This window comes from Lissotriton vulgaris, chromosome 2_1 (assembly GCF_964263255.1).
Source record: "Lissotriton vulgaris chromosome 2_1, aLisVul1.2, whole genome shotgun sequence".
In the NCBI taxonomy this organism is placed as follows: domain Eukaryota; kingdom Metazoa; phylum Chordata; class Amphibia; order Caudata; family Salamandridae; genus Lissotriton; species Lissotriton vulgaris.
In genome coordinates, this window is record NC_141687.1 from 955,207,593 (window position 1) to 955,351,771 (window position 144,179).

The 144,179-nt window shown below is 45.3% G+C and overlaps 1 protein-coding gene across 4 annotated transcripts; it reads right to left on the bottom strand.

Moving 5' to 3' along the window:
- Positions 1-22,183: 22,183 nt before the first annotated feature.
- Positions 22,184-81,470, bottom strand: LOC147731470 (transcriptional regulator ZNF706-like). 4 transcript variants are annotated; one of them, XM_086956515.1, is made up of 5 exons: positions 81,344-81,446; positions 80,169-80,200; positions 78,842-78,982; positions 24,879-24,980; positions 22,184-24,260 (listed from the first exon to the last, which is right to left on the bottom strand). In XM_086956515.1, exons 3-4 carry the CDS (start codon positions 78,971-78,973, stop codon positions 24,885-24,887), a joined length of 228 nt encoding a protein of 75 aa, XP_086812641.1. In that variant the 5' UTR covers positions 78,974-78,982; positions 80,169-80,200; positions 81,344-81,446; the 3' UTR covers positions 22,184-24,260; positions 24,879-24,884. The 4 variants fall into 4 exon arrangements, with proteins under 4 accessions (XP_086812641.1, XP_086812639.1, XP_086812640.1 ...); XM_086956513.1 differs by having other exon boundaries at positions 24,871-24,980; positions 81,344-81,442; XM_086956514.1 differs by lacking the exon at positions 80,169-80,200 and having other exon boundaries at positions 81,344-81,470.
- Positions 81,471-144,179: the final 62,709 nt, after the last annotated feature.

Genomic DNA, 144,179 nt, shown 5'->3' on the forward strand with positions numbered 1-144,179 from the left:
GCCCATCTTTCTAGTTCAGTTTCCCAAACCTCAAATAGAGGACCTCTCGGTGTCTTCCAGTTGCGTGTAACCTCTCTTTTTGCTCAAATAAAGACTTTAAGTCCTGCAGCCCACTCTAATCCTTATTCTTAGATGCATTTGCCCCAAGCCCTTTTGCTTTTTACCCTCCTCTGGAGTGCTGCCTGTGAAAAACAGACACAGGACTGAGAGACTGGGGGGCATTCATAGACTTTTCTATGTCTATATCCTTTATGATCTCTCAAGCATCAGTTAACGCCTGTGCAGAAGCCCGCTTACAGTCCATGTGCATCACCAGGGAATTCAAGAATTCTGGCCAGTGTGCCCACAAATATAAGCTAGATCTTCACAGCAGGTTTATATTTGTTTTCGATCCAGAGGCTCACAACCATGGCCTTCAATCATTTAAGTTGTCAGTGCCTGGGAAGATAGCTAATGGACCGCTCAGTCTTGGACAACACTCCCACAAGGACATCATCCTCACCCTCCACAGTATGAAGCTTCATATGATGGATGGTGTTGGACAGCCAACCGTATTACTGCTTGATACTCGGGTATATCTTCTAGTGTGGATGCCTTAGCAGGATGTGGCTCAAGTCAGGGTCAACCTGTGGGTCCGCTACATAGTCCTTCCTGCTATCATCTTCCTCATGAGGCATAGGGCTCCTCACAGGGATCCTGTGAGTAGTAAGGACTAACTGAGTTAAAGTCCTGTGTGTGAGGTGAAGAGGATCTCGGTTCAAAGACGGCATTGGTAGAGGAGGTGTGAAGGGTAGGGGTGAAAAGGGGGTAGGGCAGTAGCTCCATATTTGACCCTTTCGGAGCGTTATGGTGTTGAGAGGAGGGGACCGAGCTTCTTCCTCAAATGCCAGGCATCTATTTTGGGCATGGGGATGAGCCCTGGAGCCGGAGGTATTGCCAGTATTTTCCTGGTGTCGGAGTGAAGACTTTCTTCGATTTTTGTTTAGTTCATTTGCTAGCTTTTCAAAGACCGACCCCACGGAGGTGTCCAAACTCAGCATCAGAGGGGCCTTTGGCACGGACTTCAGTGCCTGATGATGGTGAATCTTTTGCATTAACTTCAGATCCGACTGGGATTTGTTGACAGCTTAGGGCTGAGCTGGTGGTCGTGTTAGTGCCAAGTGAGGTTTTCTGGTGCCTAGAGGCCAAATGGGTGATTGAGTGGATTGAGTTTAGTGCCCTTCGGTAGGGCTTTTACGTAACCTTTGGAGTCAGGGCATACTGACTGGACGTGCGTGACCCAAAGGTTTAGACTACTTTCTACTCTACTCAAGGTTTGATGCCCGACTTCTGTGATGGGGGGGCTCTGCTTCGCTGCTGACTGTTTAGGGACTCGAGGCTGAAAAGAAAAGTAAGTTACAAACAACTGGGCCCAACACTAGATAGCAGTAGTATGCAAAGCATGTGAAGATACAGCACTACCCACCACGAACAGATGGTTACAGGATAAATAACATTTTTCATAAAGATCTATATGTGTGTGTGTGTGTATGTATATATATATATATATACCCAAACATACATATATACATGAAACCGTATGCTGTACTTACTTTTGCATTACACATTGTTTTTGATATCTTATATTGGACTCTCAAGAGATCTACATGGATCTGTTTTTAAAAGTTGGATGGAAATCAACTTAGTCAGGGGAAATATTATTGAGAAGGATTCCAGAAAGCCACTTCAGAGTGTTCTCAATTAGATTTCACATATGTGACACAAAACAGTTTAATAGAATGTTGCCAAATTTGGCATAGAGTCAAACTTTACTCTGATGTAGGTCTTTCTGGTGTAAAGGAGAAATGTATTAGTTTGAGGTATTTGCAATGCATCGCACTTCTATTAGAAAGTATATGTGTGCCAACTGCACAACTCTCTGCGAGGGGAAGGGGAGGGCAGGTTGGCGTATAAGTCATTTCTTATAAGAATGTGATGTGCCGCAAATATCTCAAACTAATTAATTGTGAAAGACAAGTTTGTCATAATCTGTAATGTAAAAGTTAAGGACAGAACACGGTTGCATTTTACATCTCTCTCTCTCTCACACAAAACTGTCCTCCAAAAGAATTCTCATCCATATCAACTTCTTCCTGGGAAGTCTTGGGATGAGGCTTCAAGCAGGGGCGAGAAAAAGGGGGATCCAAAGCATGTTTTCCCCATGCAAGTTTCCATGGGAAATAGGGTGTAAGTTATGGTAGCTTTCGGGCACGAGTTATACTTGAGCACTCCCTATTTACATCTCGCCCAAACTTTCTCTAAGAGAATAAAAGCAGCGCTGATGCAAATTAACCTATTAAACATTTTCATTGATTTGGTGTAGATTCATTCTCCGAGGCCTAAAATATAGGCCTTAAAAAGGTTCCATAGATAGGTTCTCGGTTTTAAGCTTAACTAAAAGATACTGCTGCATTCTTGTGGGTTAAATTCAAGTACTACTTGGATAGATATATCAGAAGCAAGTGAAATAGTTGTCATAATTGCTTTAACTGTTAAGTGCACTAGAGTGAACTTCACAGCATACCGAAATTGGTTAAGTTAGTTTAAGGAAAATAATCAAGTTCAGTAGAAATTTCAAATAGAAACATTTTTTGCAAGACCACCCCTCTTAGAACGGCTTCACTGATCATCAATTTTGGCCATGAAATCAATAGGCAAAGTCAAAGGACCTTTAATTCAACTCAAGCACACTCTGTGCTAAATTATACACATATATATATATATACATATACACATACATACTCTCTCTCTCATTCTGATTGCATTTTTAAGTTGTCAGAACTGAAAATGTAATATGTCACATTGTGAGCTCGGCTGTCAGTAGTCAACCAACGATGAAATGCAGATGTCATATGCTGGTGTGATAATATGGTGAAATATTGCAGTAACAGTGCCATGTGGTGTACTTTGGAGCACTGAACAGAAAAAGAAGGACCTATGTATTTGGCACAGCTTAACATTTCAACGAAAGTGTACAAAGGTCATAGTAGTTTATATACTTAAGACTTCCTTTTCTCAACTTCTGCAAGAGCTGTGTATTTCGAGCTGGGAAAATGGTCAATGTCGGAAACACACAGAGGCCCTAGAGCACTGCCCTCACCCATGAGAATCAGAGGAATATTACACGGACAAGAACACTGCATGAATCTTTTTAAAATATATTGCCCATGATACACAACAAGCACTGCCCAGAAGAAGCAGAATATCCTATCAGGTTAAGCATGGTATAAATAAAAAAAAAGACCGAATGTGAAAAAAAACGAAAGACTGATCTATACTAATAGACAGACCGTGAGAATGTGAAGTGAAAAGAAATAGCAAACATCTTGTACAACCTAGCAAATAGTACAAATAGTATTAGTTGCAACATCTCAAATTTACACTTTGGATAAAACAATCAATGAAAGGACATAAAATCTGCAATACAGATGCCACTAGAGCCTACTGCTTTCTCCTTACACAGTATCAGGCATCTTACTAATATATGACAATATTTTCCAGTAAGGCTTTTTATGTTTTATCACAAACCTTACGTATGACAGCCTTCTTGATATTTGGTGCAGAATATACTGAACCAAATATTTCTAGAGTCACATTCATGAAGATAAATGAGCCTTGAGAAAGTGGGTTGACCCCGCAGGACATGCGCCAGCTGTGCTCCTGTCAAGTTATACGACTGGACACCATACCACAAATCTAACTGAGGATATCCTGGGCAATTTTCAAAGGAGAGGAATCCGAAACGATTCGACTTTTGATCGTCTTAAGGATTTCTGAATTTGGAATAAAGACAATGCATATATGCAAACCTTTTCCCCCTCTTCTATCCCTCCGCTACCCTGCTCAATCAAAATAACTGCCTAACACATCCACCACTTAAATTACTTTTATATTTCAGTATACTAATCCAGTATGGGTTCCAAAGTAGTGTGCTACTCGCCCAAAAAGCTCTTCAACACCCCATCAGGGGCAACAAGCGCTATATAAATGCAAACCTTTTTCCTTCTTTTATCCATCCGCGATCCTTCTCAATTCAAATAACTGACTAATATCCACCACTCAAATTACTTTCACATTTCACTATACTGATCCTTTATGGGCTCCGGAGTAGCGTGCTACTCACCAAAAAAGTGTCAACACCCCATCAGGGGTAAAACGCGCTATACAAATGCAAACCATTTCCCCTTTTCTATCTCTCCGCTACCCTTCTGAATCAAAATAACTGACTAACATATCCACCACTCAAATTACTTTCATTTTCACTATACTAATCCTTTATGGGTTCCAAAGTTGCGTGCTACTTGCCGAAAAATTGCTTAGACGCCTCGTCAGGGGTAGTAAGCGCTATACAAATGCAATTATAATATATGTGGATGTGATATTTTATCTTTGTATTTACAATAGTAAGAGAGAGAGAGAGTGTGAGTGAGTGAGTGAGTGAGTGTGTGAATATATATATATACACACACACGTACGTGTATATATATATATATATATATATATATATATATATAAATAAATAATGGTGCACCGTATACTGCATCATTAATCACACCAGTGGGTATCTGGGATTTTCAATGTAGCACCATACACCGGGCCAAATGCTTGCCTTATTGTGCTTTCTTTAAACAAACATTTGTGTCGCTGCCCATTTGTGTCATCTATGAATGACTTCAGAACCAAAGTAGAGAGGGTCCTCAACACGCCACTTTCTTTGACAACTAATTACAAGGTAAGAAGAATAAGGAGATTCCGTATTGAGGTTGTATTTTTCATTAATATAACAAAGCCAGGTTAAAGTTAAACACCTTCTACAAAGACTTGTCAAAAGCGATTCTCCAAAAATATGAGAAACGTATAGTAAATGTACATCTGTATAATGCCTTGATAAGAAAATCTCTCTGCTTGGAGTGGTTTGTGTAAATGCACAGTGAGATGCAGTTGAATTGGAATTCAAGATCACTAATACATCAAACTGTCTACACCAGGCTTACAATCCATGTCTTCTAGTTTGAAAAGCGGTTTCATAACCAAGAAAACATTTCCACAAGTGCATTTCGTTTTCTGCTGACTTTACAAAATCCATGAATGTTTAGAAAATGATGGCTAGTTGTGCACCCTACGCTCTAAAAGGCTGCCAACCTTCTCCCGCTTTTGAAGACGAAGGACGTTTAAGACTGAAGTGGCATTCTGCTGGGGCTGGTAAAAAGGAACCAAATCGTGACTGCGCTGGATTTGGTCCCCTTCAACCAGCTGCAGCGGTCTGTTTTATACTCTCTTGCTTGGCTGCCAAGCAGGTCAAGCCCTGGACATGACACAAAACTACAAGTAGGGAAAGACACTGTTCTGTTTCCCCATGGAGATGCAGCAATCTGAATACCCTGAACAGTGTTCCAAAGAAAGGCTTCCAGTCCATTACCGTGTCCTTGTCTCTCCAGGGCAGGAACTCCACCAACGCCAACTCCTATGTGTTGTTTATCTTGCAAATCTAATAAAGTTTTTAAGACCTCTGTTTTTTACATATGTTGTGGAATATGTGACGTTTTCCCGCGAACAATTACCCCGCATACCATCACTCCGCAATTGTTATACCGCAATTACAATCACCCCACAAATTATCACAACGCAAACTTTTACAACTATGCCTGTACCACACATGCCATTACAACGCAAAGGCATGCATGTTAAAGGTATACTCAGTGTAATAGTTTTAAATGTAAGTGAGAGTACCCTACCCTACCCTACCCCCTAATGTAGTACCCCTGCACAACCCACCCTCAACACCCAGTACTTTACCTACATTTACACTACCCAGCACGACCCCCCAACACTACTATAAACCACTTTTCTTCCCTACACAAACACTACCTTAATACACTACCCCTGCACGACCCTACACTACACAAACACCACATCACTACCCTACACTATACAAACACTACTCTAAACCCTACCCCCAGCATGACCCTACACTACACAAACACCACCCTAAACCACTACCCCAGCATGACCCTACACTACACAAACACCACAACTACCCTAAAACACTACCCTACAAACACAACAGTAGCCTAAACCCTAAACCACTACCCCCATTATGACCCTACACTACAAACACCACAACACTACCCTAAACCCTAAAACACTACCCTAGCATGACCCTATACTACACAAAGACCACAACACTACCCCAGCACGACCCTACACTACACAACCACCACAACACTACCCTAAACCCTAAAACACAACCCAAGCACGACCCTACACCACACAAACACCACAACACTACCCTAAAACCCAACCCTACACAAACACCACAACACTACCCTAAACCACTACCCCCTGCACGACCCTACACAAACACAACACTACCCTAAACCCTAAAACACTACCCTACACAAACAATACGCTACCCAAAACCCTAACACACTACCCCCAACACAACCCTACACTACACAATAACTACATCAATTCCCTTAACCCTAAAACACTACCCCGACACTACCTTAAACCCTAAAACTCTACCCTCTACACTACACAATCACCACAACACTACCCTAAATCCTATAACACTACCCCCAGCACGACCCTACACAACCACCACAAAACAACACTACCCCAGCACGACCCCCCTCCCCCACCCCTAAACAATTAACCAAAATCCCCCTTACCTCTCTCGTCGTGGTTCCTCTCTCCTTCTGGTTCCTTCTTCATGAAGTCTGTTTTTTTGCACAACGTGTGTGCATTTACCATACATGTCTTTACAACGTAATTCGTTGTAAAGGCATGCGTGGTAAATGCACACACGTTGTGCAAAAAATGCGGAGTGATGGTATGCGGGGTCAAAGACCTCGTGGAGTAATGGTATGCGGAGTCAAAGTCCGCAGAAAAAAAGATTTGTTGTAAACGTGGATTACCGTTCTTCATAGGAAGAAAGCTGTGGACAGCAATGTGTTATTTGGATGTGGCTTTTGGAATTGCTTGATTTGTACGGCCTGTTAAACAGAGTTTTAATGAAGAACTGTAGGGGTGTTGGGTAGTTAAGATGGTGTGTTTTTTTAATTGTCAATTGTGTTTTAGGATGTTTTATTGACAATTGTCTAAATAAACTTGCTTTCTTACCTTCCTAACTCATATTGATATTCCAAGATTACTTCTCTGGTTGCATCTGAAAAGCTAGTCCCGCTGGACAAGTGTTTCCAAGTATTTCTTTATGGCCACAATGTGCATTTTCCATAGGGAAGCAGATACTCATGCCAAATTGTGTAAACTACATTTGAATCATACATGACTTCCAATACTGGGAACAATGAAAGCTATGGATTTCAAAGAAGTCTGTTTATGTATTTCTGTCACCAGTTCTCAGTAAAGATAAAGCTGGTTCTACGCAACTCATTTTATTGTGGTTTATTAAAAAAGCTTTATATGTAATATGAACGGATTCCATCTATCAAATAAACCAAATGGTGTGCATACCGAGTACAAACTGAATGGTCTACTGCACCGGCTGGGACCTGCAGTCCTGTAACCAGAGAAGAGAGGGCAGACACACTGTCTTGGGAGCCCGGCGAGAAATACACACTGGTGCCATTTCACAAAGGCGTGTAGGGGTAAGGTAAGCCGTGCCTCTAAGGTTCGAGAGTCTCAAGGGTAGAAGCCCTCTCTCTCTATTTAGTGGCTGTAGTGGGAGGCGATGGACCGTACAGATCCTTAGCTCTCACGCGGCCGCTGTAGGAAGGGTGGTCAATAAAGCCCATGGCTTAAGCGTTTGACATCTTATTAATGGCCTGATGTGAGCTTTGTCGTCTGCATTGGGAAACGGGACGCACTGCTCTAAGCATATGGATTTTGTTCTGCTCCCGAGTGGCATTCCTTTTGGAAACCTCAGCAATAAACGACGGACAAGGAAGAACGTCTGCATTTCATGGTAAAATGTAATTTGAAGAATGCACTTAACGTGCAATTTAAACGTTATTCCGAGCTCGAAGCGTTTCCTTAGCTGATGGCCGCAGGCGAGCAGGAAATCTGTACAGGTAAGATTAATCACCAGCTCTGTATTTTATTTACATTTTACACAAATACTGTTCAAATAATGTACGCCGATATTCATTGATCCCCCCCCCCCCCCCCTTACTTTATCTGCGTATGCCATGGCAAAGCCCTGAGCGGAAGTCGAAGGCTAGGTGATTTAAATTAGGGTGTTCATTTTGACTTCTATTCCAGGGGCAAGGTAACTCACAAAGAAACTGGCTGCCAGCTGCTGTAGATTTAGGGGCAACTTTACAAGAAAGTAATGCATCTATTTCCTTGCGGCACCCTAAAAAATGCTTGTGCCACCATGGATGCGCCATATTTACAATACGGCGCACCATTGCAGAAGGATTGACAGGATGTGTCAGAAATTATGTTGGGGTAAAAGGCACACATTACTGGAGTCGCGTCTCAAGCACGACCCAACTCCAGCAATGCATTTTGTGGCCTATGCCCACTACACTGCGTCACTCCTTCCTCCTGCTTCAAGCAGGCATAAGGTTTGGCGCAGTGGCTTCCTAAAAGTGACGCAGTGAAATCTTATAGATTTCACTGTGTCGCTTTTACGAGGCTTTCCTGCATAGGTACGTCCCCCTGCATACATTATACCTGGCGCAGGTATAATGTGACGCTAGGCTTTACAACGTGACACATCTCCCTGGATGTATGACGTTGTAAATAGGGCGCATTGTTGAGCCGCTGTTGCGTCACAAAAAGTGACAACGGCGAACAAGTGACGCAAGGGGCTTGTAAATCTGCCCATTAGTTCTGAAGGGTGGCACAGGCAACAGAAGGTAGGACAGTTAAACCAGTATACCATTGATGTCAGTTAGGGGTGGCAGCATAAACCTCTGCTCTGACACCCAGGGCTGGCCCGGTGGGAACCCTGGAACTTGCCTTTGCTTTCTATATCAGGGGTCAAGAAGGCAGTGGCGGATAATAAAGTAAACAAAACAAACACAAGAACCATGTTTACATTGTGTAGTTCTCCAGTCTCACGCCTTTTCTTACTCCTAACTATTAAGGAGCAACTAGAAGATGCTGATGTGTTTAGGGTGTGACGAGGGGGTCCACCTTGAATTGTCATCGGAGGTGAATGATTACTGCTGATCCTGGATTTTTTCTCAATTGATCTCCACGAAATATACATGGGGCAGTTCATAGATTATTGGAATAAATTGATAGGGGTTTCTTTGGTGTAAATTGTTATACAGGATTGATGCCTTTTAAAACCCGATCATAGGTTTTCTTGTAAAACATGGAGTATGCTTGAGGATTGGTGTGACGTGTCAGTAGTTGATTTCCTTCCACTACTCTGGCATCATGACTCTGACTTCTAATCAGAAACTTGGGCACTTCCATTAACCAGGAAGCAAAAGGATAATAATTAGGTTTACTATAAATAAAAACACACCCAAAACCCACCCTCTTTCTCAGCAATCCCTAAGCCCAAGTAGAAGCCCAAGAAATTATGGGGCATATTTACAAGCTTCTACCGCCTCAGGAGCATAACTTTTTGGACACCCTGGTGGCGTTGCACCATTCCTCATATTTATCAGATTTACAGGGTGGCACTAGTCCACTAAACGTGGCTAAACACCACTTGTAAATATGGCCCTTACCACCGCAGTTTGCTGCGGAAACAGGCGGGCAATGGGTGTTGCTGTGAGGCTTCCACCGCAACATGCATTGCTTTTTTATGCTGCCCCAGATTTACAAGAATGGGGCAATGCCAAAAACTAAGGCCAGCCAGGTAATACCTGGTCTTAGAATGGCAATACAAGGAAAAATTATTAATTTCTCCTCGGTCTTGCCATGTGTGCTGCATCCTTGCAGTAGATTGTTTTTGTCAGTGGGCTTTGTGTATACTTCTGTTGTTAAAGCTCTCTCCTCTGCCCTTATCATCAGGTCAACAAATGGTAATTTGTGGTTGCTCATTGTCAAGGTGAATTTCAAATTGACATTCTGTACATTGAGCGACTTAAAAAAAAAAAGTGCCTGCCTCTTCTTTTGAGTCCTATATCGATATAGCTGAGCCGTAGTTATTTGGTTGCGGTAGGGCTTTTTAGACCAATTGTACTTGTGAACATACAAATATGCCAGGCTCGGGGCAAACATACTGCCCATTAAGGTCCTTTGCTGCTCTTCATAGATTATGTCCTTAAACTCATAATAGTTTTGGGTGCTAGTGATGCAAGTGTCATGATAAACTTTATAGGAGTCTTCCAGTGGCATGGTCTTTCCTGCATTCATTTCTATATTGTATCAAAGTTTTCATCTTGTGGAATGCTGGTGTAAATGGTTTCCACATCAAGCCCACACATAGTCTGTTTAACCACATGGCTGCTGGGCGTTTTCCCCCCCAGTGCTGGAAAATGCCATTTTAGTGGCACTATGACGAGCTCAGCTCGTCATCAGCACACGACACCCGTGGGTGATGACGAGCTGAGCTCGTCATCAGCATCGAAAGGGTTAAGGATTAAATTGAACCCCTTGTCTGGTGTTAAGATGTTTATTTTATTTATATGCTTATAGCGCGCCTGAATCAGCCCCGAAGGGGTATCTCCGCGCGTAGCTTCTGCGTGAGTCGAATTACTTATTGAGGGGAATGGCAGTGTAGGAGCAAGGTGAATTAGTCTTGGGTGAATAGGTATGTTTTTAATTTTTTCCTAAAAGAAAATAAATTAGAGATGTGTCTCAGTTGTGGTGGGAGGGAGTTCCATAGCAGGGGGCCTTTGAGAGAGGGTCCAGGAGAGTAGGGGACAAAAATGTCTTTTAGGTATTTGGGACCGGACCCATAAATGCATTTATGCATTATGCAGCAAAGTTTTAAATTGACCCGTTGTTGCACTGGAAGCCAGTGAAGGTGGGAAAGGAGAGGACGTGACGGGGTACGGGGGGGGGGGGGCATTCAAGATGAGTCTAGCAGCGGTGTTCTGCACCACCTGCAGTCTGCATAGTTGTTCTTGATTGGCAGAAATGAGTAGACCATTGCAATAGTCTACCCGCCTGAGTACTAGTGCCTGTACCAGCGTTTTCCTGTGGATGTTTGGCAGGAAGGGGAAAATGCGCCGTAGGAGACCAATTATTCGGAAACATGTTCCCGTGACTTGACTGACATGATCTTTTAAGATCAGTGTTTGGTCCAGGCGTACTCCCAGATTTTTGATGGTCTGTTTGGGCGCAGGAACAGGTCCTAGCTCAAGTGGCCACCAATCCGGAGACCAGAGCAGGGTGGCCCCTCCAAACAACATGACTTCGGTTTTAGTCACGTTGCATTGGAGGAAGTTCTGGGCCATCCAACCTGCCACAGCTCTCATGCCATTTTGAAAGGATTGCATGACTGCAGGTGTGATAGTTTGGAAGGGAAATAACAGCTGAGTGTCGTCAGCGTAGGAGATTGGGGAGAACCCGTAAGATCTTATAATCTCTGCTAAGGGGGCCACATATACGTTGAATAACGTGGGGCTCAGGCATGAGCCTTGTGGCACACCCTTAGTGAGCTGCCTACAGATAGATTTGTGGGAGCCTAATTTGACACCCTGTTGTCTATCTGCAAGAAAGCTTTCAAGCCACGCAAGGGCGGTCCCTTTTACTCCCACTCCTTCCAAGCGGTCGAGAAGAATTTTGTGCGACACCGTGTCGAAGGCAGCGGACAAATCCAATAGCACCAGAACCACTGAGCTCCCCCTGTCAAGTGACATTCTGATGTTATCTGTCACTGACAAGAGGGCTGATTCGGTGCTATGGTTGGGCCTAAAACCAGATTGTGAGTGGTCTAGGCCGCCCGCTGCCTCGATGTAGCTGGACAGGTGTGAGTTGACATGTTTCTCGGCCAGCTTGCTGAAGTACGGTAGGCGGGAGATGGGCCGGAGGTTGGAAAGCTCTTCCGTGGGGTTCACCACCGCTCTTTTCCATTCGGTTGGAACATGTCCCTTCTTCAGAGACTGATTAATTACATCTTGGATGTGTGGACCTAGCAAGGTACTGAGGGAGGTTAAGGTTTTAACAGGGATGAGGTCATCCGGAGACCCGGATTTTACATGGGTCATTAGTGCGAATAGCTCTTCATTATTGATAGGAGGGAATGTGATCAGCGTGAGGTTAGTGTTGTTGGTGGAGGGGAGAACAGTCAGAGTATCATTGTATGTTTTGTATCTTTCCCATATGAGGGCATCTCTGTTACCAGGGGCACAAGAACCAATCCACAAAATTAGATAAAGGTTCAACCTAAACCAGAAAAAATGGGACCACCTGGACTAGGCTGCTGTTAGTGGATCTTGGACAGTGTATAAAAGTACAGAACACATGAATTTTTCGTATTTAGGAACTCTGCTTCTGTTTTAGTGATCTGCTCTGGTGATAATTCTTTGGATTTCTCTTTATAAATTCAAGTAGTGTTCGACGTGAAAATGTAATAATTTCTTTATCATTAAAGAAGCTCGTACAGGCCACCTGGTAGTCCTCTTTAGACTGTTTCACTAGTGCCCCTTCCTTATCATCTGGTTTTATAACGAAGTCCTCACTTAGCTCTAGATTTTTAAGTGATGTTTGTTCCCATGCAGTGAGGTTGTGGTAACGTTTATTACCGGTGACCAGAGCCTCAGTATCTTGTGTCACTGAGTGTTTGAATGTTTTAACCTCAGGAGGTATAGTAGCTGTGGGAGACACACCTGGAGCGGAGTCTCTGGAGAATGTTTTAATAGGGACCCTATGCAAGAATTCTGCACTCTCACAACAAAACTTGAATTTATCGGTCTGTTTTGTGGGGCTAAGCTTAAGCCTTAGTTTAGGATAGCCATCTCTTTCTTTGAAAAATTAAAAAGGGTACGGTTAACAACATGTTCTAGACTCCCCTTGTCCCTGGTTGGGGATATCAACCTGCTGCAAGTTGATACTCCCTCTGGTACTTCCCATCAAACTCTTCTGTCTGGTTTTCGCAACCTCCCTTCCCCGAAAAAAATCTCGGTCCTAAAAAAAAAAAAAAAAAAGGGCGGATCTTTAAATTGTGCGCAAATAAAATGGATAATCTATAAAGACTAAATATTATTTACAATGAAATAAGTTAGTATGAGGCGATGACAGGTCAGTTAAAACTCTCAGCATTTGACTTTTCTCCAGTTTATTGCCTTATACACCTTCTCTTAAATTAACTTTCCTGTGGCCACCATCATTCGCAATAGATGGAGGCCCCAAATATCATAGAACTTCTTCATTAGTAACAGAGAAGTGTCCTAAATATTACAGAACCTCTAGATAAGGTTCAATAGTTAGGACAAATGTACCGATTAGGGAAAGAAAATGTGATATCTGGGTGGTACTATCACCTGATCCAATAAAATAATGAGCAAGCATAATATTCCAAACCTAGTAGAAATACTACAACAATAACTGTTGAAAAAAAAAGGGTGCTGGGAGTTTACCAGTGAGGAAATATTTAATTGTTAAAACAAAGCAGCTCCCAGGACTTCTATATGTAGCACAATAACTGCATATTGAAATCCCAATGCACATTACCAAAAAACTACAGGCAAGATTGACATTGGTAATGCAGGTTGTAAAAAAGCTTAGGGCCGGATTACAAGTTTGACCAACAGGGTCACTCCATCACAAATGTGATGAATATCCAGTCCAACAAATTGCAATTCAAATATATCCTATGGAACTTGTAATATGGCGGACAGGATATCTGTCACGTTGTGGCAGAGTATCTTATCTGCCAAACTCTTAATCAGGCCCTGAGTGTCAAAAATATGTCATACGCCATGCTACTCAAAACAGATGTTTGGTGCATCTGAATTTTTCTTTGAGTGGGTACAGCCAGCAGGGGAATGGAGTAGATGTGCTCCGAGTCTGCTCCAATCGATCCCCAGTCTGTCAGCCTTCATGGCGGACCACCACCTGCGGGGAAACAGACCAGACTCTAAAAACTCCCTAGATCATTTGGGGGGGGAGGGGGGGGGGGGACACTAGGTCTGGGCAGCAACCCTTGGTTTACAGTCCGATAGGCGGAGCCTAAGAGTAGATGTGGTGTCATCTAAATAAGAGCCAGTGTGTTGGTGGAGGGAGTTCCAGGCTGAGAGAGCCCACACCACCACATGCCATGACGCTGCCTGATGCTGCTGCAAGAAAATAATTTAAGAAGGGCTGGGAGAGGCCTGTGCGGCTGTGGAGCAGAAGCATACAATGAGGACCCCAAACTAGATCCCACTGGGTGGAGAGGAGTAGTAGTGAAGCCTGCTTTCACAGATCGGCATTCCTTGGAGTGGCCCAGACATGAGAATAGTATTGGAAAATTCCCAGTGGTACATTGAAGTAGCAGAAGAACAAGTAACCTGCACCTGGTGGAGGTGCTGCTGGACAGCACTACTGCCCTCTTGTCTGTGGGAGAAAATCTGACTTAGTGATAGACCCAGCGAAATACTGCTAAGAGAGAAACCTCAGGGGGGAGCCTGGGACTTTCAACCAGCACAGGTCACTACATATTGGATTTGGTGGAGGCAAAGCTACAGGGCCGAGCTGGCCTAGCATTTGGCCCTATAGTGAACTCAAGACAGGGGCCCACATGTGTAACAAGATAGCCTGAAATCAGTCTAAAGAGGACTGAGATGCCCACTCAAGGCCCACAGGAAGTGAAAGCCAACTCGAAGGGGGAGATTTACAAAACTTTGTGCAATGCAGTGCAGCCCTCCTGCGAGGCTGCGCTGCGGTGCGTTGCGCAACAGGGAGGGAAGCAGGAGAGCACCATATCTTATTTAATTTATTTATAAAGTTTTATATAGCGCGGACATGACTCACGGAGGTATCAGAGCGCTTTACAGTACATAATTATCACATACTATCGGCACCAGCGCTAATTACAGTTGCTGTGCGCCATGCACACACCTTAGCTCCGCAGCGCTAGGGTGTGTGCATGAGTGTAGCATAGGTTTTGTACAGGAAGGGTACCCTTCCTCTACAAAATACTATGCTCGACACAGGAGAAAGCTTTTTCCACTATGTATGCGTGCTGCACACTGCAGCATGCATGCAACGTTGGAAAAGGAAGGAGAAATGAAAGCATTTCTCCTTTCTTGCACCTGGTTTACCTTATTTCCAGCGCTAAACAAGTTTAGCGCTGGAAAGTTAATTGGGAAAAAAAGATTTTGCGTGGTTTGGCATCACTTTTGTGACGCAAACGGCGCAAAATCTTAGTAAATCTCCCCCTAAATAAGTGACCTAAAGGAAGATTACAGAGGCATTGCCAACATAGTCTGGGAATGACATTTGGCTGGTTAGAAGTCCCACCATACAGGGAGCCTTGATAGCACAAGTTAAGAGTACAGTTGAATCCTCCCGGGAGACGAAACTAGCTGTCAGACATTGCCCACCAAGAGAGAAGTGGCTTTGCAAGAAAGGAATTGGTGAAACTGGTAAAAGAGAATGCAGGCCCATACCCTGTTGGTCAGTGCTGCGTTTTGGGACCACTTTTTTTCCCTCTCGGGTTCAGCTTGACATATCACCCCAAAACTTTCCAGGAAGGAGCTGAGGTGAATTACCTTTAATTTTTGGGAACTTTTCATGAAGATTCGCCAAATGGTGCCAAAGTTATTACCAAACCAATAAAGCTCTGCCTATGGAAAAGCAGAGCTAACTAGAACTACCAAGTGGTGACAGCCACAGTGAGATATAAATATATACATACATACATACATATACACACATCACATGCCATGTCAAAGATATCACCTTCTATGATGATGATGATGTATGCCAGGGGTCTCCAAACCGGTCCTGGAGGGCCGGATCCATGCCAGATTTTTTAAATTACTACATGTATCTCAATGGGGATATCCAAAAAATCTGGCATGGATCCAGCCCTCCAGGACCGGTTTGGAGACCCCTGATGTATGCAACGGGTTCTTTCTGTAAACAAAAATGTGTAGAAGGTATTCATGGGTTGTAGCCCATTTGTAATGATGGCAGTACACTCCTGGGATTGTTACAGGTTGTTTATTCCAGCTTTTACACTCAAGGTTACTAAATCGTGAGCTATGCAAAAGGCAATGAGTAGAGGATTAGGAATAAGACTTTTGTTTAGGTTTTATGAATTGGCCAATGATGTTTTAGTGAGTTTTGCAAGTTAGATGCTAATCTTTTGCAAATGGCATTAAGCCACGTTTGTTTCAGCTGCTGGTGATCCAAATAGGTGTTTCCCTGAGATACTGTCAATATATGTCACACTGTTGCTATGCAACATTAAGAGGGCAGGCTCGCATATGGAATGTTAAAACAAAAAACTCATGCAGTAGTTGTTTTTTTACAAACATCTCCATTGCTGCAGGTATGTAGGCATATGCAGCACAAGGGCAATCCGGCTTATCAGTCCGATGTGTTCCACGAGTATGGAAGACCTGCAGTCAAATTGTAAAGGGAAAAATACCATACAGTGAAGGTATTAAGAGGTGATGAGAGCATTCAGAAATAAGAATTTACCATTTGGAATGTAACTTATTTCAGAATATTAGAGTGGATAATGGGATAGTCCACATCCGACAAGATAGTTTTCTACAACAGCTTCAATCCTGATGTTAAATTAAAGAGCCCAGCCAAAGTCACTTTGTGACTAGACCACATGTCATACTAGATGAAGCAGAGAGGACTGTGCAAGAATAACACCATCATCCTAGTAACTGGAGTCACAGTCAAATTCATGGTTATTCAACTGGCTTCAAAGTGTAGAAACATGCCCTCACACCATATCAAAAGAAACAAATATTGGAATTCCTTTTTCACTTTCACTCCTTAGGTCAACAATTTTGTAAAAGGTGCAAACATGCACATCAATCCCTTTTGTTAAATCCTCCGATAATCCACGCCAACCACTGAATTGAGCTGGTCCTTGCACATTTCAACTACTGCTAACATCTGCTTCGTAAGTAGTTCCTAATCAAACCAGTCCTCCAGGCGCTCCGATGGCTTCCTTTTGATGCTAAAATCAAAGTTAAGTCCCCATGTACTGTCCAGAAGACAAACCGAGACAAAGGCCAGGTATGCCTACAGGAAGTGGCACCTCACAATACTACAACCAGAGCGATTTACTGAAGGTCAGCCCACTGGATTAACCACAAATCACTCAAAAGGCAGAAACATTGAGGAAGATCACTGGGCATAGACAAATGTAGACTCTGGAATGCTTTCTGCCCAAGTCGAAGATCTAAAACCATCTTGCATGATGTACAAGACCCTTTTGAAATTAGCAATCATCCATCTGTCTGGACTCAAACTTCCTTCCAAACTTTACATCTTTCACAGCACTGCCAAGCATTCTGAAATATTCAGGAGAAAGGTGGTCCTGTATAAAGCTATAAGAGCTAGAAATAATCTTATCAGTGTCATATCAAGAAGACATCTTTTTCAGTCAAGCATACATTTTAATTGAGGGGTAGCTTTAAACAAATGCCAACCAATCAATGGATGGGACATGCTCACGAAAAGCCCCACCATTTATATATTACCTACCGTCCTTCCTTCCCCTTATTTTCACATCTTCCGTTCTCACAAACTCTTGATTTCCTGCAGTAGTTAACCTTGAAACAAGGAACTTAAGTCCTCAATCTGTTGTTGTTAGTAAAACGGTCACATTTATACAGCACTGCCTCTCAGAGGACTGGACCCCCCACCTCCCCGGACCCCCACCAAATACAAACAAGGACAGGATATGCCAAGTCAGGCAACAAGAAGACAAGTGATCAAACGATTCCCAATTTCAAATCTCTCATTGTAGGATTTTGAGACCCCGGAAGAAACTAGTGCTCTCCTTTCCTATCAAAGGACAGAGGACAGACAACTCTTGAAAAGTCTTTCAAAACTGGTTCCCAAAAGTGATATTTTATGGAAGGCCGCAACATAAAAAGGAAAGACATTAAACATACCCACAATTCTTTGAACTCCCTACCTATGCCCTGTGTAATACTTTCAAGTACCAATACATACGGTGTTACTACACCATATAAAAATATTGGAGCGTGCATCTGTCACGAGCCACAGCACTATAATAGTCCAAACGGCTAATTTTTGGTTAATTCATTTTCAGAGTCACATGGAGACTTTTGTCAGTTTGTCACAATAAATCACGAGGTAAAGAAATTCCATTCTCTAACAGGATATAGATTTGCAAGATTCATTCAATAATTCTCTCTGCTTCGCTGAAGGCTAGTATACTTCTCTTCATGCCGAAGTATTTAAAGAATGTCTTCCTGTTCAAGTAATATGATTACTGTTCCTGAAAAGACAGGACCTCCGAGTATGAGAAAAGCTGACCTAAAGTCAAAATGCTAACCTAGAGCCACAATGTCGAATACATCACCCATTTCCTTCTCGAAGTGTTTATTGTACCACAAAAGTGCTGCGTGATACATACCTAGGTCTAGGCGTAGTGTTTTGTGAAAGAGCATCTATATTTTTTCTAATGTGGTAAGAAAAGGTCAAACATCACGTTTTCAATCTAGCGTGTTAGTGTTAAGGGCCGTAACATGATACTCATTACTTCTTGATGAGGATTATTCTCTTCCACTTATCTGTATGCCTCAGTGCCACTTATCTGTATGCCTCAGATGCATACTATGCTTTTGTATAATGCAAGTAAACAAACGTCAGGCTTCCACTGTACCTCTCCTTCTGCTGCACCTGAAGATTTACCTTTGGCTTCCATGCAAGACAAAGGAAGTCCACAACCTTGTCAGAACAACATACACCGTGTCATGTTGGCTACAGCAGGATACATCAGTTCAGGGGCCATCAACAACTTAAAAAGCAGAACTGATAATGTGGGCATTTAGCCACTTAACTATGCAGGTCATTCTTAATCTGCCAAGTAAGGTGTCAATGCCTAGGGTAGATGACAAAGGATGCAATGCTGCAGTGTATGGCACCTGCAACACTGCGGGAGAAGGACGGAAGGGAAAAAAAAAACCGAATGTGTCTCTGCATACCTCCCCTTGGAATTGAAGTTGTTAATACGCAAAAGGCTTACTGCCCTGATTTTCCAGTTGTGTGAAGCAATGGTTATAGTTGGTGGCGAGTTGATCATGAAAAAAGGTTGGAACAGATCATTTGAGGTCAGTACACTCTGGCACTCATTCATAGCTTTAAATGTTTACTGCTGCTCCGGGTGCGGTGGATATAGGTTGACCTACTCTCACAAAGGGGGTCGGAGAGTTCTCATTCTGTTGAGGTGCATATGACTTGTATTCCGGACACACACGGACTTCTTTGTAACTCAGGCAGCTCTTCACAGGTTTGGAGCTGTAACTGTTTGGGCAAGAGGTATTTCTGAGCATTCCCTGTTGATGGTTGTAGGAATACATGCATATAAAAGTGTTGAGGTCTAGAGGATAGACACAAGGTAGGCTCTCTCATTAAGACTAATTGTTTATATTTAAAACAAATCAGTAGAGTTTAATGCGAGTCTCTGGGAAACTTATAAAGGTCTACGGCATCAGGTCACATCCAAGATAGCGTGGAAAAAGAAAGAAGCTTCCCCTGGAGCCAGGGAGTTGAAAATCAACTTGTTAGCTCGAACAGAAGCACAAGCGTCATGCCACGCTGCAGAAGGTTGCAAAGGCGGCGACTAAAAGTCCTTTATTAGAGTTCCTGAGAATATTTGATACTGGTAATAAAGAAAACAGGTGGCGTGTTTGAGTAGCAGCAACAAAGGCAACACATGAGTAATGGCAATTGTGATTAATTAGATAGAAGCATTCCAAGTGACACAGACAGTTCAAGTTTCTGCAAACTATTATGAGTCTATATGACTCCTAATTATGCTGTGGGGAATAGGACTTGAGGACTTGTGTCGGGAATATACGCCTTCCAACCCTGAGTGGAGAAGGGCGAAAAAGTCTAGAACATTTTACACGAGAGGGTGAAATATCTATTGCAATATCCCCATTGCCGGAAGGCATGGTGACAACTTTTTAAAAGATTGACTAGCAGTTCATCCCAAACAGTTTCGATATGGAAGTGTCGAAAAAGAAGGGTTGTGTACTCCAGGACATGAACCTTTCCACTATGCTGGTTATTTAGAAGCCATGCGAACCCAGAGAGGAATAGCAATCCTACTGTCCCATCTCAATACTTAATAGAGGTGAAGGTTCTTGTTAAGGTCTTGGCCATTCGATTGCATGAAAAGCTTTGTCGCTTATCTGACTTTTTCCTGAATAAATTTAAGACAAAAGTAAAAACTTTGTTTACATCTAGGAGTCTCCTCATTCTGCTTAACAATGATGCCTTAGCCAATAAACAAAAATATCAATGTGTAGAGTTAATCTCTTTTGTATACTCAACAATGAGCGAGGTCAGTAAAAGTGGTGATCTTATCTGTGGTTTCCAGAAGTCTCTGAGAATAGAATATCATATTGTCTCTCAGAGTCAGAATCGCTAGCAGACAAATGACAAGCTTCATAAATAAGTGTTTTTTTTCCTTTCTTGATTTCTAGCCTACATGAACATCCTCCGCTGTTCAAGGATGCTAGAAACAGGGCTTGGGAAAGAAATGTTTTGGTCCATTTCCATTCCAATGCCCCAAACAACCTTGATTCTCTCTCACCAGATGAAGCACCTTCCTGTCTAAACTATTAGCTTAAAACTCTCCACTAGTACTGGGATCAGTCCCTTCCCCATCCCAGCACAAGAAACAATGCAATTATCTGCGTTGTGTGATATACCAGGGTTGACATTTTTAGCCATCTTCTTTCTGGCAAAATAAGAATGCAGCCTATTTATACAATGTTTCTGGAACTGATAACTTCCTTTGCCCCACCAACAGAAACCAAGGGCAATCAAGTACCACACTGACTAATGCCACACAAACACTACAGTTAAAACATCTACCAAAACCATAAGCCAAGACAGTCTCATTATGACAATGCAAGAAAATGGCTGCAAATATCAGTTATCAACCACAAGGTGGAATAAATCAATACTCTGTACGTTGGTCCATTCACTATATATAGCTATGATAGTTATGAAAGACCCAAAATCAAGGATTCCTGTTAATCCTTAGCCTAATACAAGACCATAGTTCTTAATATCCATAAAGCCTCTACTAACTAATGAGGCCACTACTGGAGCCAATGACCAAATTTCCCCAGTGCACAAAGTATTATATGACCAAACAATAAGAACTGAAAGAACAATGAATTATTACACTGGTTACAATTTACAACTAGCAATTTTGATACCAGTGTGAAATTTGGCAAAATCAGCCTAAGTACTAATAGGTCAGCTCCTAAAAATTACAAATCAGAGTTTGCCACAAAGCAAATCAAGGCATTAACATTGACGAGGTAGACTGCAAATTGCGAATCACTGGGTTTGGACACAATTACAGGGATGGTGGCTTGCAAGGCAACCTTGCTTGTCACGGTGTAAAAATTAAATTCTTATTTTCTTTTTTTTAAATGCAGACAATTTTTTGTAACAGAAACCGGATTGCGCTGAAACGGAAGGTTTAAAATATATATATATATATTTGACTGACATGGAGCCACTGCCTAACCTTATTGAAACTTTTTTCAATATTCACAATTCGGAAGCAGCTCATAGGGGACTCTTTCCCATTTGCAAATGTGTTACCAACCCATTTTGGGGTACAGTAAATGTTCCATGGTTTATGACTGGCATTACAGTCACAAACCAAGGATACCAACAAGTATGTCCAAGGGACTAAAACAACACTTGCCTTCCAGATACTGAATGGGTTTCCAGTCACTATCCCATTTTAGTATTCAAGAAAACGTGGACTCTTAAAATGGGATTTGTACATTGGAATATCCATTTTTGCAATTGTGACCTCAGATTGGGATTGCTTGTAATTGGGATACAAATTGATAGTACCTCTAACCCTAACTATATATGCTTTTGAAAACCTTGAAGCTGAAGCAATCAAATTAACAATAAGATGTTGTTCAAATTATCTCCAGATCTCGCCTAGAAGGTAACCAAGATTATCACAGTGAGCAAGGTAGACAACATAAGATGTGCAACAAGCTCATTACCCCAAAACAGAACGCTACAGTCATGTCCTAGGAAACTGCCCAGCACCTCACCAATCAGAAACGGACGGCGTACATTTAAATGTTTAATCTTTATTAAAAACAAAGGCAAGACGTTTGTCTTACATGAAATGTGATCTACATGATCAATTTGAATAGCGGTTCACATAACATAATACAAACAGAACGTATCACTGCTTTGTGCAAAATGCACTCGACTTGTACAGTCCAAAGCAGACACAAGGGCAGAAGTGCAAGAGACACTTGTGTCAGCTTTAAAAACGCTGAAAGACAATATTTCAATATTCATTATGAACAAGTTAATAAAAATGCAGTATCTGAGGTACCAGACATTGGAGGCATCCTGGGGTCCCCATCCTTGGCACAAGGAACAGCAGCCCAAGAGTGGCAAATAAGTCATGTTTCCATATATCCTAAATGCATCACATTCTTACTGCAGTAATATCTGGACATTAAGGGGAGAATGGACTGTCTCAAATATACATATTGGAGAGGAGAGAAATACTGTATCCACTAAAGGTGAGTAATCATAGCCCACTCCTCCAGGTCTTCAATGAGGCAATGTAAAGACCAATAAGTATAAATGCAGCCGATTCCCAAGGTTAGCCTGCCACACTAGAGCTTTTCCTTAGTGGGTGTTTTACTTTAATAATCCAATTGCCACAGCCGTTTTAACTAAATGGGATGTAATATGGCTATCTAATTAATCTAGACTGAACCACATCTTTATGTCAATCAGTAAAACAGACTCCAAGTATCATTAAATTCAATACATCAAGTCTGGATTCATTGATAAAGCATTTTTGGTTTAGTACGCCAAGCACCAGTAAATACGGGCACTCTTACTTCGAAAGCAAATGTAAAGTATGCAAAGCAAGAGTTTAGGAGGACCAAAAAGAGAAGCAATTTTACTTTTAACCACATGGTGCTTTCAGAAGTAGGTCCATGTTAAGAGCGCCCACAAAAAAAAGTGACTATTGCAAGAAAAATTAGAACTTTAAGATCACCAAAAGTTAATCCATGCCAGATTTCCGAGCGAAGGTAGCTCTACAGTGGTTCAAAATGAGCATTTCATGGAGCCGATTGGATCATAGCAAAATCAAGCCCTTGGTTCTTGAATATTTTGCACTGTATTTATGGGCTCCGTGCAATAGACAAGGAATGAACAAATTGGGGTGTTAAGCATTAGTGTGGTGGAGGGATGGCTGATCTCAGGCTTTGCAATTCTACATGCTCAAAAATTAATTGGTTGCAGTATCATAACAACTGAAGACATAAAATTTGATTCATAGAGACAACAGAAGAGTACATAATTCATCATCAATCCCGGAAGGAAAAAAATCACATCCTAGAAAATGGCTTAAAAATTGAAGCATTTACAAAAAGGTGCACTGGTAAAAAAAATCTATATATTAAAAAAAATTAAGAGAAGTGGAATCGCCTTCCCAGAATTATTGCCACAAGTCAGAATTGCAAACGGTTCCTTTAGGACAAATAGAATTAGCTCAGAGGTAAACCCTGAAGTAAAGCCAAGGAGCAGAGTTCAAATATAGAGGTAAACTGTGGATACTTGTCTGAGAGAGAAATATTCACAAAAAAGCATTAAGGTGTATTGGAAACACAGTCACATGGTTTTAGCATGGAGGGTCCCTTTTCAGCCAGAGTACAGAGAGTCTTCAAAAGTCGACAAGGAAGTCCAAACAAGAATAAGCCCTTTTTAGAAAACAAAAATGGCATTTAATTCAATTACTCCTGCATGTTGGATGTCCGAAGCCTCTAGATACTAAACTAAATATTGAACTGAGTTAATGTCACCCACTTTAAATCAAAGGAGGGAGGTTAAAAAAGTTAAAATGTCACAGATCGATTCAGGAAACAGGTTCCATACAACAACAAAAAAATAGTCTGAAAAGAATGTATGTTACAAAGTTCTTGAAGCTGTGATCGATTTCAAACTTGAGCCTTAACATTAGGCAGCGAATTAGCCACCGCCTACTCCTTAACATCTGAACAACAAAGCAACATATCTTTGCAATTTGTTAAAGTAATTAAAGTATACGGTCAGGCTGTTCACTCCCCGGATCGTCCTCGTTTTTCTTTCGAACTCCATTTTCGTCTGAAAATTATCCAAATCTGCAAGAGAAGAATGTAGAGTAACAAAACACAAATAGCAATAACTGCAGCAGTTGCCACTGAATCTGTAATGCTTCACCCCTCTAGCCTGCCGTTATGTAAGGTGCCTAGGGAGCATTAAGACTTAACACACCGCTGATAAATGGAGCTGGCTTGATTACCATTCTAACCTATTAGCTTTTAAAGGAAAAAAAAGCAACACTTAATGGGCCTGCTACCGAACTACGATATCTATAGATGAAGAGTGACTATTCAGCCTGGCAGAGGGGTGAACCTTTAGCATAGAACTAAAGACTATTGAAAATAAGGCTTAATGAGACTTTCAAAGCACAGGCCATCCACGTGCTGAGTAACAGGACCACACGCAACCCTTCTAAAAAATAAAAAGATTGGCGAACCATTACTTAAATTGTTTCCAATGCGGAAACTGTTGCTAGCTATAAACAAAAGAAAGAGGAGCAATTTCATGAAACAAATATTTTTAACGCAACAATGAAACGGAGCTGGTACATTGCTGAAAATGGTGCCAAACCCACAACCCCTTTTGCCACCACTCAGAAGTCAAAACGAGAGAAGAGCGATCCACACTACACAACGCTGCTTTACTTGCCATCCAACCTCGCTTCACGCCTGCACATCAACCAACTCGGCCGGCATCGGCGACTTGGGATGTTTGCTCTCAAAGTGCTGTTTGAACGTCTTCGGGTCGGGCATCTGTGTCTGAAAAGGAAAACGACCACGCCACTTAACACAGGACAATAACTGAAAAGAAGGTTATGTGAACAGCTCTGTACTACTTAGTGCATATAGAAAGGATGGGTCAAGCTGACGGACCACATTAACTGAAAAGTTAAACGCCGTCATGACATCTTTATTTGCTTTTTAACGTTTTTATTGATCCAAACACAGTAAAGCGTTTAAACAAGTGCATATAAAGAATAAAAACAGAACGGAACACACCACGTATGGACTTCGGTTCATAAGTTTTTGAAAACTCGGCAAGGAGAAGCCAGCAATAAAGCATCACTTACTTTGCTAACAAGTTAAAAAAAAATCATATTTAACCTAAAGTCCAAGAAAAGCTAATTGGGCACAGCTATGTTTGTGACCTAGTAATTGGGGGGGAAAGTGTGGAGGGGTGGTTGGGGGGGAGGGGGGTGGGGGGGACGGATTAGAAAAACAAATTGGCAGGAAAAAGATTCGATTGCAGATATTTGCAAAAAACCTCTTTACCAGGGTTTGCTTCTGTCAATAAAAGTCAATAGGCTTCACCTATGAGAGAGCGATTGGCTTTGCCAATGTCTTTTAGCCACGTTGTACAATAGCGTGGCTGCTATTCAGCACGGCTAAAAGTTAGAGATGGCGTAGAGGAGAGTGGCACAGAGTAGAGTGTCACACAACGGAGTAGTACAGAGTGAGCACAGAGTAGTACAGTGGGGGGGGGTAGGTAGGAGAGTGGGGCAAGTTACTAAAGTGCAGATAGAGACTGCAGATAGCGTGATTACAACATAAATAAGAAGCTGTATGCCTGAAGCACATTGCACGTTCTGGAATAAAAATAAAATGCTGTAAAAGTAAACAAAATATATATGTTGCAAAAAGACGCGGAAGAACAAAGAGGAAAAACACATGCACTTGGTTCTAGCTCCAGAGAGGAGCTATCAAGAAGAAGGAATACTTATGGGAGAAAAGTAATAAAAAAATAAGAAAACAAAGGAGGGTGACAATGAAAAAAGTTACTAGAATGCTATGGACGGGTTTCAAGCCCACTGACTTACAAACAATACATCTCGCAGCAAGAAATAAAGATGCAAAATGACGCAATGCTATAAAAACAAGAATGAACTAATCCACGTGCACAAGTGTCCCATCAAAACTGCCCACAGCCCTTTCCCCTCCTAGATGTTCATTTAGAGAGTGAACGAAGAAGGTTATCAAAACCCATGGCTACACATTTTAGTATTAAATCTTTTTTATTGACAGATTTAGAGAATACAGTTGAGGTGCCTACAACCCAGGGGGCCGGCTAAGTATAGTCAGGCTATGCAGGTCAAATAACAATATGAATATGGGTTCCATGTATTAAACACAGCAAGCCGCCTACAACCCAACAAGGCTGACCTCGTCTTAAGAAATGTAGCAAGCAATGAACAGTGTTGTAGGCTGGCGATAAAGCAATTGAGGAGCAAGGAGTCTCAGGAGCTGCTTGGTGGCCCTTAAGGCAAGTAGGCACACTGTAATAGTCCGCGTGTGAACATTGAACAAAACAGGAACAAAGGGAAACAATAAAGAATCCCACCAAAACCCTCCCCCCACCCTATCTCCTCAGTGAGCCAAAGAGAAGGGGAAAAGGAAAATGTCAGCGAGTGTTCCCTGTATGTTGCTCCGGGTCTATCACGTCAGTAAGTGGAAGAAGGGTCGTATCACGCCTTCTTGTGGGAGGATGGTGATGTCGTCAGGGACCAGCTTGAGGATAGAGAGGTATTGTGGGCAGGACAGTTCGACATTCTGTGGTGAGAATAGTTAAGAAGGGGGCCCAGGTTTTGGCATAAGCTTCACTCTTCCCTGCTGCTGCCATAGAAAGCTTCTCCATTGCAAGATTCCAGGGCTACACATTTAAAAAAATACTACTCTTCGATACATTTGTCGCAAGACCCTAACTAGAGTATAGACTTGGACAAAATAGGACCATAACACTGCCCATGGTCACAAAGTGCTTGTGACGGCATCAGTCCTTGAAAAACCCAATTTGTGTGGGATTTTAGGATAGCATAGTTACATATAGGGTGTTGGTTATGGAGTGCGTGCAAGGATTGAGGGTGCAGACCATTATGGATTTGGCACGACGCAACCCAAATTGGCTGAGGGCTGTGTGTGAGGTTGCCCAGACAACCTCTTACCTCAGAGTCATCCCTTTCTGCATGACTCTCCTGAATTAGGTTGCAGGGGGTTACAGGGGACCTGGGGGTGAATATGCCAAGTCTTTTAGCCCTCGAAGCTTGCTAGGAGGCCATTAACAGAGCACTCCGATCCGCCCTCTTTCTTCAGATCTGCATCAGCAAAAGAGGTCGGCCAAGCTGTGGCATGGAGACAAGATTGAAAAAGTTGAGTGCGCTACTGGGGTGTAGGCGCATCCCTGTGGTGGGCACACTTATGCGGGTTCTATGTGTGGGAAACACAATAGATTCCAAGAAAGTTCAATGAAAAGTTCCAATTGTGAAGTTGTAGAATTTATTTAAAGATTTTCATTTCATAGTTTTCTTTTATGTTTCAACATGGTCATCAAATGATCGATTCAATCAACATTAGGATGGCTCCAATGCATTTCGGACTAGCCAAGTCCTTTCTCAAGGAGCACTACAACAGAAAATACAAAGAATGACCCAAATCAATGATGTAGCTTAACTAGCATAACAAATATACATAGGTGAATGGGTGGTTCAAACCACATGCTGCCCTCGGTGATTTAAAAAAAACATCAGAACTCCAGGGTGTGCTGAGGGTGATGAGATAGAAGGTGTGGAAAATGACAGAAAAAGTGGAGGAGAACGGGAAAAGGAGAGCTGGCTGAGGTGGATAAAAAGCAAAGGGTCGTGCTGAAGAAGATAAACGCTGTTTGAAAGGTGCGCACGGAGACAAGCCGTGAGGGTCAGAAAAGGCTGGGGGGGGGGGGGGGGGGGGGGGTGGGAAGGTGTGTGGAGGTAACAAAAAATCCTCAGAGCGCGAGGCTTACATGGTTATCTTCGCATGGGTTGCGATAGCTAAAAGGAGAAAATGACGAAAAGAGCGTTAACCCGGGGCGGGTTGAAGGAAACAGAAGTGAAGTGCCGGTTGAATCGGGAAGTGACTTACTATAGCCGGTGTCAGCGCTTGCGTGTAGATGGCAAGTTCAGAAAGCTGGAACTACGCTAAGCAAACGCGGAGTTCGGAAGTTCAAGGAAAGGGTGAGCGAAATAGAGGAAGGACTGTAAGAGAAGCGGTAGAATGGCGCGGCCATCTTAAAGGGGGGGAAGAAAGAGTGATGAAACCTAAGGGGGTGTGAAGAAGGCAACTGTCAGCATACTGTAAATACAATCAGCAAAGCAAAAGTACATTGCATCAATGCAGTGCCGCATGGGCATCATAAGTAGCAACTTAATTCAGTCCGGTCATTAAGACCCCACGGTTTCTGTGCTTGAAGTCTGTATATCCAGGCAGTTTCTCTTTGTAAGAGAACCTTATTGTTGTCCCTTCCTTCAGTTATGGGGACAATTTCTAGAACCATGTACTTTAATTGAGCCACATTATGGTTCGCTTCGTTGAAGTGGGTGGCTACGTTGGACTTGGTGTTCTTAGTGCGGATATTTGACTTATGTTCGTTCAAACGGGTCTTTATTTTCCTACTGGTCTTACCCACATAAATTTTGCCACAGGGGCACTTGAGTAGGTAGATGAGGTTGGAAGAGTCGCAAGTAGCGTCCACATTTAACCTGATGTTGTAACCTCTCATGGGATGATTGATATTATTACCTTTAATGATGTTATTGCAGTTGTTGCAATGATGACAAGGACGTGTACCAGTGTGTTGAACGGAAATGGTGCTGGGGGTGGTTTTAGATAAGATTTCTTTGATGTTCATGGGTCGAGTATATGCGAAAATTGGAGGTTCCTTAAAAAGATTCCCAAAGTCTGGTTCAGATGCCAGGATGCGCCAGTGTTTCAATATAATGCTCTTGTAACTAATACTCGCGGTGGAGTATCTAGATACGAGGACCATCCTCTGTTGATCGGTTTTGCGGGTGCTCCGAAGAGCTTCAATCCGGGGAGTAGCAGTAGTCCTCTCAATGGCTTCCTTCAACATTTCATCAGGGTAATCTCTGTTCAGAAATCCACCTTCCTTGAAATTGACAGTTTACAATTCAAGTAGTGCGCCGTGCCTATCTCTTTTTTACTTTATGGAGACAAGATTGTCATTGGACTGTGCCAACTCTATGTAGTAGCCTTCCAGCCCCTGCTTTCAGCAGTTTAAGGTCATATCCTAATTTCCATCTTACTACATACCTAAGGGCAAGAATAGTGTCCTTTCAGCTTTGTACCAACCTTACTAATGCTGCTGGATAATTTTCGAATGCATCTCAGTTGACTCCACTAAGCATTGAAGATCACCTTGGCCTTCCTCTCCACCCTCGTTGCTTGAGGTTATCAGAAACGTAGATGTAGGAGATGGCACCAATTTAGGGACAGATGACTGATTACAAATCTATTGCTCGGTTGCTGAAGGACAATCCCACTACTGACTGTCTTATAAGTCACATTACTGGCCGTCTGTACAAATTGTCTTACAGTCTACACTGTACTGAGAATTGCAACATCTGTCGGGTGATGTAATAAAATAAGTTTATAGAGAGAGTAAGGGATAGTGCCAGAGAGCTAAATGCTGCCTTGTAGAAAGGGGGAACAAGCATTTGCAATGTAATGGGTATCGCATTTGCAAGAGTTTGAGCTATTCGCATTGTAAATGGCAATTCCTTTTATTTTTGTGTTGGTTTTTAAAACAGAAGCAAAAGTCATGGTCATTTACAATGCCAATAGCTTAAACTCTCGCAAATGTGAGACCATTTGCATTGCAAGTGCTTGTTTCTCTTTATCTACATCTGCCGGTTCTCTTCCTCCTGACCAGGCACCCTAGGGATCTGCTGCCTGCTTGAGCTGACCTGTGCTTCATGGGTGAGGCACAACGGAAGTCACATTGTTTCTGAAGTTGTTCAGGCTCAACCATGAACTCTGCTTGTTAATGAACCAGCTCATTACTGGGGATCTTAAGGCAAAGAGCAACATTCTATGTACCGAACAAGGAAATCATTTTCCGAAACACACAACCTAGAGCTTCTGAACCGGGGCACCACTTCTAGAAAACCGGTGTGAAGAGAAAAATGAAGTGAAAACATGCTGGGTGCAGTGGCTCCGATATATGCCTTTTCAGCCGATCACAGAATACTATGATACCGCCCTCCACAACACATCCCTTCTTGAATGTTTTCATTTGCCTAGTTGCCTCCTGGTTCCATGCAACGTCTTAGACGCCGCTGGGGGGTTCTGCTGTCTGTTCCTTGTGACATCTTTTACATCTTTTTTGTCTTATTACTCGCCTGTGTTGCGTCATGAATACATGTAGCATTTATGGCGCAGGCTCTGCCTTTGTGGAGATTTGAATTCTCTTTTGGGTGACGCTTGTTATAAAGTCTTCGCAGTCATACCCCCATTCCAAGGGGCTACTCACTTACACCGTCCAGATTCCTGCCTTGAATTCTGGGATCCGTAGTAATGATTTAATTAAAACACCACAAAGGCCCAGAGAGCAGGTTATCCACACGATGTAAATGTTTGTTGAAGAGAGGCTGATGAGAATCACTTTTATGACGCAGTTATGAAGTGTGCAGAAGTAGGTTCATTTTAGCCTAGAGATGTGTATTGGGTCCACACAGAGAAAGATCAGGTCAGTTGAGCTCTATAAATGAGTCTTGGTTAGGAGGATTAATGACCTTTTTGTTGACACCCAAATTCTGGTAGTCAGGTTACATAAATCATGGTTTATAGTTAGTGCTGTTCTGGTTTTTGATATGGTGCATCCCCCCCGGAATTACAAATGAGCAAGGCTACCCCTTGTTCATGGCACAGAATTAACATGCAGAGTGCATCCACAAACACTGTGCCTTCGAATGTGTGGCAGCAGCCTGATGTAATATGAACCCCAAACAGCTTTCTAGTCACCATAATGACGATATACCAAACCTAGGGATACGCCACAAGCAGCTCACAGCCCCGTCTCAGGCTCGGGAGGCAGGAAACGGCAAAACAGACAGCATGCGCAGCTCCACATCCGGGCGGGGAGGAGACCTGGGAGGGCGAGGGCTGCCCGCGCGGTACACGGTACTTTTGCGTGCCCTGCGGCTGGGACGTGCAGCCGATGTAGGCAGCGCCGGTCTCCTTCCAGTGCTCCCGTGATGAAGAGGGAGCCCAGGCGCCAAAGAGGAAGGGAAGTGCGGTACTGAAGTCCTGCGAGAGTGGCAGATAGCAGTGCACGGCTCCCATGCCTAAGGAGGAAGCCCCGCATTGTGCTGCCAGAAATTTGGAGGAGCCGGAGTGCTCCAGTATCACGCCGGAGCCAGCCGCCACACCGGGTGAGTTTGGCGGAATCTTCATTTGTTCCGATGAAGCCACAGTGGCAATGTTTATTTGCGGGCCGCTCCAACAATGGTGCGAGTTTTCGCAAAAGTGAAAGTAAAACTGCATGCTGACTTGCCTCCCAAGGGGCACAGGAGATGTGCGCGACCAGGTGCGAGACCAAAAAAAAAATAAAAATAAAAAATAAAAATCTGTGGCTGGGGCCAATACATCAATAGGCCCAAAGGGAGGAGAATCTTCTGCCATGGGACCTTATGTGAACCTCCTGTGCCCCCCCCCCCCTTTGAGAGAAGCAACATCACACAAAGTCACCTTCCAGATCTGTTCGAGACAGAGGCATTTTTGTCGTGCAGGTCTCCATGGAGGGCTTACACCTTACAAGGAGAGCTTCAAAAAGAAAATGTTCCATGAAAAATACAATCAGAAGGAAATAGGAAGCAACCAGAACAAGCATTTGCAATGCAATAGGTCTCGCATTTGCAATAGTTTGAGCTATCGCCATTGTAATGACAATGCTTTTTATTAGTGTTTTGAAAACCTGAAAGTAGTGCGTAAACACCCACTTTGTACTTATGGTCCTTGCTTACAAGAAGCAAGGCTGCCATTAAAAAAGGCGCTGTAATCTCCGGCCTTGCTTTTCGTAAACAAGAACTATAAGTACAAAGTGCGTGTTTACGCACCACTTGCAGTTTTTCAAAACACATAATTAAAGGTCATCGTCATTTACAATGCCAATAGGTCAAACTCTTGCAAATGCGAGGCCTATTGCATTGCAAATGCTTGTTAATATAAAGTAGCACCTATGTTCTCTGGTACCTTAAAGCAGGAGGCACTATTTTGTGTTATGCCTTTTATGCCTCATAGGAGCCCCTGTTTAGTCAACGTGCTTAGTTGCTCATTGAGGCCTCAGGCCATATAAGCGGTTACTCATTTGCAATAGCTCATTCAACTATATTCATCAAGTAACACAGTGTATTACATTTAATTTACCTTCTGATAGTGTGCCTTTTTGTGTGTGTGTATTATATATATATATATATATATATATATATATATATATATATAGTTTGAATAGTTAGTGCTTAGGAGCAGGCATAACAGCGTTAGGCATTAACATGAACATGCAAATTAATTCTCATTTTATTTCTGTTCCCTGATCTGGTCATAGAGTTTATGTATTCATTTAGCTTCATGCAGAGCATTTAGAGTCAAAGGGGCTTATTTGCAAGCCTTTTTATTTGGGAAGAGTTGACGCACACGCAGTGCTAGGGGCTTGTAAGTAAGCCCCATTGCCTCACAGCACATGCGCTGCAACGCTAGCGAGACCTAAAAACAGCAGAGGGAGGCACTGCACACAAGTCCGAAACCGTGCACTCTGGCACAGTGCGCACGCGGTGCCGGGGGCACTGAGAATAATTACAGTACATATGCCTACGTATATGCCCACTGGCACTTTGCGAAGCGCCGCACGCCTTGCATGGTTAAAGGGGCAATGCGCATAATCATGTGCTGGTGCACCCTTGGGTGGAAGGGGCACGTGGCCCATGCCGGCACACCATACCCAGCAGGACGCAGGGGCAAAGTGCACGACCATCATTGGAGTGTCAAGTAGAAGTGTACCTTTTGCAAGGACAGGCCCCTGCAAGGGGCATTGTACAGAGGACAGGGGTGCGGGGCACTACTCACAATTAAGGTTCTGGTGCCATGACACTGTACACAATGCCGACACCCGGGGTAAGGTATGTCTAACTAAGGCACTATATGAGGTAATGTGAACATAGTACGAGGCCGGGGACTTCAAACAAGGGGCAGTACCAGAGCACAGTACCCAAGACATGCCGCTAGGGCATTGTGCCCGGTGATGGTACTGAGGCCGGGCCGTGGCATGTAAACAATCATTGGAGTGGTACTGGGTAATGTACGCATACCAGGGGCCCTGTACATGGGAGCTAGGGCACTGTGCCCGGTCTTGGCACTGGGTCCAGTTATGTGCACAATTATGGGGCACGGTACAGATGCCAAGGTGCGGGCACCAAGCACATGGTACAGGCTGCACACACAGTCATGGCTGCGACGTCAGGACAGTGGCATTTAATCGAAATAAATAAACGTAAACAAATTGTAAATGATAACAATATGAAGACGAATGGCATTAAAAACAATTATAGTTATATTTGCATGCAAACTCTTCTGTTTAGTGACACGCACAAAGGAGGATTTGGTATTTTTCTTTTCATCACAATTATTTTGGTACTAGGATATGTGAGGGTTTTTAAATCGAATTGCCGAATTGGTTTCATTTAAGTTAAGAGTTAAATCTCAGGAGGTGGCCCCAGCGCCCACATGTGTTTGGTGTCCTCGGTCCCGGGCGCTGCTTTGCGCTTCAATCAATGCTTCAGGACCTCCGTTTCTGGCGGGTTTGGAAGTTTGAAGTTGCGTTTTCTGCCCGTGGCAGTGGCGGAAAGTGAAAGTTCGTAGCTTCCCAGAAAGTTAAACCGACTGATGCTGGAAACCACAAAAATTAAACAAATAAAAGCTCATTAGACAAGCCCGGGAGTGCGCGCTGTAAGGAATGCAGCTGCCAGAACAGATGGCACCCTGTGCGCTCCCAAGACCCCTAGGCCATGGGAGGTGACATTTAAAGATAAGGCGGGACATACAGGAGCCTTTGGCCACTTGGGTGCTTTCTTTTGTGGAAGCCTTACGCAAATGGCCAATCAAATGCGTGGAACTAAAAAAAAAAAAAAAAAAAAAAAAAACACGAGCAAAGGCTGTGGGATTTGGAAGTCCTTTTGGAAGACCTTCTAAAAGCCTCGCAGAGCAGCGCATGTGTGCTGGCTCAGGCGAGACCTAAAAAATGTCCCAGAGGTCCTATTTTTGTCTAAAGAGCACTTATTGACTTCTTACACTACAGCCGTCAACACATCAGCTGTATTACCACAGAGAAGTCCTTGCATGGAGACTCCACAACCTCAAAAAGGATGACCGTTCGGAGCAAGGCAAAATCCAGATAAACAAATCTCATAGTTGTCTACAATGTAACAGTGTAAGAAGATGCAACATTCCAATCAGAACGGAGGATGGAACAGACTGAACTGTTGCTATGTTAGCAGCATACATTATTCAGTCGCCAGTCTCATGGACAATATAGCTAAGTAGCCTGTCAAACAGGAGGCCAAGGAAACTAAGACAGCTCTGCTGCACAGATCAGTCACTTGAGAAAAAGCAGCAAAAGCCTCCAATAAGATTGCCAATACCTCTGATCATTTATAGTTACAGCCAACTATTGAAACACTAGCCATGCTAGCATCTTTCAAGTAGCCAAAGTTCATCAGCCAAAAAATAAATACAAATAACCCTGCAAACATTAAATTTTAGGAGATAATCCACCCGCAGTAAAGCGGATTAAATCAGCAGTGACAACTCTATTACAATACTTTGCTCCAATATCCTAGACCATTATCAGGCTGGTTGTAGATCAGGCAAGAGTATCAAACTGGTTATTTATTTTCACTGATTATAGGCAATCTGAGGATGGAAGTTGACAGAGGTTTCAGACACTAATCTTTTGTCCCTTTAAGCTGCCGTCAACACTTAATTATGCCCTCCCTACTCTGATGCTTTTCAAATGGGAGATAAATATTACGTTTTTGAAGTGAACTCTTTTTTAAGTTTGGCTGAAGCAAATGCAAGTCCTAGATCCACGGGATGCAGAGTTTCTAAGAAAATTCCCATTGCTCTGGTGTTTTTTTTTTTTTTTAAATCTCTACCTGTTCACTTAAGTCCCACATGCATATCAGGCATGTTTTTTATGCATGCTGAGACACTCAGTTGATGATGAATCTAAATTATTCTACTTAAGATTAAGAGATGTAATTTCAAACATATATGTTTGGCAGAAAGAACACACCCATGCAGGAATAGTTCCTCGTCACTTACATTTTATGCATATCAAGAGGAACAAAATATGCATCAGAAAGGTTTGCCATAGGGGGGAGGAGCCAAGATGGCGACCTGAACGGACGCGCAGCCCTCGGCTCCGCCGGCCCCGGATTCCCGCACCACGATCCTGTTTGTCCGGCTACCCTATTTTGGTTCCAGAAGGTGCGGGAGACGGAGCTGCTGCTGCTGGTGCTCCGCCGACCTCTCCACCCGCCCGGAGTCCGACGCTGTAGACGGACGCGCCCCGGCCCGGGATCCAGCTTCTTCTGCAGCGCCCTGCTGCCCTCGCGCCCCCTCCCGCAGCTGCTCCGTGACTGGGATGATACGGCTGGACGGCGCTCCCCTTTGCACTCGCGACCGGCGCGCTGCCGGCCAGCGGGAACCGCTGCACACCTCCTGGGCTGCGGGGTGCCGGACGGCTTGGGCGACTCGCTAGCGGGACCTTTGTCTTTGGACGCCATGTTTCTGCTTTGTGCTCCGAGTCCCTCCGGCTAGTGACGGCTGACCTGACCCGAATCCGCGAGCCTCCCCACGCACTTGCTGACCCCCGGATGGTCCACCGAGACGGGCGGATCCTTGCTGGCCGGTGGGTGTCCGGTACCCGCCTGACCGCGTCCCGCTGATTCCCCCTGCCTCTCCCCGCACTGTGTCGGACAGGGAACAAGATGGCGCAGCAGACGGCTCGCCGCTGAATCACAGTCTACGCGGCCCCCTTTTCACAGTAGCGAGCTCCCCAGCGTTGAAGGGATTGGAACAACTCCTCCCCACGGGACCGCGACCATGGGGTCTTTCCAGCCTACACTCACCCTTGCTGACGTTGTTACAGCCCTGGGCGAGTTGCAATTGGAGTTAAGGGGCAGCTGCAATGCACTGGGGGCACAACTTTACGCCTGTACCCGGGATCCCAGCCTGAAACAGGGGCATTATCTTCAACGAGACTCAGGACGGGAGTTGCTACAGTCTGACGCCGCAACACTGTCTCGGGAGATCGCAGTGGAGGATACTGTAGCCATCGCAGGAGCCGGTGAGGGTCTGTTGCCTCTTACTATTATCATCGAAGAAACAGTGTATCCCCCTTGCTCCATGCTGGACTGTGTGCTGATGTGCGAGGGATCATGGCCCAGGATACCAGTGTGTTGCCCTCCTGCCTCACCGCCGGCATGCTTGCCTTGGATTTGGATTGCTTTGCTTTGTGATCTGCACGGCTGGACCATGCCAGAGCGGACAATGACCGAGGTGGATTCTTCTCCCGGGACCGGACACCATTCTTCCCTCGATTGTGCACCTCCCCCCTCGCTTGAGCGGCCATCTTCCTTTGTTCTCCTGCACTACACTGGACTAGTGAGCAGTAGGGGTGAGAGACTGAGCCCCAGGACTGGCCAGGGATAGGGGACCCTTTTCTTTGCTTAGTAACCGGGCGGGTGTGCGGAGGGAGGGTGGACTCTGAACTTGGATGGTCTTATAGTTGTTTGCGCATTGACTCATTCCCCACTGTATTGCTTGCTGCAGTTCCATTGATGTTATTATTGGGGTGGGGATTGCTTTTTGGACCGGCGGAGCTTTCGCGCATGTTTCATTGCTCCTCCTCCCAGATCTTTTCTTAGGGGCGTTTCGGGACGGGGGTCCTGTTTCCACTCCCTATGTCCTTGGAATTTGTTCTTTATTTTTATTTTCACTTTCGCTTTCTCTTCTACCTCTCTTCTCTTATCTTCCTATATTTCGGGTTTACGGGGCGACAGACACTCTGCTAGGGGGGGATAGGCCATAGCCTCTGCATGTGTGTAGGGTGGGGGGTTAACTGTTAGTTGAGTTTTTATTTCTATGGTTCTTTTTTTTTTTGCTCTTTATGATTTTCCCTTCTTTCTTAGGCCCGTGTTAGGTATGCTGGGGGATGGGTGGTGGTGTCATTGAAGGTGGGTTGTTGAGGCAGCTTCCTGTGATCTAACTATTCTGTGGCCATCCTCTGGTTGGGACTTGCATGTTGCGAATTGCTTTGCCGGAACTTGATGTTCTTTTTTGTCGAGTCCCGCCTACATGGTCCTTGTTTTTCTTTTTCGTTGTATTAAGTGCGGAGTAGTATGACCTGATCTTAATATTTGCACAGAAAAAAGACTTTGAAAATAACCTGCATTGCTCCTTTGCCTAGGTATGACGGCGCTTTTCAGTCTGTTCCTGTATTGTAATTATTGTCGTACCGCATTACCCTGGCACCGTATTGCATGCACCAGTGCTAAATGTGTGACCGTGGCCGGCCGGATGGTTGTGGCCCGTATTTGTACTGTCTTTGAGCACAATAAAGGTTTTCAAAAAAAAAAAAAAAAAAAAAAAAAAAAAAAAGAAAGGTTTGCCATAAGCAACGGTATGCGCCAGTGCTCAGTGGTTTTACATTTTGTTTGGGAGTCTGTCCAGTCCTTTAATACCCGTTAAGGATGTGCCCTCAAAATGCTATAACTGTGCACTCAGATATGCTTCATGGGAGATCCTGTGGAGTCGCCAGTTCCTCCTAGGCCTGTGAGAAGACCTTGCCAGCTCAGGGACGGGGAAATCTGGGGGCAGTGGAGAGGGAGAGGGAGAGGGAGAGGGGGGAGGGAATGCTCAAAGAGAGCAGGGGCTCCCAACCCTCAATAGACAAACTGTTCCCCGGTGCAAGGTCCATGGCCTCCAAGGAAACAAGCATTGAAAATGCAATAGGTCTCGCCTTTAAGTTAAAGCCATTTGCTTTGCTAATGGTATTGTATAGCAAAGGAAATACCTTTAACTTAATCAAAGGCGAGACCTATTGCATTTTTAGTGCTGGTTTTATTATGTAGCAACCTATATGACCCATGAACCAGGGTAGCAAGGGCAGTGTCAGGGTAACAAAGAGCAAGACCAGGGTAGCAACTATCTCCCCTGGGTACCACTAAGTGATGTGCATAGCTGGAGGAGGAAGATGGTGATGGTGCATGTAAAGTGAGATTACTTATCAGTACATTGTGAGAAATTACGGAGTTGTTTCAGGAAGCTTTCAGGAGGGTTTTAGGAGTGAAGACGGAAGGCAGCTACATGGCACAGCTTAAGAGGAGGTGCAGAGAAGTTCGGGTTTGGTGTTCGCTTGTGTGCCTGGTGCTGACTTCATACACAAACATGCTTGCTGCGACACGGTCACATCAGACTCTACTATACACAGGGCCACTAGAATTATGCGACAGACAAGGACCAAATTATGCTGCAGAGTTGACCAAATTATGAAGCAAGAAATGGGATTTTTTTATTTTTTTTATTAATATTTTTATTGGGTTTGCAATATGTAAAGCATTCTAGTTCAACAACCCCCCTTCCTCCGATCCGACTTGGATCACAAATACTGTATGTGCAACAATGCGACAATCCCCTCGGGTGATTACACAGCCATTTAACCAACAACCCATAGCTGGGCAGGCGGCGATTGTAATGTGTCCACTAACATGACCGCCGATGAGTTACACCACCCCCTGCCCCAGAAAGTACACCCACTCCCCCTACATAGTGCTGAAGTAGTCTCTGCCTTGCACTCCAATGCATCAATCTCCTCTACTTGGTCGTAATCTAGAGTCCCCGGTTGTCCTCTATGGTGGGAGTGTCGCTTTTACTATTAAGGTATGTCTGGTACAGGGTCTCCAACCTTTTCTGTAGGGAGAGCTACTTCTGATCAGTGAAAATCATTGTGAGCTACTAAATGTCAAGCAACTTGCGCATTTTTACGAGAGACACTCCCATACGCAGCTTCATTGACATTAAGCCTATTTTCTTCAGAGACCATACTGTGATTTGCACATGCACTGTAGTGAACTGATTCCCCGTGTAGAGAAAATGAAAAAAAAAAACAGTTCAGTAATTACTGATCATCGCTTGAAAAGTGAAAATAATATATATTTTTTTTAAGTGGCTGTTTTCTTTCCATTACATCTGAAAAATTCTGTGTTGGTACACAAAAAATGTGGATCTTTTAAAAAACATAAAGGGTGGCAGAATCTGGAGCTAACCTATGATGGCTGCATGAAAGCAGTGCTCAACTAAACAGTTTGTACACACTGAGGTGCACAGCAGATTCCTTGTGATCGAAAATTGCTGCTAGTTTTGCCTGGGGATGGTGATCTGGTGATTCTGCATTAGATGAGAGGGCTGCTTGGTGACTTGGTGGTGCATGGGCTCAGAGGCCTGACAGCAAGGTGTGGCTGTTGGTGAGGCTGGGGCAGTACATGTCTCTGTGTTGCCCAAACCTACTGCTGGTGCCCCAACAGCCCCTTCGCTCCACAGATGAAAGTGCCTACCTGACACAGCATATGGCTGTGCGTGTGAGATTCAAGTGAGCTCAGGGAGAAGAGCTGCTCCACTGCTAGTCACATGCTGGACCTTGATGCCACAGCCGACAAATAATTCAAGGGCCTCATATTTGCATGCCAGATGAAGCCTCGAAGACAATTAAAGGAGCATGCTAGCTGATATTTTTTTTCATCACATATCACTGGGGTGACATTGGATCATAAGCCTCCCACCATTCTTCCCTACCTCGATCCTCCTCAACAACTTTAGCCCACCAGTGACTAATCCGGAGCGTGCACGAGCCCACTGCTGTTGAAATGCCCAGCTGAAATTTAGTTTTGAGAGCAAATTATTGCATGGGCGACTAATGGTGGACTCAGTCTGATTAGGTATCATGACCCTATTCTGTGCAATATATTAATTAATTCCCCTTTCAATAACAAACCCCTTTATACCCTCGCCATGCAACCAAGCACTGAAGCCATACTCCTCACAGTAATGACAGCTGACCTGCTGAAAAGCACTTTTCTCTCTTAACACCGACATACATCTGAGAACCATTCAAATAAAGTTACCTAAATATATGACACCGGTAGGCAAATCATATTACATAAGTGCTAACTGCCTGACTTGCAATGTGGTATTGAAAACAACCAGTACAGGAAGCACCATGGACAACAGACTACCCCTTGAACTAAAAAAAGGGCACACCCATCCATGCACACGATGCTCTACACATGTTTAAAATGATCGAACTCAGTTCACTTTCACATTGACCAGCAGAAACTGATCCTAGATCAGACGCTTAATAAGCCTCTATCCAAGAATAAACAACCAAAGGAGATCTGGTCGAGGGAAGCGCCAAATGCCATAAAAAGGGCCCCTAGAATGTAAAAGTGCTTATTTGCAAAACTATTTGTGGAAGGCGCTAATTACACAGTTCTGTCCCCTGCTGCCGGGAATACACGAATAAAGGTCTTCTCTAAAATGTAAATACATATTTATGTTGTTCTATTGCTGTCAATACCTGGTGCAAATTAATTTTAAGAATCACGGGGCAAGGGGACACCAAGCAGGAGAAAATACCTTTTGAGGCGAGACAGACTGCTTTTGTTAATTTCCCCCGCACTGCCCCGCCAGCCGTCATTGCTCACAACTAATAAAGCAACCACGAATATTTCAGCACATGGCTTACCGATTGCTCTGCTGCTGCTTCCCACGCAGGTCAGAGATTCAGTGGCAGGCTAGAAAAGGCAGGTGGTGCAAGTACTGGTAGGTTAGCAGTTCAGTACTGCCTGCGCCACCCTACTGCCATGCTGTCATGATTTCTGGCCTCTTTCTGCACTGGCACATGTCATGCAGATTGAAAGCACGGTGCCTCGGTGCGAAAGGCAGGTGGCATAGGGATGACTCAGATGACGAACAACGTCGTCCTCTTCAGCCCGCCCTTACCCCCGAGTTAAGCTCAGTTAAGCCTATCGGAGCAGCTGGTTTGGGTGAGAGCACAACAACTATTAAAAAAAGGACGAAAAACGTTAAAAGAAAGGGTTACAAAAATCAAAATGCTGTGGCGAGCTACTCACAGGACCTCGGCGAGCTACCGGTAGCTCGCGATCGACCGGTTGGAGACCGCTGTACAACCGCCAAAAGTTTTTCGGACGACTAGGAGGAAGCAACAGCTCGCTGTAATTCTCAGACTGTGTACAGCAATATAACATCATGTGCCCAGCGTTTAGGTGTAGGCGCGGGGCCTCTCATCTAACAGCAGGCCACCACCCTCAGAGCTATGAGCAGTCCCATGTCCACCAATCGCCGTGCGGCCTGGGTAGCTTCTTAGTGAATCCCAGGAGCGCTAGCGCGGGATCAGGCGCGAGTTCTATTTCTACTATGTTGCTTATCTCAGTAAAGATCTTGTCCCAGAAATCCCATATACCTGGCCATGCCATGCCAGGTGCAGGAAGCCTGCGTCCGGGGCGTGGCATCTTACAGTCCGCAGTGTCGCGGAGGCCGTACCTGCGCAGCCGCGCCGGTGTGTAATGCACCCTGTTGAGGAACTTGAAGTGAACTAGCTGGTGTCTGCCATTAAGTGATAACTTCCTAGTGTTAGTACAGCAGTATCGCCACATGTCATCGTCAATAACTATCTGTAGATCAGTTTGCCATGCCAGGCGTGCCTTTGTGTATGTGTGCTCCCTGTGTGCCTGTGATCTTATATAGGTTGGACAGTAGTTTTTGAGGAGTCTCGGCCTTAATAACATACGTGAGTTCCGGAACCTCAGGTGGTTCGGCCATGTCCTCGCTCAACAGGTCTGAAAGAGCGCATCGCACCCTGTGGAACTGGAAGCGGGTCAATAGAGGTGCATCTGCGCTATTAGTTGTTGCTTGCTCCCAAGTTTTGGCTACCCAGTACTGGAACAGATCCCCTGCCACTTTAACGTCAATGTTGTGTAATGAAAGGACCCCCTTTCTCCTTGATGGGAGACAGCCATCGAGCCCAGTCTATCGGCATTATCAGGGTGTATAGCAGGGCCCCCCCACCCCCCCTGCAGCTGTAAAAGACTATGCCATGCAGGATTGGTTGCAGCTATTGAGTCCAATATGCCGGTTCTTTGATCCACCGGGTGGAAGATCGTAGACGGGAGCGAGAGAGGGTTGGCAAAGTGTTTCCATGCGGACATGTGGGATACCACCATCGCCGTGGAGCCAGGTATGCAGGTGCGCAGCCTGTGCCACTCTATAATAAAGCTCTAAGTCGGGGGCACCGAGCCCTCCCATACTGTAAGGTAATGTGAGTAGTGTCCACTTGGCCCGGGGCCGTTTCCCTGCCCAAGCCAGTTTGACCATTAGTTGTTTGAAAAAGGATTTGGTAAGTACTATCGGAAGTGTCATAAACAGGAACAGGAATCTGGGCAGCACTACCATTTTCATTATGGATATTCGTCCCAGTAGGGAGAGTGGGAGCCTACACTAAGCTTCAACGTCATCCTCCAGCCTGCTGAAGGCAGTGCCATAGTTTGCTCTAAATAATATCTCAGCATCGGTGTGGAGTTGTATACCTAAATACTTGACTGTTTCTGTAGTCCACTGCAGCGGATATTCCATTTCAATGTTCTGCGTGATAGGGGTTAAGGGGAAAGCCAGTGACTTCGACCAGTTGACCTTCAGGCCCGATGAAGCGGACCACTTCTCTCAGTACAGAGGTTAAATTGCTGTCTGGGTCACAAACATACAGCAAAGTGTCGTCGGCGTGCATGGACACCACTATCTTGTATGTGGGAAGGCCTATGCCTTCATTGCCATGATACTCTCAGAGTGCACAGGCTAACGGTTCGGCAACAAGGGCGTATAGAAGGGGCGAAAGCGGGCACCCCGGTCTGGTGCCTCTACTGATGGGGAAGGCGTCGGTTACCAAGTTGTAGCCTGGCCCACAGGCAATTGTATACAGCCCCCATCATCTGGAGGAACGGCAGCCCTAGGCCAATCTGCTGCAGTATTAAGCGCATAAATGGCCATTCCACTGAGTTGAAAGCCTTTTCCATATCTAGGAACACAGCAAGTACTTTCCTATCCTGCCGGACATGTTGTATCGTGCCCAGAACCGTACGGATGTTATACATCAGGTTCCTGCTGGGGATGAAACCAGTCTGTTCAGGGGCCACCAGTCAAGGCGCCAAAAGCGCCAGTCGGTTGGCCAGTACTTTAGCAAACAGTTTAGTGTCTTCGTTCAGTAGGGAAAGAGGTCTATACGAGCTGCCTTCGTCTAGTGGCTTGCCTGGCTTTGGTATCGCAACCAGCAGCGCCTCCCTCATGGATTGCGGCATACTGCCCTCTAAGCAGATGTCATCAAAGAGTGTAGATAGGTGTGGGAGTAGTTTGTCTTGAAAGGCCTTGTAAAACCCCACAGTCAGGCCATCTGCACCAGGTGCACTGCCAGCTCGCATACTCGCCAGCGCTTCCGTGATTTCATCCTTCTCTATCGGGAGCATCAAGAATTCCCTGTGCGTATTAGTCAACGTAGGTATATTGATGTGGTCAAGATAGTCAGTGATGTCTTCCTCAAGGTCTCCACTTTTGGACCTTGATAGCTCAGCATAGAAGGCTCGTGCTATGTCTGCTTCTTCTGTCAGCACCTCCCAGTCTTCTGATTTTATTTCAGAAATTTGTCGCCCCCTTTTCCCGCTTACGACTCGGACCAGGACTGAGCTGGGTCTCTCACCCTCCCCATACGTTCTTGCCGCTGCGTACTTTCCCATGTGCTTCACCTCTGTCTGTTTCCTCATGATACTCAGCGAGAAGAGTCTTGATCTCTTCCCCTATCGTACTGTCCGTTTGTCTGCTCTGTCTATCCTCTAGGGCAGCCAGGCGTCGCTCAAGGTCAGTCAGTCTCTGCCTGATGGACTTGAGCACTCCTGAGTGTTTGGACATTGCTATACCCCTGATCTATACTTTGAATGCTTCCCAGACTACCTGGAAGCTGTCTACGGAACCCGCGTTGGTCTCAAAGAACACGTCAATAGCTTCCGCGAGTTCTCCTCTAAATGCCGGGTCCAGAAGGGAATAGGGAGGGGAGGGAATCTCCATGTGAAGGGCAGGATGGTTTTTCCTGGAATGTCCAGCACCAAAAGCACGGGTGAGTGATCAGACAGGGACCTGGGAAGCACCTTACAGTCCCCAATCTGCCCCAGCCTGGAGCCAGTAATCTATTCTGGTATGGATATCATGGTATGCGGAGTAGTGATTATACCCCCCTCGCCCTGGGTGTCTGAACCGCCACACATCTTCTAGACTCCTACTCGTTATGACGCTCCTCATTGCCAGAGCCGCCATCGAGGGTCGGCGGGGAGGGCCAGCTGATCTGTCCAGAGTGGGGTCTAGAACCAGGTTGAAGTCCCCACCCCATACAATACGGTCATTGTCATATTGTCTGGCCATGGCAGCTAGAGTTTGAAAAAAGTCAGGAGAGTCATAGTTTGGGCCATAGGAATTAATTACCACCAAGTCTATACTAGGCCCTGTGCATCTGGAGATAACAAATCTGCCCTCCGTGTCCACCCGTAAAGAGTGTAAGGAAAGATTAGACTTCGGGTTTACCCAGGTGAGCACTCCCCTGGCATGCGATGTGAAGCCTGCTGCTACTATATTACCCTCTAGCCCTCTGCAGTGCAACATTTTGCTGGTCATGGGGAGATGGGTTTCCTGTAGCAAAGCTGTGTGTTGGCGCTGTAAGTAGCTAATGACCTTCCTAACTTTACAGTGGTCATTCAGACCTCGCACGTTCCATGTGAGGGCCATGAGTTTGGGTGTGTTGCTTGCATTGGCGTGTCAGCCATAAAGGTAAACTAAGTGCGTGAGTGATTGCCTTTCTTGCGCCCAAAATCTGTAGCAGGTCTAGAGTCAGATACCATACCCCCCCCCCCCCCCTTCATCCCATAAACAGTCCCAACCCAAAAACCCTGCATCCCCCCCCCTCCCACAGCAGACCAACCCGAACAAGGCCTCATATGAATGACCCCCTCCCCCCCCACCCCCCAACCACCCACCTGGATCCTCAACTGTCGAACCCCCTTTCGGGCATTCAAGGTGCATTCCGCGCTGGGGCAGAGGTTGCCGGGCAGCAATCAAGTGTGTTGGTTACAATGCTTGCCGATAACCCCACTCCAAGTCCTCGCTGCACCATGCTATTACATCAGCTTACACGCTGGTACTAACATTAATGGTCAATTATATTACACTGGCCCGAGGGATACATCCTAGACATTGTCTCTCGCCCACTACGTGCCCCCAGCATCTGCCTGGGCAAGCTAGCAAGTAACAGCCCCACTTGGCAATCTAGTACAAAACGCATGCATCAGTTGGATCTCACCCATACATAGGTCCATCAGGGTATCAGGGCTCTGTCGGGAGGACCTTGCCAACCCTTAGCTTCAGGGGCGTAGTGGCAGTTAGCTTCAATGTCTCCTTCGAAATTGGCCCAGTCCATACCGTCATTGTGGACCTGTAGAGTCTTGTGTCTCCACATGCCGGCTATAGGGCAGCGTTATTCTTGCTCATCCAGCTGACTATCGGTCCTCGCCATCCACCTGACTGTTGGTGTCCACGCGTTGTGCCCTGGACCATCCCTTTAACGCCTGCTGGAGTGCTTTAGGGTCCGTAAAGAAATGGGAATGCCCCTGCAGGTTAACTCGCAGTTTTGCAGGATACAGCATGGCATAATCCAGTCCAAGTTCCCAAAGTTGTCTCTTAAATGGGGCAAAGTGTCTGTGCGCCTCCTGCACCCTCGCAGTGAAGTCAGGGTATAGGGAGATTTCAGAGCCATCAAACTGTAATGTCTTAGCTCTGGCTATCCGGAGGGCTACGTCTCGGTCCCTATAATTGAGGAGCTTGGCGATGATAGGACGCGGCGGGGCCCCCGGGCGAGGACCGAGCAAACAGTGCGCGCGCTCCACTATGAACATTGGCGAAAAAACATTCTCACCCAGCAATGTGACTAGGAGCTTCTCGACGAACTTTTCCATGGTGCCAGTCTGTGTCGTCTCTGGAACACCCGTGATGCGTATGTTAGAGCGTCGCGAACATGCCTCCAAATCTTCAGTCTTCTCCTGGAGCGATTGCATAAGTTTTTCTATTTTCTTGTGGTCGGAGTCCAATTCAGTTTGCGCCTCCTCGACCCCCGTGAGGCATCGTTTGGACATGTCCAGGCGCTCCGCATGTTTGTCTACGCGCTCCGCCATGCGGTCCATTCGGTAGGTGAGGGCGTCCATTTTGGAGCCGATCAATGAAATGCTGTTTTGTAGGCCTTTTTCCATGGCTAGTAGCTTGGTTTTGATGTCAGAGTGGTCAATATTCCCTGCTCAATTCGTCGTGTTGGTTTTATCCGCCTCCTGGAAGTCCGGGGTCTTGGTACGACGCTGCTCCAATGGCAGTTTGCTTTGGGTCTTATCGCCCTTCCCCATGTCGACGTCTTGTTGTGCAGTCTACGCGTGGCGACCAGTCTGCGAAATGGCGCAAGCGGACCAGCTTTAGAAGGGTGACGCCGTGGCCGTGCCCTCCAAGACGCTGGGTGCAAAGCCGTCGCAAGAACACTCCTAGGCACCCCAGGCGTTCAATGCTCCTCAGCGCGATTGTTTCTCCGCGAGGCTCTCCCAAAGTGATCAGGCTGCAATGGCGTGGTCGTGGTCTCTATTACTTTGGGCGCGCTATTTCGCCAGGCATGCCAGGGGGACCGTCGTGCTTCCACTGCTTCAGCACGGCGCAGTCTGACTGTAGGTTGGTGACCCTCAAGATGCAGCGCTGTGGTCGTCTCTGACCTGTAGGCTGTGTTCTGGCCAGCTCGGTCGATCTTTGGGCCACAAGATTACCCCCTCTCAGTCTGTGGCCCTGTATCCACAATGGGGGAGGATGCCCTGGGGGGGGAGCGCCGTAGGCATCCTATCGCTGTGCTGGCAGTAATATATGTGCCCTCATGCCTCGGGCTTCCCTCCTCAGGCTCCCCCTGGCCAGGTCTAGCTGCCGAGGCCAGAGTGTCAGGGGCCGGTGTTTTCCCCTTACCGGCGCTGCAGCGGTGCCCACAGAGATCTACAGCTCTCAAGGTGCAGCAGCGTATGGGGAGGGGGGTCCGGTGGGGGGGGTGCATTCCCCTCCCGAGGTCCGGGACTTACTGCTCCTCGCTCCGGGATCACAGCGCTCACCGGCCTCAGGCGCCTCTCAGAGCCGCACGCCATACTCGTCACAGGATCACGCAAGGCCGTGGCTTCGCGCCTCCCTCGCCGCAGGATTCCCCTCCGCCGCTGGTCCTCACAGCAACGCCTCCGAGCACAGATCAGGCCACCGCAGACTGCCGGAACATAGAGGGCATTAGAATCCGCACTTTGTGGTGTTCTAGTCCAAGGTGATGTAGGATTTTGTCGGACAGCGACGCGGAGCTAGGGGATTACGCGTCCACCATTGTCGCCAGCAAGCTCCTCCCCCCCAAGAAAAGGGAATTTATGCTGCGTAATGCGGCACATTTAGCATTGCCATTACTTTATTATTTTGCCATTTTTACACCTGGAAACCCCGTCTAGGAAAAGATTGCACCTTATTGTTACCAATTTAGTACCCACATACAGCAACAACCAATTGAAAGTTGACCTGTCAACCTTCACGAAGTGCCTTCTGATGCGCATGAACACATTGAACCGTGTGCCCCTGGGCAGGCCGTTCTTTTTTCCATGCCTCTGATGCTTCAGTTTGAGACTGAGATACTACCTCCAGACAGGTTGGTCATGAAGTGCAGGGGGCGGGCAGGGAGAGGACCTTCACAACAGCACCTGCGGGCCGGGCCAGCCCCCCTCCGCATCCTCCCAGGCCCAGGGTCACAGCGCTGGTCTTTGGAGGAAACTTAACTCTTAAGTGTCCAGATGCGCGCATGGGAAGTGGCGAGGTTCTTCACTCATTTCATCCATGAAATTTACCTTAACGGTCATGCCTTGTGTGACCCATGTGTGGACATGGTGTTCTGCCCCCCTACCCTCCTAACCACATCGCAGATTGAGAGCTTTGAGTCAGTACAGACAGGGGGGGGCCCCCACAAGGGATTTCAATTGAGAACATTAATAATTCCCAGGAACATCTTAAACCCGCAGGTCCTACTTTGGCCGTTATAGCCTACGATAATGACCTCAAGGCGAAAGATTCCAACGCCCTGGATGAGTCTACCCCCCCCTTTGGGCTGTAGCAAAAATTGGGTGGATATACAATTACTCAGCAAGGCAATACCAGAGCTCTGAGGCCTCAGGCACTCTGTCCCTGGACCCAGCTGGCGAACACTTCTTTTCAGTGTTAGATGGCACAGACGCGGCTGAAGAGAGTTCACGCGATGGAGATCACTCTGATAACAATCATAGTAATTCTTGTAAGGAAATGGGTACGGTGCAACTTAGGAAGACCCAGTTTAGTAAGCATGAAGGAAGCGCCTAGAGAAGCACAGTCAGCTTAATGGGACTAGTCTGACTCAACTTACCTTCCCTTACGGCGAAGATTCTGGCAAGCCCTTAGGCCCAGATAATCAGTGAGTCATATGGATCCTTCGGAAGAACCCTCTATGACTTCTAACTTACTATCAATTAAGCAGTTCCAGGAGGAAGTATACTCAGACAGCCAACTAGCCAAGGGGACTGCTAAAAAGTTGCTAGGGGGTTTGAGAAAACTGAATAAAACCTGTTCAGATATCAGGAAAAGGGTCACCATGATCGAAGGCTGCACCGAAACCGAAGTCACCACTCTGAGCAACTTATGCTCTTCTTAAAAGCACATGTATGACAGACGCTATATGGAAAATGGAAGACCAGAGAACAGACCGCGCCATAACAACCTCCGCTTTTTAGGGATAGCGGAGGGGGAAAATCCCCGGCGCTACATAGTGAAACTCCTTAAGGGGGCTATTCCAGAACATACAGATTGGAACTGGGAGCATGAGATCCAGCTGGCTCACTGTTTTCATTTAACTTTGAAGAAACAACATGCCAGTGGGGAAGAGTAGCCCAGAGCCTTCCTGGTGCTTAGGCAAATGGTCTATGAAGAAGGTTGATCAAATTTCAGGAAGAGCTTTGAGAGGGTGTCATTTTTGAAAAGCCAGATTTTTGCCACAATACGGTGGAACAGAGGTGGCGTCTTCGTCAACTATTCTCAACCTTTCAGCAACTGGGCGCATAAGTATTCTTAATAAACCCTGCTAAACCAAAAGTTATTCTAAACGGGTCCTCACGCACATTTATGTTTGAAGTTAAAGCCCAAGAATACGTAAGTGAAATTAAGGCCAGGAAGGGACCAAGTTAGCTACCACCATGTACAACAAGTCCTAAACCTAGATATTAAAACAACCCTTTTTTTCTGCATGGGCAGAGTGTATGTGAAAGGCCCCTGGCAGGCCCGCTAGATTCTTGTTTGGGCTTAGGAGGGAGGGGGAAGAAGCCAGGGATTCAAGGGCGATATAGCGCTGGACCGGGTTTAAAGCCTACGGTCCTGAAAGCGGAGGCAAAAGTAATGGTTTCGTATTCCCTCGTCTTATTGGCCTAAGTATGTTTAAATCTTGGTCAGAAATGTTGGCGGGCTGGGTGGCGGAGTTTTACTACAGATGATCAGCATTCAGGTTTTAACTGATTGCTCTATTTTTGGGGGAGGGGTGGCTGAAGGAAGGGCAGTGAGGGTTAGGTCGGGAAGGGTTCCTCTTGGGTTTGGTTCTCAGTCACCATAAGTTTAAAATCACTTAAGGAAGAAACAGAAAGTGCAAAAGCTTGGAGTCTTATCTCCAGCAAGATAATCTATTCCCTAGAGTCAGACAGGGCCACTTTTGGGAGTTTGGCTATGTATTGCTTATATTTTGATGTACTTTTTATGCTATTCTCAAACATAGTGTTGTATTAATATGACCATCGCAACATACTTTAGAATGGTTTCATTAAATATTTGTGGCTTAAATTTGTGGCTTTCCTTAAAGGGGGGAAGTAAGATCGGCACTTACCTGTGAGGGGGGGGGGGGGGGGGGGAGGGGGGGGAGGGGGGAACGGTGGCGAGGCGATCCGCAGGACCCGTATTGGGGTCGCCGCCTCCAGAAAGTCACAAGCTGTGGAGGAAGCGGAACCTTTCACCCAACAGCCATCGAAGGTGCAGAGGTGGTCGCAGGCAAAGCGCCGACCACAATGAACATCAGAGCCCGAAGCGGAGACCCCTTTGCAGGTGGGGGCCGGACTCATCATGGGACCCGCGTTGCGCTTCTCGCCTCCGGGGTTGCATGCCCCCAAAATGGCCGCCCGCTAGCCTCATCCCGACCTAAAGGAGCACCATAGCATTGCTAATACTGAAGAATTAGAGCCCCAGCTCGCTTCGACAAGTGGGCCGCCTGACCCTAAAATGGCTGCCCTGCCCAGGCTAACTATTCAATTCCAAGGAGTACGACTCCCCAATGCCCCCCCCGTGACCGGAGAGTCTTCCCGCGCGTGATCTAAAGGAGCACCAAAAATCATTGATTCTACTGAAGAATCTCAAGCACCAGCTCGCTTCTAGGCAAGTGGGCCGCCTGACCCAAAAATGGCCGCCACGCCCAGACATTAACTGCTCAATCAAGGAGCACGAAACCGACCGAAAAGCCCTGCTAAGGACTGAGATAACATATGCAGAACAGACCCCGACGACCAGCATTCTCAGGTAAGTGAGGCCCCGCTACGCACCCACAACTGAAAGAGCGGAGGGCTTCTGCACCCCTGGTTCACCTTCGTCCCACCCCCCAGAGAGGCCTCCTGACAGCACCTCTAACGCCCCCATCCTCCACCCGCAAGCAGCTCTCCGACACAACACTCTCCTTCCCTCACACAATTGGGTCCCACAGGACGACGACCCCATATCACCTAGCCAATAGACCACGCCACAAGAGAGACCTCATCGCGCTCTACCCCACTACACACCTCATCGAACAACCCAGCCTCCACCCGACACAACACTCTTTCCCCCCCTCAGACCAGAGGACCACCTCCTCCCCCTGATCAGCTAAAATGCCCCCGGCTGTGCAATTGGACACTTATCCATGCCCAACACCTAACTACCCGACAGCCCACGGACAGAACACCTTCGCTATAACTTTCCCCCACAAACTCTCCTGCAAAGCGAAAAAACACTTCAAACACAAATTAATCAGGCAACATCCCGAAACACTAGTTGCTGACACATACCACTGCACATCTAGAGGGCAGCGGAAAATGGACTTCATCTTCCATACCGACAGGCTCGACCTCTGGGTCACTTATCTTCAACTCTCACCTCCCCATTTCCAAAACCACCATCACTGCCCACAGCCGCAAACAATTCTCCCTCCTGAAACACCAGTCCCAGACCGGAGATATTTCCATTACCATTTTTGTGAACGGTACCATCCTAATTCAGGCTAAGGACGAGAACCTTGAGTTCTTAAGACTCCCTCTTCCCTGCTCTAAAAAAAGGCAACATCACACAAATCACACCAGTCACAGATCACCCCCCCAAATAGCCCTATACAAGCATCAAGCCATCTGATCCAGCAAGCGCCTGTTCCCAGAGCCCATCCCGCAATGGTTCGTGAATTCGCTAGCCCCGCCTCCCCCTCAACCATAGCTCCTCCTATCACCCACCCCGCCCCCCCCCTATCCATCTCACCCAGCCTCCCAGAACTGAGCACACCTCCGAACCACAACTGTTCCACAGCCCCCCCTCCCCCACCATGGACGGGTGTCCTAGATCACAGACACCCGCCCAAAGAGAAGCCCGACTTCCAAGCAAAATAGATCCTCAGCCCCACCCCCGCCAACCCCTACTCAACCAGAGCAGAGCCTCCGCACCAGAGAGGATCACTACTCCCATCCTCAACTGGGCCACAACCCCCCCCCCCTCCAGCCCTACCACAGATGAACGCTAAGCCAGAGTCAACACCTCCTCCACCCCTGAACCACTCTAGAAATGACATGGCCTGCAGCCCCTCAGCCATAGGGCTCAACTCCTCCCTCCCCCCCCCCCCCTCCCCCTCCTCCTCACCCCCTCACACAAGCGGACGCAACGCCTTGGAACTTCTGGAAGCTCAGCTCTGAACCCTGATTTATGGCCTGAAGGAAACCCTATCCACCCTAGGGAAAATCCATCTGCCCAACCCATACTCCGCATCCCCCCCCCCATCCCACCGCAAACTAGAAGGAATGACTCACCACCCCACACCGAACCCCGGCACCCCCTGGATCTCTGCCCTCACTCACCAAACCCTGGACTGAGTCACGTGCAGACAGACCCAGAAGAACAAATCCTAACCTCTCCCCCCAGGAAGCGACCACACTCACCTCATCATATGATCATCCCACTATCCCTTACCCTAACCTCACCTCACTCCCCCCCTCAGATAACGATTCCACCTACCCTAGCTCAAGCTCCGCCGTTCATCTCTACACACAAATCCTTGATCCAAGTTATTACTGGAATTGGTAGGGACCCTCCCCCCCCGAAGAGCCACCAGACCGCCAGCGTACCTATCCTCCTTACCCAGAGCCCATCCTGGCAATCAGAAACCAAAAAAAAAAAAAAAAGAACCTCCCATTAATTTCATGCTCATCAACAGCAGATCTGCTTCCAAACACGCCACTGAAATAGCAGAAGCCATCCTCTCCCATGACCTAGCTGTAGCTATCATCACAGAAACCAGGCTGAACACCCTGTCTTACCCAAACATGGACATGCTGGTGCAGCCAGGTTTCTCAATTATCCACAAAGACAGACTCGAGCACAGAGGTGGTGGTATAGCAATCATTCACTAAAACTACCTCTCCATCTCAGAAAGTCCCTTGTGCCTTTATAACTCCTTCGAATGCCTATCGGTCAACATCAAATCGCGCACAAAGCACAAGTTACTACTTGTGTAACGATATATCTGTAAGAGACATTAGTTGGTGATAGATTCCTTACCTTAGAATATCCCCAGGCGTCCGACTGGATCCGGAAACGTTTGCGTAGCAATGCCCCTGCGCGTCGGTAGGCGTCGTCCGTGGCTCCACGTCAGTCGTCGGCGTCGTTAGCGCCGGAGTACTTAGACGCCGCCCTCGCGCGCTGACGTCAGTTCTTATACACAGCTCTTCCGCGCCAGATACGCAGAGCCATGATAGAACCAACACTGGTGCCATGAAACTAGGGCCCTGAAAGGGGATGACCTTAACCCTAGATATCGGTTCGCAGAACGGGGAGGATGGGTGGGTCGGTAAGGAATCTATCACTAACTAATGTCTCTTACAGATATATCGTTACACAAGTAGTAACTTGTGCATCTGAGAGAGACACGTTAGTGATAGATTCCTTACCTTAGAATAGATACTCCAGCAATACCAACCCCGGTGGTGGGTTTGCGAACCAATAATCACACCAGAAAGTCCTGGAGGACGGAACGGCCAAAGAAGCCATCCCTCCGGACTTGGCTGTCCAGACAGTAGTGTCTTGCGAACGTGTGCTTCGAGGCCCACGTAGCTCCTGACAAATGTCCTGCAAGGGGACTCCCCGGTCCAGGGCAATAGTAGTCGCCGTGGCCCGAGTGGAGCGGGCCCCTTGCCCAACAGGAGGTTCCTTCTTAGCCAAGGAGTAACACGCTTGGATGCACAACACGATCCACCGAGAGATGGTCCACTTGTGCACCGCCAGTCCTTTCTTAGCGCCCACGTAACCAACAAAGAGTTGGTCATCCACCCGGAACTGGCGTGTGCAATCCAGATAGTAAGAGAGCGCACGTTTTGGGTCCAGACAGTGGAGCCTCTCTTCCTTTTTCGAGGGATGCGGAGGCAGAAAGAAGGTGGGCAAGGTGATGGACTGCCCGATGTGGAAGGCTGTGACTACCTTGGGCAGGAAAGAGGGTTTTGTACGCAACATAACCTTGTCCGGATGGACAGAAAGGAAAGGAGGTTTAGAGGAAAGAGCCTGGAGCTCACTCACTCTCCTGGCAGAGGTGATGGCAACCAGGAAAGCAGTCGTAAGTGCAAGAAGACAGAAGACAGTTATGAAGTGGCTCAAAGGGAGCGCACATCAAATAAGTTAGAACCACGTTCAAGTCCCACTGGGGCATCACGAAAGGAGCAGGAGGGAACATATGAGTGATGCCCTTTAAGAATCGGTTTACAATGGGAGACTTGAACAAAGAAGGCTGATCAGGAAGCCTTAAGAAGGCTGAAAGGGCAGAAAGGAAGCCCTTGATAGTGCCAAGAGCAGAGCCCTGCTGGGCAAGAGAAAGAAGGACGAGGAGAAACTCAGAAAGAGGGGCATTGAGAGGATCCACAGCCTTTGCTGTGCACCATGCCACAAATCTGTTCCACCTGCAGGCGTATACCGACTTTGTGGAGGGACGCCTGGCTGCCAGAAGGACATTACAGACTTCAGGAGGCAAGTCAAATGGCCTCAACTGTCGCCGCTCAATCTCCAAGCATGGAGGTGGAGACTGGAAAGGTTCGGGTGGAGGACCGTCCCCTGCTGCTGCGACATAAGGTCCTCCTGAAGAGGCAGACTAACCGGGGGAATCGACTGACATACTGAGTAGCTCAGGATACCAGTACCTTCGCGCCCAGTCCGGAGCCACAAGGATGACTTGGGCACAGTCGCGCTTGATTTTCTTCAGCACTCTGGGCAGAAGTGGTATAGGCGGAAAGGCGTACAACAGACCGCAACTCCACTCGCGACGAAAAGCGTCCCCAAGCGAGTGCCGCCTTGGAAATTCCAACGCGCAGAACTGATGACATTGCGCGTTCTCTTCAGTGGCAAATAGATCTAACCAAGGTTCTCCCCACTGCAGAAAGAGGCCTTGAGCCACTTCAGAGTTCAGACGCCATTCGAGATCCATCATGCACCTTCGGCTGAGCTCGTCCGCCCTGGCGTTCAGAGTACCTGCCAGGGGTTGAACCACAATGGTCACGCCCTGACGTTCCAGCCACTGCCAGAGGCGCAGAGCCTCCTGGCACAGGGTCCACGACCCCACACTGCCATGTTTGTTGCAGTACCACATGGCGGTGGTGTTGTCCCTGAACACCTGCACTACACTCCCCCGGACAGAGGGGAGGAATGCCTTCAGTGCTAGACGAATCGCCCGCAGCTCCAGAAGGTTGATTTGGAGCTGGGACTCCGCCGGAGACCAGAGGCCTCTGATCTCCGCCTCTCCCATATGGCCTCCCCAGCCCTGGAGGGATGCGTCCGTCACAACCATGTGCTCCGGTTGGGGAAGAGAGAGGGATCTGCCGCTGACCCAATCGCGGTCCGTGAGACACCACTGCAGCGGTCTCGCAGTGCCCTGACATGGTCCCACAGGTTGCCCTGATGCTGGGTCCACTGAAACTTCAGGTCCCACTGCAGAGCCCGCATCCGCCACCTGGCGTGATGCACCAGAAGGATGCAGGAGGCCATCAGCCCCAGAAGCCGCAGCGTCAACCTGACCGAGACTCGGGATAAAGGCTGAAAGATTGGAATCAGAGCCTGAATATCCTGGACCCGCTGTTCGGGAGGATAAACCCAAAACTCCGAGTCGAGGACCGCTCCGATCAAGAGGTGCTTCTGAGAGGGGCACAGGTGTGACTTCGGCACATTGATGAAAACCCCCAGCTGGTGCAGGTGGTCTGCTGTTGTCTGGAGGTGGCGGACTACTGTCTGGGGCGAGCCCGCCTTCAACAACCAGTCGTCAAGGTAGGGGAAGACTGAAACCCCTAACCTGGGCAGATGAGCTGCGACCACCGCAATCACCTTCGTGAACACCCGCGGGGCGCTGGTAATGCCGAAGGGGAGCACGGTAAACTGAAAGTGCTTGTGGCCTACAGTGAACTGCAGGTAGAGCCGGTGGGCCTGCCGGACGGGGATGTGGAAATAAGCATCCTGCAAGTCCAACGCTACCATCCAGTCTCCTGGGTCCAGGGCAGCTAAGACCTGAGCCAATGTCAGCATTTCAAATTTCTCCTTCCGGAGGAAGCCGTCGACGTTTCGTAGGTCCAAGATAGGGCGCAGGCCCCCTTTGCCCTTCTTGGGCACCAGAAAGTAGTGAGTGTAACAACCACACCCTACTTCTGGCCCAGGAACGTGCTCGATGGCCCCCTTGGCCAAGAGAGCCGTAACTTTCTCTTGCAGAAGTTGCAAATGATCCCCCGACACGCGGTGGCATTGTGGTGGCATGGCTGGAGGGGTCGTCTGAAAGGGGAGGGAGAAGCCCCTCCGGACGATTTGCAGCACCCACACGTCCGACGTGACAGTGCGCCAGTGGAAGCGGTGATGGCGAACCCTGCCCCCCACTGGCGTCACATGGGCCTGAAAGCACGGACTAGGGGGGTTTTGAGGCAGATGCTGCAGGGGAAGGTGTGGACTGGCCGCGCTGTTGTGGCGGCGGCGGTCTCCACGGCCGCCGCCGCGCTGTGTATTAGTGTGCCGTACAAAAGGGGGTGGTGATGGACGGAGCATCTGAATCAAACACTCACACCCAGTCAAAAGATCTGGGTTTAATCCATCACGGTTCTTTAGCCCACTCTGCCACCCCAGTTCAGACATGGCTATATGCAAATCAGTCTGACCCTGTGCCTCATGGGAACAGTCCAGCCCGAACTGCTAAGCCATGTCTTCCCTGGACCGGAAACAAGCTTCCGAGGACCGGTTTCTGGCATTCCAGCCGTCTTCAGCCCGGCTTGCTTGAATCCAGTGGCAAAGTGAGCAAGGGACTCACGTCTGAGCATACCCTGCCACACTTATGGCGGCCAAAAGCGGTACAAAAGGGGGTGGTGATGGACGGAGCATCTGAATCAAACACTCACACCCAGTCAAAAGATCTGGGTTTAATCCATCACCGTTCTTTAGCCCACCCTGCCACCCCAGTTCAGACATGGCTATTTGCAAATCAGTCTGACCCTGTGCCTCATGGGAACAGTCGAGCTCGAACTTCCAAGCCATGTCTTCCCTGAACCGGAAACAAGCTTCCGATGACCGGTTTCTGGCATTCCAGCCGTCTTCAGCCCGGCTTGCTTGAATCCTGTGGCAAAGTGAGCAAGGAACTCATGTCTGAGCATACCCTGCCACACTTGAGGCGGCCAAAAGCGGTACAAAAGGGGGTGGTGATGGACGTGCATTAGTCTGCGGCACGTGGCTGGCAGCACGTATGGGAGCGCCCCTTCATTGGCCACGGAAGGAGCAAAAGGCACCCGTATTCTGGCGTGGGACCGAGAGGCCCAAGGACTTGGCCATAGCCCTTGAGTCCTTAAAAAGCTCAAACGCATGGCCTGCCTTGTCGCCAAAGAGGCGACGGCCATCAAACGGCATGTTCAGAAGTGTGGCCTGGAAATCAGCCGAAATGTTGGTGGTCCTCAACCAGGCGTGGTGTCGAACATCCACCGTCGTTGCCATCGCTCTGCCCAGTGAGTCTGTGGTATCCAGCCCACACCGGATGGAGTAGCGGGCCTCATCTCGACCCTCCGCAAGGGCTTGGGCGAGTTCTCGGACCTCCTCCGGACATTGTGGGACACAGTCGTTGACGTGCTGTCACAGAGTGTGGGTGTAGCGGCCCAAGAGGCATGCGGTATTGACTGACCGCAGTCCCAAACTCAGGGACGAGAACACCTTCTTTCCGAACTGTTCATACCTCTTGGATTTCCGATCGGGCGGATCCGTCTGGGAATTAGAGGCCTGGATAACCAGGCTCTCTGGCATGGGGTGGGTGGACAAGGGGCAAGGGTCGCCCGGAGCCAGGCGGTAGCATCTGGCCACGTTCCTATCCGCAGGCGGACCTGTAGCGGGCCTGGACCAGGTGCCCAAAAGAACGTCACACAAGGCCTCATTAAACTGCAGCAGAGGCTCAGCCTAGCTTGACTGCGGTATAAGGACCTCAGTGAGGTGGTTAGTCCTCGCGGCCGCGACGGGGAGCTCCAGGCTCAAGGCCTGGGCCTCCCGCGTCAACACTACACTGTAGGCACCCCCCCCCCCCTACTCCGTAGCCACGGTTGGAGGGGAGACAAAACCAGTGTCTGGTGAAGTGTCCAGTCCACTGGCATCCCCAAGCTCACATGTCCAGTCCTGCTGAGACTGGCACTCCTGTGCCAGAGGGTCCACAGACCCCTCCCAATCCCCCTCGTCACCCATCACCTGAAATTCAGGTTCAAAGGATGGGCCGGATCATGGAAATAAAAATCTCCAAACGACGTCGAGAGTGGCGCCGGAACTAAAATCGAGGGCAGGATTGGGGACGGCGACGCCCGTAGGCGGTGCCGGGGGTGACATTCTAGGGGCTGGCATCGGTAAGGTCGACCGGCGACGACCCGGATCCAAAAGCGGAACCAGTAGGGGCCTGCGGCGCCGGGACCAAAGTCGCTGCCAGCGACAAAGCACCCGACCCGCTAGGCCCACCAGCCGGGACCGCTGGGCCCGAAGGCGCCACGGAACCCGGCAGAAGAGGGAAGGACCTTATGGCCATGAGGTATCGCTCGACATCAGGCGTTGCATCGTGCCCAGGGACCTGAAGATGTGGGGCAGGATGTGGCGCCCACGACTCAGTCAGAGCCGCGTGGGTGGTGTCACCCGAACCCCTGGCCGCATAGCGCGAGCGTCGAGGTGGGTCGGAAGAGCGATGACGCCTTTCCGACCTCTCATGCCTCTTACCAGAGGATCTTGATCCCGAAGACCGATGCAGACTCTCGGAGCTCCGAGGGCTCAGACCCCGCGACCGGTCCCTCGACCTCCTGTGGGACCGGGACCTCGAACGGCACGGGCCGACTGCCGGAGCTCAAGCCGCTTGCTGGACCGCTCCCACCTAGCCTTGGACGTCACGGCCCGGCAGTCGCAGCAGGCTCAGTCGCCGTGGTCAAGGCCTAGACACTGAAGACACCGGCGATGGGGTCGGTAACCGACATCAATCGGTTGCACTTGGAGCAGGGTTTGAACCCGGGCATCCCTACCGGCACCGTAGGAGTCGAACGACTCGAGAAAAAACAGATCAAAAAGGTTTAGTCAAAAAGTGACTAAGGGGTAGAGCTTCTCCGGATCTGCGCTAGCTGAGGGAAAGACCCAGATCATAGTGAACAAGGAAATGAATTGGTCAGATGGTAGAGTTGTTGCTAAGGCAGAGTATTTAGGGGTTAATATCTTGGCAGAAACAGATTTAATAGTCAGTGAAAATTTGGACCCCCTCGCTGTGGAGACCAAAAAGGCATTGAATCGGCTCAATAATTTACATCTGACTAGGCTGTTGCAATATTCTTAAAAAAAAAAATTTTCGCCCCAAAAAGTTATTTTTTTTTTTATAGCCATCCCCCTAGAGTTTACAAACCTAATATTGCAGAAATTTGATAGTCTCTTTTCCCAATTTATACGGGTGTACTCTGAACCAGGAGATCACTTAAATACCCATCACTTCCTCTGGAAAGAGGGGGCTGTGCTCTCCCAAATTTAAGAGTAAATTATTGGGCCTCGGTCCTGCAGGCATGCTCCACATAGATTCAAGAACAACCTTCATTTTCAACAATGGGACTCCCGTCGCCCTTTGACCAATTATTGGGTCCCGAAGCCAGAGTGCGCTTGAGGCGCAAACTTGAAATTGGGGGTTCTATAAAAAGGTTAGATTCAAGACCCTCATGGGAGCCTAAAAGTTATTTAAGGCTGTACGCAAACTTCTATGATTGGGTAGACTGAACCATTATACCCCTACAAATAATAATACCACCATCTTGCCTGAGATATTTGGAGGGACGTAGTTTTTAAATTGGTTAAATTCTGGCATAAAACAAAAAAAAAACAAAAAAAATCAAAAAAAAAAAAAATCAGGGGCATTGTTCTCTTCTAATAAGGTACAGGCATTCGAGGATCACAAAACGCAAATTTGATCCGAGTCATGGGGAGGCCTTTAAATATCTTGCAATCAGGGCTTTTTTAAAACGTAAGGTTGGGGGGCCCTTCGAGTTTACTAAATGCGAACTTATAGAGAGACTATGCGAGCCCACCATCCCTCGTATTGGGTTCATCTATGCTTTACCGAACAGCCTTATGACCGATGACATGGCCAAAATTTCTAATAAATGGAAACAAAGTTAGAAATATTAAACAGCACCTTTCACTTAGATTTTCAATATGCTCAAAGCGACCTACTATCAGTCGATCTAAAAGCACAATTTTATAAAATTAAAAAAATATATATATTTTACACCCAGCAGAATTGCAAAGTGGGGCACAGGTAAAGGCAAGCATTGTCCTCTCTGCTCGGAATGTAGGGCAGATTCTGTCCACGTGTTTGCACAGTGTGCTGATCTTGGGACACTGCTAACCAAAGTACAAGACTTTCTCAGGTTAGTATTGGTCGCAGGATTCTGCTAACCCCCACGACCATCCTGCTGGGGATACAGGATACTGGTGATAGAAAGAGCAGAGGGGCCTTAATTTTGTTGCTGTGGCTATTTACAGGTTATGCATAACATCTGCTTGGATGGACCCAAATCCCCAACTATTCTCGCAGTGGCTGGCCCGGCTATTATCAGTAGGAAATCTTGAGAAGGCTATTTATGCGAAGAAGGGTTTTGGGCCAAAAAGAAAGGGCTTGTTATCTGGGATTCCCGATCTAGCTGGCTTCACCAGGCTAACCCCTAATGAATTAAAGGAAGGAAATGAATCTTTTTAGAGAGTTATGTTGGGCCGTGAAAGTACTAGAATACTAGTCTGCTCATTAACTGGTTGTTAGATCTATGGTCCGATGTTATTGGTATGGTTGTAATATGCCTCTTCAGCGCGGTTTTTGATTTATTTTGTCTTTTACAATCTTTCCCGCATTCATTATATTATTCCTACTGAATGTAGATTAGGAAATAAATTGTGCCGTATTGATGCATTTTTTTGTAGATATCAATACGCTCATAGGCCTTCATGATCTTTCTGCTATCTTCAGGGATTAATCTTTAAGATTGATTTTATTTTGTACACTTTCTTGTGGCTTCATTTGAACTGTTCTGTCTGGATGCGTATTTTGAACTGGTCACTTTACATTAAGTTATATCTTCGTTAAATTATGTAAAAGAACGAACTACAATTTGCACTTTATATAATTAATTTTATTTATATCAGAAGTTTTTAGCAAAACTACCTCTAATGGTAATGTGGGCCTGAATTGTTGAAGGTTAAAATTCAATTGGACTTTGCCTATGGCTTATAGATATGTTGGACTGAAACGAGTGGGAAGGGGAGGGAGGCTCGGCGTGGTCTCAAATGTCAATTTTTTTTGTAAATGGCATATTTGAAAACAATAAAAAACAATTGTAATTTAAAAAAAAAATATATATATATATATATATATATATCTCATTATATTTGCTACACAAAGGAGGTCAACCACCTAAGCCCAGACCGGGTCTCAACACTTAAGATAATAGGAATCTCCTCTACAGAGGTCTTGAAGGAAGACTAGAGACAGGGTCTTAGCTAAGGTGGCAGAAACACATTGACAGTCCTAGTTTGAGATGCAGGGGACAATTAATCTATCAATAAAAATAATTTTGAGGGGGGTCAAGGGAATATATTTAACGACCTGTCATTTCATTTCCCTACATCATAGACATTTTACAAAAATATGTAGAAATGACCGGTCCTTTATGTGTTGCTGTACTAGTAACTAAGAAAACAGGACTCATGCAAACAGTGAATGAATTACAACTGGCTGAGATATTCCCATCAGCCCACCCTTCTGGCAGAGTCTCATCATATGGGATATTTGTTAATCCATCCAACCAGCCGCCCAAGCCATCAAATGATGGTGCAGATATTTATGTGGAGTAGAAACTCTAGCCAGAATGTTACTCAGAGGGTAGTGCTAAGGGTGTGTAGTGCAGTGCTGTGGTGAAGGAAAAATTTAAATTAACGACTCAGACAATTTTCATTAAACATAGTTTTTGTTTAAGTGTCAAGGTTAAAACCACGCCGGGTAGCCTAAATATATAACTACACTATGGCGCTGTGCAGGACGGTCAACATGTTTCAGCCAAATTGGAAGTCTATCCGGCTTTCGTCAGGACCTGGATAATAAGCTACTGCAACATGGAAAACGTGAATGTGAAAAATAGTAACAAAAAGAATAACAGAAATACTATTGGTGTTATATTATATAGAAATACTTCTATCTACCAGAAACTTGGAGCCCCAAAGTTCACAAGGAAGATGTAAATTGTGTCTTAATCCGCGCTTTGCGTGGGAGATGACCTCACCTCACCCGGCAACCGCTCGGGAATATGAGGCCCCGCTCTGTCAGTCAGTACCTCTCTCTGTCATCCGAGAGTTAGTTTGGATCTAAAAACCAAAGAAGCGTATCTATGTACACCAACAGACTACACGGTTTCTTTTGTCTCGCTGAAAACCAGCTTTGGACTGGTGAGCACACTTAATTCCCCAAGATAAGTTTATATAAGTGGGTCACATCTTTTCCCAGTACAATTCCAAGATAGGTAATAGGAGGGAATTTGCTTGGCTCTTCTGGGTCATGAGCTTGATGCTCAAGAGACTAGCCAAGGCCAGGCTTGAGTTGCATGAATAGCTGGTGACTGTTCCAATATGTTTGGTTCAAACTGTGGCCATCAAACCTGGAGTAGCCAGAAACCCACTGGTCTGATCAGGGTGACTAATATGGCAAGTTAGCAGTAAGAAGACTTAAAAAGAGCAAGGGATAATCAGATGACAATGTAATTAGAGGCTTTACTAGAGGATTGTATGTCGTTACAACGAGTTCCTCATCCACGACTTCCCTAACAACGAGGTTGCAACCACAACCTAGTCTAAACCACGATTTTTTTTTACCACGCATTCCTTTACCACGATTTTTCGTTGTAAAGGAATGCGTGTAAAGAAAATGCTTTCCAACTAGTACCTAGATACCCCACCCCTTTAAAACAAATTTGCCACACCCTAAAAGCAAACACAATCACCCACACACCCTATAAACTAAACCCAACACCTACAAACGAATCCCGAAGTCTCCCATCCCCCGTATATTAACTACAAACACCTTGCCCTCTAAAAACAAATTCCGCCATTCTAAAGGTAAATAGGATTACCCTCAAACCCTATTAACTAAACCCCAACCCCTAAAGTCTAACCCAAAACCCCCCCACCAACTGAAAATGAACCTCTCTTGCCTGTTCCTCTGCGACGCTACTCTAAACTCGCGATGTGAGGAAAGATAAGTATACAAAATTGCGCAGCGGCTGTCTGTCTTCTTTGTACCGCATTTTGACCAGCCATTGAGGTCGGATGTAGCAGGCTGATCTGTTTGGCACAGTGTTGTTCATATGCTTGCAAAGCAGGACGCTTCACATCAGGCAGTGTAGAGGGGGCAGTGCAGTTCGATGTATAACTGACGTGCATGCAGGCATGTTCATATGAGACGGTGCAGTGCGGCCTATAGGGCAACAGTGTATTGGGATTCAAATGGAGTCAGTTCAGGAGGTTTACACAAAACGTGGAAGTTCACCAGAGACTGCTGAAACGAGATCAGTGCTGAGAGGTACACAAGAAAATGGAGCAGGCAGGTTTATCCTGAACGACGGAAGCGGAACTCAGTCTCGCCTGAACACTAGCCCGAACCAGCCTTAACCACGCACATGCGTGGTTAAGGCGGAGTCGTTGTTCGGGCAAGTCGTTCTTCTGCTTTCGTGAATCCGGAACTCGTTGTTCCGGAGTCGCTGTTCAGGATGTTTCCCTTACTAGAGGGAGCACATTGATCACAGCCCGGGATTACATGAAGAGTGGCTATGATCTCTTATAGATCTTAAGAATTATGTAAGGAAATTAGTGAGAGTGTTGGAAAGCAGTTGAGGGGGGTGGCGGGGAGGGAATAAAATAAGTCTGGAGAGAGTTAGATATTTTATGACAGAGTTTGAAAAGGTCTATTCATAGGTGAAGAATTTATTATGGAGTCAAAGTAAATATTCTCCATATCCATAACTGACATATTACATTTCTTACACTATACTGGTCCCCTGTTTGTTTTTCCTTCCAAGATCTGGTCAGCATACTTCAAAGAAGGGGTGTGCAGACCAGGTCTTGGAAGAAAACCATTAGGGGGATCATATAACAAGTGGTGGTCGGGATGTGAATGTGATTCATTTGTCGGATTTTATCTTGCCACCAAAAATGCTGTCAGTACTTAAGAAAGGTATGGCTGTTTTAAATGTATTTGCCTTCTGTGGGGACTAAGAATCTTTACCTCTGTGTATGAACTGATGTTAAGGAACATGGACTAAAAGTAAAGGAAGCTTCATAAAAGACTATGGAAAAGATACAACTCTAATTTGGAAATGTATATTTTATTCTACTTTGAGTGCTCAGGAAACAAAATGTCACGTTATATTTATTGTTAGAAAAATATAACGTGACATTTTTGTGTTTTATCTTCTATTATACGTTTATGGGATAATCGAGTCTTAGAATTGCACCTTAAGTCCACTCACCCCATGCGAGATTGCTAGTCCCGAAAAGAACAGATAAAGTTCAAAGCTGATGTAGATGAAGAGTTGGCATAAGGCAGAATATTTCAAAGATATTATGGTACAGCATGATGCCTTCAGCTAGGCTGAGAGCTTTGCAAAGATCAACAGAACCCAAGGTGAGTAAGTTAGGGCAACGCAATTAGTCTTGGATTGTTTTTCATTGAAAGTATTAAACAGTAGTTTAGAAACTGATATTTTGAATGGATATAAAAACAAGTCATAAAATATGTCCATGCTTATGTACAGGATCTCAGAGCAGCTGGATATTGCCTGAAGCAGGTAACGAGCAAAACAGGGCTTTGGTCGCAAGTTTAGAAACGAGTTCCGTCCATGTGTTAAACTCCTTAGACCTAATCAAACGAAGAGTGGGTGCAGGGAGAGAAAGGTGGCGAGGGTGGCCACACAGGTTTTCAGCATGTATTGATCCAGAATAATGTATCTAGATTTAGTCAGTTCTAATCAGTGCTTGAAATGGAAATACAAAAGTGTGGGAACTCAATATCCCAGAATACTTGTATGTTCTTGAGAAGTACATAAACACCAAGAGTGCAGAGAGGAATTATTCAAGGACATCCTCAATCTCCCTACCTAACACTTATAAACCCAAGTGGCCAATCAATAAAAATATACTGGATGAGGTTGTCTCACCCACGTAATCTGGCACGCTTCACCAGAGACCACCTCATCGCACCCTGGTAAGTTGGTACTATCAGAGCGGACTCAACCTCAAATATGTAAAGGGTGTTCTTAAGATATATTGATCTTCTAAATAAAATAAGGATCCAGTTATTCTAAAAAATACTGTAAGGTATACCATAAAGATTTCCTTTATTAGGTAGCTCCTTAGGTATGATAAAAAAAAGTAAGTATAGTTACTGGATGCTTTCCAGATACTATGTCCTCAGAAACCCAATATTCCGTCATCATGTTACTTCCCTTTTCAATTAGCATTTGTAGGTCTGTTGCATTCTTCAGTGCTCTGAGGGATCCCTATTACTAGTTGTGCATGAATAAACACCCAGCACTGAGGGAATGAAATTCCTACCTTCTCTGTAAGCTAGTTTCACATGGGGTATAGACACAAAACTCATTAGGACTCTTGACATTAAAATTCTCCATTAGAAGACACCAATATAAAACAAGCATTTACAATGCAATGGTCTCGGCATTGTTAAAGTTAGAGCTATTGGCATTGCTCATGACATTTTTTTATTTATGTTTTTGTTTTTAAAATATATTATTAAATGGCAGTCATTTACAATGTCAATATCTTAATCGCTCGCAAATGCGAGACTTATTGCATTTGCACCCACACACAGAGCCACACACCCTAAATGACAAAATGGAGTGGGGGCCACAAATCACTAAAACAAACCTAAAATTAATTCAGGCTTCTGGGGGGGATTTTAAAAGTACATAGGAGTTGTGCTGTAAAGGTTATAGGTCCCCCTGCAGAAATGTATAAGATCCAAGCGAGGGGGGCTTTGATGTATGGCACTGAACTCTGGGGCCACTGTCCATCTAATATTCTAACAGTGACAGAGAACAACTTTATAAGACAACTTTTGGGCCTTCCAAAAAGCTGTTATGTCTATTTTGGGGGCAGGGAATAGACCGTGGTTGTCTTATATTAGGAACTCATTTCGGGCTATAGGGAGGGATGACCTATGGTCTGCTCCGGAGGAGACATGCTCAGCCATTTCTAAAAAATCACTAACAATTGCTCTGAGAGAACACAAATTGGCACGTATTCTACAGACAGTAGACTCATCCAGCCTGACTTCTAGGTTTTTGGATATAAAACAGCACTATATTTTGGAGCTGGTGTTGGACTGTATTCAACCCCTTGCAGCAAAGAAACTGTTTCTACAATTTAGGCACGGGACGCTCCCGCTGTATGCTTTCACTAATAATTGGGAGGGTGCTACTAAACAACTTTGTCCCGGGTGCATAGCAATGGAAGAAACAGAAATTCATGTGATACTTTTTGCCCGGCCTATAGAAGGGCAAGATCTAAATGGGTGCTGTAACTCTGTAGAAATATGGGTATAAGACATTATAGAGAAGTCTTTAGGATACTAAAATATGACACTCACCCAGTTTTTGCCGTTGCAATTTCTAAATTTGTATTTGCAATGTGGTGCAAAGGTAAACAACTATTGAATGATTGAGTCGCGAATCTGGGTCATATTGCCTTCTTATGACTAATTTTGTGACTCAAACTCGTACAAAGTTATGGTATGAACTTTCTTTTAATATCTTTTGTTTAATTTATATTTTTAAAGAGTCTTTTTAATTGTGTATATTAGCTCAAATTTGACTATGACGCCCTGGTTTTAGCAATTTGTTAATGTTTGCTGCCCCTTTTGTGATAATTGACTCTAGGGGCGGGACCCTCTACATATTGATATTTTCCAACTGTCAAGGAGTGCTAATTACAATTTGTATTTCTTAGTTTTTAAATTATTCTGTAATTTTTTGATGTTCATCTGAAATGTTATATAATATGTGCTTTTATGGCTGTAATAGCCAAAATAAAGCTTTTTGACTGACTAAAGCCCTGACTTGAACAAAGTCCTCATTGCTCCTGCAGGATAAATGGGTGGATGCGGACCCTTGACCAAAGCCCCTGTTGATCCTGCAGGATGAATGGGTGGATGCTAACCCTTGAACAACACCCTGAGTGCTCCTGCAGAATGATTGAATAGATGCTGACCTTGAAGCTAAGGCCCCATTGCTCCTAGTGGATGGATCATCTCATGGTGGCCCTCGTGCCTCACCCTCGCTATTTCTGTAAAATGCTGGCCAGTGAGTGGGGTTGTCGGCTGACACTGCTGTTTGTCTGCGTTGATGCGGACCCTTGACCTTTGCTGTTCTTTTACTTGTTAGATGCATGTCTCCTGAGCTGGGTTCTTGTCTAACACAGCTGTTCCCAGCGTTCCTCGTGGTACTGCAGCTGTTTCTGGCAGGGTGCACTACAGTGGTGTTGCATGGGCTCCACCCAAATCACACCAGACAGGTGAGCTGCAGTTTTCCCCCAAGGAGGGTTAATATAAGCAGTGAGGTGCCTGCATCAGCACTTGAAAGGGCACTCCGCCCTCTCACCTGCTGGGCTGTTTAGCCCTTGATCACCCACAGGCAGACAACCAGGAACTGCATTGTATTTTGCATTCTGCTGCATTTTCAGCATAATTATAGATTTGCAGCATTTCTCAAATAATATATTATTTCATGCAGAATTTGCAGACTTTACCAAAAAGATCAATTGTTCCAAAACAGTGCAGCAACGCGTGTTGCGCACAGTGAAAAACCCCTCACAAAAGTCGACTGGTCAAGTTATAGTTGCCTATTGAGGTATTTGAATGCTACATTTTTCTAATGATGTGGAACTTTTACCCAGATATGGTTAACTTGTGTAATGTAGACAAAATAATGCACTAATACCGTCGCAAAATGTGCCACATTACGCTGCATAATTTGCCTTTTTTGCTTCATATTTTAGTCAACCTTGCCGCATAATTTGATTGTCGCATAATTCTAGTGACCCCAGACTATGGCATATGATACTATCAGCCTTCCCTGGGTTTTCAGTAAACAGCTTGTTCAGTGTGCGCCTTGTAGTTTTGCTTGTATCTCTGTCATGGACTCAAAACCCCAGCATGCAATGTACTGTTGACCAAAATGCCAGAACTGGCAGCAGGCTTTATACATGAGATGGTGCATCTTGTAAGTAAACATGCTGCACTATGAACACTCACCTTGCCCTGATGGTCGAAGTGATTGATGCTGTGCCCCTCCGGTTGGAGGGGCTGTACAATCCCCCCAAGGTGGAGTCCGGCTCTCTTGCACTCTGCATTAATAGGTATACTATAGAGGGGAGGGAGGAGCCAGCCTCCGCCAATCCGCTGCAGCATCTATGAATGTGTAAATATACGAAGCAAAGCAGAGATAGAAAGACGGTATGATAGTACAGGAGAGGCTAGCAGACTTCGCCCTGCCCTTACACGCCTCTTGGCATTCAGTGTAGGACAAACTCAACGGTACTCGCAGAGCCGAATCCACAAATATAACTAGTAAACAAATATATATATAAATAGTAAAAAAAAAAATATATAAATAGTAAAAAAGGAGCACACCACGAGCAGGAGTGATGTGTGCACCCTAAAGGTTTAACAAAGGTTCCTATAGTGGGAGCATTAACCCGCGGCGCCCAGGCTGTTTTATGGCACTAATGCTGCTTTATTTCGCTGCCTGAGACGGAAGCTCGTAGCACACAAACTGCTCGGGTTCAGTAGGTAAACTCGCCCGTATTTTGAAAACAGCCTCGCGCTGCAGAAGCCTTTTCCTAATTTGTGCACGAGACATATGGCGCGTTAAAAGTGTCCTAGGGCGGCGGAAAGGCCACTTGTAGAAGTCAAGTGAGCCTCGCACGAGAGAAAAGCCCCATGAATTAAAATACCACAATCTCAGGTCTGACGCTAAACCAGCGCAGCCCCATGCAAGGGGACCTCCGGGACAGACGGTAACAGGGCGCAAGGAAACCTGGAGGCTCGAGCAAAGCGTGGGCAACAGACGAACACGGCTACCGACAAGGCGCAAAGGCGAACCATAGGACTAGCGCAACCGGGGGCAGGAGCTGAACGAAGGAATACAGGCTGCAACTAAGGAAGGTGCGAGCCCCGCACAGCCAAGGTGTGTGACAGAGGAAATTACAGGAGGCATTACAGCAAATAGACATCTGAGGCAGCAGAGCTTGCCACACAAGGAACCCGGGGAAACACACAAAAGAAAACAAGCTTTTTGCAAAAAAAGAGTGAAGCATAAAAAAAAATGTGAGAGCGTGACGGAGGAGGGATGCGAGCAGAGGGAAGGGGGGGGGGGGGCGAGAGCAGGACGGAGGAGGGCTGCGGGCAGAGGGAAGGGGGGGTGGGCGGAGCCGAGCAGCTCCAGAAAGAGCTGAAGGCGAGAGACAGACGCAACGCCCACGGATCACATTAAGCCGGGAAAAGAGTATGGGACCTCGGCGAGAGGGAGGGTGTGGGGGGCGGGACTTAAAAAAAGAGACAGAAACGCCCACGGATCGCATTTAGGCGGGGAAAATAGTAATTGACACACCTCTCTTCCAATGGCTAGCCTCCATTTACGAAGCTAGCCAATGGAAGAGAGAGGCGGAATAAAGCACACTATTGAAGTCAATAAATCTCGGGCACCGCCCACACTGCTTACGCAGTGTGACGCTAGGCCCGAGACCTAAAAACAGCCATTCATAACCCGGCACCTATGTGAATGAGGTGACCCTGCAAACACAATTACACACCATGCAAATGTTGAACTCTTGGCGATATTCCTTGGCAATACTTAGGAGTGCTCCGTTGGCTTTCTCTATTTGGGATATTTCTATGATTCATAGTATGCAGCAGGGAGGAGACTCCTGTAGTCACACACTTTACACTCAAACACATATGTAATGCACCATGAAAAATCGGTAATAACTAATATCCTCTATCATCTCATTTATGATTGTAAAGTAAGTTTTGGCATCCCGCTTGACTGCTAAATTTTATGCTTTTCAGTCAGTGTCCTTTCTCTGTATTGTGCTTAAAGTGATACTCTTAAAATTAATGTTTGATTCCCACAAGACAGGACACCGAAGAAATATCTCCTTATCTAGGTCCCGTGAATGCTGCTAATTAGTACACGGAAACCATCTTTTCGTTATGCTCCTGTTACAGATAAGCCCCAATGACTCACATTGTCCGGGAGATGCACCTGCAATGCTCATACTTCACCCCTGCTCACTCGGAAAAGCGTTTTCTGGGGTTCGTCCTGCATTTCAGCTAGCCAGCTGCCATTGTAGGGCTTGGGTAGAGCGTTACGTCACATGTGATGTAGGATAACTGACACGTGGCCAACTCCTCCAAAAGTTGGACAGGCCATAGTACAGAGGAAGTGACACTCAGTGGGAATTGTAGTTCCTGTAAATCCTGAATGGGAAGTTCAAGTTGTGTGATTAATTATCATGGGGCAGCCCTCCCTGAATGTAATGACTAATGTAAAGGATGACTGCTTTAAATTAAGAGTTAAGATTGCAGAGTTTTTGAGAAGGATAATACTCCAGATTTTCTTCTCCATCAAAAATGAATTTGGAGAGAAGATAGACAGAATGCAGGTCTCCATAAACACTCAACCTTTACTCCAGCATTACATCAACTACCTCCAGAGGTGGCAGCATTTGAACAAGCTGCCAATCTAGAGCTACACAGGTTAAAAGATGGTAAAACACACACATTTTAAAATCTTACGAGGTACAAAAAGGGAAGCATGGGAAGATACGAGCAGGATAGGTCTATAGTAATGAAGCCAGCTGATAAGGTAGGTAGGGAGGGCAGTCATAAAAGGAGTGTCTCTGCTTTCTCAAGGACGAGAGAAATGACAAAGATTAAGCAGAGATCTCACTATAGAGGTTATGGTGGAGATTTCATTCTGGGTAAGAAAAGGCTTGGAAAGTGAGTGGATCAAGAAGAAGGAAGAGGATAAAGAAAGAGCACCGGACCACATACTTCTATATACTTCTGAAAGTGAACAAGCTTAATCATCCCCCACTGGGTCGCCTGATAGTATCAGGGATAAGCTCGGGACTAGAACCACTGTCATAGTTTTGTGATTTCTTCTTGAAACCGTTGGTATACACCATGCCCTCATACCTTAAATACACTATGCGTGCATTAAAAGACACTGAATGTGAACCAGAAAATGAACTGGATTACTCTAGATGTAGTCCATTTGCATAAACATTCCCCAAGAATCAACTCTAGAAGGGACATGCCACGAAAAATCCTAAAAATGTTAATAGGCCTGCAGGTCTAGTAACTTGAATAATCTACTGGACCCAACTAATTTCCGGCTGTACAAAAACACTGATTTGGTTTGATTTAATAGACTAAACGTTTGCTCCAAGCATAAAAAAGGAACTAGCCTACATATAGGCTACAGATGACCGCTGACTTGTCTTAGTTAAAAAAAAAAAAAACACTTTTAATAAATATATTACTAAATCAGGAGGTGGTAGTGGACTGTCAGTTACAGATCGCACATTTTCTATTTTAAATGGCCGAAAACCTTCCCACTAACATGAAGTTTTTCTTATAAAACTTTATAATGTATAAACAAATCAGTGGAAGTTGGGTTTCATCAAGCATTTATCATTTGCACATCACCAAGTAAAGTGTTCTGATTTGTCATCCTATTAACATAGGTTTTCATCACACAGAAACACAAAACAAGGGCTTTCACAACTACTCACATTTATTTTGAAATGTTTGTACAGTTCATTTTCTAGGTATTTAACCCCTTGCATGCTGATTGACGGCCCCCATCCGTCATGCACTACGGCGCTCGTGTGCTGATGACGGCTGGGGCAGTCAGAAACCCGCCCACTCGCGATTTTGCCGCACAGGCGCAGAATCGCGGCAGCATGCAAGGGGTTAAACGTATTAGAATGAAACAGGACATTCTACAGTCTTTCATTTCACACTTTCTACAGCACATTTGTTACAGTTCACTTTACAAAATGTTTGAATTTTGCATTTGTAGAAATTAAAGTATTTGTAGATGTAAACTGACTTTTGACCTCGCTCTCTGAACACAATACATGTGACAAGATAAAAACAAGATTTAAAGGCATCTTTAATGCTTGTTCGCTTTGTGAGTGAACAGAACACCTGCGTCAGCTCACGAGAAGGGGCGAACAGGCCCTAAATATAGCTCGCCATGATAACATCTTACTCGCCATAGCAAGTGGGTGAGTAGATTTGTCGAGGCCTGGCTGATTGAGAAATTGCTTATATCTAGAGTTTGGAATAGGATGATACCTTCAGTCATTTTGCAAACATGTGGGACTTCCATGGATAGCGAGTGCACTCAAGCCTAGCAGGACTATGTAAGCACAATTTTGAAACAGAGCTCATCTACAAGGAGTCAAATCCATTTACCAGACCCCCCAGGATATAGCGGCATGGATTAGCAAATTTTGCGGCACAAAAATGGAAATTTAGCGGCACAAATATGGAAATTAAGCGGCAATTTTGCGGCATTTTATTTGGCCACTTTTCCTACAACAAACACAGATATCTTAGTTTTTTGAGTTATTTAACAACATGAATCTATGTATATTAGGTTTATTTACAATGTAGACACTTTATATTGGCATAGACACAGCTGTAGCTAATAAGACTCATGTTTAATAATGTTAACATGTTCAATAAGTCCGATGGCCAACTAGACAAGTTACATAAACAGGAACAAGGCTGTGGCAGCGTTAAGCATCCACTGCAGAAGGCTGCAGCACGCCAGAAATAAAATAATGGAAAGAAGGGGACTTACTCAAAAACAACTCATTCACGGTCATGCAAAATCATAAATTGCGAGTTTCATTGAGTTACATCTAAGTTAGATGTAACTCTTTAGTTCCCTTTCCCAGCCTGTCCTTGGACATGCCTCCAGAGCCAGGCTCTCTTTGGAGTGACTTTAGTTCCCTTTCCCAGCCTGTCCTTGGACATGCCTCCAGAGCCAGGCTCTCTTTGGAGTGACTTTAGTTCCCTTTCTCAGCTTGTCCATGGGCATGCCTCTCTTTGGAGTGACTTTAGTTCCCTTTCTCAGCTTGTCCATGGGCATGCCTCCAGAGCCAGGCTCTCTTTGGAGTGACTTTAGTTCCCTTTCCCAGCCTGTCCTTGGACATGCCTCCAGAGCCAGGCTCTCTTTGGAGTGACTTTAGTTCCCTTTCCCAGCCTGTCCTTGGACATGCCTCCAGAGCCAGGCTCTCTTTGGAGTGACTTTAGTTCCCTTTCCCAGCCTGTCCTTGGACATGCCTCCAGAGCCAGGCTCTCTTTGGAGTGACTTTAGTTCCCTTTCCCAGCCTGTCCTTGGACATGCCTCCGGAGCCAGGCCAGCAGTCTTGGTTTCTTTTCTTCTGCCTGTCCCCGGGCTTGGACCCTGGACAGCTGTGCAGAGGCTCAGATTCCCTTGTCCAGACCTGCTGCGCGGTGTCTATTTCCCGTGCACTGTGTGCCTGGACATGCCTCCGGGGCCAGGCCGGCCATGCAGTTTCTTTCACTGGCTGATCTTGGACACATTCAGCTCCTGCAGAGATAACAAGGCCCCCTGTCAGATAATCCTGACTCTCCTTTTGTGTAATGGCTTCGGGATCAGGGGGGAGGAGAGAGTTAACTCGCTGCGTGTTGTGTTGTGTGTTAAATAATGAACTTTCCGAGTGGAGAGGAGGCGGGGCAGCGTTTATAAAAGAGGCTGGCAGAGGGTGGTGTAAATGCACAGATATCCTAACTGGGCGCTGCATTTTGTTTTCTGCAACAGGTCTGAATCCGGAGTTAACGACTGCCGACCATCACATCACACATTCCGCTGCTTAGGCGATGCTGGACTGTTTACAGACCCCCCAGGATATAGCAGCTTTTGTAAAAATGCCGCGATTTCTACGAAAGTGCCGATTTCGCGGGCCCTTTAGTAAAAATCGCGGCAATTTTACTAAAGTGCCGATTTCGCAGCAAATCGCGAAATCGGCTCCTCCTGGAGGGTCTGATTTACTCAATAACGTTATGGGAAAGAAATAGATGTCATCCTGGAAACCTAGAAAGGTACATCGGACCAAGCAGAAATATTTTCTATGTGGCTTAACAGTTCCAACCCCTTCCTTTAGTTAACAATAACTAGGAGTAGGCATGAAATGTTCTTTCTGGACCTTAGGACCTTACTGGAGGATGGAACATTGGAAACTGAGGTATACTAAAAATCAACGGACAGGAACAGCCTGCTCCGCTAGGAGCGTTTCCACCCATGCTCTCTCAAGGAAGGTCCTTCAGTAGGAGCCCAAGATGAAACTATATAGACGGGTGTACATACAACATTCATGCTTAACTGAGTAACAAGTTACGAGAGCAGGATTATCGAGAAAATATCACCTAGAGAGCAAGAAAGAGGGCCAGCAATAACAATATGGAGGCACTTATGTCACATGAGTATTTTCAATTCAAAGAATCTTTATTCGGTGATTTAAAAACACCATAAAAGCACACATATATATATATATATATATATATATATACATAGATAAAAAGTCATTAAACATTATTCAAGATCCTTGTGCAAAGTATTAAAAAAAATAGAAATACCGGCAGAAAAGTCCAACAATTTTAAAATGTGAAATCCAAGACATTTCATTCATCTCCCCTGGTTAGTCTTAAACGGACCGCTACCTTAATAAAATTCATTATACAACACAAAGTTAGGGGGTCCGAAGCTTTTTGTAAAAAGACTAATGCCTCCCTGGCATGTTCCTGTTTGGCTTTTTTTAAAACATTTACAAGAAATCTGCGCCTGGGCATAGTAAAAAAGGGACAGAGCAAAACAAAGTGAAGGGAATCCTGCGGAGACCTGTTGTCGCAGCCGCAGGGTCCCTTCTGCTCGATTGATGTAGTGAAACCTGCTGGTGAAGCCAACATAAAAGGGAGTAAATTCAATCTGAAACGGCACATCAGGAATCTATCCTGTGCGTTGTGCATAAGGGACAGATAAGGCTCCATACCCTCCACGCTCTTCACCAGGTTATGGGCCCTCACTGTCTTTTTAACCCCTTCAGCCTCAGCTCTGCATTGGCTTTTCCGCTCTAGGAAAATTTCCCCTACATGTTTCTTATGCTGGGCTAAAATTGTTGCAGGGTTAGTGAAGAGGTTCCCAAAGCCTAGTTCCTCTAGGGTATTCTTTACGTATTTGAGCCAGGGAATGCGCATACATTTGGCCCTCTCTAAACAGTCCAATAAAATTTCTCTGCTGAGAGACGCATCAGGATTAACCCAGATTTTTAGCCAGGCCACAATTGGCCTAAGTTTTACCAGGTCATCCAAGTATGGCCTCCCCAATTCCCTGTGTGCTACAAATCCAGCAGTACTAGGTGGTGCCCTCAGGATGGATTTCAAATATTTATTTTCTTCCTGTTGGATTCTTGTTGTTTCACAAAGCCCCATACTTCTGCCCCATAGATTACTTTGGAGCATGATACGGAGCTGTACAAGTTCATCACCTGTTCCGGGCTCCATCTGCCTAGCCTCCTGCCGTAGCTAGCTATTGCCCCGTTGGAGGCAATCATTTTACTACAGCGCTCCTCCACCAGGGAATTAAACTGTAAGGCACCATCAAAAGTTACTCCAAGATAAGAAAACGTTTTGACCTCTTCTAAAATGTGGTTGCCTATTGTATAAGTAAATTTAGAAGTTCTTTTACCAGCCAGGAGCACATACGATTTACCCAGGTTAACAGAGAGATCTAAAGCACCCATGAACTTAACAAAACCATCAATCAGGATTTGTAAGCTCCGGGGTGTACGTGCGTTCAGGACCGCGTCATCTGCGTAAAGCAGAACAGGAATATGTCACATGAGTAACAACCGGTCAATAGACCCATTTGTGAGGCAATACTGTCCCAGCTCAAAAAGTTCAGAAAATTGATCAACAAACACTGGAATATCCTAGTATCAGGCAAACTAAAAATGGAAAGACTTAAGTTATCGTTTAGGAGCGGACAGAACTTGGGGGGAGAGAACAGCACACACATGCTCTAAAAAACAGACTTCAGGCGAGAGCATAACAGCCCCTACAGGACACCATCTATGTGGGGGATGCGAGGTATGAAGGTTTACAGGGAGATATACAGAGGTCAATTTGGGATTGCAGACCCAATGGTGTTTAAATAGCCTTAAGAACTGTAACTCCAATTGTATGATTTGCAAGTTCAGATGCCCATGTTCATTAATGTATATAGGAATGACAACTTAAAAGATACAAGTGAGAATAAATGAACAGAGGAGCACTGTGAGATGCAGGAAGGATAATACAAAACTAACAGCACTTGAATTGAGAAAAAACAAAGAATAGGTATCGAATGGTATGTCATTGAGAAATTAAAATCTGTTCAAGCTAATGTTGCATCAGCCCTCTTGAAATATAAAGACAGATAGATGTATAGGCTTACAAGTAACATACCTAGACTGAATGGTGAGATTCCATTTGGACAACTGAACTCCTAGATGTATATTCTAGTCCTTTAATCACATTTACCCCACTTGTATCATTCTGCCTTGCTCTTAGTATACAAGTGCCTATCCCAGTTATATTGGATTGCAAGTACAACATCAGTGGATTTTCACCTGGAAGGAGCATCCAGTGATAAGTCTTTTTATAGATTTTTTATTTCTTGAAAAGGGGACTGCCTGCCTGTTGGACCCTTCGAATACTGCTGAAACTTAAATACATTTGGGGAGGGTCCTCCCAGGATAATTAATCACACAACTTGAACTTACCATGCTTAATTTACAGGAACTACTATTCCCACTGGGTTTCACTTCCTCTGTATGAGGGCCTTGTCCTACGATTGGAGGAACTGCCCACATGACAGAGTAATTCCGGGTCAACTGGTCAGACAATACCTCCTAGCCAAGCCCTACAATGGCAGCGGGCCACCTGAAATGCAGGACAAACACCGGAACAATGCTACTCCAAGTTCAGCAGTGAGCAGCGGTGAAGTAGGCACATTGCGGGCACATCTCCTTAACAACGTAAGTCACTGGGGCTCATCTGTAATAGGAGCATAATAGAAAGATCGTTCCTGGGTACGGGTTAGTGGAATTCCCGGGACCTAGACAAGGAGACATTTTTGCGGCGTCTTAACTCTTGGGATAAAACATTACTTTTAGCAGCATCACTTTGAACAATACAGAGAAAAGACAATGAAAACCATAAAATTTAGCAGTCAGGCGTGGATGCCAAAACTTACTTTACAACCCTAAATGAAAAAGGATATTAGCTATACCCTATGATGTTCATGGTGAATTACATATATCTTTGTGTGATTACATGACTCACCTCCCTGCTACAGACCATGGAACATGGCAATATTCCCAACAGGATAAGACAGGTGATCAATCTGAAGTATTGACATAGAATATTCACGAGTTATTTGGCACAACTTTTGCACGATGGGTAATAGGGTTGGCAGCGTCACCTCATACACATAGGTGCCGGTTTGCAAATGGTTGTCTTGTATATGGATTTCTTCTAATGCAGCATGTTAATATTTGGAGTCCTAATGAAGTTTGTCTATATACCCTCGGTGAAACTGTAGCTTAGGGAGAAAGTAGGAATTTCCTTCTCACATCCGTGCACAATAATGGGGATCCCTTTGATCCCCGAAGAATGCCTGAGACCTACAGAGGATAATTAAAAAGGGCAGGAACATGCTGGCAGAATATTAGGATGCAGAGGACAAAGTACCAGGAAAGCATCCAATAACTACACATTACAGTGGTTATCATGCATAAGGTATTACTTAATAAAGGAAATCTTTGCAGTATACCTCAAGGTATTTTTAGAATACCTGGATCCCTGTTTTATCGAGCTCAACATATCTTAATAACTCCCTTAACGCCTTCCGTGCGTGCGAAATATTAGAGCTGTGCAGGAGTTATTAGTGGGCGGGATTCAGACGGCCAGGGGCCGTCATCCGCACACACCCACCGTGACGCGTGACGGTTCCTGGCCACCACGAACATGCAAGGAGTTAACATAGCGGAAGTTGAGTCTGCCCTGGTAGTACAAACTTCTCAGAATGGGATGAGGTGGAATAGGATTAAGCATGCCACATTATGTGGGCGAGACAACATCATCTCAAATATACACTTTAAACCTGCGTTTAGATGTTAGGTAGGGATATCGAAGCACGTTCCTTGAAGAATTCCTCACCACACTTGTGTTTATGTTTGATTGGAGGATGTACGGGGAGTGATCCTCTTGCTTTCCCTATGTGTTAAAAGTACTCCTGAGAAGTGCCAGCAGTCTCTCAATAAAAGTACTGCACCCTTGCAGGTAATCTCCCGTTTGAATAAAAGAAGCACAGGTACTCAGTATCTGCCCATTTAAAACACTGGTTATGTTTATTATTATGTCTTTAATGCAGCTTTTGTCAACTAAGAGGTTAGTATATCAAACTTCTGTAACAAAAACTATTTATCTGTTAAACTTTTCAAATATCTACCCATTCACAGAGCAGTCAGTCTAATGAGTTCCACAAATGCAATAATGAGAGAACAAAATTAAGACTGGCCATATTAGAGAACAGACCGAACCATACCCTGCACACGGGACAGGTGAACACGAGGGCTGCCTTGGCTGCTGCTTTCTGGTCCGCGCCATGTTTCTTTTTATCTGCCTGCTTCTTGGCATTCTTTTGCTGGGACTGAATTTTCTGTTGCCCGCGGGCCATTGCAAATTCCTGGAAAGAACACATATGGGTGGCTTAAGAATGAGATTTATTAACCCATATTTAGGTGCGGAGGTAGTAAACTATACAAGTAAAAAAAATAAAAAAATAAAAAAAAAGGCAGTGGAAAGGAAATCAGTGACTATAGTTTGATGCAGTGTATTTACAGTCTAGCGCGCCCAGGCAAAGTCAGCACTGCTAAGTACCACATATCAGGGGTTAGACCAACGCATTTTAGTGTAGTGTCCGCATCACCGCACTAAAATGCATCAGTCACGCTTTCATAACACACTGACCACCCATGCGAGGCACGCTCTACAAAGAGATAAATTAAAGCAATGAGCACCGCGCTTCCAGCAGGTGCACTCTGTGCTGCCTGCCTGCACTACACGGTGGAAACCCCCTTAAATTAAATAATCATTCACAAGATATATGCTGAAAGAACAGAATTAATTATTTCATTTTTAGCGGTGCAGGCCCAATACCATGTGGTTTCACTCAAAGCGTAGTGTAAACACCTGGAAGTGACTGCCTTTATGTGACTCTCTAGACTGCGCCTTGCCTGTTGTCCCCCCCCCCCTCCAGACTCAAAAAGGCACAGTTCCGCTGACCAGCCAGTGACTCTTGACTTGAGGACTGTAGTGGGGTCAGAGAGACAACTGCAGCAGCATTAAAACCCCCGAGAGGCTCACACCTTCCAGTGTGATGTACACCTTGTCCTCCAGCCAGCCAGACTTCAAGTAATTTTTATTACATTTTTTTAAGTGTGAGCCTGGGCCTCAGTTCACTTGTGTGTGTGCACAGTCAGTAGGTATATCAATACATTCGACATCAGCACTGCTTTTGTTTGAGTGGCATCCTGCCTGGGGGCTAGCTGCAGTTTAAAACCCTAATGCCGATGATGTCAAATAAATTCAACTGGTCACTTCACAAGTTCTTAAACAATGATTAGGAGGCAGGTTTACGAGTGTCCATAATTTGTTCATCATAAGAGATGCATGCATTGTAAAAAGGTCACGTTTAATCTGCCTTAATAAATAATTTGCAAATAAGTGTTTCTAAAGTACTAACAAGTCTTACTACCCAAAAAAAACCTTTATAGCAACCTTAGAATAAGTAAACCCTGGAAAGAAAATAATGTTCCAAACTGATGCACAGCAGTCTACATCCAGCTGGTTGGTGCCAGTTCGTAACTCACCGAGTTATAATTCAAGAAGTGTAACTTGTGACCTGTGGGTAACAAAAGGATCTGTCAAGCATAAGCAGTAACTAGCTGAGCTGTATACACAAAATATTAAACCTGTGAACTGCGTGTTACACGTTGAGCTTATCAGCCGGCATATTAACCCTCCTTGCTACGTGATGAGCCAGCCAGACTTGTGGCTATACTGCAAAGAGATTACTCCAGAAAGTACACGGAAAATCAAATAGTTTAGTGTAAATTTGCACCAGTTTCAATGCGTTCATTTCCGATATGCATCTCTTTACATGGACGTTCCTACTTTCTTTTACTTGAAGTGTCACATATTTGGCAGTAGAATGCCACTCATACTACACTGGAACCCTGACAATGTCACGCATTACCAGTCTAAAAACGTAGCAGCTATACCGAGAACTGTAGTCACGCAGTCTGTCTCCGGTTAGTGCCTTTCCATTTCTGGTGCCTTGCAGCAATTTTAAGATCTTCTTAGATTTACTCGATGCTCAAATGGGTGTAATTTCTGATATTTATAGGTTTCCCTCTTCTTCACTGCTGGACTTTGCTTGCGAGAGCATCGCTCATAGTCGTAGAAATGTCACTCATAATTACACTGAAGTTACGAAAATGTCACACATAAGCAATCTGAAACCTTGGCAGCTATGCAAAGTATGCCTGTCAGAGTGGGGTCCAATCACTTGGTGTACCGGGATATCCCAGAGTAACAGGGTCCGCTCACCCTACCAATAGAAACTGACACCTTGCTCCGTGTTGACAATGCACAGGCTTCAATTCCTAAGCGTTCCTTTTACAAATAAATCACTGTTGTCAGGAGGGAGTCCAAATAGAATCAATCTACGACTCCAACGTCAGAATGCAACAACAAAGCACATTTCTGGAAACGTAGATTATGATGGAAAAGCCCTTTAGATTGTCGCCAGTGCAACCTACGATGAGGTGCTACGCAGCCCTTTCGCGACATAAGCTCTCTTTGCATCATACACACTACTACACCAATAACACGGTCTACAACGCAGCAGTGTTCGCTCGGTACTTATCCAACAAAAACACGGTCTGCGTGTTTACCACTCCCCAAGAACTGCTTTCAACACATACACCAACTCCTCTCCCGCGCCACCGCCCTCAGGTTTTAAACTGCTTCCCTTCCGACCCACCGGTGCGTGCTCCCTGAGCCCCGAGCCTCCAACCGCTCTCTCTCGCTGGTTCCTTCGGTATTCCGGCGGCTCTTATCACAGATGTTCCAATCACTACCGGATCTGAGTTGGCGTCACGTCCTCTTTCAGCCGGCAGAGGATGAACAAAAGGACCTCCTTAGCAACCGTCTGCCCCTGGCGACAGCAGGCTCAGCCGCACGACCATAGAGCCAGCCTCAGGGGTAGAGAGTACCAACGCGAAGCAAAGCTGCTCTTTCAAATAGTACTCCCAAAACTTGGTTCTTTTAAATACTATTTAATAAATAGTTTGTTCTGGCGGTCTGAAAGAAATCCAACGCATTGCTTCCCTGCTGTTGTAGTTTCTATATTCTAACTGAGCATATAAAACCAAGCAGCAATCGCGAGGTGTCCTGCTTTTAGTGCATAGCTGTCAAGAGTCTCAAGTCCATGGGTGACTACTTGGAACAGTACCGTTGTTTTTCTTAGATTTCTGGTACTTGTAGTATTATTATACGAGTTCTAGTACAGGCGGGGCCAACTAATCCTTTTATTATTCGGAGTTTGATAGAAAGATTGCCATTCAAATATATAATACTCCCACCTGTTAGTTACAGCAGCTAGAAAAGGCAAACACATCATATAAAAGTCACTAGTTTTTTACAGTTACCACAAATTTGATACATTTACTTTTTGCATAACTAGGATCACTGAAATATTGTGGCAATGGAGAACCATATTTTCCAGTAGGGTTGAGTAAAATATGCAGTGTAATACAGCTCATTCTGTGATACTACTTTGCCATTTTCTCATTTTACCATACATTAATGCAGTGTGGGCAAAAGAGTTCAACTTGTTAAAACCACTTTTACACCTGAATACAGAAATCAGAACATGGAAGATAACAAAGTAAACAGTTAACCTCTAAAAAGGAATTTATCAATTTGTCCACTAAACCACTAGCTCTGTGTGTGAGGTTACTAAGTGTAGTGTTGTGAGACTATGTGCGCTAGGACTCTTGTGGTTCTGGGCAGACTCAATGGAGGAAATACATAACTTTCTGGGAGGTGTTATGTGTGATTAATAACAGTTATGACGTAATGAGAGTTGCAGTGTGTGATTGTATGCCGAGCAATAAAGACGTCAGTTACAGAGTTCCATCTGTGGTGTATTTACTTACATGCTCCTGGCTGGGTAGGATGCTACAATTGGCGACAAGCCTGGGATTCGTGCCCCGAATAAATGAGACTGCTCTCCATGAGTTTTGCAACGGTACAGCAAATTGCTTGTGCTTGGCACATGCGCCCAAATCGATGAGAAGCAGTTCGAAGGTGGCGTAAGTGGTGTTAAAGCCTCACTCCAGCCCTGACAAGACCCTCAAAGAAGGTGAAGAACTTGCAGAGGAGCACTGTCTGTAAGCCCGCCAGAACTTGATGGTAAGGTTGAAAGGAGAGAAATTGAGCTGTGCCATAATAATGGAGAAATTGCTTGAATGAAACAAAAAGGTGACAGCAAAGACAACCAGGTGCGAGAAACAGAAAACTCACTCACGGTCAAGCATGAGAGAAGTGCTATACAATCTCCAAGCGGGCATGATGAACCAAAACTCAAGCACAAGGCTGGTGCTTACAGAAGGTATAGATTCAGGTGCACAGCAAAAGCAGTCGGAACAGCACAAGCTCTCAAAGGCAGCAGAAGGGGGCCCGAAATACACAGTAGCCACGTTCCTGAAACCACCATCGCCATTCAACACCACCAAGAAGCAGAATATTGGAACCAGGCGGATGGCATGGATCAGGACGTTTGATGACTTCATAGATGCCTTGGAAGAAGATGATGAGAAAATCATTAAATACTTAAAGAACCTCGCCGGTGACAGAGTAAAAGAAGTGCTGAAGAAAATCTTGCATTATCTCACATGGGGTAACCCTATATAGTCAAACGGACCTGGGTATCATGTAGTACAGGAAACAGTGGTCCTAGACTAACATAACTAAAAAATTCAGACAATTTTTGTCTTTGGCACATGGAATCAAAGGCACATAGAGAATAATTACTTCAAAAAAGAGAGAGGTTGATAAACCAAATTTAATTATTCAACCATTGGGTATTATTGTAGATATACATTATGGTCATTGCTGATATACAATCATATGGCCACACGGTTATTACCAGAGAGAGAAAGAGCGTGAAAAAGGTATTGCTCAGGTGAAAGGATGAACCAGAAAGAGAAACAGTAGTAGTAGAGTAGAGAGGCCTTTTTTTTGTTTAACACAAACGGGAGCCAACATGAAATCTATGATGGTCTCCCTGGAAACACAGGCCTAACCACATATACACAATTGCATATAAAATGTTATTTCAACTGTTGTCAGTCACAGTGTATACATCATCTGTGCATCTTTTGAGGGGGGCAGATGTAAGGTGTAGGCCTATTTGGGGGCGTCAACGTTTCAACCCTGGTGCTTAAGGGTAATTGGGGTCCTCAGCGGCGGGTCTTCCTCAGGACGGGGGTGGGGGGTATCAAGGACTAAGTCAAACCAACACTGCAAAACACGACATCCAATGTGATTCGGGGTCGTTTTAAAGTCAAATAACGAACAATAAGAACAAAGAAAAATAATAATTAACAATATTCATCCATGTCGCAAACCCGTATTCCGCTTGCGACAGGTGCAGACAGCACTCATCTTCTTCGTGCAGTTTTCACACTTCATTTGTTCATTCCGTATTTCTGGTGAGTTCTGTTTTCCAGGTTCAGCTGCGAAACACAGATTCCAAAGGCTTACCTGGGGCTCTTACAATCTTGTGTAAGTGAGAGGAGAAGACAGCGGGTTAGTGGGGTCCAGGGCCTTTTTTACGGGTCTCACGGCTCCGTCTCCAAGATCCTGTGCCACTACCAGGAGACTGGCTCCATCCGGCCTGGGACACCTCTGCTCCGGGATGGGTGCATTGAGGCGTGTGTGGAGCAGAATGAGCACCTCCTACTCGAGGCACAGAGCTGGCACACTTAGGGGCCAGGTGTAGAGGGGGATGGTGACCCTGAAGGATGAACTTTCCCTCTGAGGCACAATGCTGGCACACTGAGGGGGCTATTGGAAAGGGACAGCGGGCACAAGTTGTGCACTTCCATCCTGTCCACAACGTTGGCACTGAGAGGACTGGTGGAACGAGGGGCAGGAGTCCAAAGGTGCACACCTTCACCTCCAGCACAGAGCTGGCACACCGAGGCAGCAATTCCAAGGTAATCACCTCCTTCCCTGGACAAACTGATGGGGCTTGAGGTGAGATTGGGCAGCAGGCACAAGGTGAATCCCTCCACACCAGGATGCAGAATGAGGGTTGCTGGCATACTGAGTGAGCTTTAGTGGAGAAGCGAGCATGCCCAGGATGACCACTGTTCCACGTGCGCATGATGTGAGCCCTGTAGACATAGCTAGAGGAGGCCAAACATAAATACCTTTTCTCAGACACTGTAGGAGCACCAGTTGCACACAGTGTCCAGTAAAGGCTGGAGGGAAGGGCCTGCATTGTGAATGGGCACACTGCTGGCACTGTGGTGGCTGCAGGCAAGAGGGAGGCCATTTGATTGTAATACCTTCATCGGCTTCATCCCAATTATTTTCATGAAGAAAAATAGAACTCAATAGGCCAGGCTTACATCCCTACCATGCCAAAAAAAGTAACATAATGGGGAGCCGCAGCCTATAGTCAATAGGTCAAGGGAGCTGCGGGTCGAAAAAGTTTGGGAACCACTATGTTAGGCAAATACTTTATTTAATTGAGCCTCCTTCTTGTTCATTATTATATATGAGAGCACTTTTAAATACGTGAGTCCTGGCAAAATTTCCTTCCTCTTACTGAACAGGAAGTCCTCAGCATCATCTCCAAACTTAAGCCTTCTTCGCACTCCAAAGATCCTTTTCCCTCCAGCCTCGTCCATGACCTCAAACACATCATCGCCCCTTACTGGACTTCAATCATTAACTCCTCCTTTGCCACGGGGCATGTCCCTGACTCTCTTTAGCTCGGTCAAATCACTCCCATCCTCAAAAACCCATCTGCCAACCCAAATGACCCTAACAACTTTTGCCCCATTTCGAACCTCCCACTGCTATCTAAAGTACTGGGAAAATGCGCTCTCCAACAACTTGACATTCACATCTACAATTTCCACCTCCTTGACCCGTTACAATCCGGTTTCAGAAAAGGATGCAGCATGGAAACAGCCATGCTCAAGATTGTCGATGACCTCCACCAGTTCCTTGACAATGGGGAGTCCTGCCTTCTCATTCTCCTTGACCTCTCTACTGCCTTCGATACAGTTAACCACGCCTCTCTACTTAACTCACTCGAAACTCATTTCGGCATCAACTGTCTTGCCCTCAAATAGTTCTTCTCCTTTCTCCAACACAGAACGCAACAAATCAAAATCAAGGACTGCATTTCCAACCCCACGCCGGTCTCCCTATGTGTACCCCAGGGCTCTATTCTCTCTCCCTCCTTCTTCAACCTCTTTATGGAACCCCTTACCCTCATTCTGAAACAAGCAGGAATTAACTACCATCTCGCTCGGACGATACCCAACTGTACTACACGATCAAATCCCACTCCAATATTATTCACCTTAACAATGCCCTGAGTATCATCCAATCCTGGTTCTTCTCCAATCACCTCAAACTTAACCCTAATAAAACCAAAATCATTCTCTTCTCACCCAAAAACAACAAGCTCCCCATACAAGGCTAGTTTTGACCTCAATGCCCTGAACTTCTCGCTCTCCTTATCTAACTCAGCAAAATCACTTGGCTTCAATATCGACAACAAACTCACTCTTAATTATCACATTAAGAATGCGGCAAAAGGAGCTCTCTGCACTCTTCGGCATCTTAAAAAACTCAAACCCTTCATTCCTTCTGACGACTTTAAATGGGTTGTCCAATCCCTAGTCCTCTCCAAAGTAGAGTATGGGAATGCTATCCTCACTGGAATCCCCAAAACACACCTTGCCCCCTCAGATCTGTGCTCAACTCTGCCGCCAGGCTAATCACTGACTGCAAACGCATCCCTCCAGCCCTCAAGACCCTAAACTGGCTACCCGTTGAGGGGAGATCTGGATACAAGACTGCCTGCATTACACGCAAAGCCCTCCACCAACAATCCCCGCTATATCTCCCCTACAAACTTGAAAAAGCGGGCTGCTCCTGGCAGACGAGCAGTTCAAATGCTCTACTTCCCCCCAACGCCCCCTATCAAATAGGAGCTGCACACAATCCCAGTCTTTCTCCGGAAACGCCCTGATCATCTGGAATGCCCTCCCCAGATACCTGCCCTGCAACCCCTCGTACCACAGCTTTAAAAAAGACCTCAAATCCCACCTTCTCTCCAAATACTGGGGTCCGTAAACGCTGCATTCAACCCTTTATTCATCCCTGTCATTTATTCCCCTGACAGTCTGTTTCTGTCTGACTTCTCCCCTCTCTCTCTCTGCTAGACTTTCTCTCCACTCAAATGCTAACTTCCCTCTTTTTAACCCTTACCTCTAGCTCCTCCTCAATCTCCCGAAACTCGTCGCTCCCTCCCACCCTATTTTACTTGATTTTTTTTCTCCGCTTCCTCACCTAACAGCCCCGATTTCTCCCTTTCCCCCTTTCCTAATGTGAGCCGTGCTGGATGTTTCGGAAAATGGATATATGATCAGCCCTATCCCATTTAACTGCATAAACAAAAGCCTTGTCCCGGGTAAAGGACCCTTCTTTAGTTCCTTTGCCTTTTTCATTGTTTCTATGCTAACCGTCTGCCGTGTCATTCTCGTTCTACTCAGGGCCATAACTGTTAGCCTATTTGCTTATTTAAGAAGTGTTTTTAATGTGTAAGCTCTGTATATTTTTTGATCACTCCGAATCTACTGTACCGACTGGAATCTTAATGCTCATGTAAAGCGCTCTGCTACCCCGGGTCTTGCAGCGCTATATAAAACTTTTCAAATAAATAAAATAATATGTGCTGTACAACAACCTTTCTTGGGTTTGAGATAATAGAATATAAAGTTGCTCTATGTATAATGAGAAGTTAGGCCACATACAGAGTACACGTGACTCCTGATGTGCCTCTTAGTTTACTAAAAGAATTATCATTAGGGCAGGGTGCAAGAATGTTTCTCAATTCATATTTAAAAACTCTCACTTAATAAATACTTCTCAAATCATCTGATGTACTAGGGTGAAATACTTTTGCTTGTTAAAGAGATACATTTTGTTAATTTGCAAGACATCTCATCATGTTATGCAATGATCTTTGTTGCATAATTTGCAAGCCAAGTTATCGCAATTATCAGCTCATGCAGAGGCTCTTACAGTTAGGGACAACCCTTGACTCGGCTCTCCCTATTCCATTTTTTGGCTCACCCACCTCTAATAAGTAATACAGAGGAGTATTCTAGAAACCAACTTGTCTGCGAACAACCATTTTTCTTGAAACATACTTTTGTATCTAAAGGCTTTAGGAACCATTTAGAATCTTTTTGAATTTAAATTATTTTGTGAAGGAAAAGAAAGGCTTCTTTCGTCAAAGCATCATTGATTATGATATGGGCATATAATGTGTACAGAAGGGAAACAATATGTTTTAGCAATTGTTACATGTGTAAGATTTGGAGTCTCAGAAGACTAACAAGTGTAGATTACTTTTCAGTTAAGCTAAAGCAAGAATGAGCACCTAAACCTATCAGTAGTACCAGTGCTTAATTTGTAAAATATGAAGTGCAGGTGCGCAAATGTTTGTCGGAGGCCACACCTACTTTTCTCTGGCTCCACCCACTTCCTCCACTGGCTCCACCCACTTACTATATTAGCTCCACCCACATCTTCAACGGGTCAGTGCCAGGGCAGTAATAATAATACCATTTTTCATAACCCGGCTTCACCCTTCCATGTGAACATACTGTGAACTGTGGTGCACAGCCCCTCATAGTAGGCTTCCAGGCCTCCCACATCATACCAGGCAAGGCAACAGAGTGTTTGTTGAGGGTAAAATAATCCTTGAGTCCCTGAGCCAGTACCTGTGTGAAACACTGGTCTGAGAGGTGCCACGCGTTGAGCCTCCGCACTGGGCTAGGTCCCATACTCTGAGAGCCAAAGTGCAGCATAACTGGGGTGTGGTCAGATATACACCTGGGCACAATGAGGGAACCAGACAATTGAGTCAGGGAGTAACAGTAGGCCAATTTGGGATCGTATCTTGTGTGTTGCCAACAGGTGAGTGTAAAACCGGTCATGGGGGTTCCATGTCCTCCACGCGTCACAAAGCACCAGGCCTACGACCCATTCTACCAGACCTGTCAATGTCTCCCTCCTGACCCACTGGGCCCGTAGAGCCCACCGCTGGATTCAGCGCATCATTAAAGTCACACCTTTTGATGGTGATTCCCTAGGGTAATATTAGTATCACATCTCACACTTGGTTCTGGCTGGAGGGGAGCAAATATACACTCTAAGGGGATTGATTGGGCAACCTTCAAAAGGGTACCCTCTACCACCACATATCTACCCAGAGAATCTTTCGTCACTTGGGATACCACCTGGGGGTAGGTTATGTATGCATCCTGTGGAGGTGCAATACAGTGGGCTGAAACATGTCCATCTGACCAAAGGGTTGAATCATTCCTCTGCTCTTTTAATTAAGCCCATCAGGGGACAGGTGTAGAGTTTATTAGGGCACCAGAGAGGTCTTTGTAGTCGTTCTTTGTCTCTCTACATGGCACTGCAAGGTTATTTTATCCACTTTTTAAAAAGATTTCCCCCACGCCACAAGCCCTTGTTTGATATAGGACTCCACCACACCGCACATGGACACTTCTGGAGCCCCCATGCCTAGCAGGGCTGTAGCCCACCCCCAAGAGGCGGGAGGAGGATCCTACGATGAAGCCTTCCACCAGGCTGGTGGGGGGGTTACCATCTTTAAATGAAGCCCGTTTTAGCTCACGAAGCCCGCTTATCCATGCAGTAATTTACAACCCACCCTGTGCAGAGGGTAAACGCTGTCCCCTCGGCCCTGGGAGAGGAACCCTGAGTGTACCTCAATAAACCCCTTGCAGTAGTTTAGTAATGTGAGACCACAACTGATGGACACTTCCTTTCAGTAGATAAAAGGTCTCACTCACTTCTTTCGGTAACATACCATCACTTAGACATGACGTCATTGACATACAATGTCACACCTGTCATCAGTTAACATACTTCAAGGTGTCATGCTTTGAAAACTTGCACATAGACAGAGGCTTGCAAAGCTCCCTAAAACATTCTAGAAGCTTTCTTCTTTAGCATCAATAAATGGACATTTTACAATTTGCTGATGATGCCAGCTGCACGAAAGACTGCACGAAAGGGTGTTCATGAGCAAAGGGCTATGGTGGTGTGAGGGCTTAGGGTGCATGAGGGTCGGGGAAAGAAGGGGGCTTGTGAGAGAAGCGTGTTTGTTTCCAGCTGGGAGATGTTTGCCTCGCAATAGAAATGTTATGAGTTTTATGCACAAGAGTGTCACTCCCATCCCTTGGAGGTTGAATTCCCGTTAGAGAGGCCAGTAGTGGAATGGGCAGTAGGTCTTAAGTGCCCAGTTCCTCAACAGAGCAGTGGCTCCCTGGTTGCGTATACGTGTAGTGTCAGGCCCCAGGTTGATACGCAATAGTCCAGACCAATCAACATAATGATAAAAAACAGTAATCACCGTCATGGCGCCTGCGGACTGCCAGGCCCTGCCTCACCTGCGCAGCTTTATTTATAGGCCGCCGGCCAGGTGGCCTACACCAGGCCATGCCTCGCTCGCCCTCACCTGGTGAGTAGAACTATGCAGCAGTCTGTTTAGCCAACCTCAATGTCGTCCAACCAGGTCCCGACTCCCGATACTGTGAATGGCAGCGTTGAAGTAGTTCATCAACCATCAGTGGATACTCGGTGGTCGGTGAGGTGCGGCTGTGCAGGTATGCTGGGGCGGCCGTGCCATGGCAAAAGTAAAGCAGCGAATGCGCGTGCATTCAAATCTGCGCACGCATCGCTGCCTCTGCCGCGCACAGCCCCAACACCCGCAGAAGAAGACCAGCCAAGGCAAAGGCGCCCTGCCCAACTCAGTGTCCCGCCCACTGGGCCAGCAACACTGATCCGCGGCCGGAAGTCTCAAAGTGAAAGAGTGAGGAGAAAATGAGAATCTGAGTCAGTCACGTCACTTCACGTCATCACCATTTAAGACACACAGTAAGGGGCTGATTATGATGGAGGAGTTTCCGCATCCTCCGGGCCGCCGGAAGCCACCGCCGGCCCGGAGGATGGGGAAAATCCTCTGCAGACCCACCAAAGACCCACCGCCACATTAGGTTTGCTGGTGGGTCCTGGTTTCAGTCCGCCGCGGTTGACTTACAACCGCGGCGGAAAAGCTGCAACATGGCTGGCGGTGTCTATCAGACACCACCAGCCATATTAGGATGGTGCAAAAGAGATGCTTTTCCACGGAGGCTTTTCCGCCGTGGAAAAGCATGTGTAACTTCACTGCGGGGGCCCGTTGCGGGCCCCCTGGGTGAAGGGGGGTGGGGGGTGCACATGGGGGTACCTATGGTACCCCTCTGCATTTGTATGCAGAAATCGGCAGGCACCGCATGGTGCCTGCCGCTTTCTGCATACAAATGCAATGTATGCATTTTTACCATTGCGGCGGTGCAGCTTGAAGCCGCACCCGCAGCAATGGTAAAAATAGAGGATGCGACCGCCGGGGTGGCGGTCACATCCTAATTGGACAGGAGGAAACTCCGCAGGCCATGCGGAGGTTCCCTCCTCCTCTATGGTTGCGGACGGACTCAAGTCCGTCCGCGATCATAATGAGCCCCTAAGTGTTTTACGTCAACAACCAGTACGACGGTAACTTAAACTAAGCAAGTGACAGCAGCAGCACTTACAGTACTACAACAGCAGCAGGTGCAGCACAGCACACACTCTCTGTGCCAGTGCCACGACTCATTATCAATTACTAACGGTGCACTTAATGAGCATGACTGTGGACCTGGCCCTGATAATTAGGTGCCGGTGCTAAGCTCCGGCTTAGATTAAGCCCTGACTGTAGTACATACCTATGGATTTATAAGTAGTTATATTGCCAACTATGATAAAATGTAATCAGCGTTTCATTGGTCATTTAAATCTTGCTGTATTTCAGTTTCCAAGAAGGCAGCTTCATATTACAGGAATCACCAAGAATTCCATACTTTTATTGCATCCCTAAAATACATAAAAACCTTGAAAAACCACCGGGGAGACCAATAGTCTTGGGTATTGGCTCCATTTTGGAACCATTATCCAGGTTTGCGGATGCATTCCTTCGCCCTCTCGTACAAGCCACGGACACGTACCTAAAAGACTCAAAAGCAGTACTCCAACTTTTGAAGGATCAGCCCTTTGACCCTGAATCACAACTAGTGCTCAGCCTAGATGTGGAGAGTTTCTACACGAGCTTGCCTCATGACGAGACACTCTGCATAATTGAGGAGGTACTATTTATTACCCCGTGGAAATACCAGACACCCAGAGGTTTAGTATTAGAATGTATCTCGCTAGCACTGACGAAAAACTTTTTCCAGCACAAGACCACGATCTATCTACAGAGTCATGGGACCAGCATGGGCAGCACATTTGCTCCAAGTCTAGCTGGTCTCTATGTCCGCCATTTGGAGACCAACAAAATCCTGAATACAAACAACCCCTTCAGACAGAATATCTGTATCTGGAAGAGATACATAGACAACATTTTTGTCATCTGGCAAGGGGACCCACAATCTGTGAACAATTTTTTGATGTGGCTCAACACCCAAAACACCTTTTTGAAATTCACTAGCTCAGTGTCAAATGAATCACTTGTGTTTTTGGACCTGAACATTTACCCAGAAGGTGGGACACTATAGACAACCACACACTTCAAACCGAGTGCCAGAAACTGTCTACTGAGGTTTGACAGTTTTCATCCCAGACACCTACGGGAGAATCTGCCGTACGGCAATTGCACAGATGTACGGCAAACCCTTCATTCCTTCTGACAACTTTAAATGGGTTGTCCAATCCCTAGTCCTCTCCAAAATAGACTATGGGAATGCTATCCTCACTGGAATCCCCAAAACACACCTTGCCCCCCTCAGATCTGTGCTCAACTCTGCCGCCAGGCTAATCACCGACTGCAAACGCATCCCTCCAGCCCTCAAGGCCCTAAACTGGCTACCCGTTGAGGGGAGATCTGGATACAAGACTGCCTGCATTACACACAAAGCCCTCCACCAACAAACCCCGCTATATCTCTCCAACAAACTTGAAATAGCGGGCTGCTCCCGGCAGACGAGCAGCTCAAATGCTCTACTTCCCACCCCTATCAAATAGGAGCTGCACACAATCCCGCTCCTTCTCCGGAAACGCCCCGATCATCTGGAATGCCCTCCCTAGAGACCTGCGCTGCAACCCCTCATACCACAGACCTCAAATCCCACCTTCTGGGGTCTGTAATCGCTGCATTCAACCCTCTATTCATTCCTGTCATTTATTCCCCCTGACAGTCTGTTTCTGTCCGACTCCTCCCCTCTCTCTCTCTCCTAGACTTTCTCTCCACTCAAATGCTAACCTCACTATTTTTAACCCTTACCTCTAGCTCCTCCTCAATCTCCCCCAAACTCGTCGCTCCTTTCTCCTCTCTTTTACTCCCTCCCACCCTATTTTACTTGATTTTTTTTCTCCGCTTCCTCACCTAACAGCCCTGATTTCTCCCTTTCCTAATGTGAGCCGTGCTGCATGTTTCGGAAAATGGATATATGATCAGCCCTATCCCATTTAACTGCATAAACAAAAGCCCTGTCCCGGGTAAAGGACCCTTCTTTAGTTCCTTTGCCTTTTTTTATTGTTTCTATGCTAACCGTCTGCCGTGTCATTCTCGTTCTACTCAGGGCCCTAACTGTTAGCCTATTTGCTTATTTAAGAAGTGTTTTTAATGTGTAAGCTATGTATATTTTTTGATCCCTCCGAATCTACTGTAGCGACTGGTAACTTAAAGCTCATGTAAAGCGCTCTGCTACCCCGGGTCTTGCAGCGCTATATAAAACTTTTCAAATAAATAAAATATGATGTGCTGTACAACAACCTTTCTTGGGTTTGAGTTAATAGATTATAAAGTTGCTCTATGTATAATGAGAAGATAGGCCACATACAGAGTACACGTGACTCCTGATGTGCCTCTTAGTTTACTAAAATAATTATCATCAGGGCAGGGTGCAAGAATGTTTCTCAATTCATATTTAAAAACTCTCACTTAATAAATACTTCTCAAATCATCTGATGTACTAAGGGGAAATGCTTTTGCTTGTTAAAGAGATACATTTTTTTAATTTGCAAGACATCTCATCATGTCATGCAATGATCTTTGTTGCATAATTTGCAAGCCAAGTTAACGAGAACGAGACAAGGCGTCCGTCTTGAAACAACACGGTGAGATGTAGAATATCCGGGCATTGGCGTCCACCTGCCCGATTTGTGAGCTATTTGAAGTTTGTCTTTTGTATGTGGTGGTTTGGCAAAGAAGGAAGCAGGATTTTATCACGCTTCGCGTTCATGTGCCCTGCCATGATGTTTAAAGAATGTACAGGCATTGTGACAGCATTTAGCAAGGAATTTACACGCAAAGTATTGATTTAAAGTTGAATATTGCTCTAAAGTTTTTTGAGAGCTGGTTTTCAGAAAGTTGCCCTGAATTCTGTACATTATGAATAAGCGAGAGTATTGCAAGTTAGAGCAAAAAGCTAAGTTGCTACACATGAGTGGGACTTAGATAGGCAGACCTTGTTCTTTTAATGTAGAGAGTAGATAGTGGTTTTCCAATTGATTTACAACTTATCATAAATACTTGAATAATGCTGAGATTATTGTGTGTTTGTCCCTGGGCTCCTAGATTGATGTTCACTGCCGTGGTGATTACAGAAACTCACCTTTGGAGTACCAATTTTAATATCTGGAACCCCCGGCAGGTGGTATGAGCAAAGCGGGCTGCGTGAGGGTAAATACTGTTGATACAACACCAGACATGCAGTTTCTAAGGGTGGCTTACGTGTTTTTTAATTCCTCTAATGTGCCTCTTTTTTTGACAGTTGACATAGAACAAGTGTCCAATAGTGGTGTGGCAGCAAAGTGTGCGGCCCTGAAGAATCTGCCAAAAACACTACGGCAGAGAAACATGTCGGCGTTAGGTAATGGTTTGCGAGAATAGCTACCAGCCTTTTTAATTCAACAGTGCACACCCAGTTTTCAATAAATTTGCGGAGCCGTGTACCTGCTGATTTTAAGCACTTTTGTTTGTCACAAGCAGATTTATTCTGCTACCACGTTTTCTTGCACTTCTTGGTTTGTTGTTTTGGACACATTTTCTTTTCAACCGAATGACGACCAATGATGAGATAGGGGCCCAGTCTGGAGATTACATACCAGTTGCCCCGTTGGTGGTGTTCCCGTGAGGTGTCATTCATCACATATTTTTCCAATCCTATGTGGTGTACACTTGGCATTGATTTAGGTTCCAGAGAGTTGTCTGGCTTTGTTCTATGTGACTGTCAAAGAAGTGTTGGCCATTGGGTTTTCCCTTTTACTCTTTAAAACCTTGGACGCAGTGCAGTAAAATATCCTCAAACGGAACAAAATTTATAGGGGAGTATAACAGTGATCAGGACTGTTTGACTGATCCGTTATTAAATCTACTGACATAACTCACGTCCGCAAGACAGGGTTTTTTGTTGTTGACACCCATACTCTGAGAGCCAAAGTGTAGCATAACTATGGTGTGGTCAGAGATACACCTTGGCACAATGAGAGAACCAAACAATTGAGACAGGGAGTAACAGTAGGCCAATTTGGGATCGTATCTTGTGTGTTGCCAACAGGTGAGTGTAAAACCGGTCGTGGGGGTTCCATGTCCTCCACGTGTCACAAAGCACCAGACCTACGACCCATTCTAGCAGACCTGTCAATGTCTCCCTCCTGACCCACTGGGCCCGTAGAGCTCACCGCTGGAATCAGGGCATCATTAAAGTCACACCTTTTGATGGTGATTCCCTAGGGTAATATTAGTATCACATCTGAAACTTGGTTCTGGCTGGAGGGGAGCAAATATACGCACTAAGGGGATGGATTGGGCAACCTTCAAAAGGGTACCCCCTACCACCACATATCTACCCAGAGAATATTTCGTCACTTGGGATACCACCTGGGGGTAGGTTATGTACGCATCCTGTGGAGGTGCAATACAGTGGCCTGAAACATGTCCATCTGACCAAAGGGTTGAATCATTCCTCTGCACTTTCAATTAAGCCCATCAGGGGACAAGAGTAGAGTTTATTAGGGCACCAGAGAGGTCTTTTTAGTCGTTCTTCGTCTCTCTACATAGCACTGCAAGGTTATTTTATCCACTTTTAAAAAATATTTCCCCCATGCCACAAGGCCTTGTTTGATATAGGACTTCAACAAATGGGTAAGACACGCGCCGCGTGGTAATCTAAAATTGTTGCTTTGTCGCGTTCAGCGGGGCTTCGCTTTCTGTTCAATCAAGCGTTTCCAAATTATCTGTAGAGCAAATCCTATTACGGTTTGTCCCCCATTGCACAGCATAAATGGACCCTTGGTAGGGTATATATAGAAAGCACACCAATGCGATTATCAATTCAATTAGGGCCCGATGTAGGTAAATCCCATTTACCGATTTTGAAATACCGAATTTTACCGATTCGGTATTTCAAAATCGGTAAATGGGATGTAGGTCCCAACATCTGGATTCGTTACCGAATCCTTAACAATTCTTTAATTACCGATTCGGTAAATACCGAATCGGTAATGCCCATTCATTCCTATGGGCTTTGAAGCACATAGGAATGATTAGGCATTACTGATTCGGTATTTACCGAATCGGTAATTAAAGAATTCACAAGGGTGCAGGGGGTGTCACTTTGACACCCTCTAGCACCCCCAAAACGGGCATGTGTGCAATGTGGCACACAGACATGCCCTAAGGGCACGTCTGTCTGTCACATGGCACATGTGTACATGCACAGATGTGCATGTACACAGGAATCGGTATTTTACCATGGATTTGTATTCCATGGTAAAATACCGATTCTGTAAGCCATGTGCTGATGGAACATTGGCTACCTACATTGCATTTTCGCTAATTTTACCGAATCGGTATCATTACCGAATCGGTAAATATTACCGATTCAGTAAATTTACCGATTCGGAAATGATAACGATTCGGTAAAATTACCGAAAATGTGCCCCTACATCTCGATATCCCTTTACCGATTGGAAACGGCCGAAAATCGGTATTTTCGGCCGATTCCGATCGGTAAAGGGCTACCTACATCGGGCCCTAAGTTCTTTACTTCATTGAGTTTTTGATGTCCAAATTATCAATCGTTTGTACAATCCGATTCAGTTCTTCATTTTATCAATCTGAGTTTCCCAAAACATTTCAACATAGATCCCTATGCATTTCGAGCCTATCAAAGCACTACATCAGGGGAAATCTCTGTAACAGAAATTAATTGGTCTGATTATAGTGGTCAGTCCTCTGTAGTCTATTTCAATCAACATGTATCTACGTTACACCATATTAACAAATCATTAACAATAATGATGAATAAGAATAAAAATAATGAGTAATAAGTGATACTGCATATTATGGCAAAATTGACATTGTTGAGGCAGCAATTCTTTCAAAACATACTCTATCAAACGATGTCCTTGTGTATAAAAACAGTTGATTACACATGTTTACTGGTATATCGACATCCTCCCTACCATTGAAATGTGAAAGTAATGTTATTGTATGATAACGCGTTTGAGTCATCTTAATGTGTGTTGTACTTTCCGTTAACAGTTTACGCTCAAAAACAAATGTAATTCAATTACAGTTGCACAATGTTTCAAGCTGCTAAACATTGCTGTGCGGTCTGAATGTCATTTGGAAATGCGTAAAAAACAATCTCAAGTTTCATGATATAGAGTCCCGTTTCGGCTAACAATAGAATATCTCGTAAACGCCCCAAGGGTCAACATTGGGAAAATATACTTACTCAGAGTAGTATCAGTCAACCTGCATCATCACTCGATGTGGTTACCGCGAGGTTGTGTGTAGCTTTGTTAAACAAAGTTGAAAATCCGCGTTCAACAGCGGAATATTAAACATAAAAAAGAGACTCGCTACGAGTCAAACTGGAGGCCATCTTGTAGTGGGTTGATATATGAATTCCATATAACGCTGATAGTGAACTATATACAAACTAATAGTGATTATGTGTGTTGCATACTAAAAAAACTATCTAAGGACTAGAAAACTATTGATGTGTTGACTGCTGTATACTACTAAACATTTAACATGAGGACATTGATAAACATGTGTACGATATGCCATCATGGTTGATAATCATAAAACAAAATAATATGTTCTACAGTGTTCACAGGTAACATAGAAATTCCATACTGTCGTTCAAACCAGTCGGCTGCATCGTGCATAAATAATAAATCCAGAAATTCTCCCTTTGTAACAATTTGTTCTTCATGCTTACTCCATCAGTATTTACCACATTTTCCAACACCATGAATTGCAACTGGGCTACATTGTGTCTCTTTTCAACAAAGTGCGCTGCTACTGTAGATTTCATATTCGATGTCCTGATGTTACTCTTGTGTTCCAGAACTCTTGTTTTTATTTTCCGTTCTGTATGGCCCACATAGCATGAGCCACATGGGCACTTGAGTAAATAGATAACATTTGAAGTGTTGCATGTGGCATTCACTTTTAGTTTGATGGTAGTTCTGTCATATAGCTACTTCCTAGCTATATACTCTGTTAAGTTAGCATGAGCTTATTAAATGTTTAAACGCCATTTTTCCTTTTGCTTCATTTTGCACACGACACATAATTGTTATTTTAGCTTTCAACCTAGAAGAGCGTTGTGATTTACTTGAGAATAATATGTTATTACTCTGCTATCAGTTTTGCTTGGTACACTGTCTGCACAGTGAGTGCTGAAGCCTCCAAGGATAACTCGACACAGTGTTGTTGTTAGGTCTGATTTTCACACCTTTCTAGACATAACACAAATGCAGCTGCTGCCAGAATCTGGCTGTAAGCGGCTTTTATATTGCTTTGCTGGAAACACACGTAACACACTTGATGGTGCTTCGCATGCAGAGAGCTGGTGGAAGATGATGTGATCCTCTGCCACTGAGATTTTGAGGTATGGGCCCGCCCTGCTAAAACCCAAAAGAGACCTTCATAGATATAATATACTATGCTAATTAGGGAGGGTGAAAAATATGTGTTGTTAATTCCTATTCATTTCAGCATCTTAGTATGCTGTCACCGTTCGCTTTTTATGGACTAGTAACTATGCTGATAACTTTGTTTCTTATAATATGTTTGCTTGTATTATATAAGATACTGCGTTTGAGAACCCTGCATTAGTAAATAAATAAATATTTAAAATATGCACATGTCCTCATTTACTCCACGTTCTGGTTTGAAATGATTATATAGCGAAAGAGTGTTCATGTGTTCCACGATACCTGAGGTATTCTAAGTTCATGTTCTGGTTTGTCTAAACATTGGGTGTTTGTTATAACCAATGAGACACTGTAGCTAGCTCGGTAAGGGGATTTTGGGTACTGAGGTGAGTTTTGGGCCATCCTAATTCACTGAGGTTCCAAATCTCTATGCACAGTTCTGTAGGAGAACGGAATTACCGCTACATGGCGCCCATACGTTGTTTGTCTTATATCATGACACTCGAGTAGTATATCATTCAATCCTTAACCCCTTCACTGTCGTTTCCGGAAAACGGTGGTGTCGGAACAAACCTACCTATTTGTGAAATAGGTCTTTTCAAGCTTGAATCTTACTAAAACGGTTTCCTTGAATTACTACCCAGTTGTGCTACAGAGTTTCCTTTGTTTTTCTGCGTTCCTGTGCTGTCATGGCCAATCCCGTGGACATTCCGCAGCATAGTCGCATTGCGGTGCGCAATCATTTGCTGACTTACAATGTACCCGTGGAAGGTTTGGCTGTGATAATGGTGGTGAGTGCGGATGCTGCTTACCCATACAAACTGTTTTATTCGTGGGTGACATTTCCGGCGGTGGACGCTAATTCTGGTGTGTTCCACACATACACTCCCTCTGCTGTACCGAATGAATATATTCCGTACAGGGCCCAGGAAGTTCCTATTGATGTTTGGCAGCATCGAGTTTGGGTTGGTGGCACCCTACCCCATTCTTTGACCGCTCCGAGGTTAGGTCCTTTGTCCATTCCAGGCACGAGTTGGCCTGTTTTGGCTGGATTTACTCCTCATCCTCTACACGGCAATTGTAACCTAGCTGAACTTCGTAGACTACATGTGGTCTCTATTGCCGTGATTAGAGCCTTAGTGCACTACATTGGCCGTAATCTTCCGGGTGGGCCCACGGGGGGTGCGGCGCTTCCGGTCGGACAGGGTAGTTTGAAACTCAGTCCTGTGATGGTCAATGCTGTAATGGGCAAGAAACCCCAGGATAAGGATGATTTTCCTTTCTGGCTTGCCGAGAAATTTGACCAGCTGGAAGCTGTATTTCCTAATACGACTCCTGGTGAAAAACACAGGATTCTGACGTTTAGTTTGCCGAAAGATTTGGCCCCTGAACTCGTTGACTGTGAGACCTGGGGTAAGATTTTTGCAGCGGTCTATGCGAGGTGCTATGGCTGTCCTGCCTACGGTCCTTAAACGTGTTCAAGATGATCACGGACCGGAGTCTGCGGTTGAGTTGGGTATGCGACTGTGTGGCACCTTTGATGTGGTTTGCAATGTGATCCTTGCTAATGTCAAGGGGGATGCAGTGAACTTTCAGTTAGCAAACGCTTTGGCTTCGATTCCTGAGGCCGAAAAACCCCGACAGTTAGCAAGGATTATTGTGGCGGCTTATAAAACCGTGGGTCGCAATAGTAAAGGTCTTAAAGCCTTTTTCTGTTAAGGAGAAAAAGCAACCCCCGGGTCAAGCTTCGGAAACAGACGTCCAGCCCAAGTCCAAGAAACAGAATTGGCCTAAGAAACAAAAACAGGGAAAGCAACAGCAACAAACACAGGTTTCTCGCCCTGCGTTTCCGTTGCTGGCGCAATCGGTACGTGTTTATCACTTGCGCGATCGCGCGACGATTAAATCTCCTGATTGATTTCAGGTTTCTGATCAAAGCTCTCCTCATTCCTTTCAGGACTCATCGGCCTCGACGACCGGTGGTGGAGGGGGCGGCAGGGGTCAGGTGGTCAACAAGGACGTGACCAGCCCCGCTCAAAAGACGGTGCAGGAAAGCAGGACGTCTCGACGCCGAAAAGACCACAGTTTGCCAAGAAGAAAGTCGCGGCTTTAACAGCGCATCGATATGCCACAGATAGTGAGAACGCGGCTTCAGAATCTGACGTGGGCTCTGACCTTGCTGGACAGCGCGGTGGAGATTACCATAGTGAAAGAGGCCCTGCGTCCACTACTGAAGGTGACAGCGGCTGATATTTATGTTGTGATAGAAACAGCTGATACAAGAGTTGCTCCCCCTGATAGACTTTTGGAAATTGTCCTGTTAATCGAAGGTGACATAGAGCGAACCATAAAAGGGGTGTTTTGGGAAAATCTTTCGTCTACGTATGACATTTTGATTTCTGAGGCTGACTGGCCCCCACCTTTTGTTCTCGCAGCACCGCGAGGGGAGGAGGTAATCTTCCCCAGTTTCGCGAACACAGTCTCGAAAGAGGATGCACTGCATTTTGCAGAAGAGTGGGCTCTAGCTCTAGCGCCGGCTGTGTACCGCAATCAATGTGGTTGGGATAAATTGTCCCCGAACCACGAAATTCCTTTAAGGTCTCAGCCGCAGCCTCAACCTCAATATCCCATACGACGTGAAGCCAAAGCTTCCATCGCGGCAATCCTTGAACAATTGGAATATCATGGTGTAATTGAAAAATGTGTGTCACCGATGAATAACCCTCTTTTTACTGTAAACAAGCCAGACGGTTCGTATCGTTTGATATTGGATTACCGGCATTTAAAATCGCATTGCCGTAACTGTGCAGTACAGAATACTCACGGCTCTGCCCTAGTGAATAGTCTTGTGCGTAAGCGATTTAAAACCCCGCTTGACATTTCCAATGGTTTTTATGCCCATAGATTGGATGGTCTAAGTTCCCAATGGACCTCCTTTACATGCGGCGGTGTCAAAAAACAGTTTTGGCGTTTGCCTATGGGCTATAAGAATAGTCCTGGGATTTTTACTGCCCGCATAGTCTCTCTTTTGGAGAGAATCGACCCGGATGCATGTTCGTATGTGGATGACATATATCTCACAGACGACCAACTTTGGGAGTATCTGTGTCGAGTCAACGGAATTATTTGTACCTTTGCAAATATGGGTTACGAATTTAACTTTGCAAAATCGCACATTGCAGAGTACACAGTGTTGTTTCTGGGCTACGAGCTCAACAATGAAGGTAAAGGTTGGCTCCTCACTTCCTGGAGAAATGCGCACAGCTGCGCCCTCCGACGACACTGAAAAAATTACAATCTTTACTGGGCTTCTTGAATTTCGGAAGAACATGCATTCCGGAATATGCCCAGCGTATCAAGCCTTTGTGTGCTTTGATACAACCATCTTTTTCCAAATCATGCTGGCTGCCTGAGCATTCTGCTATACTGCAATTTTTGCAAGCTGATCTGCTCGCTTCTAAATTCTTACAGACTCGTGATAACCAAACCAACCTGGTGATAAGAATTATCCCTGGGACGGTGGGTTTCACATACCTAACTTTTAATGAGGGAGACACAGTACCTATTGCTTACAAGTCACACTTTTACACTTCGGCTGAAATGCGATTTTCCACTGTGGAGAAGGTTTTAACGGCTGTGCAGATGGCAATTCTTAAAGAACGTGCCCTGTCACAGGGAAAACGCATGTTGGTTGTTACCCCGTGTCCTGCCTTGGAGGCAGTTACGAAAGCCAGTGTACCAAATTCCAAAGCTTTGCACCCTCGGTGGATTTAATGGGCTGCATCCTTGACGTCCCAGGATGTTACGTTTATTTTTGACACCTCATTACGGTTGCAGGAGTACTTACAGCATGAATTCGTTCATCCGGCTCCTTTAGCAATGCGACCTTTGGAGGATTTCCATTGCATCATTTACACTGATGGTTCGGCGCAGGTTGCGCATGGCTCTAAACATGCCTACGTTTCTGCATGCGCCATTGTGGTCGGTGCCATGGTGAACAATGAGTTCAAGTCCAGTGTCGTGCAAACGCAGATACTAGGGGACTGCACCGCACAATTAGCGGAACTTCGTGCTCTGATGCTTGCATTGGAGTACGCTGATCCTAGTGTGATGACTTTGATTGTAAGTGATTCTTACTACTGTGTCCAGTCTTACAATGAGAACTTGTTCTTTTGAATTCATAATGACTTTCGTGATTCCAAGGGTAGCACAATAAAACATAAGATGATCTGGGTCCGGTGGCTGAACTTGAGGAGAGGTTGCCACTTGTGTTTGTGATTCATACTCTTGGCCATCAGCGTGTTGGAGTCCACGCTGTCGGTAACTCGCTTGCTGATGAAGCGGCGAAATCAGCGGTATCAAAATATTTAGCTGCAGCAGTTACACGGTCCAAAAGTAAAATAGATGATGACATCTTGGCGGCTGTAGCTGCCACTGAGAAGGGAGGTAAATATCCTATGGGGTTCCCTTCGAAGTACACATACCACTTAAGTCCCGATAAGGTTCCTTATGTGAAAATACCTGATGTTGGGGAACGTTTGATTCCCAACTTGGATCGCAGGGCTACGTTGATTACAGCGGCACATGAAGGTGTGGCATCTGCGCATGCGGGCGTCTTGTCCACTGTAACTCAGCTACAACAACGTTTCTGGTGGCGGGGATTGTACAAACAGACGCACGATTATGTCCTTCAATGTGACATTTGCCAGCAGATTAAGCCTTCGACTGCTGCGTGTCCGCCTCAGACACAGTTGTACATATCTAATAAACCACTGGGTTGCGTTTATTTAGATCACTGCGGTCCTTTTTAGGTTTTGCCTCGCCAAAAAGATGCGCTTTGCGCATCTTTTTCGCGCAGGCGAAAACCTGATGAGAACTGTAGTGTGCTTTGGGTCGGCCCTCGTCATTCATTGGCTGGCTCCGTAAATGGAGCCTAGCCATTGGATGAGGGGCCTGTCCGTCAATGCCGGACCAGACACGGGGGCGTTCCTGACATTCTTTGGCTTTTGCCGACGTCACGCGACGTCAGGCGAAAGCCGGGAACGCCCCCAAATCTGTTCCGGCATTGCCGGCACTTCTGCGTCTCTCCTCCCCCGTTTCCCGCCCCGTGACTGGCCGGCCGGCCAATCCTAGCGCGGCCGGCCGGAAGTGCCCGCCCCCGGCAGCCCGGGGGAAGAATGCCGAAGAGCCCATCGAGAAAATGACTGTGTGTCAGTCTGGCCTTTCCTGATAGCAGTATACGATACCAGCGCATTGCAGGAGTTCGGAAGGCCTGTTCAAGGGGAGCTTCATTTGCCAGCCCTTTGCGAGGTAGAGTTTTAGGCGAAACATCTTGGTTTCGTTCACACATTTCCCTTTCTTTTTAACTTGTATATGTTTGGGTCTCCTCTAAACCAGTCGATGTCAGAGGCAGCGCTTCTCGAGAACAGTGAAATCGATTCACTCAGATCAATGCAGCGCTTTAAGGTTCATTTCCAATCCAGAGTTTCTACACAACCTATTAGTTGCAAATTCGGCCTCTCATCAAAATGGAAGTGATTTTCATGTCCGGGCTCTGCATAGGCCTAACCAGGAGGGATAAAATCTCTGTTCAAGAAAGTTTCTGGAGGCATGAGGAAGAAAAGTGGGCTGCAGGAAGAGGCCTTTAGGGAATGCGAAGAGTTGCCAGTTCCATGCGCGTGCCAGCCAGAAGTCCCAACAAGGGAGGCCTGAGCGAACGTGCCACGTGACGCAGGGCCACTTAAAGCAGCTGTGGTAAACATCTTAACGCAGTGAGGCCGGCGGAGCTGCTTTAAAGCGATGTGTACGTTAATGGCAAACGGGAGCTTTTATCTCACGGCGCAAACGGCACTTGATCTGCAGAGAGAGGCCTCTTAAACCCGGCCTGCCTCCCACCGCCACATACCCATCTCCACGATAATGGCATAACCACGTCAGCATGGCCTCTCAAGCCCGCGTGCACGCCGGGCCAGCGTCCAGATGGAGAGCCGACAGCCACGCTTGACAACCCTACCAAGTACATAGTAGCCATGACGTCATACCGCATAGAACCCTCACTAAAGGTCGCTTTTCGGCGTAAGGGTTGTTGTGTTTAGATGAAAAATAAGCTTTTTGATGAAAAATAACGACCATTGCGCTCTCGAACCCTCCCTTCCCCTTCTCTCTTTGTAAACCATACACTAATTTTTTTCTCTCCAAAAGCCACTGATAGCGCGGGACCTCCCTGCAGGAAGCCGTGTTTGTTTTCGCGGGCACTGATAAATCACACACTGATCACCATAAAAGTGTGGGCCATAAATCCATCGGCGGGGAGGAGGGGCGGGCGGGAGGGCAGCGACTCCAGATGCATCGTGATTCTCACCTTGACTCCGAAAGCCCTGGACAGATGGAGCTTCAGAGTGCAGATTCAGAGTGGAGCTTCAGAGTGCAGAGTGGAGCTTCAGAGTGGAGCTTCAGAGTGCAGAGTGGCGCTTCAGAGTGGAGCTTCAGAGTGCAGAGTGGAGCTTCAGAGTGCAGAGTGGAGCTTCAGAGTGCAGATTCAGAGTGGAGCTTCAGAGTGCAGATTCAGAGTGGAGCTTCAGAGTGCAGATTCAGAGTGCAGATTCAGAGTGGAGCTTCAGAGTGGAGCTTCAGAGTGCAGATTCAGAGTGCAGATTCAGAGTGGAGCTTCAGAGTGGAGCTTCAGAGTGGAGCTTCAGAGTGGAGCTTCAGAGTGGAGCTTCAGAGTGGAGCTTCAGAGTGCAGAGTGGAGCTTCAGAGTGCAGATTCAGAGTGGAGCTGCAGATTCAGAGTGGAGCTGCAGACTCAGAGTGGAGCTGCAGAGTGCAGAGTGGAGCTGCAGATTCAGAGTAGAGCTGCAGAGTGCAGATTCAGAGTGCAGAGTGGAGCTTCAGAGTGCAGATTCAGAGTGGAGCATCAGAGTGCAGATTCAGAGTGGAGCTTCAGAGTGCAGATTCAGAGTGGAGCTTCAGAGTGCAGATTCAGAGTGGAGCTTCAGAGTGCAGATTCAGAGTGGAGCTTCAGAGTGCAGAGTGGAGCTTCAGAGTGCAGATTCAGAGTGGAGCTTCAGAGTGCAGAGTGGAGCTTCAGAGTGCAGATTCAGAGTGGAGCTTCAGAGTGCAGAGTGGAGCTTCAGAGTGGAGCTTCAGAGTGGAGCTTCAGAGTGGAGCTTCAGAGTGGAGCTTCAGAGTGCAGAGTGGAGCTTCAGAGTGTCAAGAGCAATGCCAATAGCTCTAACTTTAACAAAGGCAAAACCATTGCATTGTAAATGCTTGTTCTTCTGATACTGCCTATAAGTACATCTTAGTAGCAGTTGATTCATGCACACGCTTTGTGTGGGTCTGGCCCCATCGCAGCGCTGATTCACGGACTGTCATAAGAGATTTGCGTGTCTTTGTAGGGATTTTTGCCTGTGGTACCTTCCATTCGGATCAGGGTCCGGCTTTCGCCTCTAAGGCGTATAAGGATGCTATGATTTCGTTGGGGGTCCAAGTCAAGTTTTCTTCTCCATACAGACCTCAGGGTAATAGTGTAGTGGAACGAATGAACCGTGACTTAAAGCAATCTTTGACAGCACGAGTTATAAGCACTGGCAGAAACTGGTTGGCCCATCTCAATGGCATGCAGCGTGCTCTTAATAATCTCCCTAGAAGGTCTCTGGGTGGGCGGACTCCGTACGAAATGCTCTTTGGTATCAAGATGTATGTCCCTGACCTAGACGGTCTAGACTGCGTGGCCCAAGCTACGGCCTTTGAAGTAGATGAACATTGCAATGTTTCACAGGATCTACAAAAGACCAGAGACAGTCTTGCAAAGGAACATTTGCCCTCCACATCGGATGATGCGTTGCTGATCCCGGTAGTTGGCTGGCTACCCCAAGTTGGAGAACTGGTTCGAGAGAAGATAGATAACAAGAAAGAATTTGGTCCTTCCTATCGAGCTCTGGTTCCCGTTCTTGGAGTGAAGGGCACAAGAACAGTCATTTTACCACCACTTCCAGGTCGTAAGGAAAACAGGTTTATCTCAATTGACAATGTCAAGATACACAGGGTGGCCGATTCTTCATAGTATGACGCCGGCAGTCTCCTGTCCTTCGATTGTGAGAAATTCTGTTTTGGCCACTACTTCTAATGCTGAGCCAGGAGTGGCCCTTGAGATGCCTGCTGTTTCCAATCCTTTATTAAGTACTTTACCTGTTAATAACATTGATGACCTAGATTACACCTATCCAGCTGATTTATCGATGCCTGATTTGCAAACACGTTTGGCCACAGAATCCAGATTCTCATTTGAATCTGTTTCAGTGAATTCGAAAAAACCCTTGCGTTTTGCAGTTTATGCCACTTTGTTTAAAAAACATTTTTTGATCCCACCGTGGACATATATTTGGCTGGTACTTTTTTCAATTTACCTTTTATGTCAATTGGTTTTGTGTTTCATTTTTTCCGTCTTATCGATGGACACTATGTCGAGGAGAGAACATGCATTCGGCATCTTAATGGAACTTTGGCCCCCCTTTCCTCGTCATATTCAGCACACAGACTGAAGAGAGACTTGAGTTGTGTTAACATCACTGCTTGGCCTGTTATTGATGGGATTGTGTGGGATGGGGTTACATTTCAAATCCATGGCACTACTGAAGTGGTTAATGTCCCTAATGTGCTCAGGGTGAACATGGGGGATGTGGTGAAACAAAACATACGTTCTGATGATTGGGATATTCAGGCCGTAGAATCATTATTCTCTGATTTGAAATTTTATGCTGCCTTTGATGCTGAAGATTTATATTTAGATTCTGCTAATTATGGTGAATTATTTTGCTTTCAACATTTTGGTAACCATTATCTGCATAAAACGAGTTCCAGAAGGTGTACTGTAAATTATACACAGTGGGAACATTGCCCAGCACAGTTACAAGGCAGCTCTAGTACATTTTTGAAAAAGTACACTTATTTTACCGACTTTAATCAATCAAGTCTTCAATCCTTTTATTTTAAAATGACACAGAAGTCCATGTACAAGGTTAGACTTACTGATACTAAATTGTTGTATTCAAAGTCCTTTCTAGACAAATTAGCTGTTGAGGGCTACGAGCTATGGAAGGAAACCATTGACCTTAAATCAGTTTGGGGTTCTAAAAGTTGGCAGGTACAAGGCGTTGAGGATTTGCACCGTGCATGTCTCATCCCAAGTCATATGTTGTTTTTAAATTCTACCATTTTCCAGACAACATGCTTTGGATTGGCTACTTCTAAAAAATTGAATACACCTACTATCCCTGATTTGGAAGAATATTCCGGTTGGAATCATTTTACACAGTTTTCCATTCGAGAATTGCAAACACTGTTGCACAATTCATCCTTTAATGTATCCAGTTTGGATCCGAAGGGTTGGCTGATGTGGCACAGAAGTTCTGATTCTTGCCAACGTCGCTTTCTGGGTTTAGCTGAAGGTTTTACACAAGTCAGGCCTGATCCCCGTTTTGATACTGACCATTCTGTCACCACTTACTCCGTAAGCAAATTGTGTCAGAATTGGCTTCAACATTCTACATTGGCTGCAGTTAAATTACATCTATCCAAGCTGACTGATGATGTGGATTTAAATGATTTTATAAAAGGCCCGGCTAGTGGTAGATCTAAAAGATGGATTTTTGCGATTTACAATGAAATCTGGAAAACTTCGCAGGTTGAGGCTGCTAAGCGCCTTAGAGCAATTGATCAAGCTAATTTGGAAAAGATGCTTGCAGTTGTGGATAACAGTATTAACATGCTTTCTTCACGCATTCACACGTTGAATAATATTGTATCTTCTGTTGTTGATATTGTACATGATGAAGTGTCTGTGTTATACCATGGTCAAAATCAATTGCGTTCCATTATGCAATTTGCGTGGACCCTGCAGACGCTTAAGGCTGGTAGGGTGCCTTGGAATTACATGAACGTGTCCTCCCTCTTTGCCCCTTTTAATTTGACAGACAAACAGCGCATGCTTTCAATGCGTGATGCATCCTTTTCCATGTTATACATTGAGAGGTTGGAATCTTTACCGTTCTCTGTGGCTGAGGCCACTGCTGCAATGTGGCTTATCCACGGGTTAATCACATTACCAGTTGCCTTGTACAAATTTACAAATTGTATGCGATATATTGCGATAGGAAGATTTGAACCATTAGGTAGCCCGTTTCTCCATGAGGCATGGTCGCTTCCATTCACTTATAGGTGCCTGAAAGATGAGAAAGAAGTTTATCTTAAGGGGGAGGAATGCACAGAGACACCTGATCATTCATTGATATGCAGACACATCTAGTTGCACGGTTCTTGTAACCAGGACGGCTGAATTTAGCCTGTGTTTTGAAGGGTACTCCGGTTCCCGCAATCGTTCCAACTTTCACATTACTGGCAAACGGCAGTTATTTACTGTTGAATAACGAAGACTGTTGTGGGTTAATTAAAGGTATCGCTTATGTGGTAACAGTATCAGAACGTGTGGTGTGTTGCAAAAACGTTCTGTATCCTCCTACACATGGGAATTTGTATGTTTCCATCTGGCCGCGCATCCCAACCTTGAAGGCAGAGTTCAATGGTATGAGTAGAATAAGAGCCCTTTTGTCTCAAAAAGAGGTGGCCCTGAGTTCGGCCCGAGAAACATTTGTCCTTCACATAGCTAACACTCGCACAGAGGTGCAGGCGCTTTTGAATACTGATTTGCCATTACATTTCAGCGAGCTGGTTCATCAAATCTTTAATGCCTCCTCCACTTCTGGCCTCGCACACTTTTTTAAATTAGTTAGCAGTGGTCTTGTGACTTCCTTCGAGAAAATATTTGGAGTCATCCCTGCATTTTTTCATTCTATATTTTCAAGCCTGTTTGGTGGCTTCCCTGTTTTGCTAGCGTTGGCTGCAGGCGTTCTGGTGATATTTTGTTTTATTAAACATGGATGCCCGTCCTGCGTTATAAGTTGCACAGCCCCTCCTGCCACTGTTTCGCAACCGGATGCTTGATTACTATGGCGCACTGCCGCTTGCGACTTTAAGCACGGCATTTGGATTATCGTTTCGGTTTTCCTATTTCACATGTGTCCAGCCTGTGTTTCATTGCCTCAGCTGCGATTTCGACTGGGCCATTGATTTGTGTCTCTGCAAGACGGTGTCTCCTGACGTTGATTTTAATCACATGATGAGTCCCGTAGTTGCTCACGAGTTGATTTGTTCTGGCGACAGGATTATGGCCTTGGCTGCGATGCATGGACTAATGGGTCATTGGGACATACTCGCAGCAGCGCATGAGTTCTTGGCACAGAGCTTTCTTGAGAACCCACCGAGTTGTCCTCTGATAATGCTAGAGGATCCAGTGCTGGAGGAGCACGTATGTTCTTTCCCACTAATAAATTGGATGGCTGAACTGTTTTCGGATGATGACAGTGATTTCTTGCTGGAGGCTGTTGCTGTATATTTTGCATATTCAGTCCTATCATGAGAAGCCTTCGGAACTTTTGCTAATAGCACGTTCCTGGTTGCATTGTTTTTGGGTCCTTTTTGCGTACAATTTTTTTTTTCCTCAAACCCCAGGGCTATTGACTTGAGTGGAAGTGGAAAAATTTAATTGAAAAGTTTAGAACTTTTTAGTTTGACCGCTGTAAGGCCATCGCATCTGCTTTTGGAAATTACCTTAGCTCATTATTATTGAACTCTGCTTTCATGTTATGCCCCTATTCTGGTCTTACCTTACCTTATCTTGACCGTGCTCGGATCATTGGGGGGGTGTCATATAGCTACTTCTTTTCTATATACTGTGTTAAGTTAGCATGAGCTTATTAAATGTTTAAACGCCATTTTTCCTTTTGCTTCATTTTGCACACGACACATATTTGTTATTTTAGCTTTCTACCTAGAAGAGCGTTGTGATTTACTTAAGAATAATATGTTATTACTCTGCTATCAGTTTTAATTGGTACACTGTCTGCACAGTGAGTGCTGAAGCCTCCAAGGATAACTCGACACAGTGTTGTTGTGAGGTCTGATCTTCGCACCTTTCTAGACATAACACAAATGCAGCTGCTGCCAAAATCTGGCTGTAAGCGGGTTTTATATTGCTTTATTGGAAACACACGTAACACACTTGATGGTGCTTCGCATGCAGAGAATTGGTGGAAGATGATGTGATTCTCTGCCACTGAGATTTTGAGGTATGGGCCCACCCTGCTAAAACCCAAAAGAGACCTTCATAGATATAATATACTATGCTAATTAGGGAGGGTGAGAAATAGGTGTTGTTAATTCCTATTTTGTTTGTTATGACCAATGAGAAACTGTAGCTAGCTCGGTAAGGGGATTTTGGGTACTGAGGTGAGTTTTGGGCCATTCTAATTCACTGAGGTTCCAAATCTCTATGCACAGTTCTGTAGGAGAACGGAATTCCCGCTACAGTTCCTTTCATGGGATGATGTAGGATGTTTCCTTTCATGACATTATTGCAGTTGCTGCAATTATAGCACGGTTGCGTGCCTTGAAATTTCTTGTTTGCAATTCTGATATTCTGTGTTTTTTTTAACAGTTCCATGAGGTTCGGACCTCGGGTATATGCAAAGATTGGTGGTTGTTCAAACAAACCTTTAAAGTCTGGTTCCCTGCTCAATAGTTGCCAATGCTTTAAAATGATGTTCCTATATTTGTTAGTCAGTGTAGAATATTTGGAAACCACTGTCATTCTTTTGTTGTCAGTTTTTTCTTTAGGTGAGAGTAATTCTTCCCTTTTAAAGCTTGCAAACTTGGTTTTAGCTTGCACAAGTACATGTTCTGGATATCCTCGATCGCTAAATCTGTTACACTTTGTCTCTGTGTGTTTCATGCAATCTGTGGGATCAGATATAATCCTTTTTAATCTCATCAGTTGAGATAAAGGTAGATTATTTTTCAAACTCGGTTTGTGGAAACTTGTATAGTGCAAGGTGCTATTGCGGTCTGTCTGTTTCTGATATAAAGCTAAACAAATGGTCTCTGTTTCCAGATTCCTAAGAGCCTTGCTAGTTTTGATAAATCACAGCCAACTCACAATGGGGTCGATTGTGGAAACATGATATTGTGTACAAAAAAGGAGGAATTGCTCCTTTTTTAGGTGTCCCCTCACTCACCAGGGTTGCCCCACGGTGACATGCTTCATCATTGGGGCCATCCCAGTCCTCTACGGGCTGGGGCGTGCTACGACTTGCGACAGTTACGTTGGAGCACTTTTTTAGACTATGTGTGGTGCATGTGTATTTGAGGAGTGGACTATGTGACGTGTGTTAAAAATACCTGCCCAGTAGGTTTACAATAAACTTTATTCTTGCCTCTAGGTGGTAATATTAAAAACGGGGTGGATAGATAGGGCGCCCTAAACGTAATGTGTCAAGGTGTACCTATCAACTCCTATCGTCAACATGTTTCGTGCAGCAAACTGATCCGGATCGGAAGGACACAAGTAGGTGCCTAAAAGCGGGAGGTATCCGGTGCACAAATCTGCTGGGATACCGAACCCCTCCGAATCCATGGGGCCCAGTAAGGTCTCATGACATGAACCACGTGTTTGGAACAAATACGTAGGTATTATTGCATGCACTTAATACAGTTTGCTGCAAGTTCTTTTTAATTCTAAATTCTATTTACCAATAACTCATTGAAGAGCTAAGGAGTGGCGAACACAGGGCTGGCCCCTGTGTAGTCCCGAAGAAGTGCTTGGGGTATGCACGAAACATGTCGACGATAGGAGTTGATAGGTACACCTTGACACATTACGTTTAGGGCGCCCTATCTATCCACCCCGTTTTTAATATTACCACCTAGAGGCAAGAATAAAGTTTATTGTAAACCTACTGGGCAGGTATTTTTAACACACATCACATAGTCCACTCCTCAAATACACATGCACCACACATAGTCTAAAAAAGTGCTCCTACGTAACTGTCGCAAGTCGTAGCACGCCCCAGCCCGTAGAGGACTGGGATGGCCCCAATGATGAAGCATGTCACCGTGGGGCAACCCTGGTGAGTGAGGGGACACCTAAAAAAGGAGCAATTCCTCCTTTTTTTGTACACAATATCATGTTTCCACAATCGACCCCATTGTGAGTTGGCTGTGATTTATAAAAACTAGCAAGGCTCTTAGGAATCTGGAAACAGAGACTATTTGTTTAACTATAGTTTATGGAGGGCGAGCCTAGCTATTGTTCCTCTAACTCCCTTCCCTTTGTGTTGTTCTGATATAAAGCTGTCATGAATTTGTGGTTCTCTAATTTAATTTGTACATCCAAGTAGTTGATACAATGTTGATCATATGTCCACGTGAATTGAAAAGTGGTATGAGATCTTGAATAAATGTTCCCTAGATCTTATCCTTTTAATAATCGAAGAACTTTCGAAAGCACTGGTAGAACTTAATACTGAAATTGACAACATAAAACATGATCTCACCAATGCTATGGAGACAACTGATTACACTAAGATGCTAGAAGACTTAAATAAACAATTGGATAAATATACACAAGAAATACAAGAACGGAAGATACGAAAGTATAAAAGGGACACAATAGATTATAAGCTCGGCGAGGTGTACACTTGGGCTGAAGTGTACGCCCGCCGACGCCAACAAAAACCCTATAATCCCTATTCTGCGACGGAAACTTCATCCTCAGATAGTGATGCACATAGTCAAAGGAAACAACCAACACGTACAACAGAAACCACTGATAAAGCTTCAACTTCCGAGACCACGGTTCCTTTTTTAGAGGACGGCTCAGGAGAGTAGGAAGACCCAGGAGGGGCAAAAACAGCAGAAAAAAAAAAAGAACCGGAAAAGAAGGAGAAACGAGTCAAGAAGAAATGATGGAGTTTAATAACTTAATAATAAATATTTCTACACACACATTCTCTGATTTGGAACTGAAGATTCTAGAAAAAGGCCAATCTTTCATACCTACCACCAGCTCAAATACCTTAGAACTGGAAATCAGTTTCTTCAAACTTATGCGAAACATCAGGCTAAGGAATTATTTTGAGAACATGATAACAGTGAACCCACCGCCGGATCAAGTTCTGATGGACTTACGTCCTCGAAGCACATTTTTGGCTCCTGTTAGCCACAAGCTGATTGACATCTTTGAGAACCTGGTCAAACAGGATCTGGTATCTTTACAATTTCAACCTAAATTGAAACACAGCAATTTAACAATGAAAGAGAAAGGCACACTTAAGAAAATTGCAGACAATCCAGACATTATTTGTCAAATTGTGGATAAAGGCGGAGCGCTTGTGATCATGGACAATAAATTTTATGAACAACAAGTACAGTTACATGTGTCTGACACCAACACATACATGAGATTAGAACATAATCCGACCAATGAATTTCGAATGACACTTGAAACCATTCTACAAGTGGCAACAACTCAGAAAGTTATCACTGAAAAAGCTAGAAGATTTCTTACCCAAGAGAACCCTAGAACACCAACCTTATACATGCTTCCGAAGGTCCACAAGGACCTACAAAAACCACCCTTCAGACCTATCATATCCACGAAAGGTAGTATACACGAACCAGTAGGAAGACTAATTGACAAACACCTGCAACCTTTGGTGACCAAAACACCAACCTATGTTCGAGACACAACTGATTTCCTTCAAAAGATCAATGACATACAGATCACACCCAATGAAGAACTTTGGCTTTGCACAGTGGATGTAAAAGCACTGTATACTTCTATCCCCCATAACATGGGAATTGAAGCCATTGAGGAAGCTCTTCTAAAATCGGATATGGAACCTCAATTACAATTTTTTGATGGAACTGTTAGCATTCACCTTGTATCAGAGCTATTTCATTTGGAAAGACTCATGCTACCTACAACTCAGCGGGACTTCAATGGGCAACTGTGCTGCCCCAGTGTATGCAAATCTTTTCATGCACCATTTTGAGCAACACAACATTCTGAACCGACAAAATTGGATTGAACATGGAAGAGTATTCTTAAGATATATAGACAACATATTTATTGCTTGGGCTGGACCAGAGACCAACCTATTGACGTTCCTGAAATCATTGAATGAGATCAATGATCGTATACAATTCACGTGGACATATGATCAACATTGTATCAACTACTTGGATGTACAAATTAAATTAGAGAACCACAAATTCATGACAACTTTATATCAGAAACAGACAGACCGGAATAGCACCTTGCACTATACAAGTTTCCACAAACCGAGTTTGAAAAATAATCTACCTTTATCTCAACTGATGAGATTAAAAAGGATTATATCTGATCCCACAGATTGCATGAAACACACAGAGACAATGTGTAACAGATTTAGCGATTGAGGATATCCAGAACATGTACTTGTGCAAGCTAAAACCAAGGTTGCAAGCTTTAAAAGGGAAGAATTACTCTCACCTAAAGAAAAAAGTGACAACAAAAGAATTACAGTGGTTTCCAAATATTCTACACTGAGTAACAAATATAGGAACATGATTTTAAAGCATTGGCAACTATTGAGCAGGGAACCAGACTTTAAAGGTTTGTTTGAACAACCACCAATCTTTGCATATACCCGAGGTCCGAACCTCAAGGAACTGTTAAAAAAAACAGAATTGCAAACGAGAAATTTCAAGGCACGCAACCGTGCTATAATTGCAGCAACTGCAATAATGTCATGAAAGGAAACATCCTACATCATCCCATGAAAGGAACTACCATCAAACTAAAAGTGAATGCCACATGCAACACTTCAAATGTTATCTATTTACTCAAGTGCCCATGTGGCTCATGCTATGTGGGCCATACAGAACGGAAAATAAAAACAAGAGTTCTGGAACACAAGAGTAACATCACGACATGGAATTTGAAATCTACAGTAGCAGCGCACTTTGTTGAAAAGAGACACATTATAGCCCAGTTGCAATTCATGGTGTTGGAAAATGTGGTAAATACTGATGGAGTAAGCATGAAGAACAAATTGTTACAAAGAGAGAATTTCTGGATTCGTTATTTATGCACGATGCAGCCGACTAGTTTGAACGACAGTATGGAATTTCTATGTTAACTGTGAACACTGTAGAACATATTATTTTATTTTATGATTATCAACCATGATGGCATATCGTACACATGTTATCAATGTCCTCATGTTAAATGTTTAGTAGTATACAACAGTCAACACATCGATAGTTTTCTAGTCCTTAGATAGTGTTTTTTAATATACAACACACATAATCACTATGAGTTTGTATATAGTTCACCATCAGCGTTATATGGAATTCATATATCAACCCACTACAAGATGGCCTCCAGTTTGACTCGTAGCGAGTCTCTTTTTTATGTTTAATATTCCGCTGTTGAACGCGGATTTTCAACTTTATTTAACAAAGCTACACACAACCTCGCGGTAACCACATCGAGTGATGATGCAGGTTGACTGATACTACTCTGAGTAAGTATATTTTCCCAATGTTGACCCTTGGGGCGTTTACGAGATATTCTATTGTTAGCCGAAACAGGACTCTATATCATGAAACTTGAGATTGTTTTTTACGAATTTCCAAATGACATTCAGACCGCACAGCAATGTTTAGCAGCTTGAAACATTGTGCGACTGTAATTGAATTACATTTGTTTTTGAGCGTAAACTGTTAACGGAAAGTACAACACACATTAAGATGACTCGAACGCGTTATCATACAATAACATTACTTTCACATTTCAATGGTAGGGAGGATGTCGATATACCAGTAAACATGTGTAATCAACTGTTTTTGTACACAAGGACATCGTTTGATAGAGTATGTTTTGAAAGAATTGCTGCCTCAACAATGTCAATTTTGCCATAAGATGCAGTATCACTTATTACTCATTATTTTTCTTCTTATTCATCATTATTGTTAATGATTTGTTAATATGGTGTAACGTAGATACATGTTGATTGAAATAGACTACAGAGGACTGACCACTATAATCAGGCCAATTAATTTCTGTTACAGAGATTTCCCCTGATGAAGTGCTTTGATAGGCACGAAATGCATAGGGATCTATGTTGAAATGTTTTGGGAAACTCAGATTGATAAGATGAAGAACTGAATCAGATTGTACAAATGATTGATAATTTGGACATCAAAAACTCAATGAAGTAAAGAACTTAATGAATTGATAATCGCATTGGTGTACTTTCTATATATACCCTACCAAGGGTCCATTTACGCTGTGCAATGGGGGACAAACCCTAATAGGATTTGCTCTACTGATATAGGACTTCACCACACCGCACATGGACACGTCTGGAGCACCCATTCCTAGCAGGGCTGTAGCCCACCCCCAAGAGGCGGGAAGAGGATCCTATGATGAAGCCTGCCACCAGGCTGGTGGGGGGGGGGGGTTACCATCTTTAAAGGAAGCCCGTTTTAGCTCACAAAGCCGGCTTATCCATGCAGTAATTTACAACCCACCCTGTGCAGAGGGTGAACGCTGTCCCCTCGGCCCTGGGAGGGGAACCCTGAGTGTACCTCAATAAACCCCTTGCAGTAGTTTAGTAATGTGAGACCACAACTGATGGACACTTCCTTTCAGTAGATAACAGGTCTCACTCACTTCTTTCGGTAACATACCATCACTTAGACATGACGTCATTGACATACGATGTCACACCTGTCATCAGTTAACATACTTCAAGGTGTCATGCTTTGAAAATCTGTACATAGACAGAGGCTTGCAAAGCTACCCTAAAACATTCTAGAAGCTTTCTTCTTTAGTATCAATAAATGGACATTTTACAATTTGCTAATGATGCCAGCTGCACGAAAGACTGCACGAAAGCGTGTTCATGAGCAAAGGGCTATGGTGGTGTGAGGGCTTAGGGTGCGTGAGGGTCGGGGAAAGAAGGGGGCTTGTGAGAGAAGCTTGTTTGTTTCCAGCTGGAGATGTTTGCCTCGCAATAGAAATGTTATGAGTTTTATGCACAAGAGTGTCCAGAGCTGAACGAGCGTGTAGGCTGAACCCCTCTCTAGAAGTGACCTTGCCTGAGAGGCCAATGATTGGATGGGCAAAGAGAATGTTACTCGCTTGTCTACTGCCATGTGCCTCATAGAGAGATCCCTAGTTGTCATCACTCTCATCCCTTGGATGTTGAATTCTCGACAGAGAGGCCAGTAGTGGAATGGGCAGTAGGTCTTAAGTGCCCAGTTCCTCAATAGAGCAGTGGCTTCCTGGTTGCGTGTACGTGTAGTGTCAGGCCCCAGGTTGATACGCAATAGTCCAGACCAATCAACATAATGATAAAAAACAGTAATCACTGTCATGGCGCCTGCGGACTGCCAGGCCCTGCCTCACCTGCGCAGCTTTATTTATAGGCCGCCGGCCACGTGGCCTACCCCAGGCCATGCCTCGCTCGCCCTCACCTGGTGAGCAGAACTATGCAGCAGTCTGTCTAGCCAACCTCAGTGTCGTCCAACCAGGTCCCGACTCCCGATACTGTGAATGGTGGCGTTGAAGTAGTTCATCAACCATCAGTGGATACTCGGTGGTCGGTGAGGTGCGCCCGTGCAGGTATGCTGGGGTGGGCGTGCCATGGCAAAAGTAAAGCAGCGAATGCGCGTGCATTCAAATCTGCGCACGCATCGCTGCCTCTGCCGCGCACAGCCCCAACAGCCGCAGAAGAAGACCAGCAAAGGCGCCCTGCCCAACTCAATGTCCCGCCCACTGGGCCAGCAACACTGATCCGCGGCCGAAAGTCTTAAAGTGAAAGAGTGAGGAGAAATTGAGAATCTGAGTCAGTCACGTCACGTCACGTCATCACCATTTAAGACACACAGTAAGTGTTTTACGTCAACAACCAGTATGACGGTAACTTAAACTAAGCAAGTGACAGCAGCAGCACTTACAGTACTACAGCAGCAGCAGGCGCAGCACAGCACACGCTCTCTGTGCCAGTGCCATGACTCATTATCAATTACTAATGGTGCACTTAATGAGCATGACTGTAGACCTAGCCCTGATAATTAGGTGCCGGTGCTAAGCTCCGGCTCAAATTAAGCCCTGACTGTAGTACATACCTATGGATTTATAAGTAGTTATATTGCCAACTGTGATAAAATTCAATCAGCGTTTCATTGGTCATTTAAATCTTGCTGTATTTCAGTTTCCAAGAAGGCAGCTTTATATTACAGGAATCACCAAGAACTCCCTACTTTTATTGCATCCCTAAGATACATAAAAACCTTGAAAAACCACCGGGGAGACCCATAGTCTTGGGTATTGGCTCCATTTTGGAACCATTACTCAGGTTTGCGGATGCATTCCTTCGCCCTCTCGTACAAGCCACGGACACGTACCTAAAAGACACAAAAGCAGTTCTCCAGCTTTTGAAGGATCTGTCCTTTGACCCTGAATCACAACTACTGCTCAGCCTAGATGTGGAGACTTTGTATACGAGCTTGCCTCATGACGAGACTCTCTGCATAATTGAGGAGGTAATATTTACTACCCCTTGGAAATACCAGACACCCAGGGGTTTAGTATTAGAATGTATCTCGCTAGCACTGACGAAAAACTTTTTCCAGCACAAGACCACGATCTATCTACAGTGTCATGGGACCAGCATGGGCAGCACATTTGCTCCAAGCCTAGCTGGTCTCTATGTCCACCATTTGGAGACCAACAACATCCTGAATAAAAACAACCCCTTCAGACAGAATATCTGTCTCTGGAAGAGATACATAGACGACATTTTTGTCATCTGGCAAGGGGACCCACAATCTGTGAACAATTTTTTCATGTGGCTAAACACCCAAAACACCTTTTTCAAATTTACTAGCTCAGTGTCAAATGAATCACTTGTGTTTTTGGACCTGAACATTTACCCAGAAGGTGGGACACTAAAGACAACCACACACTTCAAACCGACCGCCAGAAACTGTCTACTGAGGTTTGACAGTTTTCATCCCAGACACCTAAGGGAGAATCTGTCGAACAGCCAATTTTTGCGCCTACGGCGCAATTGCACAGATGTGGCACAATACAAAACCCAGACCAGAAACCTCAAAGCAAAGCTCCAACTAAGGCAAAATCCAGACCGGATAATAAACTCTGCTATGAAAAGGGCGAGAAACAGTAATAGAGATGCCCTACTGGAGGACAAAGTACAAACCAATACGGATCAAAGGAGACCGATATGTGCCACAACATACAATACACATTCCAATGAGGTCTCCAAGATAATCAATAAACATTGGAGAATATTGACATGTGGCGCACTGAATTTTGAGAAACCCATATTCGCACACAAACGGGGTAGGAATTTGAAGGACATACTTGTCCACACCCGCCCCCAGCAGAATCAGCAGTCCACAACATCCCTGCACGGGATATAGGGACACTTCCCATGTGGGAATTGTAGCAGCTGCCATCTCACAAAGAAGAGCAAAAAACTCACATTCAGGAACGGAACAACTTGTGAACAAAGGAAAATCACCAACTGTAACAGCAGGAATGTGGTCTACATGATCACCTGCCCATGCGGTCTGGAATATGTAGGAATGACCACAAGGTCGGTGAAAACACGTATGAATGAGCACAAGAGCAATGTGAGGTGCAAGAAGAGCACAACCAAGATGGCAACTCACTACCTCAATGCCCAACACTGTGTGAACGACCTCCAGTGGACTGTTATAGAGCTACTACAGTCAGAACAAGGCCTCTTCAAAAAAGAACAATGCTGGGTGTTCCGCCTGGGAACCCATGTCAATGGCCTTAATGACCATATCCCGTGGGGCCAATTAACTTAACAATGAGAAACAGACCACCGATCTGTAATATACTTGTAAAACGAACCCTCTGAAATTACACTGTAATTTCACGCTGCAAAAGTAAGACTATCTCCTTTTCAAAATTTCACCCTATAACTTCACCCTATGACTCTCTGTTATGTCAACCAACGGAGGCATATGAAAGTAGCTAAAAACCAGCGATTATAACTAACTAGTTGCTGATAGCACATGACATTGCAGGTTGGGCTATTGCCCAACTACGCATAGTTTTGAACACTGAGCCCGTTGGATCATATTGTTTTGTAGTTTTGTGTCTTGTATTTTTATTTCATCTTTACATCCATTTGTGGGCCCAACATACCGCACATACTTCGTGATATACAATGCACTAACTCTGTGTGACAATATCCAGTTATCCGGTATATAACATGCTGTGTTAAATACACCGCACACCACGCATGCGCTGGGAGAATGTCTGTCTCCTATGCATGCGCGGCCCCAGCAGGCACCCGGGTGTCCGGGCGCATGCACGGCCTTCAAGACCCTCCGGTGGCATTGGTCTCATGCGCGGTAGCAATGAGCAGCTGCGGCAACAGACCTGTCCGACGCCCAATGCTGTTTTGGATTCTACAAATACCGGAACACCCATATTTAGGCATACCGTTATTTCCGGCCCCGGGGACCCTTAAGTGATAATCAGCAGCAATTAACATCGCATGGAGAGTATATATACCACACGCCAGCGCTCGAGCATCATTCCCAGCAGAGCCGCGTGAGGGTGCACATGGATACCAACTCCTACTGAGTTCGTTGCAGACTGGCACGACAACCCCCAACGTTAGAAGGCTCATGAAGTTAACAACATTGATGAGACAAGTATGCGTTCTAAATAATCCTTGACTATTCAACACCAGGTCCAGAGTCACATGAATAAAGCATGTGTTTTTTGTTAAATGTGTGTTTGTCATGTCTCGGTCTTTTTTATTACAGGGTTCACCTTCACTTATAGAATGACAACAACTGTCTAGTGAGCACAACCCACACTATACTTCTTTCCTAGGTGACTCCGCCAGGAGGGATACAAGTCGCATAGGGCATTACTGATGTTCTTTTTCTTCACCCCAGGTAATACAATTAGCAATTTACTTTGGATTGTCCGCTGTAGGTACATTGTAGCCTGCTTTTCATTTTCACTTTTCTGTAAATATCAACCACACTTTTCACTCATTAATAACCCCACCACTCACTCACATCAAACCCTCACACGCACCACGCATAGTCAGTGAGATAAGCGCTCCCGCGTAGTCGTAGGTCGTAGCACGCCGCATCCCGTAGAGGGGTGCGAAGACCCCAATGATGAAGCATGACACCAAGGCTCCTTTTGGTGTGTGAGGGGTATTTTAAAAACACTAAGTGCTCCCCACCACTGTAGGGAACATTTTTGTGAACTATTGGTGGATTCCTTTTGTTTATACAAGCATACTTAGGGAGAACGATTCCACTCGTTAAACTCTCTCTCTCCCTTTTTTGTTATTTTCAAGCTTCATATTACAGACACAGATATTTGGTTAGAGATATCCTAGAGGTGTATCTTTTCAGTGAAGAAACTAGATGAAGGATGTTTATATTTGATTAAGCTTTCTTATATGCCTTTACATTTCCATATCAATGTTCCAAAGTCCATACTCAGCAGGGTGATGGCACCAAGAGCAATGTCGAGTGTTTTTGTTCACTGTCTTAACCCATTTACTTTCTCCTCTTCTGCTAATTGTCTATATCATATTGTGTGTGGTCAGTAGAGGTTGTGGCGAGGAATGAATCGCTCCAATTGGATCCAAAGAACAAAGTTAGTACATCGTGACAGATTACCTAGCCCACTTTACTATTCAAATCAGGCAATGGACTCCAACAGTTATTTCCTAACTAAGCTGCAGTGTAGGTTCTGTAACAGTGAAAGGAATATGCTTGTTGAGTGATTAAATTAAGTCAGTTCCGTAACGGGTAGTAAATACTATGCAGTAAACTGTGGCACATCTGATAGTTCTGATAACATAGTTTTGTCAGGAGAAGGTGGTTTCGGGGTGTTTAGATTCAGGAGCCTCACGGAAGTATATGGAGATACAGTTTGTTCAGTTTTTACAAATTCCTCTAATTAAGAAATGATTCTTGAAGAAGATTCTTCAAGGCAGTGGATTATTTTATTCTGTTCTAAGGTATGTGCAGCTTCACACTCAGATGATTTCTTCAGTCTGCTTTGGTGACCTTCATGGGCATTTGCTGTGATTGGATAGATGTCCCTCAGTTCAAAGTAGACTTGGGAATGCCTTAGTTGGTTTTACATAATCATTGTATTGATTGGGCAGCAAGATCAGTAGAATTGAATTCTGATTATTGTCTTGTTAGTTTTTTAACTACATGTACACATGGGGACAGTCGGCCATCTAAAGTGCTTGCAAGAATTGGTATATCATCTGTTATCTGTTGTGCAAGAACACTACCATCTTGTTAGAAATAGTTTAATGATGTGTTCAATAAGAAAAAAATATATATATATGTTACCCCCCCGTACACACATGGAAATTATGGTTGTAAGATTGATGTAGAACCAGGTGCATTTATAGCTAAGTTAAATCATTTATCGAATCAGACACAGAATATCATACGCAGTGCTTGGATGAAAATCTGGCTAATGGGTTCATAAGGCCCCTACTGTCCCCCGTTGCTTCTCTGCTATTTCTTTTGTTCCCAAGAAACGGGGTGAACTGAGAGCGTGTGTAGATTATAGAACCCTCATCAAAATCACATTAAAGAATTTGTTACCCCTTATCGTTGTTACATGTTTTGTTAGATCAAACCCAAAATGCTAAAATATTCATGAAGTTGCAACTCAAAGGAGCTTCTTTATCTAGGCCCTCATTATAGGTTCAGGGTTAAAGTCTGATCCTTGTGCCAATATGTGTTCACTAGTTGTGTGATAATTATCAGACCCTTGCAGCTTTTTCCTGATAGATTCCAGCCGGTTAAATCTGCCAACATTTATTTGGGAAAAAGGCCCATAAAAATGGCAACGCATGCGGAATTCGATGTGGTAAATACTGATTCCGCAAGTTAATAATACGTATTAGCAGGTATTTACCACATATGAAATACCAGCATTTGTAAAGCACACAGCTACCTCCGGAGAGGTGTCCCTGCGCTGGAGGCCATTGGGAAGATTAAGCGAGCTATTTCCCAGAGTCACATGGCTGCCGCCGGCGATCAAACAGTGAACCCCGTAGTAAAGAGTTAGGCATCCTTGCCACTGCGCCACACCTTTTCCACAAGGGTAAAGGTATTTTCCATGTGTGCTAAATACTATTCCACCCAACTTGGAATGACGGCCCAAGTCAGAGTCCTAAAGGATGATGAATGAAAAACTACATTCCACATTAAAATTGGGTTTTTTGAATACCAGACCCTGTATGTCTTACGCTCCTGCAGCAATTCAGTCATTTATTTATGAATCTTTTTTTGGGAGCATTTTTGGATGTATTCTGGGTTGTGTTGCTGGATGACATTTTGATTTATTCTTACTCATTTAAAACTCACATACCACATGTTAGGGTATTTAAACAATGATTAAGAGATTAACATCTTTTTGAGAAGATGGTTACATGTATTTTCTTTACTACTACAGAAGAGGTTTTTAAGTGTATGACTGCACCTGAGGGCATTCAGAATAATGACAAGAAAAAATCAGAAATATTTCAATAGTCCTCACCAACATTAGTTAAGGCTATTTAAAATTTGTTGGGCTTTATCGATTTTTATATGAAGTTAATTCATCAGTTCTGAAATCCATTACCTCGTTGCTTTGAAAGGTAGAAGTTTTGTTAGATCAAAAGGGTCTCATCAAGCATTTTGTGTCCTAAAGGATCGCTTTCTAGTGCTCTTATCTTGCAACATCCTAATTTAGAATATCTTTTTATTGTCAAAACAAATGCATTGTCTATTGCAATGTGGGTGTTTTATTTTAGAGGAATCCAAACACTAATTTATTAAAAGAGTTTGGTCTCTGTTTGGACCATCTGTCCACCATTTTTCACTCTCAGTCAGATGGACAGACTGAAAGGTTGAATTCATTTGTTGAACAGTATTTGAGCCATCATGCCTTATTACAAGAGGAAGATTTGTATTAGACGTATTGATTAGAAAAACTAACATACAGTAATAATGTACTTTCACATTTTGCAATTTTATCCTTCTTCTGAATGTATGGTCAACATACCTGCATATTAATCTTGGAGTGTTCCCCATCTTTTGGCTCACAAACATTTAACTTAGTTAAAAGATATTCAAAAATCAGCACAGAAAGCCTTGGGAAAATGTATGTACTGTTATAAATTCTAAGCTTCTAACAATATAATCTATTATAGAAGACAAAGTATGGTTACTTATACAAAATGTAATTTAAAGAAATCTTTTAAGTTGCAACTCAAGTTTGAACGTACATTTAATATTGAACATATAGTGAATTCACTTACAGTATGGTTAAAATTGCCTCAGTCTATGAAAATGCATTCAATGCAGTACTGTTGAAAATTCGTTCTGTAAAAACATGTCTTGCTCCCAATACCATGCCACTTCAGGTAATTGCGGAATGTGAATGTGAGTTGCACAAGATTTTAGATAAAAGAACTGTCAGAAAACAGTTACAATATTACAATACCTAGTAGATTGTAAAAGGCTTGGCCGTGAGGAGCGATCATGAGAACCAACTTCTAATCTCCATGCCCTCTTTTGTTATGTGAATTTTATGTAAAATATTTGGACAAATCAGGAGCGGTGAGGGGTGGGAGGCACTGTCAAGAGGCATGGCTTACTGCTTCTGGCTCAGCCATCGTACAAGACTACAAACCAGCTCACGCTTAGTTCTCTTTCAGAGAAGACATGGCAGGCAGTTTTCACAGAGTGTAGGCGCTGCCTGTTCAGGAGCTTCTCTTGTGAACACACAACACAATGGTGCCATAACAACAAACTATATTTCCCAGCAATCCTTGAACTTTCATGTTGACTGAAGATGGCAGCCAGGATTCTTGGATCGCCAAGAATAACCTTCCTCGTGTTTTTGCTATAATGTGCATTTAACAAAGAATATCCACCGTCTTGAAATTGTTACTAGTAGCTACTGGTGACTTTTGAAAGTGGTGGCTTTCAAGGCATGAGCAAGGCAGCCACACAGTCCCAAGGTCGGAACTGCATATTGTGAAAGCATAAATCCTCTGACCAATCTGTGTGATTCCAGGCAAATATTTTATTTGACAAAAAAACACTTTTTTTTTCATTATCAGAAATGAGTGCACCTGAAAATACACAAGTTCAGGATATGAGGATATTCTCTGTACAAATAAATCTTATGTTTGATTTCACAGAATATAATGTTGCTTAAGGTATCATAATAAACTAGGCCACATATATGGTGTACAACCAGTCATTAATAGCATTGACGTTTGGGTGGGGACACAGGAATGTTTCTAAATTCATATTTTTTTTAATTATTTTTAAAAGACAGCACGCACTCATATTCTCTCTCATACTTACACAGTTACACACATCAACACAAGTTAGCCACTCGTTATTGTGTTGTAAGGCAGCCAACACCAGGGGTGAATCTGCTGTGTTAATCACTGCAAGTCACAGAGCAGTGTCACCCATGGGATCATGCAGTAGTCAAAAAGAGTGAAGGGAGCCTCCTGTGCAGAGTATTTGTGACTTACTGGGATGGATCACTACAATACGGACAGCGTAAAAGCAGTGCAGACAACTGGATGTAAATGTTGCCTCTTAACCCTACGCTAGGAGTTTTTTTTTTTATGGAGATGGAACATAAGCAGAAGAGAAAGCACTCACCAGCAGTGCATGACTGCGTGTCAACCTGTCCAGTGATTAAAGCAGTTGTGGCTCCTCCCAATAGTGGAGGAGCATCGCCCCACTGCCTAGCTCAGAGCCAGCTAATGATGTTCTTGCATCCTTTTATTTTGCATTTACCAGCGCTGATCCGGCGCTGTAGGGAGGGGAGGGGCTGACGCATGGGAGGAGGGAGGAGGAGTGCTACGTGGACTCCACTCCCTAAGTGCTCATGTGTGTTTGGCCGGTCGTCTCAGCCCGACTAAAACACACCTGCAAACTTAGGTTTTCTCCAGCCCAGCTGCATTGAGCAGCCGGACTGGAGAAACCCCCTAGACTCCCTGCCCTAAGCATAGCGTCTTTTTAGCCCACTCAGGCGAATCCCTCCACTGCTCAGCAGCACAGGGGTTGGCTGGGAGTCTGTCCCAGGGACTGATGGGCCCAGGCAGGAAGAGGAGAGGCTGCGCAACGGGAAAATACAGGGCCTCATTTCCGTGTTTTGGCCATAGAGCAGCACAGCAGGCCTTCCTGCTGTGCTGCCCGACGGCAAAAGAAAAGTGGAGGAATGTGCAGTATCTATGAGATACGGCGCATTCCTGTCCTTTTTCCCTGCGCCGGTGCACAATAGGCTGCCATGCGCCAACACAGGCACCTTTGCACCATGTTGCAAGGGTACATGCCTGTGCAAAAACAAGAGGCGTTTTCCTTCTTCTATGTGTGTGTTGAAGAATACAGCACACATAGAAAATGAAAAACGAGGAGAAATAAAGATATTTCTTCTCGTTGTACCTCCCTTACACCTCCCCTTGGGAAGTGTAGGTTTTTGGCGCTGCCTCAGATTTACAATTTCTCGTTAAGTCTGGGGGAGTGTCAAAATGCCATGGATGTTGCTGGGAACACCCCCAGCAATACCCATTGCACGCCCCTTTAATGCAAAAAAACTGCGTTAAATGGGACAACATTTACGAGGCAGCAATAAGCCAAAAAAGTGGATTAGTGCTGCCTCATAAATATGGAGCTGGTTCCTGCACCAAGGAAAGTCACAAAAAGTGGCGTTCTGATGGCGCAAGGGGCCTTCATAAATGAGGCCCATGGTATATATTTTAACATGGAGCAGCCAGCCTCTACCTGAGCCACTCATATGCTTCACCCTTCCTCCTCGCCTCTCATGAATGGTGGCGCCCCGCCCATCATGCTCCCACACACCAACCAAAGCTGATTGTTGCATTTAACGTTGGGGTTTGATCCTTTGATGGAACAGGGAGAATTGTCATGTCAAGATAATGGTTACACAGAATATGTGAATATGATTATATGTTAGGCACTAACAGTTCTTAACAAGTGATAGATGTATTGCTCATGATAGGCCTCCTTTTCTTGATTTCATTCTCGGGGTGCAAAGATAAGGCTGGTAAGAGAATGGTGCATTGTGGGGCATGGCTTCGGTGCCAAAGAAGATGGCCGCCTCTGCGTGGAGCTTCATGGCAGTGTGAGGGGATGGGTCTCCTCCTGGCGGCAATACCTGTTGTTCGGACCCCAAAACCGCTCACAAATGACAATGAAGGGAGGAGGAGCTTCGCTCGTATCCAAGATGGACGCGTGAGCACAGGGCTCCCGAGACCCTTTCCGCCTCCCTCATCTATCCTGCAACGTATCCTGATTTGGACGACGGGTATTTCCAGCTGATGCCCTGCTGATACGACATTCTTTTTCAAAATTCGATTTGGCCGCCAGGAACAGGACTTACTGAACTTTGATACTTGCGGCCTACACCGAAGACCATCCACGGACTTGAGTCCCCGAGGTACCCAGGTGGCAATTGAACAACAATGGCCTGTGAGACACGTCCACTGCCCCTGTGGTACTTTCGGTTTCGCTCTTGGTCATTGTTGACGGCGACTTGCTGCCGGTCGACACAGCTGACCTGGTTCTTGCTGCCAGCTCTACGCTTGTTTTCTGCCCTCGTTCCCTTGCCTCTACAAGTTTGCTGCGCAGGGAACCATTCTGACCAGATCCCAAAGGTTCCGTCAGGGCTCGTCGCTCATCATGGCGGGCAAGGCGGAGACCGAGAAGCGAGCAACCAGGGGCACATACCGAGGGGGTTGCCCAATCCCATACTGTAGATCGCTTCACCCGCCCGAAAGGATCCCCTGGCGGTGTGAGTAAAGTCTTTGACGAGACTGGAGATGGCTCTCCTGCAACTGAGGAGCTGACATTGAAGGACGTTATGGGCGCCATCGCAAGAGTTCAGACCTCTATGGGCAAGTAGTACGAAACACTGGCTGCTAAGATAGACACGGTGGCGATCGAAGTCAATCTTATTAGGACGGACTTGGGGAAAACCAATAAGCGGGTCAAGTCCCTGGACATCAAGACCGCAAGCCTTACTACGGATGTCTCGGATCTTCAGGCCGAAGTTCGCAATCTCCGAACGTCTAACGACTTGTTTGCCCGTCGGCTGGATGATTTCGAGAGCGGGCCAGACGCAACAACGTCCGCATTGTTGGTGTTCCGGAGAATTCCGCAGACTTATCCACAGACCTTCTAGTGGAGGACCTTGTGCTGAATCACTTAGCACCCAAGGGCCTCAGTAACTTTTTCACGGTGGAGCGTGCTCACAGAGTCCCCGGCGGGAAGCCCAAACCGGGAGCTGCTTCGAGGCCTATAATAGCCAGGATTTTTAATTTTCGGGACAGAGACGCTATTCTTCAAGCATCACGCACCAATGGTCCCACTAAATTTGAAAACGCGTCGATCAGTTTTTATCCTGACTTTACACAGGCGGTGCAAAAACAGCGCATGGGCTTTACGGGGGTGAAACGGCGACTTAGAGACATGGGACTGAAGTACGCCATGCTTTTCCCGGCCCGCCTGAGGATTGAATATGAGGAACGTGCGCTCTTCTTTGACCGCCGAGGTGGTCAGTGACTGGCTCGATACTCTGCCGACACATCGTACCAGCCCGGAAAGATCGAGGGGCGCTGAAGGTGGCCTGAAAGAACAGGAGTAGTGAGTCTGCGCCGGCGAGCCAACTTTAAGGACTTATAGCAGTGGCTCTATGACTGTTATGTATATATAGTGTGAAACCGGGAAACCGTGTGAAACCGGGGGTGGGGGGAATCGGGACTCTTCCTCCTCTGGGGGCTTTTTTCTCTCTTCTTGTAGGTTAGTTCAATGGGGCGACAGGCACACTGCAAGTTGGGGTGGCTTCTTGGTCTACCGCAGGGGTGCAGGGTGAGGGGGTGTGTTTTGGGGATTCTCTTGGGAGTGGTGGTGGGGTCTTTACTTTCTTGTTTGTTTCGTGGCTGCACCTTGCTGCATATCTTATCTCTTGTGCCTGTTTCTTGGGCGGGAGGGCATTGTTCTCATTTCTGGGATGGGGGTTAGGGGGCTGAGGGGGCTGAGCTGGAACGTCAATGGCCTGGGCGATAGGATAAAGCGGGGGATAGTTTTGCAATACTTGAAGCGCTACTCCCCAGATATAGTTTTACTCCAGGAAACGCATCTAATAGGAAATACGTGCCATGCACTGAATAGACGGGGCTATCACCTGGTGGCTCACTCTGGATTCACCACTGGGTCGAGGGGGGCGGGCGTCCTTGTTAGGAACTCCCTCCCCCTAGAGATAGATGACACTGTGCTGGATGATAGAGGCCGATATGCGGCTATTACGGGCCGCTGGGAGGGGAAGACGATCTCCATTCTATCTGTGTATGTCCCGCCTGGCCTACAGTCCACTACATTTTCTGATTTGGGTAGGGTGGTCCTGGGGCTCCCTGAGGGCATGTTGGTTGTGGGTGGTGACTTTAATTCGATTGTCAGTGGTAATGAAGATCGTAGCCCCCCCAGACTTCTCCCGACATCGCAACTATGGCTGGGCAACTTTTTGGAAGCGCTGGGTCTAGCGGATTGTTGGAGGCAACTGCACCCCGGACAGTTACAGTATACCTTTTACTCGGGAGCCCACGGGAGTCTCTTAAGGCTTGATTATATCCTCATACCGGCGGTGCAGATGGTCTCTGTAAGGGAAATTAGGCATTTAGCTAGGGGGATATTGGACCACTCCCCACTCTGGCTCACTATTGACGTACAGTTGGGGACCGGGGGTCGGGTCGCTCCGATTAACCCCTGGTACCTTCGTAGTCCTAAAACTAGAGCCGAGGTGGTCAAGTGCATGGATTATTACTTTGCCGAGAACGAGGGGTCGGTGTCCTCCCCCATCTCCTTGTGGGAGGCTTATAAGACTGTGATTCGAGGTCAAACTCTGTCCTTGATTGCTAGCGAGAGGAAGCGTAAGAACGAGGAAGTGGTGGGTCTGGAAAATGAAATTACTGCATTGGAGGAGAAGATGGAGTCTGGGGCTACACCCGAGGGACTACATTCTTTGGCCCTCAAACAGTCTGACTACAGAGCTCTGGTGACTGATACGGCCAAGGCAATGAATCGTGAGCAATAGGGGCGTCTGTATGATGTTGGTGATAAAGCGGTAAAGTTGATTGCTTGGCTGGACAAAAGAGACAGATTGAATCGGGTGGTGCCTGTTGTTGAAAAGGTGGATGGAACGCGGGTGGTGGACCCGGTTGAGATAGTTGAAGTCTTTGCCCAGCACCTTTACGTGCCGGTCTCGGACAGGCCAGAGGAGGACTCGCATTTGCTGCTTCGGGATATCGCGTTGCCTAGCCTGTCGGACTCGGACAAGGAGCTTATGGAGGCGGAATTTTCCGCCGATGAAATAGCGCTCGCTATCCGCTCCCTTCGCTCGGGGAAGGCCTCAGGCCCGAATGGCATCCCGGTTGAGCTGTACAAGCTGTGCCCTGACAATATGGCACCGCATCTTCGTCGGATGTTCTCGGCATCGCGAGATCTCGGATCCCTTCCCCGGGATCAGAGACTGGCGTCCATTGTGGTCATCCATAAAGATGGAAAGCCCAGCGAACAATGTTCATCGTACCGGCCGATTTCGCTTTTGAATGTAGAACCCAAGATCCTAGCGAAGCTTTTGGCGAATCGGCTGATAACGGTGGTTAGCGATTTGATACACCCGGACCAATCTGGGTTCATTCCCCATCGAAACACTGCACTTAATCTTCGGCGTCTTAGCAAGGGCGGGGTCTCTTAGTGAGCCGGCCATCTTGGTTTCTCTGGATGCCTCGATGGCCTTCGACACAGTGGAATAGCCATATTTGTGGGCAGCCTTGCTAAATTTGGCTTCGGCCCTAACTTCATCGGGTGGGTCAAGCTTCTATATGAGCAACCGCTGGCCCAGGTGGTGGTCAACGGCAGGGCCTCGGAACCCTTTGTTCTCGGACGAGGCACGCGGCAGGGCTGTCCTTTGTGGCCACTGCTCTTTGCGCTTGCCCTTGAACCCCTTACCGCGTGGCTCTGATGGGAACCCTTGCTCAAGGGCGTTCGATGGTCCCCTGACTTCAAGGATCGTATATCGTTGTACGCGGACGATATATTGTTGTACCTCACCTCTCCTCGTAAGTCATTGGGAGTCTTGTTCGACGTTTTGAGTTCCTTTGGGAAAAACTCTGGCTTGGTCATCAATTGGGCCAAGTCCTGTATCTACTCTCTTACAGGAGAATTGCCTTCTCTGCCCGCATCTGCCCGATACCGGTCTCGTGCGTCGACTTTAAGTATTTGGGGATCTACATATCGTTAGACCCCACAGTACGCTACAAGCGAAATTTGCTTCCTCCGCTTGCCTGCCTTCGATCGGATGTCGCGGCGTGGTGTGGCTTGCCGTTATCCCCCTTGGGGAGAGCGGCCCTCTTTAAGATGATGTCTCTCCCCCGATTCCTGTATGCCATCCAAAACACGCTTGACCTTTTGCCTGCCAGTTATTTCTGCGAAATTGAGGGCCTCCAGAGGAAGCTGGTATGGGGCGGGCGACCTCGCATAGCATTGGCAAAATTGACTTTGCCCTGGTATGATGGTGGTATAGCGTTGCCTGATATCAAACGCTATTACTGGGCATCCCAATTGAGTGCAGTCAACCATGCCATGTACGGTCCTGTTCCGAATCCCGCATTCAAGATGGATAGGTGGCAGCTACCCGGGGGCGACTATAATAGGGCGCTCTATTCCAGAGCTGCCAGGAAGAATCTGACGGGCCCCACCGGGATGGCGGTACGAGTATGGCGTAGTGCAACCACGACCACGGGGTGGTCGGACAAGCTAACTAGAGAAACCCCCCTGTATGCGGCGGAGAGACTGGGCAGTCTATGGACGACAAAGGGATTCGATAGATGGGACCTCATTGGCATCAGTAAGGTCGGTGATCTTTGGGTCAAAAACAGAGTCAAGACTTTCGATGAACTAAAACAGGAATATAAATTGAGTGATAGGGAATACTTCCGATATATCCAGGTCCGCCACGCGCTTGAGTCGGTCTTCCCAGCCGGGACTAATATTCCGGAGTCCTCTCCCCTGGAAGACAGAGTGCTTGACGGGTACATCCCTGATAGCACTATATCTCTCATCTACAAAAAACTCATTAATGACCGCTCGGACCTCCTTGTACAGCTTCGTGGTGCTTGGACCGGCAATGGACTGGAGTTGGATGAAGACTGGCAGGCTGCGATATCCTCCCCCAAAGAGGTCGCGATTCCGGAGCATCTCCGGCTGGTGCAATTAAAGATTTTGCACCGTGTCTATGTCACGGGTCCACAACTGATGTGTATGGGTTATTCCGTAGATGGTTTGTGTAGGCGTGGTTGTGGTATGCTTGCTACCTTCCTTCACGTTACATGGGAATGTCCTGAGGTTGTCGTTTTCTGGAACCGAGTGCATGCTGTGATGGGAGAGGTGACAGGTGTTGAGTTATTGCCTGAGGCCAGGCGCTGTTTGATGAACACCTGGGAGCCGAATGATTGCAATGTTGCTCAGTCTCAATGAGCCACCCTCGGCAACATGATTGCAAAAAGTGACATTGCCCAATTGTGGGGGTCTCAAAGGGCACCTTTAGTCTCAACTTGGAGAGAAAATATGGACTGGTGCATGCTCAGAGAAAAAATTGTATATGTCGCCCGTGGTAGGCCCAAGAAGTGGGGAAGGATATGGGGTCAATGGAATTCGTACCGAGGAGAGATTTGCACTCCCCCTTTTATAGAAGCTTCCGACATTCCCCTGTCCCCTTGACTGTGCGTTTCAGGTTATTTGCTTCCTAGTGTGTATGATTTATTTGTTTGCTCTCGGCCCCCTTCCCTCTTCAAGATCTCTCATCCTTCATTGAATTGCTCCCTGATCAATTTTCTCCCCCTACTGCATGAGACAGCCACTACAATGTATAGTTCCCGCCTCGAACATCTTTTTTGTGTTTTTCTTTATGTTTGTTTATAAAATACACAGGCTCTCTATAATATCGTGCGTTATCGCTGCCGGGCCCTCGGGTTGTCGGCTGATGAGCTGTGTATTATTGTGCTTTTGGTATTTATTGCTACTGACCAGCCTCCGTGGTTGTAGGTCTGTAATTGTACTCCTTTTCTTCATAATAAAGGTTTAAAAAAAAAAACATGACAATGAAGCCCAGCTGTGAACTTTGAGCCATCTGCAAGTGTCTGGGGTGAGCACTACCTGCATTTTCTTTTCCTGATCGGCCGCGTTTCGTTACTTGTGCCTCCATTTTGTTATTTTTGCAGCCGGGACACTCTCCTTATGATTCTCAACTGGCTCAAGCGTTTCTCATTTATTTATTGACCCACATGCTCTCTGGTGAATTCTGACTTTGGAAAATTCATTTTCCATTATATAATTTTTTATATTATTTTCTCCTCACACGTTGGAAAAAAATCATCTTTCTTGAAGAGGCTTGTTACAAAGATATTTTCTTGATCTCCTGACTTCTCTAGACAGAGTTTACTTCTACACCTAATTTGTTTCACAAGGAAACTCCTGTTGATTTAAATTTTATGGCAAAAGCGCGCTCTACCCATGGTAGTGTTAATCCTCTTGACTGTACTCCATTAGAGGATTATATTCCTTTAAGGATCTTACAGGAGAATATGGAGGACTTGGAATCTGGTCACTCTACCACTGGTGGTGCAACACCCACTATGCCTCGCAATGCTTCTAAACCGTCATCTAAAATACCCTCTGCCTCACCATCTGTATCAGGTAAATGAAAGACCCACCTTCTCCTTCCATCTCTTCAACGTCAATATCTATGGAATTAATTCTTGAGGACATACATGCTCTCAAACCTTACATAGAGGAAACAAATATTTGTCTACAAAGTCTCGATGACAAATGGTCACATATGGAGCAAAAAGTTAATCACTTGGAGCGGCGAGTTGACTCTGTTCAAGCTGTTACCAACCAAGGACCTTCTTTGCATCTGGAGATTTCCCATCTTAAACAACAAGTGGAAAATTAGGCGTAACAATTTGCGCATTTATGGCCGTGCAGAGAGTCTTGAAGGTTCAGATCCTCTCTCCTTTTTTCAATCCTTGCTTCCGAGTCTTCTGGGTTTTCCAGAGTCTCCAAAATTGAATATTAAAAGAGCTCATCGCTTGGGGCAAAACCCATAAACATCATCTTCTTCAACCAGACCAAGTGGCACCCATGAACATCATCTTCTTAACCAAACCAAGTGGATTATTTTATATTTCTTGGAATACACTGATTTGCTTAAGGTCTTACAAGCTGCAAGACATAAAGGGAAAATTTCCTGGCAAGGATCAATCAATCAATCATCGTATTTATATAGCGCACTACACACCCAGAGGGTCTCAAGGCGCATTCTACTTGTATTCATATATTTTATTGTTGTTTTGTTGTAACTCTTATAACCACTTTCTTTTCTACTGTCAGGTGCAGTGTATCGTGGTCCTCTGATATGTGATCCCTTTTCCCGACTGGATGATGTCTCCCTTTCCCGTCTACGTCCTGGGTTTTCCTGCATAACAGTGCCGTCTTCCTTATGCGGCTCCACCACCCCCATGTTCATTATATGTTTGTGGTATGCCTTTTTGTTTTTCTTTTATCTTCTCTTTGTATTGTCCTTTTCGCTTTTTCTTCTCTTCATTCATATTCTAGTGTTTTCTTCCTATCCCTCTTTCCTTTCCCTCTTACTGGCCTCCCTCTTTCCCTTCCACTATTGCTCATTTCTTGATCTTTTGTAGTTATGTTTCCTACTTTATATCCTGTTGTATCTATACTGTTATTCTACCGGGTTCCTCTTACTGGGGAATCCTATTCATATTGCATTATTGTATTTTGCTAATTGCAGTTTTTCACAGCAAGCTTTCCTAACTGTTTTGTATACGTAGATGTCGTTAAAAGTTATATCCTGGAATGTTAAAGGTCTGGGATCTCCCATAAAGCGTCAACAGGTTTTATCGCACATTGCTGGGTTGAAAGGTGATATAGTTTTATTGCAAGAAATTCATGTGACAAGTAAAGAGATAGCCAAACTCAGCAGCAATGGGCGGGTCATATTTTGACATCTCCTGGTTCTGAGAAACAAAATGGTGTAGCTATTCTTTGTCATAATCGTTTGGATATCTAATTTATACATCAAGATACAGATTCTGAAGGTAGATGGGTTTCAGTTTCTTTACTAGTTATTAAGATTTCTTTGACCATGTTTAATTGATATGGACCCACTAAGCCTGATAGCTCTTTTGGCCTCAGATTTGATCTAAATTGATTCACAATGGAATCTGATAATCGGCCGGAGTTTCAGCGTGTTCTATGTTATCAGATTTCATTGTGAATCGAGTGCGGGGAGACCCCTACAGACAATCGAAAAGCGAAGGCAATAATAGCTGAGGGACGTCTGGTGTACCGATAACAAGAAAATATTAAAAGGAACATACAATCAGGTGGTCATTAAGGTAGCCATCCATGAATATATGGTGGTAATCAAGCTGGTATAAAGAAAATTGAAAGAGGAATAATCAGACCTCACAATAAAGCTCCAATTAGTGGGAATAACTCCTCACAACAGAGAGGAATAACAGACACAAACAGAATGATCAGAAAACTATCTTTTTAATGATTAACAAATTGAAATATTGGAAAATTAGACCATGTACATATCAATACTAGTCCTGAAGAAGGTGGTTGAACAATAAATAGTAACACCGCCGAAACGCGTCGACGCATATGTAAAGAATCCACTGCTGAAGGGTTGTTTTTAGGACAAAAATAAGAATAAATTGTTTGCCGAAACTACATCACATTACATATCAGCGTGGGATCAATAGTTTGGTCACAACTTTAGGTAACCATTGGGGGGTTGGTTGGCCTTAGGGTCTTGTTATTTTGATGCAATGAACTGTTTATATTTTATTGTGATATTGTGTTTTTAAAGAAATGTATTCTTTTTTACATAAAAATGTATCTTTTAAAGAATTAGTGTTTTTTAATGAACTAGTGTTTTCAATGTGTAAACTGTTTAGGATTTACTCTTTTTGAATATTCTATAAAGATAATTCCTTCACTTTTTATGTAAAAGGAAAAATAAATATATATTAGCACTACTTTTCAGTTTGGACAGAGATTAATGACATAAGGGGCAAGATTCCGGAATCTGAAGGATGAGTGAGTGTGTGTATCAGAATCAGTGGTGAGTGAAGAACAGTGGCGGCTGGACAATAACAGAAATCCAGGGGAACTTTCTTGCTTTCCCAAGATGATCGTACACAATTTTTAAATTCATCAATTTGGTATAATAAAGATATCAAACTTTACATCAGATTTATTTTCTTGGAAGATTGGTTAACTTACGGCCTTAAATGGACTCATCAGCTTTTTCAAGATGGTATTTGTATTCCCTTTTCAATAATACAGTCCTATTTTTCTCTTCCCTCTTCATATCAATCCAAATATATGTCTTTGATTGCAGTTACTCAAGTCTCTTATAATGCTTTAGTCTCTAATCACACACTCACCTCTTCACCTCCCATCACAAGATCGTTTTTATGTAATTCCCCTTCCGCATCTCAAATTTATAAACATGTAATGGATATACCCATTACTTGTGATAAATCAGTTGTGGAATGTAGTTGGGAATCTGATTTGGGAGAATCTTTTCCTATTTCAATATGGAATAAAATCTGGACTAAAATAGGGAAGTCATCTAGAGCAGCAACACTACTCAAACTTTGTTTTTTATTTATAATAGGCTTCTGATCACTCCAGCCAAACTACATAATATTGACCATACCATCCCCTCTACTTGTTGGTCTTGTACTGCCTCATCAGTAGATCTCAAACATATGTAATTTGAATGCTCAGCCATTCATACCTTTCGACCCAAGTTTGACATCAAATTAATACTATTTGCCACACCCATATTCCTTTTTCTAGGTAGCATCTCTGAAGTCTGGTCTTCTCATGCTGCTGATATTCGTATTATTGATTTACTCATAGCGGTTGCATTTTAACAAATCACTAAGTCATGGAAAGATACCTCTGCTGTATCCTTTCAAGCATGGTGGTATGGAGTTTACTACAACCATAGATTGGATAAGGCCTATGTACACCCAATCACACTTGCTATTAAAAGAGACATACTTAGGTTTCTTAAATGTATCAGCTAAAATGACACCTTCACATAACCTCTACACTGAGGAAGTGTCCAAACCCCCTTGACTTTACAAATACTGTTGTTTAAAATAATTTTTTCTCCTATGGTTATAGACTAATTTATTTTAGGAAGAACTTTTCATGCATAATTGTTTTTTGCTTATAAGGATCAGTATGGAGTTTACATTCCCTCCCCATTTCTATCTTTCTGTCCCCCTCTCTTTTCTCACCTTCGTTCCTTTCCCTCCCCCCATATGATCTAGCAATATTATCCTATACTTATGTAATATGCTTTCGTTTATTGTATTATGTTTTATATTTTCACCAAATAAAATCTTTGAAACTAAAAAGAGAATGGTGCATTGATGTTGTGGCCACCACAAGTGCCTGCCTAGTCTGGCTTTGCAGACAAAAGACATTTTCAGAAAATCTGAAATTTATACTTGGTCTTTCAACTGGTAGTGTCAATGCGGGTAACCTCATTCATTGCATTGCAGTTTTCAGAAATATGACTTCTGATAATGTAATCTTTTCAGTCCCTCTGGGCTGTCTTCAAGATCTGCCACCAGTTAATCTGTTTCCTCGAGGACAGCCTATTGGTAAATATTTATTTCTCTGGTCTTTCTTTATCTAATAAACAGGAAGTTCAAGTATCCTCCAGAGATACAGATCTAGGGGAGAGCAGCTGGCCTAACGGCTAGGGCGCCCGACCTTGAATCTGGGGAACTGGGTTAGAGTCTCAGCAACGATGCTGAACATCCTGTGGTTCTGGGCAAATCAATTAATCTGCCCATGCCTAACAACAACACAAAAAAAAATGTGTCCTAATGTAAAGCGCTCTGATACCTGATACCTTCGGGTCAAGTTCGCACTATATAAAACTCTGTAAAATAATTTAAAAAAAATAAAAAATGTAGAAATGCTGATGTTTGGGTATCACAGCCAACCCAACCTATTGCTCCTCAATCTTTCAGTTGTCATCCAACTACTGAGCCGCAATCTTGAATCTCTTAGTTTGTCATTGAATTTGATCATTCTAGACTCAAATGTGGAATGGAAATCTTGATTAATTTTCTAGTGCAGAATAGGCGACTGCTTCCTTAAGGACTGTACTAGGTGGACGAGGAATTATCTTATGGAACTTTCATTAAGTTGTGTTCTTACAATCTAAGTGTCCCGCCACATCTCAGAATAAATTCCCTCTTTTGAAATTAGGAGCATGCCTATGATTAGAGAATCTCCTTTGATGGTTCCAAACCCATTTTCAACCTAGGGCTTATGAGCACTCACTCGCCCCAATCATGACATTCATGATCCTAATACTGACTATGGCTACCACATATTAGGCCCAGTGTTTCAATACTGCTACACCCACATCATTTAAAATGCACCCCTGGGTGTTCAAAATGATCCACTCAAAACAAAGAACAACAAAGGGTGTTGGGTTACACTGATCTCTATGCCAATATTACTCGCACCTAAAAACCCAACTAAAACCTTTACTCCAATGTGTGGTCACAAGATGCTCAATTAACTCAAACAGTTCCTTCACCACTGCAGTTATTTATAAATCAACAAGATAAAACTGCTGAGAAAAATTATCAACCTTGCTTAGAAACATTATTACAACAAGTAACTGCTAATTAGTGATTTCAACATTTGGGGAGAATGTACTGGCAATCTACTTTGATTTCATCCACAATATGACCCCCTTTGGGTTCAAACAAGGTGTTAGTGACTAAGACACACAGCAGGATACAGATTTGTTTTAATAGTTACACAACATCAAAAATGGCAATATTCGGAACCCACCTCAGAATTGGTGTGAGAAAATGCCATCTTTCTTGCATTGGTATGCCCCCACTTTTTGCTGAGCTGCTGATGTGCTTTGACTGAGTGTGCCCTGGGCTCCTGCCAACAAGGTACCCAGGGCCTGTGTTCCTTCCCTAAAGCTGTATTGAAACAAAACCCAATTGGCATCTCTGGCCACCTATTAGCCCCTAGTAAATGGTACCCAAGGTGCTCAGGGCCTGATGACCAGAGAAGACCCCTAAGAGCTGTAGCACTTATTGTGCCACCCTAAGGGGCCCTGTAACCTGATACCCACACACTGCCTTTGCAGGCTGAGTGTCTAGGTACAGAACTAAACAGAGAGTCGACATGGTACACATACCTGTGTGCCATGCCCACTGAACCCACTGCCCTGGCATACTTCAGTCACCCCTCTAGCTGGGTGCCCTATGCCAGTGGTGTGGGCATAGGTGCATGAGCCCTGTGCCCCTAGAGTACCCAGAGCCATTACTGGGCACTGTAAGTGCAGTGATGCCATTAAGTGTATATGGTGCTGGGAGGTTGTCATTACGAACTCCACAGCACCGTAATGGCTACACTGAAGACGACAAGTTTGGTACCAAACTTCTCAGCACATTAAACCTGCACTGATGCCAGTGTGGGGTTTAATGTAAAATGCACCAGAGGGCATCCTAGAGATGCCCCCTGAAAACCTAACCTACAATCCACGTCTGGTCTGCGTGGCTGCAGAGGCTGCCACACAGCAGACATGTTGCTGGACCCCGGGTGGAGAGCCCCCGCTCTCCTGGGCCTGCAACAATGCACATCCTGCGCGATGGGCTAGGTCTCCTCCCCAGGATGGGCAGAGGGAAGCTTCAAAGGCATTCCGCCTCGCTGAGATTCTCCAGACCATTTGCTGTACTCAGCAACTGGCCCTAACCTGTTCCAACCCCCACTCTGGGGGGGAAGACTGGCGGGAAACGCCACGTCAGGAAGGGAGGTGTGCCAGCCTGTTCCCACCCCACCCCTCAGGTGGGAGAGGCGAGGGGAAGCACGACCATGGGCTCCGGCCATCTTGAAGATGGGGAGCCCTGCTCAGTCACAGCTAGGCTCCTGCCCCCTCCCACAGGAGAGGAACAGGCTCGGGGGTGTACCCACCCCAGGACAGGGATCTATTGGTCCCTGCCCTTGCCCTACCTGTAACACCCCTAAATTTTGTATTTAGGGGCACCCTGAACCTTCCTTTCTCAGATCCCGATAAGAAAAGAAGAAAGAATATCAAGAAGAAAAAGACCCGCCGTGCAGCTGCTAACAACAGGACAACGCCCACTGACTTGGCCCCAGCCATATCGGCCTGTCAATCCTGGAACCTGCTCCTGCTTAATCCCGGCGACTCCTGAGGACAGCAACCTTGGGACACCCGGAGGACCTGCCTGCCTTGACCCTCTTAAAGACTGGGACTCCCATAAGCAGAGGCTCTACCTCAACATCAAACCCCTGGTGCCAGCTAGGAAGCTCAAGATCTGCCCACTCTGCACCCGTCGAGCTCGGCCCGTGCCCGAGTGATCCAAGACCACAAGGACGTCCCCCTGGCGACTATGACCCAAAGTCCAGTGCCCAAAGACCCTCCTCGACGAACCAGAGAACGCCTGCAGCCTCAGAACCAGGGACCCCTCCAACCGCAACCAACCAACGGTAAGATTTCCTGACACCCAAAGACACCCCTGCACCCGGCGCCCTGCGACCCCCTGTGCCTCCCTTTGGGGTACCTACCTCTTCTCCAGTATCCCAACTTACCTCTCGAAGTGGTGGTCGCACCTGAAGAATCACCGTCCCCGACTCTGCAGCCTTTGTTCTCTTTGTACCTTTCCCATTGAATAACATTGAGCTCCCGACGGCTCAAAGGCACCCGGCACCCAGCCGCCCGAGTGCCCCTGGCAGCGCAACCTGTGTCCTATCCTACTTCCCCATTTGCCCTGAGCAAGTGACCAGGAGCCCAGCTCCCACAGCCGCGTGGCCTGATAGCCAGCAGATACTAACCGGAGGTCCCCTGCCCCTCATTGGATAACATTGGGCCTCACTACCTCTACAGCCGGCCGCCCCTGTGCCGCTGAGGGTGAACCAACTGTACCTACCTGACCCTGGGGTACCCCTGAGTCTATGCCCAGAACCCTAACTTCCCCAGCAGAGTACTCACCTGGAAATCAGTTACTCACTTACCTGCCATTGGATAACATTGACTGGTTTGACTCGAAAAATCTTCTAAGTGTGAAGTTTTGAAAACCTCAAAATATTCCCATGAAATCAACCGAATTCCGAAGTACTCACCTGTGATCAGGAGAGAAGCCAGTACTACATCTTGTAGCACAGTACTAAACTGCAAAAGTAATCCTAGTCGTGTTTACTAGTAACTTGAATTTTCTCCAAAGGAATCCATTGTGTGCTTTTCTGTGAAATTTCTTTTGTGTCTACTTTTGAAAACTTGAAATATTCTTTAAAAACCGTACCAAATACTGAAAACAATTTCTTACCTGTTTTAAGTGAGACCCCAGTGCTGGACCTAGGAGCCCAGTACTGGATTACAAAGGTAACGAGATCGTACTTTAACTGCAACCTGAATTTTCTCCCATTGGATAACATTGCCAGTTTTTCATTGAAAAGTTTCTAAGTGTGAACTTTTAAAATAGCTGTATATTCCTTAAAAATCACTGCAATAACAAAAAGGTTTTTACTAAACTGTTTTCAGATTAGATCCCAGGACTCAATCTAGGGTCCAGTCCTGGAACTACCAGAGTAATCTACAAAGTAATCAGCTGTATTTATATACAACCCATTGGGCTCAATGCTAAATTGTGTTGCCTGTGAGAAGTTGGCCTGATATGCAGTGATCACTATGTATCATACCAAACGACCCTTATTGATGATTGGTTGTAAGTCAACCTTATAGACCAGCTATCCTAGTAGCATGGACAAGAGCAGTATTTAGGCTAAACTCTAGAGGGCGTGTTAAGCCAGCTGTTATACCATCACATATACCCCTTGAACACCAAGTGAAAGGACACCACACAAGTTGTTATGAAAATAAAAGGATATTTATTTATAACACAACAACCCTGGACTCTTTATGAGGACAGGGTGCTAAGCACAATACAAAGCTCTTAAAGAAATACTGAAAGTCGCACAATTTACACAAATGCCCGAGGGGCACGAAAAACCATATACTACAAAAGTGGAATGCGAAATTACTAGCAGGTAAGTACTACTCTCAGAGGCTTTAGAACCGCTGGGCCTACAATGCTGAACCCTTAGATTAGAAGCAGGAGGCCTAGGAACGTCGTGTGCAGAGTGGAAACTCTCACGCGCAATGCGGGACAAAGTCTATGGATACTAGTAAATGCAAAGTTAGTGTTCTCGGCGAACCCGACTAGGTAGGTCAAAAACGAAAGTGGATCTAGACACTTAGAGAGTGGATCTACGCTGGAGCACCGTGGTACTCGGTTTACCTAGCCCAGGGGCTGCGGCTGCATAGGGTTCAAGTGTCGTCGGAAATCCTCGTTGACGAACCAGGAGCCTGAAGTGGAAGTTGCTGGCAGGCGACCAGTGAAGATGTTCCGGGCTGATCCAAGGACTGGATCAGTGAAGAAGAGTACCTGTAAGCAGAGGGGACCGAGTTCTGAATCACTAGCCAGTGATTAGGAGGGCACCAGGATGGCACCGGACAAGGTCACTCAGCCAGGCGAAGAGGTGACACTGGATTCTGCTGCTGCACGGACCAGGGCGCTGATGTCGACCAGGCTGGAGGTCTGCGAGCTGTCCCACATCGGATGTCTGCTGCTGGCGATGCTGGATCCGGTGAAGGAGGCAACAAGCCTTGGCTAAGGCAAGCCCACGTGGCGACACAGAATGGCGTCTGGAGTGGACCAGGAGGGTCCGAGGAGGGTCCCCTTCAGGAGGAGACTAGGGCTAGTCTAGAGGAGCTAGACCAGTGGTGAAACAAACGTAGGACGTCATCTGGAGGGTCACTAGCCAACGGGCAAGTGACCGGACAACGTAGCAGCAACCCAGGAGCAAAAGGGCCCCACGCAGATCTGGTGGATGCTGGGGGGCTGGACTTTGGTGCTCGTGCTGCTTGGGGTTGGGGCTTCTCTTACCCCAGTGCACCCACTCGAGGGTCCCTCGGTGGTCGTGCTGGTTCAGTGTCGTGCTGGTTCTGATGGTCGCCGGGTCCTCTGGTCTCGTCGCACCCACGGTTCTCAGCTGTGCTGTAGAGGCAGGTTGAGGTCAGAGAGGGCAGGGAGACCGGGTCTCGTCGTGCTGGTCAGTCTGGTTCCGGAGGAAGGACGTTTCAGCAAACCGCAAGATACTTAGTTGGTGCCTGCTGCTGCAGGGTGACTACTCCTTAGTCACAAGGGAGAAATCTTGAGAAGAAGGCGAGAGTTCCTTTCGTAGAAAGTAGTTTCAGGATTCAAAGATGATCTAATTTGGAAGGGTCCCCGC

Coding starts and splice junctions, on each gene's coding strand:
- LOC147731470 (XM_086956514.1), bottom strand. CDS start 78,973: ATGGCCCGCGGGCAACAGAAAATTCAGTCCCAGCAAAAGAATGCCAAG. Junction 24,981..78,841: donor TCACCTGTCCCGTGTGCAGG/GTATGGTTCGGT, acceptor TTTCCTTTTCAG/ACACAGATGCCCGACCCGAA.